We start from the raw sequence: 118,014 nt of genomic DNA on the forward strand, positions 1-118,014 counted from the left end.
ATTATTGGTCAATTTTTTTTAAACTTATTTTTTTTATAGGTATTTCACAATAAAAAAAGGCGGGAAAACTATTATAGTGACTTATCATTATTATTTTCCATTCAGTAAAGGGTGATATTATTAAAATAGTTTGTATTATCAACTAGGTTAACAAAACAGACAAGTTTTTATTGGATACGGACTTTAAAAAAAATATTACACTGCTATTGACTAGAAGTCCCAATTTCCAAATTCCGTGAAAAAGATGGCGTTTTAAATCGAAAACGAGGTCGGTGACCCCATTTTTTTATTTGCTTATTTTAAAGCTTTTACCTAGCCTAAAGTAAAAATAAAATATAAAGAAGATATTATTGGTAGATCTGAATAGAAGGATTTGTCTTTAACTGACATCTAATAACAACCACCTATTTGATAGTGATTACTTAACTGACATCTAATAACAACCACCTATTTGATAGTGATTTATTTACTGACCTCTGAGTGTATACTATGCTTTTAACTTTTATATGTCATCTATGGTATCTTACTATGCACTCTATGTTTAAAATTGTGTTGTTTTCATGAATTTTGTATGTGTGTATAAATTTTATTATTTAGTCGATTTGAAAAGCTCTCTAGAGCTTGTGTTTATGTGGTCTTTTGAATATTGACTTGAAAAAAACCTTTGAATTGAATTGATTGCCACCATGGGCCATGTGTGGGTCTCTTCTAGCTGTTTGTTATCAAGACATTATTTATAGTGTTGTGTTTATTTCTCATTCCCCTATACCAAGTTATCCCTTTCATATCATGTTATTAACATTTTAAAAACCATAATACAACTTTTCATAAACTTTATTCCAACAAATAGATAAGTGGTGTAAAGCAGTATACAAAATAGCAGATCTAAATATTGCAGGGTATAACAACAACATTCATTACATTTTAAAAATAACTTAACACTATACACAAATGACAATTTAAACTCATTGAAGATATTATTTAAATTAGATGCAACTGAAATAAATCTATACATGTATTCTTTATAAATGATAAATGGAAACAGATTTAGAGAGCAAACAAAACCCTTCTAAAACTCACTAAGAAAATTGGAGGGAAAATCTAAATATCAGTCATTATGAATATAATATTTCCATATTGACCTAAAAGTTTCTTCCTAAATATAATGCCAGAATACACAATTTTATGCTGTATGCATCATTGTAGGAAGATAATATGCTGATTTTAGATCTAGGGTGTGTTTGGATACGACCTCAGGCATATATCCAAACACACCCCTAGTGATCACTTGAGCAACTAAAAATTCTGGATGACTAACATAACTGTATCACTGTCTGTTGTGAGACAGGGAAAAAGTATCATGAAAAAACAGAATACAAAAATAGTTTTTTTTTTGACTGAAGGCTACAATGTGCTACATGTATATTTCAGAATTATGTGTAAAAATATATAAATAATCTAATCTTCTAAATATACTACAACTTCTAATGTTCTAATCTAAATATACTACAAACATTTAACTATAAAAATAATTTTAAGCACCTTTGACAGGAAGTGCCCATATGGGACATTGCATATAAATGTAAATATTACAAATAAAAAAAAACAAGTCAAAATAAAATAAAATATCTATTCTGGTAAACAAACAACTGAACCTTGCTATGGTAATTATATATATACATTGTTGGCAGTTAGGCATGTCTGACTTATCAAATTATTGGTAAATTCTTTAAAATCTACCTTTTCTTTGCCTCACAATATTTTATTTTACAAACAGAAGATGATGAAAATTGTGATTTTATGTAATTTTTTTATCTAATTAACAGTAAAACAAAGGGAAGTTATTTTTTCTATTTTCCAATGCTTACATTTCAACTTGACAGTGTGGTTTATCAACTATTTTACTTTTTCTTGTCCAAATACCATTAATACTTTGCTTTTTTCACATGTTTTTTGTTGTTGTAATGAAGTGGACTATTTAATACATTTTGTACTTTACAAAATAAAAAAATAAAAAGAATTTACCACGACAAAATAGAGCAAGGTTCAACTGTACTTCTATCAAACTTATAATATCTATCAACAAACAATCAGATGTGTCAGTCAAATTACACAGTGTTGGAAAATACCATTGCAAATTATTATTTAATTCAAGCTGACCATACATTTTATTATTTGTTATCCTTTTTAATCAGGTCATAATTGTCTGACCTTAATTTAAGCATTTTTCAACCAGTTATTCCCTACAGAAACTAATTTAATCTTACCATGTGACTGAATATTATGATAAGTACATACATACTTAATCAATGGTATTTTCACATCTGGTTTAATCAAATAAAGAAACATATTAAAATAAGAAAAGCTAAAAATTTAACAAATACTTTCATTTTAATACATGAATCAATGCCCTTTTTCATGTAAAAGTTCACAGTAACATAACAAACACAAAAAGATGGATACAGACACCAAAAAGGAAAGCAATAATTCATTGAACAGAAAGGACCTTTAAAGAAATATTGAAACATTTCAAGTAAAAATATATGTATATTATATAAATATTTAACAGTCCTTATTTGTTGTGTTGTGTCAGTCTCAGATTAAGAAACAGTACTCAGAAGCTAGGTACACACAAAATGTTAAAAATCTTTTACATATTAAATACTCAAAAAAAGAAGAAAAGAGGAGAGTGGGGAACAAAATACAATTAACCACTCCAAAACATTCAGAACAAACTTTCATTCACACAATATATCTGTGGAGAAGTAAAAGCTTTTAAAAAATACAACCCGTAGGAACTAATTAGGTATATAAAATTCATATTTCTTAAAATATGGACATACTAGCAGCTAATTTATAACTATTTCTACTCAATTTGTTTTTTGTCAATCAAGTTTTGTAAAAATTAATGTCTGAACTCGTAAGGGTAGATAGTCAATATCAGCTGTAGAAAAAAAATAATAAAAAAATAAAAAAATATTGAAGCAATAAAAGATGATATGCATTAGTTTTGAGTTAAGATGATATCATATTGTAGTGATTTTCTGATTAAAATTGCACATGTTTTCAAATGATACTGCAAAAAAAATAAACTTCTGACTAGTCAAGAAAGATAACTTGCAAAATAGATTTGGAATGGACGATAACTTTATGCAGTTGAAATAAAGATGTTGATTCTCAAAGAAATCTAAATATCCTAGATATAGCTGATTTTTAGCAGTTTTAACCCATTTTACACACCCTATTACAAATGATGTATCCCCATACATTTACAACAAAGTGGGAGCGTTAAGCTCATTATTACCCAGTATCATACCCATACAAAAAAATACATTTAATACAAAATTTCTATTTTAGGTTTCACCTTTAAACATTGAAACATCCCCAAGAAATATCTGCTTATGCTTGCATGACTTAAGGTGGTACCCAACACTTTCACTAAAATTAATTTGGCTCGTTTAATTTTCATAAAATTTTGACAATGTATTTACTTTGACCCTTCAACAAAAACATAAAAATTCAAAAAATTTTGAACCATCCGTTTTGTCAGAAAAATTACACTGGTTATATAGCAGTTTGACAAACACCAATTTTGATCATTGAGAATCTTAATATTCCCTTTACAACACAACGTAATTAAAACGTTTAGCTGATTTTACAGAGTTATCTCCCTGTAGTGTTAGGTACCACCTTAAATCTCCAAGCTTATAATATGGTACATGTATATGTATAACAATATCATTATTTAAAATATTCCACCAGAGAAAATTAAGTCATAATATCATAGAAACACAATCTTCAAAAATATAGTTGATGTTACAATATACAGTAACAGAAAACAACTGACCAAAGTTTGTATTGTATCACAGCTTAACAATAGTATACATGAAATTTGAAGGCACATTTCTTTATTATAACCTTACCCTGAACACACAAAAGCAATTTTGTAAAAAAATAATTTTCTGTGTATCTACACAGTAAGCAGTATAAAAATATATTGCAGTGCATAAAAATCTAATCTAGTAAATATTGATAAATATCTACTTTTTCAGAATACTGTAAAACAGCTCATTTTTTGTACAGTTTGAACTTTCGTCAAATTACCTCTTTGCAATGAAAGTTAACATATATATTTCTATATATGTAACACCCTTGACTTGCTTGAAAATTCCTTATCACTGTGTTCCAAGTTGTATTTCATTTTAATATTTGGGAAAATTATTTATTGTTGTGGATTGGGGGAAATTATTTTTTATAGATATATAATATCATAATCTTGCCAAAGTTTGTATACAAGCATATAGTAAACTAAACACTTCCTTAAACATTTAAATTCCTAATCTTGCCAAAGTTTGTATACAAGCATATAGTAAACTAAACACTTCCTTAAACATTTAAATTCCTAGTTTCACCAATACACGAAAATTGGTAAGCAACGAAAAATATGAATCAACAGTTTTACACATTCACAGAGTCCTTACAAAAATAACAACCAATAAATTATTATGATTCTATGAATCTGTTACTATTTTTATAACCACTTGACCATCTTCAATGAACAATTTATTTTAGAAAATCTGTAATTCAAATCTGTAAAAATTTACTTTCTTTACACACAAGGTATAAATATATATGAGCATAAATAAACAAATCTGAGCATTCTGTTAATCAGATCATATTTGTAGATATCTTCTGGGAATCACACTTCAAAATCTTAGACACATTCCAGCCAAAGATGTTTATCTGAAATAAAAAGAAAAAAGAGGGTAATAAAAGAGGGGTAAAAACATTGAATTTGCACTGCAGCAAGTGACGGTAACCTATAATTGTTAACCTTCTACATCATTTGGTATCTTGTGGAGATTTGTCTCAAAGGCAATCATAACACACCTTTTTGTTTTTATAAAGTTAGGGAGGGGCCTAAGTGGCCAAGTGGTCTAAGTAGTTACTACTGTAATCACTTGCCAGTTAACACTGAGGTTTTGTGTTTTGTGCGGTTGCACTTGACTCCAATCTTAGTTGACTAGGATTGTCAGTTTTCCTATCAAAGGTTGGTGGTTTTCTCCAGGCACCTCGGCTTCCTCCGCCAATAAAAACTGGCTGCCACGAAATAGCCCAAAAGAGGTGTTCAATTATAAAGTTTTAAGACACAAAACATGACACACAACGGTTCTTCATTTAATTAAAAAAAAAATCTCCTTAAAGTCATATTTGACAGTGATAGTAATTGGTTGCTGCCTCTTTTCCTTTTTTTTTTTAAATAGTATGTTCCAAACCTCAATTATCATTTCAAAACAAATAATCTAATTTCTAAAATAATTTGCTGTCTGACATGATTATACATTTCTTAGCTTGTGTTATGTTTGTGTTTTATCATTCTTTCTGATAAACAACATTTGTCTTGTGTTTTATGAAGCTTATCGATAAACAGTATCATTTTTATGTATAATCATGCTTATTAATAATCAGTACCAGTATCGGTTTTATGTTTAGTCTAGCATTATGGACAAATAGTATTAGTTTTGTGTTGTATCAAGCTTATCAATAAACAGTATCAGTTTTGTGTTGTATCAAGCTTATCAATAAACAGTATCAGTTTTGTGTTGTATCAAGCTTATCAATAAACAGTATCAGTTTTGTGTTGTATCAAGCTTATCAATAATCAGTACCAGTATCAGTTCTTTTGTTGTATCAAGCTTATCAATAAACAGTATCAGTTTTGTGTTGTATCAAGCTTATCAATAATCAGTACCAGTATCAGTTTGGTGTTGTATCAAGCTTATCAATAAACAGTATCAGTTTTGTGTTGTATCAAGCTTATCAATAAACAGTATCAGTTTTGTGTTGTATCAAGCTTATCAATAAACAGTATCAGTTTTGTGTTGTATCAAGCTTATCAATAAACAGTATAAGTTTTGTGTTGTATCAAGCTTGTCAATAAACAGTATCAGTTTTGTGTTGTATCAAGCTTATCAATAATCAGTACCAGTATCAGTTTTGTGTTGTATCAAGCTTATCAATAAACAGTATCAGTTTTGTGTTGTATCAAGCTTATCAATAAACAGTATCAGTTTTGTGTTGTATCAAGCTTATCAATAAACAGTATCAGTTTTGTGTTGTATCAAGCTTATCAATAAACTCAATAAACAGTATCAGTTTTGTGTTGTATCAAGCTTATCAATAAACAGTATCAGTTTTGTGTTGTATCAAGCTCATCAATAAACAGTATCAGTTTTGTGTTGTATCAAGCTTATCAATAAACAGTATCAGTTTTGTGTTGTATCAAGCTTATCAATAAAAAGTATCAGTTTTATGTTTTATAAAGCTTACCGATAAACAACATCAGCTTGTCTCATGTTTGGACCAGGGGCTTCTGCTCTTTGTTTGGCATGGATTTCACAAAATAAACAACCTTCTATCACAAAATATCCTGAAAATTAGATCAATTGATTTTTTGATAATACACATAAGAAATAAGCATGCAATAAATAGAATTTAAGGAAAAAATTGATCAAAGATACCAGTCTTGTAATTTCGTATGCCAGTTGACCTCAAGTTGTTGCAACAAGGTAATAATCATAAGACCGTTCAAGTGGGTGACAGCAACATCTACAGCCTAATAACCAATATGATTTTAAGACTCTGATAAAACCACTACAAATCATATGCAAGTTTGAGTGAAGTCATTCAAAACACACTTTAGTTAATATGTATCATGTTTAAAAGTGAAAGACAGAAAAGAAAACAGACAACAGTTTACTCTATTGGTAAATATGTTGATGACAGAAATCTTATTGAGTAAAAAAAATAATAAGGTCTTCTGGTATATATTTGTTCTCACCTTTTTGTTTTAAATTAACACCACAGGAAGTACATGTAAAGCACTGAGCATGATATGGCTGTCCCTTGATCTTGACAAATACACCACTGAAATTAAACATAATTTATCATTTCAGAATCAAAATGAATTTTTGGTACGACTTCCATAAGATTTCACCAAACTGAGTGTTCTCCCCAGGGACTTTTAGCTAAAAAAGTTGACAAGAATTTATATTCATATGAAGTAAGTTTTTTGTCTAAAGTTGCAGTAAAAAAAAAATATCCTGGTCACGGCACCAAAATGTCCCAAATATTTGAATTAAAGAAGAAAACGCTGCATGTTATAATATGTGTTATCGATTTATAGAAATGCCCAAGTATACAGGTGTCACATCACAAAGTCTATATTACAATATAAACAAGAATGTGTCCAAAGTACACGGATGCCCCACTCGCACTATCATTTTCCATGTTCAATGGACCACGAAATTGGATAAAAAATATAATTAGGCATTAAAATTAGAAAGATAATATCATAGGGAACATGTGTACTAAGTTTCAAGTTGATTGGACTTCAACTTCATCAAAAACTACCTTGACCAAAAACTTTAACCTGAAACATGCACTTTCATTTTCTGTGTTCAGTGGACCGTGAAATTGGGGTCAATAGTTTAATTTGGCTTTAAAATTAGAAAGATCACATCATAAGGAACATGTGTACTAAGTTTCAAGTTGATTGGACTTCAACTTCATCAAAAACTACCTTGACCAAAAACTTTAACCTGAAACATGCACTTTCATTTTCTATGTTCAGTGGACCGTAAAATTGGGGTCAAAAGTTTAATTTGGCTTTAAAATTAGAAAGATCACATTATAAGGAACATGTGTACTAAGTTTCAAGTTGATTGGACTTCAACTTCATCAAAAACTACCTTGACCAAAAACTTTAACCTGAAACATGCACTTTCATTTTCTATGTTCAGTGGACCGTAAAATTGGGGTCAAAAGTTTAATTTGGCTTTAAAATTAGAAAGATCATATCATAAGGAACATGTGTACTAAGTTTCAAGTTAATTGGACTTCAACTTCATCAAAAACTACCTTGACCAAAAACTTTAACCTGAAGCGGGACAGACGGACGAACGAACAGACGGACGAACAGACGGACAGACGAACGGACGCACAGACCAGAAAACATAATGCCCCTCTACTATCGTAGGTGGGGCATAAAAAATAAGTGATGTTCCGGCATTGTGTTTGTGTCGTATTTACAACAAGTAGATTATTAGGTGCAAATTATTTTCAGAGTAATATTCTAATTTTTATCTTATCTATACAGAATAATTGCTACTTGAGTTCTGCTGTCAAAAGTTGAAATATTCCAAAAGAAAATTTGTCCATTTACAGTACTTGAGAATGTGAATTGCATCCTTGGAAAACTCACCTGACCATATTTCCACACTTTACACAGTGCATCATTTCTTGTTTTGGTGACTGGTTTTGTGAGGGATCAAACTTTGGTGCTGTCACTGATCTAAATCCACTCGGTCCTGAAATAGGTTTCTATTTATAAATTTAAATACAAAACAAGAATGTGTCCATAGTACACTGATGCCTCAAATGCACCATCATTTTCTTTGTTAAGTGGACTGTAAAATTGGGGTAAAAAATCTAATTTGGCATTAAAATTATAAAGATATCATATAGGGAACATGTGTTCTAAGTTTGAAGTGGATTGGACTTTAACTTCATAAAAAACTACCTTGACCAAAAACTTTAACCTGAAGTGGGATAGACAGACAGACAAACATATGAACTGACATACGAAAGAATGGACCCACAAGCAGAAAAACCTGATGTCACAAGGTGAGGCATAAAAATCCACCATCACTTCCAATGTAAAATTGTCCCTCTCTTATAAGGTTCCTTCAAAGGGAAGTCAATATGCTTCCATATGATCAATTATAACTGTACAAAAGAAATGCCGTAACATTGTAAATGATCCCTTTCCTGAGTTTATCTTGATCAATACTGCTCTATTAAAATTGCCAAGGAGGACTGACCTTAAAAGAGAACTATAAGTTTTAAAGGTTGGAAAAAAATATACACTCAATAGCTATTGGTAAATCATAGAGAATTTATTTACTTGACAACCATTAATAAAAACAAGAATGTGTCCATAGTACACGGATGCCCCACTCCGACTATCATTTTCTATGTTCAGTGGACCGTGAAATTGGGGTCAAAACTTTAATTTGGAATTAAAATTAGAAAGATCATATCATAGGGAACATGTGTACTAAGTTTCAAGTTGATGTAACTTTAACTTCATCAAAAACTACCTTGACCAAAAACTTTAACCTGAACTTTGCACTATCATTTTCTATGTTCAGTGGACCATGAAATTAGGGTCAAAACTATAATTTGGCATTAAAATTAGAAAGATCATATCATGGGGAACATGTGTATTAAGTTTCAAGTTGATTGGACTTCAGCTTCATCAAAAACTACCTCGACCAAAAACTTTAACCGGACGGACGAACGGAGGCACAGACCAAGCAATAACTTGTTACTTTTAAAGATTTATCTATACAAACAAATATTACTTTTAAATATACTCATTTTAAAACAATGCAAACACATAATAAGTAGCTGTCAAGTTGACTTTTAACACTTAGAAGTATATGGGTCAACAGTGAATATTGTTGTACAAACATTTACCGGTAGTTGATTCATCTTACGTTTATTAAAGTGACCACAAATATTGCAGACTGATGGTACTTCAGATTATCTTTAAGTGAAGTTTAAAATGAACAAAACAAACAATTTAGACACAATTTTTGTTAACAACAAATATCCTATATTCTTATCACACATCAAAGCATTTAAATTTACTTGGGTGATGATAGGAAGGTTCAATAGATTTCAACCTTATAGTAACACATATTTCTTTGTTCATGTTTAAAATGACAATTGTTTTAGTAATCATTAATTTTAAAACTGATGACATATCTGAAATATTGTTTATTAGTCATGTTGATAAAGATAAAACAAATTACCGGTAGATCTAAAAAAAAAAATCTATATAATATTAGATGAAAATTTAATTATAAAAATTTGAGGAATAAAGACTTTTTTATATTGGACTTCAAAGAAGCTAAAGGCTCACAGAATCAGGAATTCATCAACTGACTGGCAAATCCTTTTCATGCATAGATGAACTCTTTAACATTTGTAGCAGTCTGTCTTTATTTTGGGACTGGCCATTGGTTATGAGGGTAAATCAAGAAATTGAACAAAATCTATCAAGTGTTATTTTCAATTTAGAGTACAGGTAACTGCTAGCAAAAATATTATTAGGCCTGAAATTTTTGAATATTTTTATAAATCTTTTTTCAGCATTCCAGTCAGTTACAAGTTTAAAGTTTAGAAGAATTATAGCATTTTTATTTGAACATAGTTTTATATGTTTAGTATTGTAACCTTGTTGCCAAAAAAAATCTCAGTAAGTAGTTAACTCTTTTGAAGTAAAAACATTCACAAAAAATATATACAATAAAACACACCCATGCATTCTGAAAATTTCAAAATACAATGATCAAACAAGGTCCAGGGTCAAGGATAACAACAGCAACAATTCGTGTGTTAACAAGTTTTTCTTGCAAGTGGTTAAATTTACTTTAATTTTCCATAAAGTATTAATACAAAAAATATATGTATTTTCTGATGTTTAAACATAAATTGTGACATCGTAACTCAGTCCAAACTAAGATGCTTAAATGGACCTCACATAAAATGTTATATGACCAGAACAGCAGCAAGAATATGTGTTAACACATCTATTGTTTCTACTGTAACTGTAAATTTCTCTGACGATCAGGCAGTAGTACATGTATAACAGTATGTAACCAGATGCTCCGCAGGACACAGCTTTATACGACTGCAGAGTTCCACCCTGAACAGTTGGGGCAAGTATGGACACAACATTCAAGCTTGATACAGCTCTGAATTTGGATTGTGATTAAATAGTTGACAGAACATAGGTTTCTGACACAGAATGAATGTGGTCTAAGAACTTAAACTTAAAAACTTAAAAATTTTAAATTGGACATTTACCTAAAATAGTCCAATATCCAAAATCTAAATACATGGTAAGATTCAGCATATCAAAGAACCCCAAGAATTCAATTTTTGTTAAAATCAAACTAAGTTTAATTTTGGACCCTTTGGACCTTAATGTAGACCAACTTGAAAACGGGACCAAAAATTAAGAATCTACATACAAAGTTAGATTGGCACATCAAAGAACCCCAATTATTCAAATTTTGATGAAATCAAACATAGTTTAATTTTGGCCCTTAATTCCTAACCTGTTGGGAATAAAACTCCCAAAATCAATCCCAACCTTCCTTTTATGGTCATAAACCTTGTGTTTAAATTTTATAGAGTTCTATTTACTTATACTAAAGTTTATGGTGCAAAAACCAAGAAAATGCTTATTTGGGCCCCTTTTTGGCCCCTAATTCCTAAACTGTTGGGACCAAAACTCTGTAATAATCCCAACCTTCCTTTTGTGTTAATAATCTATACCAAATCTACACAAGTTATAAAAATAACATTGAAAGGCATATAACATAGAGAAAATAGGATTATTGTAAAAAAAGAATGTAAGTTGAAAAGGGAGAAAAACACACATAATTACATGCATAAATTACTGTAGATTCATTATTATTTGTTGGCTACCAATGTTCTTGAATTTCATGGGTACAGGTGAACCACAAAATTAAAAGTTCAACGAATGACATATTTTCTATAGGATAGTAAGCAGAGCTTGACAAAACCATGAAATTAAATATCCATGGACATGCAAGTTCTCCTTAATCCATGAAAATTGGTACCCGCGAAATAAATGGATCCACAGTATCAAAGTTGTTGATCAAAAGGCAACCATGTAATATTGATGGACATCATTTCATGGTGCCAAAAAATGGGAGTTTTTATGATCTTGTTGCATTTTCTCAATAATAAAGAATACAACAATATTCTTAGTTCACAATATTTCTGATTTTCTGTGGACACCAGAATAAGAAACCATGGGTATTTTTTTTCTTACTGTAACAACATTTTTTTTTTTGTGGCTTCAATGGTAACCTAATTTTGAACTGATTACAGTTTTCAAAGACTGCTCACCGCCCAGTTTCAAATTATAAATTAATCTGAAAAACTCAAAATGGCCACCACAAATAAGAGAACCTTAATTCACAATAAAAACTTTGAAGCACAAACAACATACTTTCCACTTCAGGATTAGTATTAATAATTTCATGCTGATTATTGTCTTCACACTTCACACTGTTAGAGTTGTCGTCTGCTGTTTCAGGTAAGGGAGCATGCTCAGTGACCTCTGTGACCTCATCATCATCACCTGTGTCTTCTTGTATTGGCTGATATGTTCCACTGATTTTCATTCCTACAGGTGCATCTTCTACATCTAAGCTGTAACAACAAATGTAAAGTTAAAGGGAAACTTCGCAAAAAAATCAAAAATTGATATTATGTTCATTCTGTATAAAAATGCTCAAATTCATAGATATTAAAGTTTTATTCCGCTAGATAAGCGATCACCATCGATTTTAAATTTAGAGTATCAATTCTCTGCGATCCGCCATTTTGTCTTCTTTCCCGATTAATAAAAATGATATGTCTATAAACCACAAGGAAACAAAACTACAGTAACCGATGTAGTCGTAATTGCGTGTCGATATCTTGTCAATCGTACGGTTGTTTTATCCGACTAACTAACTTGATACGAAAAATATTCTTACTTTTTTTAAATTACCATGGTCTGTTGTTTTTAAACTGTTGATATTGGAATTAGGTGAAAAGTTAAAGTTGAAATCATAAATAAGTGATCCGTGAAAATTGTTTTCGAAAATCTAATTTGTTCATAATTCTTTAAAGTAATAAACAAATATATTTTTATCTTCCCTCATCTGATCACCAGCATGGCTAAAGGTATTACTTCCAAAGGTATTGTGAGGGGTGTGAGGTGACACGTCCAGGTATTCAAGCGATTTCCTGTCGGGCTTGCAAGTTCATGCATCGTTTCACTTCTGGAGGTATTGATCAGTGTACACGGCTGATAACTTATAACTTATAACTTTCCATTTTGAACTATCAGATGAATAATATACAACTCTGTCTTACTTGTCATTACTAAACTCATACGCTTGTTTATAAATAACATTTCTGGTGTAAAGAATATAATTCATAAACATATAAATAATACCCAAAAAATAAGATTTGATGAAATTAAAATCTATTTAAATATTTTTTCCAAGGGTGAATTTGGGAAAATGTAATATATAGTCATTGTCAATAGTGAAGGACAGATTGGAACAGACCAGAAATAAAAAAAAAAAATGTACGCACTTGCCGACGATTCGTTTATACGACTGGATAGAAAGTTACGGAACTATAGCGCAATTTAAAATATATACATGTATACATTGAACATAAGAAAAAAACATATATTTAGAATAAATAAGGGTAAAAGTGTTGTAAATAGACTAGTCCACGTATGCCAACAGTATGTAATCATCGAATGTCGATAGACTATTGTATACCAGAAGAAGAAGAGAACCAATTTGATTTAAATACAGGTCGATGTATAACTTTTGCTTTGGTTCATTGAAGCTGTGGACCTAGTAAAATCACAGATTTATATTTCAATAAGATTGTTCTCGAATAAAGGAAGTAATTCGTCATCACAATTGTTATATATGCCACTGGACGAACACTAATTATCCCCAGGGAATGTGAATATTTTGCTGGGAAACTTTTGAGTATCAAAGTTTCAAATTAATTTCGGGATTTATTTTCTTTCTTGGTATTCAATAACAGAAAAAAGAATAAATTACTTGTTCGCTAAATAGGGGTATTCTTGTCAGATAAAAGACTTTTAGTTATATTTAAAAAATAGGGAAATATGACATTAAATTGGTTCTGTCTTTTTTTTAAACATCGTTAAAAAGATGTGTGTCTAAGGTGAACGCCACAAGAACCCTGTAATACTAGTACGAGAGTATAGCATGTAAACATTCCTTCTCAATAATATGGTTGTATTGGAAATCTTTTCATACAGATTGACAACTCATTGTCCGATATGCATGTAATATTTGCCACATGACGCCCATAGTTCTTTCTACCATCATCATCTTATTCTGTGATATTGCTGTAAACATCGATGGTTCACACCCAAACAAAATGGGAGTAATGGACCTTCAGAGCTTCTCCGTGTTATACACTTGTGAAATATATAGACGAAATTTCTGTATTGAAATGAATCTACATCTCACAAACAGGATTTTCAAATAACGATTGTGAGTAATCACCTTACAAACCAATATAAACGTATGGCAAGATATAACCATGAAGGAATTTAGTTTTTGTCAGACGCAAGAACTCATCACTATATATATCATAAACGTATACGTATATATATGCATACAGTTTCAAATATTAAGAACAAGCGGTCGATGTCGATAGTCTGTTTTCTAACTGTTCAGAGTTAGACATGTCACTTGTTCATTCTTGGAAGCCTTCATATTCCCCGTCTAACGATGGGAACTCTTTCTGATTGTGTTGACTATAAATGCTTGTATGGTAATTCTGTCGTTTATCTGTACAAGCGGTTGCATTTCCTCTCCTTTCCCAACAAACAAACGAACGAAACGCCACTAGTCTGATTTCTCTGGAGCTCATCCTCAATGGCTCTTATACGTCAGGAAACTTACATGTATACTAATAATGATTGTTTCAAGAACAACGATGTATGGACGAACTATTATAAATTCGTCAATATCAGTTATGCATGAATAAAATATAACTTTTATTACAACTACTGTATTACTTATTTGGATTAATGACGGCTATCATGTTCAACATTGCACAAATATTATCATAGAATTTTAAAAAAAATCCTCAAAAATCCTCAAAAGAAATAATGCCTTAGCTTAGATAATTGATATTCTTTTCACAAAAAGTTCGTGTAAATGATTGTCAAATGAATTTAATTATGTAAGAATAAAATGTTAAAAAGAAACTAAAAAAAAATCATGCATGTTGTATGTTGTATTTTTTTGTCAATTAAAAACTTTAAAATTGCAATAGTTTTATTAGCATTTAAACACAGCCAGATTTGAATACAAGTTAAGAAATTCCGGTAAAGTCAATGATATCAAACAGATGTACAATGGTATATCAAATTGGGTAATATTGCATTTAGTTTTTATAAAAGATTAAAACTACTATTGTGTGCTTCATATTTGAATCTTTACGCCAATTGCCGCTAAGAAAGTAATCAAAAATTGTTTCCTTTTATTTTTATACACTTTCGGAATTACGAATCTGAATTTTATTTTCAATTAATTTACACAATTTAATTATTGTATCTTTATTTCTATCGTGTATTAAATCTTAGTGTATTAACATCGTGACAGCATACTCTTTCTAATCCTTTCTGTTTATCCTTTCCAAATAACAACATTTATACCTGTGTACGCTTGAACTCACACCTGCGGCTAAATAGCTACAAGGTAAACGAATTGACCTCAAGCCGAGAAATATACAGTGACCTTTACAAAATAATATACACACTCTGCTCACACATTAGTTGCATTGAAATGATTATCAAAACAATAACGGTAAATAGAACTGAAATATTTTCAGTTCAATATCAGTAAAAATGTTCAATAAATATTTTATGAAAAAAATCTCAACAATAATTAATTAAATTTATTCAAAAACATTTACTAGAGATAATTTTATAGGAGTTTAATTCAATCAATACAAAACGGTATATGCATATTCATTTTCGATCATTCTTATATTGTGGTTCATAACTTCGACCATTCGTCAGCTGTGCGCTTTTAATTACGTATATTGTCGATAAGCTATAAGAGTTGAACAGATTTTATTTTTTCCCAGAATTCAATAAATCGGGCTAATACGTCACGACCCACTCGAGAATTCAACCAAAAAAGTTACAAATACTTGATTTTCTCCGTTATTAGAAGGAATATAAATTTAAAACTTTGCAAATGTGTTTTTTATGTTAAGATGAACATAATTAGATGATAAGTAAAAAATCGCGGAATTTCCCTTTAAATATCTTTGAATTGAGATATATAAGTGGAACTCCTCCTTTTAAAAATGGTTGGATCCGCACCTGATTTGTTAACAAATTATCTTGCAATTTGTCAATTTATCAATTTAGATTTTAAAGGAAATTTCGTTGTTCATGTAACAAATTTCATACAAAGTTAAACTATTGGGTAGATATCCATTGATTAGGGCTTTCATAACCAATTACAATGTTGTGTAGTAAACTTTTAAAAATATTACCCACAATGCAATATATTCTACGAATTATATTTTGATCCTCTATAAAAAAAAGTTAGATATTGACATCATATTTCATGTATTTTTCAATCTGTTGTTTCAGAGTTAATAAGGGACCTGAATTATCAGATTTAGGTCAATTGGTAAGTGCGCAAAATGTCACTTAAGTATTGCTAGTTCAATTTTCTTTTTACATAAGGAAAAACAAAAACTAATTTTTTTAAATTTTAAGACACAGCTGTATAGTGAAAGCAATGACCAATAAAAAATTCATATTTAATAATTAAACAAGAATGTGTCCCAAGTACACAGATGCCCAATCAACACTATCATTTTCTATGTTCAGAGGACCATGAAAATGGGATAAAATCTCTAATTTGGCATTAAAATTAGAAAGATCATATCATAGGGAACATGTTTACTAAGTTTCAAGTTGATTGGACTTAAACTTCATCAAAAACTACCTCAACCAAAAACTTTTACCTAAAGTGGGACAGACAGACAAACGGAAGGGCGGATGGACAAAAGGATGGACGGATGCACATACCAGAAAACATAATGCCAATAAAATTGTCATGAAATATCTTACTTTTTCATTTCTTCCTGTATTCCTTTTGTCTGGACATTGTAACTTTCAGCAATATGAGGAGCAGAGTACAAGCCCATTGGAGAATTAAACTGAGCATGGACAACTGTTGGAACAGGTACTTTAGGTGATGTAGGACTCATTGGCTGACGTTGTTGTTGTGGGGGTGGCCTATATTGTTGTTGCTGCTGCTGTTGTTGTTGTTGCTGTTGTCTATATTGCTGCTGCTGTTGTTGAGGAGGTGGTTGATATTGCTGTTGTTGTTGAGGGGGTGGTCTATACTGTTGCTGTTGTTGTTGTTGGTATTCTGGTCTTGGCGGTTCATACTGGCTTGATTGTCCAAATGGTTTCGCTGAACGATTGTGGCTACTTCCTATTTTTAAAGACTCCTAAATTTTCAATATATTGAAATATTTGTTATTATTTTATAAGTGAATGATATAAATTGTGTAAATGAATCTCAGAGGATAAGTTGAAAATTAACAAGAGGCTCTCAAGAGCCTGAATCGCTCACCTGAATTTTTTTGGTTTAATCTCTCATCAATGATTATTTTGGCTTTTCAATTTATTTAAATGTTCTTTGAATCGTCCTATTTTCTTCAAAAGCAAAAAAAAATCATTTTCTCCTATGTTCTATTTTAGCCATAGGAGCTATGTTTCTTGACATACAAGGAAATGAAATATAAAATTTATACTAGATACTCTGAAACTCTGAAACTCATTTAGCATAAGTTTTGCTGAAATTGATACAGCAGTTTCATAAGAGAAGATTTTTTAAAGTAAGTCAACATGGTGAACAAATTGTGAAAAAAGTCTTTAAAGGGCAATAACTCCTAAAGAGGTCAATTGACAATTTTGGTCAAATTGACTTATTTGTAGATCTTACTTTGCTGATCATATTTGCTGTTTACAGTTTATCTTTATCTATAATAATATTCAAGATAATGAATAAAAAATTGCAAAATTTCCTTAAAATTACCAATTAAGTGGCAGCAACCCAACAATTGGATGTTTGATTCATCTGAAAATTTCAGGGCTGATAGATATTGACCTAATGAACATTTTTACTCCATGTCAGATTTGCTCTTAATGCTTTCGTTTTTGAGATATAAGCCAAAAACTGCATTTGACCCCTATGTTCTATTTTAAGTAACGGCGGCCATGTTTTTTGACGGATCAAAAATCAAAGCACACACTTTGTGCAGGATAATCTAAGGAACAACCATGCTAAGTTTTAACCAAATCCATTCAGTAGTTTCAGAGGAGAAGATTTTTTAAAGTTAGCAAATATGATGAACAAATTGTGAAAAATTGTCATTAAAGGACAATAACCCCTTAAGGGGTCAATTGACAATTTTGGTCAAATTAACTTATTTGTAGATCTTACTTTGCTGATCTTTTTTGCTGTTTACAGTTTATCTTTATCTATAATAATATTCAAGATAATGACCAAAAACTGCAAAATTTCCTTAAAATTACCAATTAAGTGGCAGCAACCCAACAATGGTTTGTTTGATTCATCTGAAAATTTCAGGGCTGATAGATCTTGACCTAATGAACATTTTTACTCCATGTCAGATTTGCTCTAAATGCTTTCGTTTTTGAGATATAAGCCAAAAACTGCCCTTGACCCCTATGTTCTATTTTAAGTAACGGCGGCCATGTTTTTTGACGGATCAAAAATCAAAGCACACACTTTGTGCAGGATAATCTAAGGAACAATCATGCTAAGTTTTAACCAAATCCATTCAGTAGTTTCAGAGGAGAAGATTTTTTAAAGTTAGCAAATATGATGAACAAATTGTGAAAAATTGTCATTAAAGGACAATAACCCCTTAAGGGGTCAATTGACAATTTTGGTCATATTAACTTATTTGTAGATCTTACTTTGCTGATCTTTTTTGCTGTTTACAGTTTATCTTTATCTATAATAATATTCAAGATAATGACCAAAAACTGCAAAATTTCCTTAAAATTACCAATTAAGTGGCAGCAACCCAACAATGGTTTGTTTGATTCATCTGAAAATTTCAGGGCTGATAGATCTTGACCTAATGAACATTTTTACCCCATGTCAGATTTGCTCTAAATGCTTTCGTTTTTGAGATATAAGCCAAAAACTGCATTTGACCCCTATGTTCTATTTTAAGTAACGGCGGCCATGTTTTTTGACGTATCAAAAATTGAAGCGCACATTTTGTGCAGGATATACTAAGGAACAATCATGTTAAGTTTTAACCAAATCCATTCAGTAGTTTCAGAGGAGAAGATGTTTGAAAAATTGTTAACGACGACAGACGACGACGACGACGACGACGACGACGACGTCGACGACGACGGACGCCAAGTGATGAGAAAAGCTCACATGGCCTTTTAGGCCAGGTGAGCTAATAATAATAGATTGGTTACCAAGGGTGACATATGGAAGTGGAATTGCACCTTGGGTAAATTATCAAAAGATCCATTTTTATTAGTTTATACATGATAACTGATATAAAATTAATTAAATTATGTGTTATAATAATTTCTAGTTTGTATAAAAAAAATCTACTGATGATTGCATTTTCTATATTTAAAAAATTCTGTAATTGCTCGGAACATTACTTTAAAATTTTTCTAATTTTCATCTTATGGTTTGTCATTCAGAGATATATTTCTACATAAAATTTACAAATAATAATAATAAATAACCAGCATCTAACATATTTGTGTACAATCTTATAAAAAATTTCAACTGCTTCCAAATGACTTTTGAGGTTTCACAAGTAACATTGTTTAGACTGAGTTGTTATTTATGCAGTATTCTATAAGTATGATAAAATGCAACTACCGGTACATTCAGGTTGCAAATCTTTCCATGCAAATCCGATAAATAACTAAACTCTTAGTTGGCATATATATCAAATTAACATAAAATGTATGCGTTTTTTTCAAGTTGATAGGACCACATACTACCTTAAGGATTATGTACCCTTGTGTTGATTCAATGCTAAATATAGCCAATCCACAGCCTTTCCCCTTATACTCTCATGTTTGGCAATTCTGTGACTGATAGATAGAGGATTATTGCATGCAGTGCTAGCATTGATTTTGTTCAAACAAGTTTATTAATTCAGTTATTGGATAAAACAAATATAAATATGGACAAAATCGAGTACCGGGTACACCTTTCAGGGTGCGCTCGACTTTGGTGACTCAGCATGAGGTTTTTTGGAATTTAAAGGTTGTTTTGGCCTTTTTGTAAATAACAAACGCTAGCACATCATAGAAAAGCAAGTGAGTACTCTATGTTTAAAATTTTATAACAAAACTCTCTGTATTAAAGGCTGTGGATTTTCTATAAAAATCTTGGTTTATTTGCCACAAAGTCCCTGTTTTCTATTGAATGCAACAAAACAGTAACTAATTATGCTTTGCACGAAGTTTCCCCTTGGTATATGTACAAAATGGTCTATCTCTATCATTCATTATATTTGTTGTTTTGATTGCAGTTTGATAAATTCGTACTTAACTGGCTACAAAAGGGGTCATTAACCTGAAAACAAACTTGGACCAGATGTGGGACAGATGTTAAAATTATGCAGACTGAAAAACAAAATGCTCCTCTCCTATAGAAGGCAGGGCATAAAAAAATAAGATATTCTAAATCAGTTCTAAATGAATGCATTTGTACCAGTGGTCCATCTCTGGTGAGGTCTGTTTTCTGGACTGCTGTAATGGTATCTCCAGTAGCAGTCTTTATTTGACGTAATTCTTGTGGACGTAGATCCGACAAGGCTGTTACTTTTGGTTTCCATACTTCTACAGCACCTCTGTAAATAAAATAAGTTAATTTCAGAAGTTGTCTCCCATTTATATTATTTCAGAAGTTGTCTCCATTTAAAATAATTCAGAAGTTGTCTCCCATTTATATTATTTCAGAGGTTGTCTTCCATTTATATTATTTCAGAAGTAGTCTCCCATTTAAAATATTTCAGAAGTTGTCTCCCATTTACATTGTTTCAGAAGTTGTCTCCCACTTATATTATTGCAGAAGTTGTCTCCCATTTATATTATTTATCAAGATTTTCCCCTCATTTGCCAATTTAGGAACATTGAATATTCTTTTAATTTGTAGATAATGCATGTAGAATAATTTTTGTGACAGTTGCAGATGAAAATTGACTGATGCAAAATTTCAAATTGGCAATTGATCAGGGGTTCAAATGCAGAGATCTGGTTCCTTTAAATTTGATTTAAGGTCCTTTTAAAGTTTGATAATCCTTTTCAAAATACTAAACTTGATTGAATAATAAATGCATGAAAGAATTCAGCGGCAGATCCAGAATTTTTCTTAAATGAGGGCCCACTTACTGCCCAAAATGGGGGTTTGCTCCGGTCATGCTTCACTGATTCCCTAAACAATCAACCAATTTTTTTCCAGAAAAAAAGGGGGGGGGTTGAGACCCATAGCCCCCCCTCTAAATCTGCCTCTGGAATTAAGGTTTTGCTTGACATGACAAAGTATTGCTATGACTTTTGATTAAAAGAGGATGATCAAAACTGATACAGGAAACCAAAACTGTTTTCAAAAAAGAGAATTTTAATCCTTTTGATATAACAGAAGACATGAAGTAAACATATATATTTAAAGTCATATAGCTCCTTATATATGGAGGCTCTTATACATCCTTGGCTTTCAATTTATTGAGTTTAAGTTTTCATGATAAATGCAAAGCTAGAAAAGCACTTTGACACACCAAATTTTTAAAGTGTTTTTCTCGTTTGAATTGTGTTTACATTGTCATTTCAGGGCCTTTTATAGCTGACTATGCGGTATGGGCTTTGCTCATTGTTGAACGCTGTACGCTGACCTATAGTTGTAAATTTCTGTTTCATTTTGGTCTCTTGTGGAGAGTTGTCTCATTGGCAATCATACCACATCTTCTTTTTTCTTTTTTTATATTATCTTCATTAAAAGACAGCAGAATAGAATAATTGTTAATTTTTAAGTCATTTAGATTCTCATGAAGAGTAACTTCTTTGTATTTTTATTTTTAAATTTTGCACTTTGTACATTAAGGGCAACACTTTACTTTTGATATCAATATGTTTATTTTTAAGCATTGACCTTAACAGAATTTAACATAATTCAACAGAAGAAAATTATGCAGAACTGCTTTCATTTTGACCAAGTAATTAAGAAAATTGTTATGGTAAAATGTTTATGGAGAAGTTCACAAACAGTACAATAACCTATACTGTTTATCTCTTCCCTCAGAACATAACTATGACACTTATTATATTAATGATCAAAAGATGCAAGAAATATCCCATAAATATCAATTACATTTATTAAATTATTACCTGACTACAGTCATGTATATTTCATTGCCAGATCTGATCATCTCCATTTTAGCTTGTTCATGTGATAGCTGATCTGTGTTAGCATTGTTAATGAATAGGATACCATCCCCTGCCTGCAGACCGGCCCTATCTGCTACACTATTTGGGTTCACCTAAAAATAAAGATTTTAGCTGTAACTTTCACGATTAAAACTTGTCTTTGGTTTTGTAGTACATGTATGTACCAAATACACAACCCCCCCCCCCCCGTGGGGTACAGCAAAACTAATTACCTGAAAAAGATCACTATATGACCTTTTTATATGATTAAAGCTTGTCAGGCAGTTAAATATTTAAGTCTATTTTTCAAATTTTTAACGACCAAATGTTAGTATTATAACTGGTATGTTGCATAAATCTGTGCAAAATCTCTTGGAATTGTGAAATACTTTGCTCCATCATGTCCATGAAAACAAGAATAATTCATAAAAAGCAAGAAATTAATCAGAGCAAATGTTATTTTACAAATATTAAGATTTGCCATTGCCCCAAATGCCTTAAATCACCATGTGTAATCATGGTATTATAATAGGCCTATTAAAAAAAATAAAAAGGTACATGTATTGTGTGTTCTAATTTTTGCTGTCAAGTCTAATTTTTTCTTTTACTTTATTTAAGTTACAGTGATATATTTGTCATGATTAAAATTCATAGCACACAAAAAATAACTTATTGCTCCATAACTTTATGTTACAAATGTACTTTAACAACAGTAAGTCCTAAACAGGAGAAATAATCTTATTTTTTTGCTTGCTCTCATTTCAATGAAAAATCTAATTTGGATGAAAAAATTAAAATACATTCAATAATAAATACAACCATAACTTTTCATGAAAATTAATAAATATATATATTATTCCCTCTCTTACATGAAGTAGTATTTCAGTAAAGTATAAATTACTTCCCTTTACAAAAGCAGATATTTAAAAAATTCATACTCGTACAACAAGCCCGAACTCAACAATGTCAAAAATGTCTGTATATTTTCCCCTCTTGTTTATGTTTAAAATAATCAATGGTTGAGAAATTAAGAGATATTTTCCATGACAATAATCATCAGGAATTTAATACATTAACTGGCTCAATAGAGAAATATGTAGAACAATACTTAGATCTCTATAAACAAATCTAACATTATCCTTTAAGATAGGTCTGAGGGTCAAAACAAACTGTTGGTGGCAGAACACAGACTGTTTTAAATGCCTTACTACATATGTCATAATATATCGAGGAATGATTTATTTTAATAGCATTTAAAAATAAAAGAAAGTTGTTTAAAACATGATCTATAGCTTTTATCTTCTTTTTTCTTTCTTTTTTTGTTTAAAGAAAATCTTCATTTTTACTACTAAAATGTATTATAAAAGGAAAGATTTTCTAACTGAAAGTCTCTGTGACAGATTTCATCACAGATATTATTAAATAAAAAACAAAACAATACAATGAACTTTTCAAAAACAAATCATGTTTTTATATATATGTAATTCAACTACCATAACTACATTACATGTTTATTATCATTATTAATGTATTACATGTCACAGACATTCCAAATCATGCTGGCCTTTGTAAAACTTCGGAGGATATCACTTCTGCTTTATGATATATATTAACCTTTGGTTACATAATAGCTTTCTAATGTAAGCAGCAACATGCAAACCCTTCAATATAAAATTGAATTGGGATACATACATCATGTACATGTACTCTGTGCTGCCGGAATAAATTGAGTGAATTAGCTTTATTGGTTTTAGATCCAGATTATGAATTCCAAACTTGTCCATATCATAGGCGGATCCAGGGGGGGGCCCCTTTCGTGGGAAAAATTTGGTTGATTATATAGGGAATCATTGAAGCATGACTGGAGTGGGCCCCCTTAGGTCAGTCAGCGGTACCCCCCCCCCTTAGGAAAAGTTCTGGATCCGCCACTGCATATATATTTCATTAAAAGGTTGACCATTCTTTAATTTATAGATCATTGTCTCAAAAAGAAGCTGGCAAAATATCATTGGTAATGTATTTTTGGACAGTTTACTCCAAGGGATATTCACCCCAATTAGAGTAATTAATGAAAAGAAAATAAGACTTCTAGAATATAAATACTAATTACTATTAAATTAGTTATAACACATGTATACCAGCCCCCTCTTCACCCTCACTATAGCAATATCTATACTACAAAATTGTAAATATGATCCAAGCAAGTATTTGTTTATTCAAAACATTTTTGACATTACATATAATACAGTTTTCATTCACAATACAAATACACCTGTATGTATGTAACATGCATGACCTTATATGGGAGTCAGTGAAAGTGATACCCTTATTCTATTGGCTGGATGCCTGTTTTCATTATTTTTAATACATATTTGTATTTTCCTTGTAAATTTTATAATTATTTCACATGTGAACTCATGTAATAAATATAAATGAGTCTTTTTTTCATTAATATTAACTTTTTAAGTTATTGTTACAACTGAATTCGAAAAAAAGTTTCGCCTCCAAACAACTTCATAGATCTACTGTATCTTCCATTAACCCACAGGATATTCAACATAAACTTTACTTTCTTTAATTGTCCACTTTACTCTCATTTATATCAACGTTTACCTACCGACTGTACAGACAGTGGAATGTTAAAATCCGTGCCACCCTGCAGACGAAATCCCCATGACACACCCGAGTCCCGTCGGCTTAATCGGATGGTTAAAGTTTCTGCAGGTCTAAATTCCACGATAGACATCTTGTCAAATTGTCCTAAATGTACAGTTTTCTCAACACTAATATATTCAGAGGGCAGCTAGTGCAAATAACAAGATGCACCTTATATCGGAAAACATTAATAAATAGTGCTGTGTATTATGGTCTTATTTCTTTTCGGTACCGTGTAATACCGTAAAAACTTATAACCAAATAGACTAGTAATACACCATAACGGGCTACGAAAGACCCTGTTTAAAAAATGTAACTATGAAACAAACAAAAGTAATTTTCGAATCATTATTTCAAAGATTTCTCACTCATTAAACAACGAAATTTTTGGTACATTGTTTCATAAATAATTGTGGTATCTGTAATATTTTAATAGAGGAGAATGGTTGTTCATTATCTTTTTGCGGTAATAAGATTGATCGGTGAAATCGCGGGAAAAGTGGGCGTAGATGAATGTATTTTATTTCGGAAATGATTCACCTTTTGGAATGAAAGCCCCGCCTATTTCAACGTTCATGGGCGTGTCGAATATATGTTAACCCGTTTTGATTGAAAAGTAATTAGCATACACACAATTACATGACGTATTGCACATTCTCCACAGTTCCGGTTATTACCTGCTATTTTTGACACCTTTAAAAACGAAAATGAAAAGACTTCGATATAGGAATCTATAACATGTGAAAGTGAGATGTAAAGCTACAGTTGAACACAAACTATGTACACCCGTCTGTAGGCATTACAAGAAATATTTATTCATCGAATTTGTCTAGATGCTGTATGCAGACGCCGGATGATATGGAACCACCGAAAGTTGATCTTTATCACGAAAAACAAGTTAAAGAACTATGTGCTCTGCACGCATTGAACAATTTGTTTCAAGACAAAAAAGCATTCAGCAAAAAAGATTTGGATGAAATTTGTTTAAAGTAAATTTTAAATCATTTTAACCCCTTTGATTTATAAAAATAGAATTATTTGCATGTTTTTATGGTAGATGATTATGTTTCAATATCAGTTAACAAAGCTTTCATCTATAATATATAGGTATAGGATTCAGAATTTGGAAAAGCAAAGTGCAAAATCATGCTGAAGTATGATGGGGTTCTCTTTATGAAGGTCATAATTTAGGGGTATCTTCATCACAAATAACAGTAAAAATTATTGCCATATCAAGTTTAAAAAAATTTACTTTAATTTTTAGTGTATTACAATAAAGCATACACTGAAGAATTTGACGAATCATGTTAAATGTTTTCGAAATAAATGTGTCAAAAAATCAAATACAGAAGATGTGGTATGATTGCCCATGAGACAACACTCCACAAGAGACCAAGAAATTGAGACAACACTACACAATAGATCAAGAAACAGAAATTGACAACTATTGGTAACTTTACAGCATTCAACAATGAGCAAAGCCCATTACAGCATTCAACAATGAGCAAAGCCCATTACAGCATTCAACAATGAGCAAAGCCCATTACAGCATAGTCAACATTAAAAGGCCTTGAAAAAATTAGATCAACATTTTGAAGTCTTTAATATTTAATTTTACACATTGAGAGTGATAAACATAAGAAAAAGAAAAAGGTTAAACAACTTGAGAAAATTGTGTATCACTTGATATCAACTCAAGTTATTTGATTTCAATAGTAATAAAAAACTCGCAGAAGTCAGGTTTATTATTGTATTGAAATTAAATAATTCAAGTTGATATCAATGGTGAGTTTATTATTACTATCAATAAATTAAATAACGAGAGTTGATATCAAGTGATTTCCCATTCTCACTCGATATGAAACTTATAACTCATTTACTTTATTCATGACAATTTTTTTTGGAATGCATTTAGAAGTTACTTTTCAAAACTTATTATTACATAATATTAAATAATCAAGTCAAAGTCATTTTAAAAAAGGTGTCAATGTACTGCATTTAGAAGATTTTTCTCCCAACATGTGACCATTTGATGTTGCGAAAGATAAGATTTTAAGTTACCGACAGTATTATCTCCCCTGTAACTGTATGGTATGCCCTAAAGTCTTCTTCTTTATTATGTCATTGTTGCAAGGTCAAACATTATAAAAATGTCAACAAAGTCTTGTATTTACCTGTAATAAAATAATTATTCAGTAAATGATTGCTTCAAGTAGAAAATTGTACCCTGGCTAGCAGTCGTCGAACTTACATTATTCCAGTGATGCTGCAACATATAGAAGTTTTTAACAACCTTGACTGGCTATACAGCCCTTGCACGGCTGGCAGTGATGCTGATGTGCCTAAATGTCTATTTATACTAACTATTTTCTTTTGCAGCTTGTCTCCAGAATGTTTCATAAATCCCCACAGAAGTTTACTTGGCTTTGGAAACTATGATGTCAATGTATTAATGGCAGCAGTCCAGACAAAAGATTGTGAAACCATTTGGTTTGATAAACGAAAGTAAGTTAAAAAGTTGATATTTGATCATAATGCATATAATGATTTTAAGTTTTTGTTTTCGGATAGCAATTTTTGCTAAGTTATTAAAAAATCCTATGTTTCTAAATTTATAAGCCTGACAGGTGAAAGTGAAAACATTGTGCAGTGAAAACGGGAAATGAAGTCTAGCGAGACACAAGAAATTACATAAAAAATGAGAATTACTTAGGTACATAGTGTAAGTGGGATACAGGAATCTGACAAAACAGTAAGCGGGAACAGACCCCCCCCCCCAAATCAGACCCCCTTTTAAGGAAAATCCTCTCCCCCCAACCTATAAAAATACCCAAAACAAATGAATAAGATACAGGGTGGGAGGAAACAAACTTATATATTATTTTGTCTTACTAAACTTAAAGAAGTACATGCTCATGATTATCAAATTGTATTTTTGTTTTTAATATTTTTCAGGGATATCAGGTGCCTTTCTCCAGATAACATATTTGGGTTCATTCTGAACACACCTTCGGACTATAAATGGGGATTTTTTCATCTACCTTTCAAGAGAAAACATTGGATATCATTCAGAAAAATAGGAGATGCTTATTACAATTTAGACTCAAAATTAGAGTCGCCAGAACTCATTGGTGACGATAATTTATTACTTGATTATTTACAGTCTGAACTACATGAGGGTGATAAGGAGTTGTTACTTGTTGTAAGTGAAGACATAGCAAACTCAGGGTTGTGGAAGCATGCATGTAACAATTTAGAAAATGGGCAGCTTAATTCTGTGCACAAAACCGAGGCAAATGACAATGAAGTTTCTAACGGAAAAGAAAATTCAACCTCAAAACCAGTTCTACAGAGCATAGATGATTTATGATTCTATTTACATTAATATTTACTATGTTGTTTTAGATATATGTGAAGAAATAAAAAAAAAGTAAACTATGATGAACTTCTTCGTGTGTATGTCATATGAATACAAAGAGATGTGGGCTGTATTTTAATGACAAGCAACTCAACAACTAATAAAAATCAGACAAGAAGTTTTTGGCAACTAACAGCAGTCAACACAAAACATGCGTCCTAACTGTATCCTAAGCTCTAATTCTATCTAACATTTGGACCAGTTTACATTCATTTTGATAAATACATTAGAATTTTTTTCTGGGTACTAAATAACAGTTCTTCCAATTGAACATCATATATAATTGCGATCAACTAGATTTAAAAAAAATCTTAAACTTCATACAGACAATAGATATAAAAGATGTGGTATGAGTGTCAATGAGACAACTCTCCATGATAGCCAAACATGTATACATCTATGTCAAGGATATGAATGGGGTTACTTGTAAGTAAAGTGAGACAGCAACTCAACAACACTCAACAACACCTAAAACTATTAAAAGAAATCTAGAATTCTCCATAGTCTTCATCAATATACAGTGGATTCATTAATATTCGTTGGATAAATTTCCATGGGTTTCGTGGGTACAGATGAACCACGAATTCAAATATACAACGAATAACATTTTTTCAATAGGCTTTTTATACGGTGACTGGCAGAACCAAGAAATCAAATATCCACAAATATACAAGTTTTCAGCATTCCACAAAAATTGATACCAACGAAAATAAACGAATCCACAGTACAGTGCAAGTGTCTATTCAATGTAATGATACATAAAAGGATAACAAGAATTACCAAAATTAAAGAATTATACAACAAACCACACCTACACTAAACTCCTTTGAAAAAATAGATGTATAAACTAGGAAAAACAAAAAGATTAACAAAAGGTATAAATATAGCTTTAATTATATAGGACAGGATTTACATTGCTTTTCTTTCCTTTTCTGTATTTGTCTATGAGGTCTGTTGTGTCATTTATGTTATTTTTGGGTGAAATGCAAACAAACCAAAACCCTATGGTACTGAATTGATATTTAAATCTTTCAAGGTTTACACCTCTTTTGAGATACACATATATATAGTGCATTGATCAAAACATTCTCATTCTGTACATTTGAGCCTTTTGGAGCACACCTTTTATTTTTGGTTGGGTTTGGTTTACAATTAGTTTCTGGTGAAGTGTTTTATAGGCTGTTGCTTGTTTTGTTAATGCCTTTAATTGCAAAACACGATTGTTATTGTACTTGTCTGGTATATTCTTATTTTTCTTGATACAACTGATTTTTAGCTCACCTGGCCTAAAAGGCCAAGTGAGCTTTTCTCATCACTTGGCGTCCGTCGTCGTCCGTTGTCGTCGTTAACTTTTACAAAAATCTTCTCCTCTGAAACTACTGGCCCAAATTAAACCAAACTTGGCCACAATCATCATTGGGGTATCTAGTTTAAAAAATGTGTCCAGTGACCCGGCCGACCATCCAAGATGGCCGCCATGGCTAAAAATAGAACATAGGGGTAAAATGCAGTTTTTGGCTTATAACTCAAAAACCAAAGCATTTAGAGCAAATCTGACCGAGGTAGAATAGTTAAACAGGTGAAGATCTATCTGCCCTGAAATTTTCAGATGAATCGGATAACCCGTTGTTGGGTTGCTGCCCCTGAATTAGTAACTTTAAGGAAATTTTGCTGTTTTTGGTTATTATCTTGAATATTATTATAGATAGAGATAAACAGTAAACAGCAATAATGTTCAGCAAAGTAAGATTTACAAATAAGTCAACTTGACTGAAATGGTCAGTTGACCCCTTTAGGAGTTATTGCCCTTTATAGTCAATTTTTAACTATTTTTCGTAAATCTTAGTAATATTTTAAAAAATCTTCTCCTCTGAAACAACTGGGCTAAATTAATCCAAACTTGGCCACAATCATCTTTTGGGTTAGTAGTTTGAAAAATGTGTCCGGTGACCCGGCCATCAAACCAAGATGGCCGCCATGGCTAAAAATAGAACATGGGGTAAAATGCAGTTTTTGGCTTATAACTCGAAACCCAGAGCATTTAGAGCAAATCTGACATGGGGTAAAATTGTTTTTCAGTTCAAGATCTATCTGCCCTGAAATTTTCAGATGAATCGGACAACCCATTGTTGGGTTGCTGGCCCTGAATTAGTAATTTTAAGGAAATTTTGCTCTTTTTGGTTATTATCTTGAATATTATTATAGATAGAGATAAACTATAAACAGCAATAATGTTCACCAAAGTAAGATTTACAAATAAGTCAACATGACTGAAATGGTCAGTTGACCCCTTTAGGAGTTATTGCCCTTTATAGTCAATTTTTAACTATTTTTCGTAAATCTTAGTAATATTTTACAAAAATCTTCTCCTCTGAAACTACTGGGCTAAATTAATCCAAACTTGGCCACAATCATCTTTTTGGTTAATAGTTTGAAAAATGTGTCCGGTGACCCGGCCATCAAACCAAGATGGCCGCTATGGCTAAAAATAGAACATGGGGTAAAATGCAGTTTTTGGCTTACAACTCAAAACCCAAAGCATTTAGAGCAAATCTGACATGGGGTAAAATTGTTTATCAGGTCAACATTTATCTGCTCTGAAATTTTTAGATGAATCGGACAACCCGTTGTTGGGTTGCTGACCCTGAATTGTTAGCTTTAAGGAAATTTTGCTGTTTTTGGTCATTATCTTGAATATTATTATTGATAGAGATAAACTGTAAACAACAATAATGTTCAGCAAAGTAAGATTTACAAATAAGTCAACATGACCGAAATGGTCAATTGACCCCCTTAGGAGTTATTGTTCTTTATAGTCAATTTTTAACAATTTTCATAAAATTTGTAAATTTTTACTAACATTTTCCACTGAAACTAATGGGCCAAGTTCATTACAGATAGAGATAATTTTAAGCAGCAAGAATGTTCAGTAAAGTAAGATGTACAAACACATCACCATCCCCAAAACACAATTTTGTCCTGAATCCATCTGCTTCCTTTAATATTCACATAGACCAAGGTGAGCGACACAGGCTCTTTAGAGCCTCTAGTTTTGTTTTTTTTTATTTGTTTTTTAGTAGTCAGGCTTTTACAATCCCTTTACATCACCACCTGACTATGGTGTTAAGGGGTTTGATATATACAACAAAAAATTGACTACATTTTTTTTCTTCTACTGTGAATATATATTATTTGAATATTAACATTATAATAAAAAGAGGAAAAGAAACACACACACATACACACACACACTCTCACAATTGCATTAACAAAACATATATATCAACTTGTGTATTGCAAAGAAAAATGTTATCCTTGGTAAAGATCTGCTCTTTATAAATTAAGTTTCATTTTTTTTTATTTTATATGATTTGAATCAAAAGTAATTATTACTAATCAGTAAAAATGTAATCTACTGGGGCCCAGAATTTTTGAAAATATGGTGTGGTACCATTTTTCTTTGCTATATAATGTTCATTTTCCTGATATTTTCTTATTTTTGCTAATAGTCCTATAATACTTGGTTTCTTTTCATACAACTTACATTTGTATATATAGCTCTTTGCAATAATAATGATCAAATTCAACAGTAAACTCTCATTTTGAAGACCAAGAAAAATGTGCTTCTTTGATAATGTAAAGTTCACAAAATATCTTTTCAATTTTTGTGAAAAAGATTGCCATATAAAATGTGTTATTGGACATTCATAGAATAAATGCTCCATGGTTTCATCAGAAATCTTACAAAAAGTACAAAACTTTGAATCTTTAAGTTTATCTTTATACAAGAAAGTATTTGTTGCAATTATTCTGTGTAAAAATTTGTATTGAAAAGTCCCTAAATAAGTGTCTTTACATGATTTTCTTAAAATAATATAATATTCTGACCAATCTGCAATTTCAATACCTTGTAATTGCTCCCATTGTAAGAACTTTTCTGTTGGCAGTTGCACATTTCTGTCAACAAGATCTTTATATACAAACTTTGCCTTTTTGTTACACAATAATCTTTCCAAAAAATTATCAATACAGTTAAAAGTTTCAAAATTTACATGAGCAATGTTTTCTTTAATATGTTCTCTCATATACTTTGGAATCTTTGCAATGAGACCATAATACTTTAAAAAATTATTTGTTTGGAGTCTTGGTCCTATCTGATCAAAATTACAAAAGTCCTTAGTCTCTAAGTTAATAAGGTCAAACAAAGACTGCACTCCCCTTCTCTGCCACTGAATAAAGTACGGAAAATCTACCAGAGGTGCAAAATTTAAAATATCTAATGACAAAATATCTTGAACAGAGATATTGGTAGCAGGCCTTGCTACATGAAAGCTAAAAAATACATCCTTCCAAAAAGGATTGCTAAGACTATCAGAGATTTCTCTGGGTTTCTCTTTTTCAAAATGCAATACTCTTTCTCCACCATACTGTTCAAGGCTTTTTAATAACAATGATTGCCAACTACCATATAAATTGGATGAAAACCTCTTTATCTAGCCAATCTTAAGGTATATATTAAAATAATGGATATTAATCATATTTAAACCTCCTTGTGGAATATCACCAATTAAAGTACATTTGTGTACTTCGTCTAATTCGATCAGGTTTTCCATTCCATATGAATTGAAAGAATAAAGTATTCAATTCATTTAATTTTGACTCTGGCAAGTTGGGTAGTGCAGTCAACAGGTGAATTAATTTTGGAAGTGCCAAAGTCTTAATAACAGTAATCTTTCCCATTAGGGTTAATTTTCTATGTTGCCAACTCTTAAAAATTCCTGACACTTCCTTTATCTTTTTGGAGAAATTAATTTCTGGCATACTGTCAAGATCTAAAGAGAATTCAATTCCCAAAAGCTTAAAATTTGAAGAGCACCACTGAAGTTTTAAATCAGACAGAGAATCAGATCTGAATACTTTTTATTCCCAACCCACACAGCTTTAGTTTTAGAAGAATTAATTTTTAACCCAGATACTTTTTGGAAAGAGTCAAAACAATTTAAAGTCTCTCTTAAAGAGGTTTCAGTTTCATCTAAAACAAGGAACGTGTCATCAGCATATTGACTCAAAAGGGATTGATTTTCATGAACAAAAGTTCCCTTTATTTTGGGGTTTGACCTTATTTTCATAGAAAGTAGCTCAACGCCTATAATAAAAAGGTAAGGGGAGAGGGGGTCACCTTGTCTACAGCTTCTCTCCAAATTAAAGAAGCTTGAAAGGTGGCCATTATTTATAACACAACTTGATGCTTTCAAATAAAATACTTCAAACCATTTGCATATAGATGGTCCAAAATTGAAACTCTTCAATGCTTTTTTCAAAAAAGACCATTCAATAGAGTCAAAAGCCTTTTCAAAATCTACTAGTAGTAAAAGACCAGTTTTGTTATGTTTTTCTAAATAGTGCATCAAATCATACAATAAACGCGTATTCTCACCCATAAATCTATCCTTTATAAAGCCTTTCTGACAGTCACTGATAATAGATGGTAAAACAGGTTTTATTCTATTAGCAATCACAGCAGAAGCAATCTTGGTGTCAGTATTCATAAGGCTAATTGGGCGCCAATTAGCTAAATAACGTCTATCTTTATCTTCTTTTGGAATACATCTAATGACACTTTGATACTGAAATTTAGAAAATTCCCCATTTTCATAGCCAAAATATAATGATCTGAAAAGAAAAGGTCCAATATCTCGCCAAAAGACTTTGTAAAATTCTACAGTATACCCATCTGAGCCTGGACTCTTTCCATTTGACATAGATTTAAGTGATTCTGCACATTCTTTAAAAGAAATATTACCCTCACACAAATCCTTCTCATCTTCTGTGAGTTTAACATTGTGCTTGAAAAAGGATTCATCATCACATTCCAGATTTTTACTTGAGTATAATGTTTTTAAAAAATTCATTTCTTCTTGTAAAACTCTAGATTGATCTGAGATATGTTTTCCTTTTTCGTCTATGAGCTCAGTTATCGTTTTTTTAACAAAATTTTTCTTTTCCAATTTACAAAAAAACTCGCAACACTTTTCCCCATTCTCTTGCCAGTTAGCGTGGGATCTTAAAAAAACACCTTCAATTTTTTTTTCTCTAATATTTTCTAATTCTAACTTTTTCTGGTTTAAAGCTGCATGAATTTGACCATCAGGAGATATGTTCATACAATTTTCAAAATTTTGAATGTCATTTTCAAGTAAAAGTGTTGCAGCTTTTTCCTCTCTCGCTTTTTGAATACTGTAACCAATAGTCAAAGATCTAATTTTCATTTTTATCAACTCAAAAAATACTTGATCATTGCATGAGAGTTTAACATTTAACGGATCATCTATGTTGCCTGATTCATAATATTCTAAAATACTCTCATTTATACATGTTTTAACTTTTTTGATATAGTCTAAATCTCGTAACAGTTGGGAGTTAAATTTCCAATATCCCTTTCCCCGCTTTGCTAAACTGGCAGAAAAGGTGAAAGTAATAGCAGAATGATCTGTCTTATACCCAGGAATAATGCTAGTATTTTTCATGAGTGAAAACAGATCCTCTGTGACTAGAAAAAAATCAAGCCTACTTTGTTTTATGGGTGAGCATTGACGCCATGTATATTTTCTATCGTTTGGATAACAAGTCCGCCAAGGATCTAATAACTCAAGACTTTCTACTATTTCTTCAATCTTTTTTCGTGAGTTTGGGTTTCTATTATGAATAATATTGTACGTGTCTATTTTTGTATCTTGTACAACATTCCAGTCCCCACATAATAAAAAGCTAGTATTTGAAAATGTTGCCATTTTCTTATATATGTCATTAAAAAATGGAGGTTCATCAGTATTAAATCCATACAAACAAACAAAAGTAATGCGTTGACTTGACAAGGATAAATCTAAAATGATTTATCATATGTTTAGTAGTAAATACAGTAGTTTTGCATATGTGATAAATAGCCTGCTGTTTAATCCATATCGCGCAACTTTGATGCGCACCCTTTATCGCATACCCTTTATCACACCCCTACCCTTTATCGCATACCCTTTATCACACCCCAACCCTTTATCACACCCCTACTTTTTAAAACAACAGCACGCAAAAAAGGTAACCCAGGTGCTTCGGATAAGTAATTGAGCAGTTCTTTTAAGGCCTTTGAAACAAGACAAAAGTAGAACTAAAGGTAACCCAGTGCTATGGATCAGAAAACAGTTCATATAATATGATTTCTAATATAATACTCTTCTGTTGAAATATATGATAAAGTGTATAATACATGGCAAAATCTGTATCACATGCCGTATCACCCTCGACCAATATCATCCCTCGGGCCTAAAGGCCCTTGGGCTGATATTGATGTCTCGGGATGATACGACATATGATACGGATTTTGCCATGTATTATTCTCTATATAACGACCATCTATATCAATAATAGAATTATGCACTTCAAAATCAAGACCTATTTTAAACATAATACTGACACCTGCACTTTTGTTACTATGATGACTGAAAAAACATTTATTTCCCCATTCCTCTTCCCATTTTTTTTCAATATCTTTATTACTATGGGTTTCTTGAAAGCAAATTACTGAAGCATTTTTGCCCTTCGCCCAATCAAAAACATCTGTTCTCTTTTTTGAATTAGAAAAAAGACCCCTTACATTCATAGACAACACTATTACAATATTATCCATTATCATATAAAACAAAACAACATTTCAAAATTGAGCAGATACATTGTAACTTAAAAACAAATACACAATCATAGTTTATACAATCATACACACATTCAACAATAAGATGACACTTTGGCATAGGTACCTGTAAAGTCATTTTTGTACAATAAAATTTCATTTACAGTATGGCATTTTAATTATTTACGATATAAAGATAGTTGTATTCTAAAGACAATGTATTAATTAGTATATTTAGTTGAGAGATTCATGACAAGTAAAAAGAATAAAAGATTTTTGTTATCTCCCTTTGATTTGTAAAATATTTTGAGTTATCTCCCTTTAATAAATATACATTTATCTTCAAATTAAGGAGGGTTCACACAAACAAACTAAATAGAAATATATAAAAAAAAAAAGTACTTTGAATCAAATATGATTTAAAATTATTTAAATCAAATTCAGAGAGAGTCATTATAAGTAAATAAATTGATAATAATGCACAGCCCAGATTGTTTTAATCATATTACTATCTTTCAAATTTTTTACAGTAATGAAATATTAAGCAATGTATCAAATAAAAAAATGAATGTCTAATGACCTTTTTTGTTTTTGTTTTTCAGTTTTTGTTCAATATTGTCAAATAAGTCAAATCTAATTCTACTTCCATCCTGTTGCTTGGCATAGACATTGCAATTATAAAACCAGATGTTTTCAAAATGTTCACCATTTTTTAATCTTGTCATAAGTCCTAGGTTACGCTGTGTAATATCATCATGGAACTTGATGTCATTTTTTAGTCCTCTCTTATGTCTCATAATTTTAATTTTCTGTTCAGTATTGTGCACTTTAACAATGATAGGTTTTATGTGTCCCTCTTTCCCTGGAATTCTGTGTATTGCCTGTACATCATCAGGTTTAATATCTACCTTCAACTCTTTGTTCACCATATTAACAAACTCATCTCTCAATACCTCATGGGGCCTTTCTGGGTAGTTAAGCATTCTGATGTTATGCTTTCTACTATACTGTTCATTATAGTTTCCAAGCTTTATGGCATCAATTGCTCTATTGTTGTTATCACTTAGAGTGGGGTGCTCATTTTCGCCGTTTAAGGATTTTGAGGTGTAAAAACTTCAAAGGATGGCTGAAATGGAAGAAATGTACCCGTAAATTATATTTTTATAACAAATATAATATTTTTTTAAACTGAGACAAAATTGCGGCTCCTACCGAAAATGACTGAAAAACGGACAACGATTTTCGGACAATTTCCTGAATAAAAAACACGATTTCAAAGAAGTATTTCTAAGTAAGTATTTGACTGAATGCCCTAATTTTGAATTCTTTATACCTTTGAAATGTCTGCTATTCATCTATAATGCAATTGATTTGATAAAAATTGTTAAAAGCTGCGGTTATTTGGTTTTAAATAGATGTGTAAAAACGGCGAAGATGTGTCCCCCATTGACAAAACATCCGGAAATTTCAAACACCCTTTAATCTAACTTTTCAGATGATTTTCTTAAAACAAACCGGTTTTCAAGCTTAAGTATATTTTGCATTTGAAGTTATCTTCATATAGAAATATCAGTATACTTCAAAAACATTTAGACCTGAACATAAACTGTACAAAACATGGAAAGATGTGGCGAAAATGAGCACCCCACTCTACTTGTTCCTCTTGATACAACTGATTGATCTAGTGAAGAACTATACAAACACATTGAAAATACTATGAAATATGACAATGAAACCTCATCAAATTAGACCACTTGATTAAATTTTGACACCAAAAAGAGCCGGGTCACACAAGTTGCCTGTATTGTATACACATTCAAGATTGCTATCTGTTCTTCCTTAATGATAAATATCAAATGGTAACTTACGGTTATCATCACAATTTGGCCGAGTTGAGGTAGGTATTTCACAAATGGTTGAAGACAAATTTTCTGTAAATGCATTTAGTTTGCATTTGGTACTGTAAATTAAAAAAACAGATGCTCTGCAGGGCACAGCTTTATACGACTGCAGAGGTTGGCCTCTAATTCCTAAACTGTTGGGACCAAAACACCCAAAACCAATCCCAACCTTCCTTTTATGGTTATGAACAGTGTGTTTAAATTTCATAGATTTCTATTTACTTTTACTAAAGTTAGAGTGCAAAAACCAAATGTCTTCTGACGACACCAACGTGATACCAATATACGACAAAAAAAAATTCAATTTTTGCCGTCGTATAATAACCACTTGGTTTCCAATTCTTCTTTTGTTAATGAAGACAACTATTAGTTAGTCCAGCCTGGGCTCCAAGTTTGTGTAATCTTGATGTATATGACGATGTTAAGAATACAAATTCTATAACTTGTTGATTTGTGATTCCCTTTTTGCCATAAATGTGTGATAAAATTGAGAATGGAAATGGGGAATGTGTCAAAGAGACAACAACTTGACCAAAGAGCAGATAACAACTGAAGGCCATCAATAGGTCTTCAACAGAGCGAGAAAATCCTGCACCTGGAAGTGTGCTACAGCTGGCCCCTTAACAAAAATGTATACAAGTTCAGTGATAATGGACTTCATTCTAATATGTGATGTCTATAAAATTAAAATTGCTTTTGCTCCTTGCATTGTAAAGGCAGGGACAAAATGTGTTCCAACAAAGGAGTTGTTTTGCTATTTCTCTTTGCCAAAAAATATGTAAAATGGAGGACAATCAATCAATCAATCAATATAAAATGGAAGACAGAAAATGAATCACAGATAATTTATAATCAATGAATCAACAGAAGAAACCAATTAAATCAAGACAACAGACCTTCTAGTTACATTGATCTTTTAATCATACAATTATCTTTCAATGGTATTTTTACATCTGGTGTAATATTACTTTGAATTTAAAAATGCAAATTGTTTGACTATTTGAACAATTACATGTAAATGTATATTTTATTTGAACATTACATAAAAGATTTGCAGCACTTACATAAACAATATAAGCTATACTATAAATATACTGCTAATGCAAAGCAATATTGAACCCCATATTGCACATGGTCCCATAATCTCTAAATATAATCTTTAAACACATGTCGACATGTCTATTTCATTTATCACAACACATGTTCACATTTGTATTTCATTAAGAAAATTGGCTTGGCTTATGAAATTAATTACCGTAAATTCAGAAATTAATGCAATGTTTTTATTATTGCGAAAAGTGCAACTCGGTTATAATCGGAATAATTTAAACTCGCATTTTGTGAAATTTTTTATATGAATTAAACATGATTTTTTTCAATATTGCAAAGATAAAAATTGTATTTTCATTTAAAATGACAAAATTGCAATCATAAATGCACGCAATAATTTCTGAATTTACAGTAATTCAGTCATAATTCTAAAAATTTAGATGTTGCTTAAAAAATTTAAAAAAATTGAATTCAACATTCAGCAGTTTAAAAAAAAATGTACATTGCATTTATAAAAAATAATCTTAAAATTTTTACGATTTTTGTTTACTTTTAAACACTGCATCTATTCTAAGGTCAGAAAAGCAAACATAGAAAGACTTTACCAGCACCTTTAGATAAAACAAGTCTCCATTGAAGACATTATAATTTATCAAATTTTAAAGGAAAGAGGTCATGAATATTTGATATTTACAATTCATATATATTAGTGGAGAAATATTGCATCAAATAAGAAACAGTGAACAAATCTGTTTCTCTGATCTTAAGGTTGATATGTAAGCTAGCTGGAAATGTAAAAATATTGTGTTCCCTCTCTGTATCATCATCTATCAATGTAGACTTTTCTCATGTATCACATTGACAAAATCAGAGGAAATTAATATCATAATTGATAAAACTTATCAAAACATACACAACCAGTTGTGAAAATTATAACCTGCTTAGAATTAAAGAAATACACATACTGTGTCATATGAAGTGCTATAGATTTTATGTTTTATTGAGGAAATTAAAAAAAAGTGTCTTTTATTGATAAACCCACTCTCCTTATCACTGGTTTTTAATGAAATTGACCCTACCAAATAAAAATCAAGAGCCCAATTAAGTCATACAGTAATCAAAATCAATGCTTTGAATATAACATTTGGTATTTCTTTACTTTAAAAAAACTAGAGGCTCTAAAGAGCCTGTGTCGCTCACCTTGGTCTATGTGCATATTAAACAAAGGACACAAATGGATTCATGACAAAATTGTATTTTGGTGATGGTGATGTGTTTGAAGTTCTTACTTTACTGAACGATTTTGCTTCTTACAATTATATCTATAATGAACTTTGCCCATTAGTAACAGAGAACTATATTTGGTAAAAATTTACATAAATTTACCAAATTAATGAAAATTGTAAAAAATTGACTATAAAGGGCAATAACTCCTTAAGGGGTCAATTGACCATTTAGGTCATGTTGACTTATTTGTAGATCTTACTTTGCTGAACATTATTGCTGTTTACAGTTTATCGCTATCTATAATAGTATTCAAGATAACCAAAAACGGCAAAATTTCTTTAAAAATTACCAATTGGAGGGCAGCAACCCAACAACCAGTTGTCCAATTCATCTGAAAAATTCAGGGCAGATAGATATTGACTTGATTAACAATTTAACTTCTTGTCAGATTTGCTCTAGATGCTTTGGTTTCATAGTTATAAGCCAAAAACTGCATTTTACCCCTATGTTCTATTTTTAGCCGTGGCGGCCATCTTGGTTGAATGGCCAGGTCATCGGACACATTTTTCAAACTAGATACCCCAAAGATGATTGTGGCCTAGTAGTTTCAGTGGAGATTTTGTAAAAGATTACTTAGATTTATGAAAAATGGTTAAAGATTGACTATAAAGGGCAATAACTCCTAAAGGGGTCAACTGACCATTTTGGTCATGTTGACTTATTTGTAGATCTTACTTTGCTGAACATTATTGCTGTTTACAGTTTATCTCTATCTATAATAATATTCAAGATTATAACCAAAAACAGCAAAATTTCCTCAAAATTACCAATTAAGGGGCAGCAACCCAACAACCGATTGACCGATTCATCTGAAAATTTCAGGGCAGATAGATCTTGACCTGATAAACATTTTTATCCCATGTCAGATTTCCTCAAAATGCTTTGGTTTTTGAGTTATAAGCCAAAAACTGCATTTTACCCCTATGTTCTATTTTTAGCGGTGGCGGCCATCTTGGTTGGTTGACCAGGTCACGCCACACATTTTTTAAACTAGATACCCCAAAGATGATTGTGGCCAAGTTTGGATTAATTTGGCCCAGTATTTTCAGAGGAGAAGATTTTTGTAAAAGATTACTTTAATTTACGAAAAATGGTTAAAATTTGACTATAAAGGGCAATAACTCCTAAACGGGTCAACTGACCATTTTGGTCATGTTGACTTATTTGTAGATCTTACTTTGTTGAACATTATTGCTGTATACAGTTTATCTCTATCTATAATAATATTCAAGATAATAACCAAAAACAGCAAAATTTCCTCAAAATTACCAATTCAGGGGCAGCAACCCAACAACCGATTGACCGATTCATCTGAAAATTTCAGGGCAGATAGATCTTGACCTGATAAACATTTTTATCCCATGTCAGATTTCCTCAAAATGCTTTGGTTTTTGAGTTATAAGCCAAAAACTGCATTTTACCCCTTTGTTCTATTTTTAGCCGTGGCGGCCATCTTAGTTGGTTGACCAGGTCACGCCACACATTTTTTAAACTAGATACCCCAAAGATGATTGTGGCCAAGTTTGGATTAATTTGGCCCAGTAGTTTCAGAGGAGAAGATTTTTGTAAAAGATTACTTTAATTAACGAAAAATGGTTAAAAATTGACTATAAAGGGCAATAACTCCTAAACGGGTCAACTGACCATTTTGGTCATGTTGACTTATTTGTAGATCTTACTTTGCTGAACATTATTGCTGTTTACAATTTATCTCTATCTATAATAATATTCAAGATAATAACCAAAAACAGCAAAATTTCCTCAAAATTACCAATTCAGGGGCAGCAACCCAACAACCGATTGACCGATTCATCTGAAAATTTCAGGGCAGATAGATCTTGACCTGATAAACATTTTTACCCCATGTCAGATTTGCTCTAAATGCTTTGGTTTTTGAGTTATAAGCCAAAAACTGCATTTTACCCCTATGTTCTATTTTTAGCCGTGGCGGCCATCTTGGTTGGTTGACCAGGTCACCAACACATTTTTTAAACTAGATACCCCAATGATGATTGTGGCCAAGTTTGGTTTGATTTGGCCCAGTAGTTTCAGAGGAGAAGATTTTTGTAAAAGTTAACGACGACGGACGACGACGGACGACGGACGACGACGGACGCCGACGGACGCCGGACGCCAAGTGATGAGAAAAGCTCACTTGGCCCTTCGGGCCAGGTGAGCTAAAAAGTAGAAGTTAAAATAAAAAATCACCTGAATTAAAATGTAAATACACACTATTGCAAATTTCAAATTGTCATTAAAGTTATATATACATTGATATAGACTAATACATTTTTACAATATTTTGACAAAAAGAACAATTGGCAAGTATATCAACTTTACATGGTAAAATCAAGTTAAAAAAAACATGGGCAAAGGGAGATAAATCAACAATATCATGACAAAAATTTAAAAAAAAATCCATTCTACGTTTATTAATAATACTTATTGATAGAAAGTTGTTAAAGGAACCTTTTTAAGGATTATCATAATTAAGGCCCAAAGCCTGTGCTATTTAAGGTTGATAACTTGCATTCAAGTGGTATAAATGAAATTGTTCATTTTCTGTCTAGTAATTGTTTTTCTTGTTATCTAACTTTTAAAAATTATATTATTTGGCATGGTGCAAAAAATGCAAAACAACATTTTTTTAAAAATATTATTAAATCATAATACTGGCCCAGTTCCCATAAAAATTTTCCTCTTTTAATATCCTCTCTTTATTTAATTGTTTAATCACAGTTTTGTTGATTTTTTTTAATCATCTTTTCACCTGTCTTTGATAAATATTCAAAAAGGCACAAGCCAAGATAAAAACCATGTTTTTCATAAATATGTACCTATGAACAGTTACAAATCAAAATGGTATGTAAGAATGTGTTAAAATTATAAGCATACATTTTCCAGTCTAGGAGATATAAACCTCCTCATCCTCATAAAATATATTGTCATCTCATAGCCATAGGGCCACACCAAATTAATTAATAGTTCTTTGAGATTTTACCCAAAATAAATGGGGCGAGCGAGCGAAATTTAAATTTATATTTTTAAATTCTTCGCCTCAAATTTTGAAGAAATATGGAGCGAGTGATATTTTTTTTCTCTCAATTTTTATATCTTTTACCTAAAAGAAGCAACTGAATTTTCAACTCACTTAATTGAAAGGGGACATAATTTGATATAATTAAATTATCTCCCTTTTTATATGTATTTCAACTTTCTGCATTCTTTTTCATTTTGTTTTGTTGTTTGTATAATTAACACTGCACAAATATACACTTTTGAACTTATTTTTTTATGCATGAACTTTATATGGCTATCTGCTTTTAATATGCACTGCTTTCATCTGTAGTATATGCACCTTCTGGTCCTTAGACACCCTCTGTAGTATGCTAGCTAGCTTCTTGTAACATAACTGCATGTTGTGTGTTTTGTGTTTATGCATATGGATCACTAACCAGTCAATCCAAGCACAGTGGAAACTGGGGGTTCTAGCTAGTGCTACTTTACAATTAAATATCAAGCATGAGTACCGAAAATGCATTAATTCCACTTGGTTTTGAATTTGATGCATCTTTAGTAGCAGTAGATCCATCATCAATTGTGAACTGCACATATTTAAAGTTTAGGTCATTACATATTGACCATACCATATTTTCATCAGATATTTCGATACTAGAATCATCGAAACTGTTCGACTTACTTATTTGTATGGTTTTAATATTAATAATCTCACTTTGTGCATCGTTCAATGGCTTCTTGATATAGTTCCCTGAATGTCCGACATTTTGTTTGTGTTGCCGTATTTTTTAATATGTATGCCTTGTTGTTATTTTTGTCTGAATGTTTCACCACAGAAACAATCAGCAGGTTTTCCATCTTTGCAACTTTTTTTATCACAATCAAAAATATGCTTGACAAATGACAAACACTGCATATTTTCAAACGCTTAATTGATAAAGATTTTTTTTTAATACCGGAATCGAGTTCGTCGAAAATGCGGATTTATTTTTGACGTGCGGGAATTTTATTTTTATTTTTATTTTTTGGTTTTGGCAGGTGAGGTGCGGGAAATTTATTTTTATTTTTTTATTTTAATTTCGGCAATTTAGGTGCGGGTTTTCCAAAGAACTACTAATTAATTTGGTGTGGCCTAGGCAACAACTTTTAAAACCTCTCTTTGATGTGTACCTTCTTCAACCTGCTTTTCATATTAATTAATCTTCATTTTTGCCGTTGATAAAAATGCTTGTAAAAATTACAATCAAGCATATTACATGTATAAGGCAATCGTTCAAAATGAGCAGTGGATTTAGCAATCTCATATATGAATCAAAACTCAATATTAAAACAATATATTTTCTGTTTTTTCCTGAAAAAATGCAGCATTAAATGAAATAATGATGGAAGAGGGGAAAATTCAGAAATTAAATCTCCACATAAGAAAACTTCACATCCCCGTCAGAAAACTGGCCTTCAATGGGAGATTTCCCCAATAATGATAAAATATTGTAGAAATTTGTTTCACAAATTTATAGAATGAAAGTATTAGAAGCTTTTGAGCAGTAGGTCCATTCTTTGTATCAAAATTTCAAAAAATCTATCCTGATCTGACTATAATTAGTCTGTCACATATATATAATGGTACATAAATATTATTTTGCCTTTCGTTTGCATGCATCTAAGTTTTTCTAAAACAAAAGAGCATTAAGCAACAGTGAACAGTGTCTGAAGAAGGAAATTTACAAAAATACAAAAAAAAATAATATCACATTTGAAGCATGAGTTTGTTTACAACCACCTGTCATGATATCGCTATAATCCATCATACTGATTTTGCATTGTCTCCCTTATTGGTTCAGGAATACTTCCTGGTAGTGAAGCAGACGACACGGTCTTCTTTATTTTCTTTTTATCTCCCTTTTCAATAGGCTTATCACTGAAAAAAGTATATAAATGATTATATTCAGGAAACGATTTCAGTTATTCATATTGCTGGGTTACTGTCTCTATGTTGTATTGTATTCATATTGAAAAATATATGAAGAAATTTGCAAATAAAATTACAAGTCAACTTCCTTTTTGTAATTTAAATGGTTTAATTCGATGTGAGCCAAGGCTTCGTGTCGAAGACCGTACATTGACCTATAATGATTTTTCTTTTACAAATTGAGACTTGGATTGAGAGTTGTCTCATTGGCACTCATACCACATCTTCTTATATCTCATATCTTATTTTGAGCTAAAAAGGATGTTTGAAAAAAAAAAATAAAGATAAGTTCAGTTATATAAACTCATTAAATTTCACATTTGGTATATACAATATGTTCTTATACCTACCTGAAGAACGGTAAAAAGACTGAGAGTTTGATTTTACATATACTATCTGCTAAACCGGGATCATTTTCTGATAGGTAATTCACAACACTACGTAAATAAGACTGAAACATTTTCCTTCTTCCTTCAACAACTTTTGCATCCTGTAAAATATAAAAGCAGATATGACACTTGCTGATGAAAAAATAATGTGCCACTGTTTATATGAGTCAATTCTTAACTCAGATTCAGTGCAACATTGCTTGTTACATTCATTTTGACTGACTAAGGTCATCAGTTCCACATCATCATTTTTTACTCACAATAATGATTTAAGGTGGTACCTAACACTACAGGGAGATAACTCTGTAAAATCAGCTAAACGCTTTAATTACCTTGTGTTATTTAGGGAATATTAAGCTTCTCGATGATCAACATCAGTGCTTGTCAAACTGCTATATAACCAGTGTAATTTTTCTGATAAAACGGTTGGTTCAAATTTTTTGAAATTTTTTATATTTTTCTTAAAGGGTCAAATTAAATACTTTGTCAAAATTTTATGAAATTAAACGAGCCAAATTTATTTTAGTAAAGGTGTTGGGTACCACCTTAAGGGGTTTTTATAACTACAAATTAAACATGTTAGTTTGAAGACCTGTTTGTCAGCTTGTATCTTAGACAAATTCTCTGTTTCCATTCTCTATTTTAATGAAAAGTGAAAGAAGACACCAGAAATAAACATTTTAATGACTAATCAGGCTCACAAAAAATAATTCTTATATATTTTAGATCTATAACATGAAATAAAACAGACCTAGAAAAAATTGCATCATATGATTGCACATGTTTTTGCAGTTTATTATATTTATGTATATGTCCAGTTGTTTGACAGTTTTCAGAGATTATATGGATGGAAAGTTCAAATATGAGAATTTGGGTAAAATTATTGAGCAAGCACTAGACAGCTCCTGCATCTATTCAATTCTACAATCTTTTGTAAAGTATATAAGAAATAGAAACATTTCTTTTTTACAAGGAATATTTTGATAATTTAGCACTTTAAGAGCTCGCCTAGTTAGTGTTTTAGATGACAACATTACTTTTCTAATAAATGGATAGCACTTTTCAATAAAACATTTCAGGCAGATTCTAGCATTTTACCATCCAAGCATATTCTTAGAAATCCTTCATAATGTCATAACTAGCTTATTTGATCCCCAATCTGTACTTACCTTTTTCCCAATAGTTTTCTTCGGTGGAAATTCGTACTTATTAACAATCGGATATTTCTTCCGTAGATGAAGATGTAGATCTCTAAATTCACTGTATCGTTTATACACATTCCATTCTTCATCTTTAATTCTTACATAAACCTAGAAAAATAATGATATAATATATAGCAGATATATATATAGCTTAACAAAGTAAAATTTCATATTATATTTGCATTTTCATTCTTGGAAAGCAGTTATTTAAAAATCAAAGAATCTGTAGAAATCACTTTCTTCTATATTTTTCTGTCCTACTTTTGATATTTTGATAAAAAAAACTAAATTCAAAATCTAAAATAGATATTATAAATCAGTAACCAATGTGTTACAATATCAATGCATTTTTTTAAATATAAGATACATATAAATCTAAGTTAAAAGTTTCTGGATGTGGATTATAAAATAATGTGTACTGATTACCTGATAAACATGATAATTATCCCTTGGGCCTCCTCTAATGAATGCTGATGGAATCCATATATTTATTAGAGATTTTGATTGCACAGAATGGCTGAAAATAAAAATTAAATCATTGAAGATATGTGCATGATTGTATGTGTAATATTAAAGAATTCTGAGCCTCTTTTTTATAGTCTTTGTTGATGGTTAAAGTTTTCCTCTAAATTAAACTACTCTTTAATTGTTCTAATTCAATCCCAACAGATATTACCATTGATTGATTGAGTGTTGGAGTTTAGCTCCACTTTAGCACTCTTGACTATCTCATGGCTTCAGTTTTTATTGGTGCAGGAGGTTAAGTGTCTTTAGAGAACAGATATTATCAGCAGCCAGTGATATTGTTTCCTTTTTCAAACTTCCTCTACCCTTTTTCATTGGGAAAATATGCATCATTTTCATCAAATTGGGAAATTTAAAATAAACCATGAAGTTGACTGAAACTTCAATTTACAGACCCATTTTCAAGAGTCAAACCCGGCTTTAAAACAAGACCCCATTTTTTCAGTGATGATACATAAATAGACCCTCAAATGTGCACATCTAATCATTTTACGCATGAAAAATGATTAAATGAGTGTTTTTCAGTTTGTATTCGTGCACAATTACTACTGAGACTGCACTGTTTGGGAAAAAAGTTGTCTTTTTGGGAATATAACTTTAAGCCATTTTTTTCAAATTGGGATTCTTCTACAGGGGAAAAAGCCTTTATTATTCTCCACTATTTTAAGGCAAACAATATCACTGGCAGCTGAATATTTCAATGAGTATCTCATGTTTATCATTAACTGGAAAGAGCTAATGTTATCCATCTATCCTAGAAACAGTATAAACTGTAAAACAAATTTACTTGTTTTTGTGATAATCCTTAATATTTTCTCTTTATCCTTTTATCAAGTGATTAGTTATCATGTAGCCATCATACACTTGTAATGAAATGTTGATGATGTGATGACCATGCAGAGACTTTTGTAATATGGTTTTAATATAATAAAGGTTAGTTGTTTTTCTGGGTGTTGTCTCTTAAGTATCTAACAGGCTAAATTGGATGGATGAACTATATATTCCAATACTTAGTTATTCTATTTTTTTTAAACTAGCAGCATATACACATACCTATCTGAATTACCAGAGATCTGATCACCATGCATATGTAGATCTCTAGGTAACTGAAAGTATAAAGTAATCAAGCATTTTGCATATAAGGTGTGTAAATTTCATCAAACTTTAAAGGGACATTAGCTGTCAAATTCATGTTCATTCATGTGCATTCATTTGTTTCAGATTCTCATCTTTGATTTATAACATACTTAAACATATATATCCAAATCACAAAAAGTCTTTAAGAAAACCAATTAACAATGTGTGGATTCAGTAATATGTATCAGCACTTTGTGTGTATTTTTGTCTAGATGCTATCTAACTAACTATTTAGATGACATCCAAAGACTACTGACAGTCATATAACCCAATATAAATATAAATATAGATGCAAACAGATAGAGACCATGTGCAATTGGATTTTTCTAGGTCTGTGTGATTTCATATTGAAGGTTAAAAAGTATGTTTATCATTGTTTTTACCTGTATAAGAAAGATTTTAAAAGTCAACCAAATGATTCATCCTTTTTTGTTTCACTTAATGTTGACATTCTATTCTTTTTAATAGCTGAATACATGCACAACCCATGTCCAGTTAAGATGTTTAATTGAAGGTCACATGATAAAGAATCAAAGAGCTGAATGCTCTGAGGGATACGATTGCCATTGTTTTATTGACACATGTATACATGTGGCTAGATAATATTTATATTTTCAAAACTAATTCAACTGCACATGTAAAGTGTAATTTACGTAATATGAATAGTTACAAATAACCAATCCCGGATAAAAGTGTATAAACAATGTACTTAGGCCTATTGAGTTTTATTTTTTGTTCTATAAATTCCAAGTTTACTTTCCACAGCAGTCATTGAGACTCAGAGTGAGAGAAGGTATTTCACTTCGTATCTTAATTATCCCCCATTTTCCTACGTTAATTCTAGGAGGAACCCCAGTGCTAACTCTTTAAATGTTTAATTTCCTTTGGGTCAGTTGTCATGACTCCTTTCCGTACATATTCCTAGGTTTAAATTGCGATCGTTTTTAATATAATACGATGTTTATTGACAGAACGAGTTAATTCTCGCAGTGTATTTACATTCAGAATTGACGGAAGTTACTTCCGGAAGGGACACAAACTCGAAACGATAATATGGAAGACTCCATTTCGCCTGAAGGGGTGTTGTAGTTCATACCTTAATGATGTGGAATACATTTATTTTAATTTAAATGATACATATGATTTAAAACTATGCAACAACAATAACCCTCAATAGCAGACATACAAAGAAAGGATTCCATGAGTTTAAATTATTCAATTGAGTGGGGAATCCAGAGCAACCATTATATCTTTATATAGCTAATACCCCTCGAAGTCCAGAAAGCTATACGCATGCGCATAATTACCTAAATAAACCCTGGAGCAAGACGACCTAGATGGTTCTCTATTTCTTTATGAAAGTACAATATCAAATATCAGTTTCATAACGGTGACATATAAAAAAAACTCCACTTCAGTTCTTATATAACAGAAATAGATTTATCAGAATTCAGAGAACTCTCGCATTTTTATCAAAACTGGGGACTTCCCTCTTACGTGTTTTTAAATTTATAAAACACTAAATATAAATACTGCTTAATTCTGATTTTTCGTGTTGTTTAAAACACGCATATAAGTAAAGGGGTATATCAAACATGAAGATTATGAAAAGAACATTATAGGAAAGTTGTTTAAGTTCAGTCCCGTTGTTTGTTTTTACCTTTTAAAGCAAGACAATCATAAGAATCTGAGATGTACCTTGATGTTTAGAATAAAACGGTTGACGCGAGGGCATTGTCCTGAGCCACTGGTATAAGTCTACAGATTGCTTGAAATGAGGTCAAATTATTCATTTGCAAGTGAATAATTCATCAGTTTTGTTTTTTTAGCTTGTTTTGACAAAATGAACCAATTTGGCTGCTAAAAGCGAATTATTCTTAAACTTTTTCACTTCCATTAATGATTGAAAAAAAAAAAATCACATCTGATTTTTTCTTATATCTCATAACTAATGCCCCTTTAAGAGAACAACTCCTTCAAGCAAAGTTGCTATAGAAAATGTTTATGTCCTGTCTTTCTTTTATTTATTCTTCAAGGCAGAAATAAAAATGCATTTAGCATTTTCTAGTTCTTATGTACTAAACAAAACTGAAGTCCAACAGCTGCGGTAACTATGCATTAGATTAATTTGCCCTTAAAAATGTCTAATGTTAATTTAGTACATTTTTGTCTTCCTTTTGTTATTCCCTACTAAAGCACAATTACCGGTCCTCTCAGATCAATCAACTCCTGCTGTAACCTCCGTATATATGCCTCTTTGTGATTCAGTTGTCTGTGTAACATCTCATTGAATTCCATCAATTCTCCATGCATTTCAGCAACCTATAAACAGAAAAATTACATTTAATAAATCAATCCACACTTAATGCAATGCACTTTGTAGTGACCTTTCCACAATCATTAATATGTTTTTTCATATTGCATTTCAGGTGAGTTTTTGACACCATGTCCCTCACAAACATCTCAAAATTTGGGTTAACTTATTTAAAATAAAAATTTAATCAAATAGCAATCAGAGGAAAGAATGGACGGACGGACGGACGGACGGATGGACGGACAGACGGACAGACAGACAGACAGACAGACAGACAGACAGACAGACAGACAGACAGACAGACAGACAGACAGACAGAGGAAATTCTGAATGGTAGGGCTTATGTGAATTGAAATCCAACACAAGGTAGATACAGGTGCCATTTTGTATGTTAATGTGTTGACTTAGATAGGCATGATAGTAACCTGATATTCAGTGGTTGTCGTTTGTTTGTGTGGTTCATAAGTATTTCCCATAAGACCGCTGGTTTTCCTGTTTGAATGGTTTTACACTAGTCATCTTTGGGGCCCTGTATAGCTTGCTGTTCAGTGTGAGCCAAGTCTCTGTGTTGATGACCATAGTTTGACCTATCATGGTTTACTTTTATAAATTGTGACTTGGTTGGAAAGTTGTCTCATTGGCACCCATACCACATCATCTTATATCTATGAAATATTTGCTTCTGTATATTAAGCACTCAACAAATATAACCCTTATTGAAACAACTTATTATGCAAATACATGTATAAACATTTCTGCAAGATATATTATAAAGATGCCTTAATCATTTTTGTATTTGAAATATTACATCATACCTGTATGAGTTTCTGTTCATATTCAGAAGCTTCATGGCTGTAATCTATATTAGATTTAGCAGGAGGTATATTGGGCTGTGGTTCCTCTACAGGAACTCCTAACTGTACTGAAATATATACATCGATTGCTATAGATACTAGTTATTAAATTTCAAAACTACTATAAATTCAAATTCATAAAAACTTGCAATAATTTCTGAATTTACAGTATCTGTTACGTCCCTGAGGCCATCACCAGCCCAGTGGTCAACACTTCGGTGTTGACATGAATATCAATAATGTGGTCATTTTTATAAATTTCCTGTTTACAAAACTCAATTTTTCGAAAAACTAAGGATTTTCTTATCCCAGGCATAGATTACCTTAGATGTATTTGGCACAACTTTTTGGAATTTTGGATCCTCAATGCTCTTCAACTTCGTACTTGTTTGGCTTTATAAATATTTTGATATGAGCGTCACTGATGAGTCTTATGTAGACGAAACGTGTGTCTGGCGTACTAAATTATAATCCTGGTACCTTTGATAACTATCTGACTTGAAATTAGTCATATATCTTCTGTATCTTATCATCGCTGGGCTTCCAAAATGTTGTAAATTACAATTTTTTCAAGAAAAAAATATCTCACAGACAGGCTTTGAAAATTTGGACAAAATGCATGCTTCCAAAATGTTTTATGTGAAGTTAAAAACTTTTGTAAATAGCAATGAAATAAAAACTTTGACATTTCTGGATTATCTGTAAACTTAAATTATTTTCACAGAAATAAAGAAATGTACAATTAATTTATTCCCAAAACCATTATACAACGATTTTTAAGTTTTCATACAACATTTTGGAAGCAAACTTTACAAACAACTGACATTGGCAATTTTGTAATATGTCATATTTCAAATGTTTTGATTGGTCTAACTGTATGCTATTTTGTAATATCAAAGATTTCCTCCCGCCAAGACTATTTGTGCCAAAAAGTATTTTTAGCCAAAAAAGTCATATACAACATTTTGGAAACCCAGCGACACTTTATTGGTTGGTGCAAAACATGTATATTTCAGTACTTCCAAAATTTATTAAATGGTATTTAGGAATAAATTGAATATACAGGCCAGGAGCTCACTTTTTGGAGTATGTTAGTTAGGTTCTGTTGGCCTGTACAGAAGATTTTTACAGGCCTAAAAGCAATTCACAAGCTTGGGCTGCTGGACCTGTGTTATGGTTAAGAGTGAAGATAGCTTTAAACTAAATGATTGAATTTTAGCAGGTACAAATGCAGAATGCAAATTATAATGATGCTTGTAAAAAAAGTTTGAACAAGAGTGCACACACTGAAATGTCTCGCCTTCTTTACTAATCCTTGATACTATCTTGATAGACCTAAATATAAAGCTTTATTACAACTGTCACATAAACTCGACATTAACCAAGAAAATGAAACATTGATTAATGAACCATGAAAATGAGGTCGAGGTCAGATGAACCATGCCAGGCAGACATGTACAGCTAACAATTCTTCATTACAACAAATATAGTTGACTTATTGCTTATAAATAAAGAAAAACAGACCAAAACACAAACCCTTAAAACTTAGCAATGGACCGTGAAAATGAGGTCAAAGTCAAATAAAACCTGTGTAACCAACATATAGATCATAAAATATTTCCATACACCAAATATAGTTGACCTAATGCATAAAGTATTACAAAAATAGACCAAAACTAAAAACTTAACTTTGACCACTGAACCATGAAAATGAGGTCAAGGTCAGATGACACCTGTCAGCTAGACATGTACACCTTACAATCATTCCCTACACCAATTATAGTAGACCTATTGCATATAGTATGAGAAAAACAGACCAAAACACAAAAACTTAACTATAACCACTGAACCATGAAAATGAGGTCAAGGTCAGATGACACCTGCCAGTTGGACATGTACACCTTACAGTCCTTCCATACACTGAATATACTAGCCCTATTGCTTATAGTATCTGAGATATGGACTTGACCACCAAAACTTAACCTTGTTCACTGATCCACGAAATGAGGTCGAGGTCAAGTGAAACCGGTCTGACAGGCATGAGGACCTTGCAAGGTACGCACATACCAAATATAGTTGTCCAATTACTTATAATAAGAGAGAATTTAACATTACAAAAAATCTGAACTTTTTTTTCAAGTAGTCACTGAACCATGAAAATGAGGTCAAGGACATTGGACATGTGACTGACGGAAAGTTCGTAACATGAGGCATCTATATACAAAGTATGAAGCATGAAGCATCCAGGTCTTCTATCTTCTAAAATATAAAGCTTTTAAGAAGTGAGCTAACACCGCCGCCGCCACCGCCGCCGCCGCCACCGCCGCCGCCGCCGCCGGATCACTATCCCTATGTCGAGCTTTCTGCAACAAAAGTTGCAGGCTCGACAAAAATGCAAATCACAAAACTTTTTGACGCTACAATTTTAACAGTAATTATAATACAAAGTGTCCTTACAGCTTTCATCTTGTGATCCTTCAGCTCTCAACATCTGTACAGCATTCACATAACGTCTTAACTGATTTTTCAGCAATTCATTTTCTCTGAAATACAATCATAATTAATCTTTCCAATTCCAACAATATCTCAACAAGATTTAATTTTGAAAGTTCAGATTTTTAAAAGAAAATAACTGCTTACCCTTCCGGAGCACCTGATATCACCCCTAGTTTTTGGTAGGGTTCGTGTTGTTTATTCTTTAGTTTTCTATGTTGTGTCATGTGTACTATTGTTTTTCTGTTTGTCTTATTCATTTTTAGCCATGGCGTTGTCAGTTTGTTTTAGATTTATGAGTTTGACTGTCCCTTTGGTATCTTTCGTCCCTCTTTTCTAAACATATTCTATTAATTTTATGAGGTGAAATAGGTCGTAAGTTGTCCTATACAATCTGTATTAATTGACTTGAAAACACCAGTTTGTAATTATATGGGAAACGTAGATATAAGAAGATGTGGTCTAGATGCCAATGAGACAACTTTCCATCTGAGTCACAATTTGTAAAAGTAAACCATTAGAGGTCAAAGTACGGTCTTTAACAATATGTATACATATAAATAAGTGATTTAATAATTTGTTAAACTACAGTAAGACTTTGAGTTCACAGATATCTATTCCCTCTATTTCCATACTCTTTTCAAAGTTTCTTTGTTGTCTTATACTGAATAAAATATGATTTTTTTTAACCCTTTAGCTCATATACATGTAGCTCTTCACGTTTTCAGGTATTTATACATCCTAGGTTCCAGTATTTTAAGGTTTTTAATCCTTGATGAAGGTCATTCATGTCCAGTGCACGATGATTAATCAATATTGTAGACATCGCAATATCTACAATGTTAACACGATATTGTGTCAACATTGTTTACATTGTTTGAACCCTTATATATTGTTTACATCTTTGACATTGTTAACATCGCGATGTATACAATCTATAAAATATATTGTGTTTACATTGTTTACATCGCAATGTATATAATGTTAACACGATGTTGTGTCAACATCGTATACATTGTTTCAACCTTTATATATTGTTTACATCGTTGACATCGTTAACATCGTGATGTATACAATGTTAACACGATGTTGTGTCAACATTGTATAAATTATTTGAACCCTTATATATTGTTTACATCGTTGACATCGTTAACATCGCAATGTATACAATGTTAACACGATGTTGTGACACAACATCGTATACATTGTTTGAACTCTTATATATTGTTTACATCGTTGACATCGTTATCATCGCGATGTATACAATCTTTACACGATATTGTGTGTACATCATTTACATTGTCTTAACTGTTATATATTGTTTACATCGTTGACATTGTAAACATCGTTATGTATACAATGTTAAAAAGATTTTGTGTTTACATCGCCATATAAACTATGTTGACACTATTTTGTGTCAAATTAGAGCTATATAACATCACATTTAATTAAAATATTTCTTGTTAAAAAAAACATAAAAATGCAAACTGTATATATGTAGTCGACAAACTTCATTGAATAACTATTATATAAATGAATAAAAAAACTTTTTATTGATATTGTCAACATCACAATGTATACGATGTGAACGATGTAAATACAACAAAGGTATAGACTTGGTACACATTATGTATACGATGTTGACGATGTAAATGATGTATAAACAATATTCAAACATCACGATATAAACGATGTTTACGATGTAAACAGAAAGTTATAGAGTCGATATACAACATAAACACGATATTGTCAACATTGCGAAGTATACGATGTGAACGATGTAAACACAAAGGTAAAAACTTGGTTCACAACGTCAATACGATGTTGACGATGTAAAAACGATATTGTCAACATCACGATGTATACGATGTAAACGATGTAAACAGAAAGGTATGGACTCTATATTCAACATAAACATGATGTTGACACGATATTGTAAACATTGCGATGTATACGATGTGAACGATGTAAACACAAAGGTAAAGACTTGGTTCACAACATCTATACGATGTTGACGATGTAAAAACTATATTGACAACATCAAGATGTATACGATGTGAACGATGTAAACAGAAAGGTATGGACTCTATATTCAACATAAACACGATGTTGACACGATATTGTTAACTTCACGATGTATACGATGTGAACGATGTAAACACAAAGATTAAGACTTGGTTCACAACATTTATACAATGTTGACAATGTAAAAACGATACTGTCAACATCACGATGTATACGATTTCAACGATGTAAACAGAAAGTTATAGAGTCGATATACAACATAAACACGATGTTGACACGAATTGTTAACATCAGGAATATACGATGTGACAAAGGTACAGAACATAAAGATAGGATACAATGTTAACACAATAACGACACTATAAAGTTGACATTGCGATGTTGACAATATCGAAAAAACATCTGGACATCCTTGATGAAGGTGTATCCAGAAAAGAATATCAGACACAACAAATTCATAAACATTTTTTTCTTATTAATACATTAAACTTACTTTTGAAGTGACTGGTATTTAGTAGTTTCCTTTTCTTGCTTGGAAGAAGACTTACTTTTGAAGTGACTGGTATTTAGTAGTTTCCTTTTCTTGCTTGGAAGAAGACTTACTTTTGAAGTGACTGGTATTTAGTAGTTTCCTTTTCTTGCTTGGAAGAAGACTTACTTTTGAAGTGACTGGTATTTAGTAGTTTCCTTTTCTTGCTTGGAAGAAGACTTACTTTTGAAGTGACTGGTATTTAGTAGTTTCCTTTTCTTGCTTGGAAGAAGACTTACTTTTGAAGTGACTGGTATTTAGTAGTTTCCTTTTCTTGCTTGGAAGAAGACTTACTTTTGAAGTGACTGGTATTTAGTAGTTTCCTTTTCTTGCTTGGAAGAAGACTTACTTTTGAAGTGACTGGTATTTAGTAGTTTCCTTTTCTTGCTTGGAAGAAGACTTACTTTTGAAGTGACTGGTATTTAGTAGTTTCCTTTTCTTGCTTGGAAGAAGACTTACTTTTGAAGTGACTGGTATTTAGTAGTTTCCTTTTCTTGCTTGGAAGAAGACTTACTTTTGAAGTGACTGGTATTTAGTAGTTTCCTTTTCTTGCTTGGAAGAAGACTTACTTTTGAAGTGACTGGTATTTAGTAGTTTCCTTTTCTTGCTTGGAAGAAGACTGAACTTTCATGTCTTCTATCTCTGCTCTCAGCGTGGAAGATGTTTCCATTTCTTGTTCTAACATCATCTGTAAATTCCTAAAGATAAAATTTCATACAAAAGAATATTTTAGACAAAAATATTAAAAAGATAGGTTTAATACATATGAAATACAATTAATGAACCATTGCATGTCAAACAAATTGCTATAATCAGTATAAATGGCAATTTTTAAAACAGAAGTTGCATAAATAAAGAGGTACATTTTACTCTGTTTTTTTTCTGCAATTTTCATTTTATGGCTACTAATGTTTTGGAATAAATGTCATAAAATCAAAATGAATTTGACCTGTTGCAAAATAAATGTGTACACTAAGTAAGTTTTTACAATAATGACCTGTTTTGCTCTTCTACTTCATCCTTTCTAACCATCATGGCTACAACCGCTTGTTTTAATTCATCTACAAAGAAAAATAACATAATTTTGAACTCTAATTTTTCCTTTTATTTTGAAACTTAAGATTTTGTTTTCCTCTAACTTCTTTTCAGCATTTACTTTTTTTTTTTATTAATTCTTCAACAATAAGCTACTATAAGAAAATGGAAAGATAACAATAAAGAAGGAGATTTTTCTTTTATCTCACTCAAAAGTTGTCAGAGGTTGTCAGAGAAACTTCTATTGAAAAGGGATATAACTGAACAACGAGAAAAGCTAAAATTGGAAAAATTGAACTTGACCTTCATTTAGTCACAGGAAACAACATAACAAAATAAATTCAAAGCATTTTCATGTAAATGAACAGACACTGTTTGGCAAATGCCTGATTGCCCACCCGCCTGCCTGTCATACATCACCGCTTTTGCATCAAAAATCAGGTTTTAATTTACAACCGGCATTGGTCAATGTTTAATGAGAGAAAATATAGTTGTCATTCTCTTTTAAATTGAAAGATATTTGCATTTAACAAAGATAAAGCAGATTAGCAAAACTTTTCAAAAATAACTTTATTGCTTTTTTCCTCACATGTTCATTAATTTGCTATATGATAATATTTAATCAGTTTATTTGAGTGATATGGCTTTTTCTAAGTCTAGTAGAAAGTGAATGTATGATGTATAGTACTAACATTAAAGTGTATATCATTGACATTTTCTTGCAAAAGTACGATAGTTGATTTTCAATGGTTTTTAAACCTCAAGGATGTATGTTTCTTTGCTTCATCTCATCTCAGGACCATGGCCTTTCAATTAGATTGTAGATAAGAAACTAGTTTGAAGAACCATCAATAATAGAATTTATGTTATATACATAAATTCAGATATTCTAGTGAAGTTTTAATCCCACCCATTGCAGTGCTTTCTTTTATAAATTCATATATAGTCGTTGAGATGTATAGTTGTGACGTCAATCTAACATTTATGTTCTTTTTAATTTTTAAGCTGCATGAGACCAGACATGTATAATTACAGAGAGAAGTATTTTGAAAATACCGCCCTCCATCCCCTATATTTAGTTAAACCATGTATTTTGTTTTGGGTACTGCTCTTTTGTTCTTTATATTTTCAGGTACCGTTTTTTGGTATGTATAAAGCGCTCATTTATACCCTAGGTCATGTTTCTTGTAAGAGGGGTGCGTGTTATACATGACTACAAACAATTTCTTAGTCTTTTTTTCAGGTCCAAATTCCGACAAAGAAATTTCCAGGTGAAGTGAAGAGTACGGAATATTTTTGCTAAAACCTCGATTGTTTTTATGTTTTACATGTTAAATTTGTAATATGTACCGTATTGTTCTTGATTTGTCATGTTTTATTCAAATAAAATACATTTTATATCTTTGTTGTTACGTTTATTGTGTAAATTTGTCCATCTGTTTTGCAATCCGGAAATTTGCCAAGTCTTTATAAAAACACAATAAAGCTTTTGCTGTCGATTAAATTAGCCTCTGTGTTCCCTGTTGTCATAACTCACTGTTTGTATGTGTTCATTATAGAGAGTTGAAGAAAAGTGTATGAAAATTGAATAAACCACGCTTGTTTTGAAAAGATAAACCACCATTTTTTCTTATGTATTGATCAGGTGATCGCAAGTCATGTGGGTCAGTCATGTGACTTAATATTGTAAAGTGATGATTTACTCTATGATAAATTTATTAGGAAAAGTACACGTTTTGACTTTGCAACTTTTCAACTTTTAAACAACTGTTTAAAACCATTCAAGAAATTATGATTGAAAACATGATAATCCCATATTGTAACCTGAACGAATTTAATTAGGAACAAGGTCATATTTGATGGTTAAAAAGTCAAAAAAGTGTTTGGCAACTTTGCTGTGTGACGTGTGGTAAACTTCAGTTACAGTTGTATATATTTCAGTGATAAAGTTCATTTTGTGGATCACTGTATCCCAGGATCCAACAGCTAGTTAGTTGATCACTGTATCCCAGGATCATACATCTATCTATATATATATCTATAAATCTATCTAGTTATCTGTAATTTGCCAGAGGTAACCAAAAAATGATATATACAAAAATGAATTATCTATGAATCTATATGTGTGTAAATATTTAAATTTAAGTTTAATAATGAAAAAGCTGTGGCCAATACTGTCAATAAATCTTAGTTTTACAAGTCATCTCGAATAATCTTATAATATCTGGAACATACCAGTAAGAACAAACATACATACTTGTTGACATGGCGTCTTTTCTTATATTCTCTTTATCATTCCCACCATCTCCTGCTGTTCTATAACTATAGAAAACATAAAAATAACAAAATTGTTCTGAAATAGAAAATATGATGTACCCCTTTTTTTAAAAAGAATTCTGGTTAAAGGAGTAGGTCCGGTAAGACCCCTTTTTGGCCCCAAAATATAACAGTTTTACAAAATTGTTAAAATGTAAACTTTTAGTTATTTATTGGACAGTTGAATGCTTCTGCTACATAAATATGGGCTGTTTTTGACAATACAATGCACATATATCGGGTTGTAGCACCATTAAGTCATGCTAAATTACTGAAATCTTCAAAATTCTATTATTTTAGTTAAATTTTAGACGGTTTCCTTGTAAAACGAAAGTGGCCGCATTCGTGTTCATCCATAATATTGAAATGTAAGTTGTATTTTATGATAATACATAACATATATAAAGGTTGTGGATGAACACGGATGCGGCCACTTTCATTTTTGACAAAAACCATCTTAAAATGTGACGTTTTTTGGCATATTTGAGAGATTTTTCATATTTGAGCTTGAATCGGATCGTTTTAATGACTAAATCAGTTAAAATCTTTCACTAATACTAATTAAATCAAGTGAAATAGACACTTAAGTCTTTAAAAAGTGGTCAAAATCTTTCGTCAGTTGAAACTGAAATTTGAGGCCAAAATGAGTCCTTACCGGACCTACTCCTTTGACCCAATAGTTTCAGAGAGAAGATTTTTGTAAAAGGTAGGTAAGATGGATTTCAGACGCAAAGTGATGAAAAAGGTATGAAGTTTGAGATAAGATGAAACAAAACGAGATGCTCCGCAGGGCGTAGCTTTATACGACCGCAGAGGTTGAACCCTGAACGGTTGGGGCAAGTATGGACACAACATTCAAGCTGGATTCAGCTCTAAATTTGGATTGTGATTAAATAGTTGACACAGCATAGGTTTCTGACACAGAATGAATGTGTTCTAATGAACTTAAAATTTTTGTTTTCTCTTAGAGCAATTCACTATGCTGTTGAATATTAATCCTCTCAAAAAAATGTTTGAAGAAATTTTCTTTTTTATTTATGAAATTTCAAATGAGAAAAATTGAACCCAATTTTTTTAATCACATCCCCTTTCCCTTATTCCAAAACTAATCTCAATTAAAATTTCTAATGGAGTTTGCAACAATAACTACTCATTTAAATACATCATAAAATATTAAGATGTAAAAAAACTGCTTGTTATCACTGAATGGTAAAGATTATTTTAATTTATCAGTTGGTAGTAAAAAGTGAATATACATTGTATATTGTATATAACAAAGATTTAAGTTGATTCTGGACAAAGAAAGATGACTCCAATTAAAAAAATTCTTGCTATTGCACAATATTTTGCAATTAGATATTTCTTGCTTACTATTCTGGACAAAGAAAGATAACTCTAATTAAAAAAAAATTTGCTATTTCACAATATTGTGCAATTAGATATTTCTTGCCATTGCGCAATACTGTGCAATTGAAAAGACTTGCTATTGCACAATACTTAATATAATAATTTTAGATCCTGTTTGGACCAACTTGAAAACTGGGCCCATAATAAAAAATCTAAGTACATTTTTGGATTCAGCATATCAAAGAACCCCAAGATTTCAATTTTTGTTAAAATCAGACTAAGTTTAATTTTGGACCCTTTGGACTTTGGTGTAGACCAATTTGAAAACAGGACCAAAATAAAGAATCTACATACACAGTTAGATTTGGTATATCAAAGAACCCCATTTATTCAATTTTTGATGAAATCAAACAAAGTTTAATTTTGGACCCCGATTTGGACCAACTTGAAAACTGGGCCAATAATCAAGAATCTAAGTACATTTTTAAATTCAGCATATCAAAGAACCTAACTGATTCATTTTTTGTCAAAATCAAACTAAGTTTAATTTTGGACCCTTTGGACCTTAATGTAGACCAATTTGAAAACGAGACCAAAAGTTAAGAATCTACATACACAGTCATGACAGTTAGATTCGGCATATCAAAGAACCCCAATTATTCAATTTTGATGAAATCAAACAAAGTTTAATTTGGACCCTTTGGGCCCCTTATTCTGTTGGGACCAAAACTTCCAAAATCAATACCAACCTTCCTTTTATGGTCATAAACCTTGTGTTTAAATTTCATAGATTTCTATTTACTTATACTAACGTTATGGTGCGAAAACCAAGAAAAATGCTTATTTGGGTCCCTTTTTGGCCCCTAATTCCTAAACTGTTGGGACCTAAACTCCCAAAATCAATACCAACCTTCCTTTTGTAGTCATTAACATTGTGTTTAAATTTCATTGATTTCTATTTACTTAAACTAAAGTTATTGTGCGAAAACCAAGAATAATGCTTATTTGGGCCCTTTTTTGGCCTCTAATTCCTAAACTGTTGAAACCAAAACTCCCAAAATCAATCCCAACCGTTCTTTTGTGGTCATAAACCTTGTGTCAAAATTTCATAGATTTCTATTATTTTAAACTAAAGTTATAGTGCGAAAACCAAGAAAATGCTTATTTGGGCCCTTTTTGGCCCCTTATTCCTAAAATGTTGGGACCAAAACTCCCAAAATCAATACCAACCTTCCTTTTGTGGTCATAAACCTTGTGTTAAAATTTCATAGATTTCCATTCACTTTTACTAAAGTAAGAGTGCGAAAACTAAAAGTATTCAGACGACGACAACGACGCAAACGACGACGCCAACGTGATAGCAATATACAACGAACATTTTTTAAAATTTTGCGGTCGTATAAAAATTACTTCAGCTTAAAATTGACAATCTGACAAAAATAATTGTAATGAATAGATGTCTGCAATAATAATATCTGCTTTGAACTCTTAACAACCAATAATAATGTGAAATTTTTGAGAATAATTTCTGTTCAATATGTTCTAGAAATAAAATTCTATTATTAAGACATTCACTGTGATGCTTGTATTTAAGACATTAAATTCCTAAGATTACAGAAACAGCTATATATTAAATGTTTGACAGTAGCAAAGCCAATCGAGATCTAATAATAGACAAAGGTTCTGAGACTGAAATCTAACCTATTATCCATTCCTCTCTGTACCATATCTAAAGCAAATGCAGCTGACTGTACATCAATACCGCCATGTTCCGAAGACGAAACTGAAATGGACAAAGGTTAACAATAAGATGCTATGAGGAATCTGAAACACGAAAATGTGCAATGATGTATAAATAGAATCCATGACCATGAGGAAACTAAAAGGTACAAAGATCCTATGATGCGGAAACTGAAACGACTGAATTGACTAAAATGAAGAATGTATAATTAAAATCCATGAGAAAACTAAAACATACAAAGGCGCATAATAAGATGCTTTGAGGAAACTGAAACGACTAAAATGTCCAAAGATGTTTAATAAGTTACTATCAGGAAACTGAAACAACTGAATTGCACAATGATGTATAATTAGAAGCTATGAAGAAACTGAACGGTATGAAGGTGTACAACTAGATGCTTTGAGGAAACTAAAATGAGTGAAATGTACAATGTATAATTAGAAAACATAAGGAAACTGAAAGGTACAAGGCATATATTTAAATGCTATAAATAGATTATGTTGTTTAAACGACAGATATTCTTTATTGTTTCACCATCAAAAACAAAATCTCAATCAAATAACAAAAGTTTGTCATGCAGAAGAGATCAATCATCTACCCTCCCTTTCATTTAAAGGACAATATTTTTACAGGGCTAACATCTTCCTTTCTCTTTATTCATAGGACAATATTTTTGCAATTTAATCAATGATTTCTTGATTATTGTCAATGGAAATTTTAAGCAGATTCTTTTTTCAGCTAGTAATAAAAGAAAGTAACCACTGTATATTAATTTTTTCAAGTGATTAATTTTTGTGACATTCGCAAGTAGAAAATATGGTGAGTATAAATCTTCATTAATATGTTTGACTTTTTCTTACTTAACTGATCAAGTAAATTACAGAATCCTGAAATAAAATCACTGTGAGGGCTAAAAAGGGTTAAACTCCTAATAAAGTTTTGTGATCTGACAGGTTGTTAAAAACAAAATATAAATCAATAATGTGTAAAATAAAAGTCAAAATTAATCAGTTTTTAATAGCAAAATAAAATATTTAGAGCATTAGCTCCCTTAAATAAAAATTTTAACTCTGTTACATATGGACAAAATTTTTGTAGTGATTTTTCACAGAAAAGTGTGTATTACTTCCTTAATTATGTACTTGGCAAGTGCTCAAGTTTAAGTACTTACCAGACGATCCTAGTATACTGCTTGATTCAGCTCTAAAGGAAGAAATACCAAAATCTATTGGATCACCAGAAAAATCTACTGGTCTCATTGTACTCTCACTGAAATCAATAAAATATCAATATAACACAAAAAGTGTATAGGCGTATAAAGAATTGTCATGTGTAGATATTGTGGGACTACTTATGGAACAGTATTCATACTCATGTTCCCACAAAGTTTTATATTGGTTCATATAGTTAAATCTTCATATTTTATTGGGCATTATTGGATTATTGAACATTTTTTTCTTTTTCTTTCTTTCGGCAATTGTGTTGTATATCTTTCTTTGTCTCATGATTATCAATTGCACGTTGACATTATTTATTATTAATTTTTTTTTTTATCAACATGTCCTTTTATATATAAAAATATCTGGATTTTGAGATTTAAATGTATGAGAAAAAAGTGCGGAATAAAAAATGATCACTATTTAAAAATCAGATTTAAAAATATTTTTTTTTATTCATTTAATTAAATTCAAGCATATCATATCTTCTTATCTATGAGTTACCTGACATCAAAATCTGCCGAACTAACAGAAGCTTGGTCTAGAGATGTATTGGAGACAATACTTGGTTCTCTGTGTAAGGAATATTCACTCCTCAGAATATTCTCCACTGGTGAGGTATCAGATACAGATATATCTGGTATCTGTTCTGTCTGCTGAGTGGAATACTGATCTGATGAATTCACATGATGAAATAAAGTTTGTGAAGTCCCATCATCAAAACTAACAATGTGAGTATTTTTCTTCTTTTTCTTTTTTTCTTTCTTCTTTGAATCTATAAAATTGAAACAGTTTGTCATTATAAACAATTCTTCAGTTTCTTACAGCTTAATTCTAAATAAATGGAGAATGTGTCAATGGGTCACAGATGACCCGGCTTGTAAATATGCATGAGTCAACTTCTACATAAAGATGCAAGATTCATGTAGTTCAGACCCTTTGTGATTGTAAGCATTGTGTATAAGTTTTATTATCTTTGGTTGAGGCAAACTCAAGTTGAGAACTGAAAACAAAAAATTTAGCAATTTTTTGGCTTACAAAGGGGCTTAACTCATGAACTATTTTAGTGACACCACCCAATTTTGAACTTGATCTGTGTTTTGTAGTAAAGCAGTGTGTATAAGTTTTACAACATTTAGTTGAGACAAACTAAAGTTGGAGAAACAGATAACAAACAAGAATGTGTCCTCAGTACACGAATGCCCCACTCGCACTATCATTTTCTATGTTCAGTGGACCGTGAAATTGGGGTAAAATCTCTAATTTGGCATTAAAATTAGAAAGATCATATCATAGGGAACATGTGTACCAAGTTTGAAGTCGACCAAAAACTTTAACCTGAAGCGGGACAGACGGACGGACGGACGAACGAACGGACGGACGGACGCACAGACCAGAAAACATAATGCCCCTCTACTATCGTAGGTGGGGCATAAAAATTCTGCAATTTATGTTTCAAAGGGGCATGACTCATTGTTATCTAATCTAAATTGAATAGATTAGTTTATCATATTTTCAAACTTGAATAAACCTGATAATGTAAACAGACCATAAGATCCTGATCCAGGAGGACTCTCCTCTCCAGCTATAACTGGGCGTGGCTCCTCTTCCAATCGACCAACCAGCTTGGCTGTATTAGGTATATTGACAGCTGTCGTTGGACGTCTCACTGTATTTAAATCTGAGTTATCCACATTAATGGCAAATAGTATTGATCCAAGCCCTAAAAAAGTAACACAAAAGTCTTTTATATAGAGTATGTATTATGTGCCATTTGTCTCTTCTGAAGAGTTTTCTCATTGGATATCATACAACATCTTCTTACTTTTATATATTGAAGACATTCTGAGCTATAGCAACCCGTAGAATTATGGCTATTATATAAAACTTTCTCTTTATTTTGAAAGGAGCATTTTCAAAATAAAAATTGCATACTAACTTTGAGATGAAGAACAGCAATGAAAGTGCTGTTTCAGTGCTGTTCCTTTGCTTCTTGTGTTTTTCAATTTTTTTTTTATTTTTGTTGATTTTGTGTCATGAACGGATTTCTCATATTCTTTGTTTTTTCTTTAGATCCTCATCATTACAAGTCCTCAGAATTAACTAACAGTGTGGCATGAATGTGCCCTGTAATATACGATGTCTTGTACAATACTTAAATGTTATATAAAAGAAGGCATGTACACAGCCTTATTCCCACTCACCAGCAGCCATGTTAGGTAACATACTGTTTCTTTCTTGATCTCGTAAAAATGCCCAGCTTTCATAGTGATTACTGCAAAAAGAAAATAAATCCTGTTCTTATTTATACATATTGCATGCTTTTTTTTCAATAAGGTTAAATGCTAGTACGGTCGAGGATAGTCAACGGTTAAAGTTTATAATTAAACTGCAAATCCTAATCAAACATAATACATATATAACAAGATGTGGTATGAGTGTCAATGAGACAACTCTCTATCCAAGTAACAATTTGTAAAAGTAAACCATTATAGATCAAAGTATCTTCTTCAACACAGAGCCTTGGCTCACAACGAACAGCAAGTTATAAAGGGCCCTTAAAATGACTATCGGTAATAAATCTGGTTTTTTATTTACTACATTATAACATCCTAGAATTAATTTTTATCTGTGGAATGATAATGTTGTGGAAGAGGATTTTTTCTTCTCATAAAAAATGTCAGCAGGCCAAAGTTAAGTTTAAATTGTTGTTTAAAACTGATATTCTTACCATTCTTCATTTAAATACTATGATGAAGCACAGTAAAAAGGCAGTAAATTTTGTGGAAACCCTATTTTTCAAATGTCAGCTTTGTCTAATTCAAATATTATAAACAAAATTTATTGAAGTGAAAAAAAAATGTATTATCAAATAAAATTGAAAATGGAAATGGGGAAAGTATAAATACCTAAGTAGTTCATCACGTTCTAATAACATATGCATATAACGTTCAAGTGAATGTTCATTCAGTGAGGCTCTAAGCCACGCCCTCCCACGTCCAGCATCTGTGTTTATATGCTTCAATGTAAAAAATCTGTCCTGTTCATGTTTAGTTAGATGCTCTTTCACATAGAACCAGTACTCTGTAAAAGACAACAAATACATATAATTAAAAGTTCAAGAAATAATTTACAGTACTTAGACAACTATATCTTTATGTAAACCTAGAAGGCATCAGTGGCGGATCCAGGGGGGGGGGGGGGGTTCCGGGGGTGCGCACCCCCCCTTTATTTTTGCCGATCAATGCATTTGTATCGGGACATATGTTTTGCACCCCCCCTTTGCCCTGGGTGCCCTGGGTTAGCACCCCCCCTTTCGAAAATTCCTGCATCCGCCCCTGGGCATGAACATGCAGAACTTAGTAAAACTTTGTCACATTTAAACAGTTTCTTATTGGATAGGAAATATAGGAAAATGAAAGTTCATAAAACCTCTAGTTTTTTGTGTAGTGTTTTATGATCTTTTGAATGTCCTTTTTTTGGGTGGTCTGGATCTTCAATAGGATGATGCTAAAATGTTTAAATGATGAATTGTGCAGATATTAACTAAATTAATGTATTTTCATCTGTATAAAATGACCATACCTGGTTCTATCTCTTTACTTGTTATGTCAGCAATGACATCTGATACTTTGTTTAGGCCTGTTATTTCTGTAACCTGCCTGTAAATTAAATAAAAACACTGAAAATTCTAAATTCAATAATATGAATTCTTCCAAGAATACAAAGCAAACGTATATATTTTCAATTGTCAGTAAAACAGCCTCATACAGGCCAGACCAAATATATATAATATGTACATATTAACATATACATATAGATATTTTTAGTAACTTGAGTATCTCTGACAAAATAAATTGATTTAAAATGGTTTATTGTTTTTGAAAAATAACTTGTACACAAAATATCATACTCCAGTATATATTTTTTAAATAACCTGTTTATATAGAAAATTTTACAAATAACTACCAGATTTTCAAAATAATAAATATTAATAAATATGGTAAAACACCATCCTTACTTGAGAGCCTGAAAAGCTTTGCTAGTTTGCTTTAACCCATGTTGTAAAACAGCTTCCCATGCAGCACAGAGACAGGAAACTCTACTATCAGCATCGGCAGCTAGTTCTGTTCTACCACCAAATCGTACCTGGCACTGAGTAAAGAGTAGAACATGAGCTTGATTAGATTCCAAATTATTAAATAGAATTTTGTGGCAACTGACCTATCTATAACATAATATCTGTTTAGTGGATTCAAATCCATGAAAAATGGTATCCCATGAGTTATCATGAATCCACAGTAAACTGTTTTCTCTGATCCACCCAAGACAAGCAAATCACAAACAGTCAAATTAGTCTTCAAGTCATAACATTGTATTGCTTACTTAGATCCAACCAAGTAAAAAAAAATTGCATTTTTCTTAATTTCCTTCACATCTTTCCAATATTTTGACTATAGTCAATTCTGATTCATTACAGGCTTCAATGACTTACTATTGTGATTAGTGGGGCATGTGTTCTGCATGAAAAACTTACCCTTATAAAGTACATGTACATGATATCATTCATGTTTTGTTAGGACAATGTATTGCTCTAGCTTGAATTTTAATTTTAAGTGCTTACTGTTCATATTTATCAGTGTCGTTTATTGCTTTCAATTTGTTTCATTCATGTACATACATTTACATATGTAGTCTTTTGGATTTAAACTTTTTGATAGCTATTTAAACATAGTTTGTTCCGAATCTTGTGTGATTGCCGTACAATTAAATTAAAAAATCTTTTGATAAAGAGTTTTTGACTGTCTTATTTACCTGTTTAACAGCATCAAGAAGCCTTGTTAGAAGATTCTGTCTTTCACTTACATGTTGTTCATCACCTGTAAAAATGATAAAGAAATTATGAATTTTTATTATGAACATTTAAAAGCTGATTTAGTTGCACATCTTTTTTTCCAATTTTGTCTGTGTATATTCAAACCTTTTTAAAATCTTTTAATAAGTGGGCAAAGTTATCCAACCTATTGTCAATGGGATTTTACCCTTTTTCATAAGTGGGGCGAGTTGGTACAAACAAGAGCGTGGTGATTATTAAGAAAGTGGGGCCATTAGGTGTGGGGTGATTTGTTATGGATTTGGTCATAGTCATAAATCAAATGTTTACAGTTTTCAAAATACGTAAGCTTTTCTACCACAGGAATAGATTACCTAAGCTGTTCTTGGGGTCTTTTTATAAACAGCTTTGTTTGGCAAAACATTAAGAAATTTGGGTTACTCAATGCACTTTTACTTCGTACTTATTTGGGCTTTCAAACTTTTTTTATATGAGTGTCACTGCTGTGTCTTTAAAATAAATAATAAATAAGAAGAAGACAAAACGCATGTCTGACATTAAATTTTATAAAAAAATCTTTGTATCTATGAGTATGAGGAAATTGCCATGCAAAATCTCTTTGACTGATATGTCACACTTATTATATGCACATATATGTGACGTTGTGTATTTCTTAAAAGAATGAGACCCCCCCCCCCCTAAAAAAAAAACCAATTAACATGATCTACATAAAACTATTCATGCAAAATCTTATTGTGGTAGCTCAGGTTTTTAACTTTTGTTATAAAGTTAAACACTATATGAAAGTCGTGTTTTCATTATAGTCGCTGTCAGCTGAAATTTGTAGCGGTTATCAGTAAAAATAATCTAAACTATCAATCGCGTTCACTCGAGATATAGTTTTTCACATTCCATTCATAAATCGCAAAAAGAAAAACCACTACTGACCTACCTTTTAAGTGATCGCACTGTAATAATCCTGACCTTCACTTTTTCATAGACGATTTTGAATGGTGGAATCAGCCATTGTTTTTACCGGATGTGTTTCCGTGGAGTTCAATTTCATAAAATTTGCATAAAGCGCGGGACGAATGTCGTATGTAAACAAATGATCCTCATAGAAACGAAGATGGCGGAATTACAATGGAAAATATTCTGGAAAATGTGAAGGTCAGGATTATTACAGTGCGATCACTTAAAAGGTAGGTCAGTAGTGGTTTTTCTTTTTGCGATTTATGAATGGAATGTAAAAAACTATATCTCGAGTGAACGCGATTGATAGTTAAGATTATTTTTACCGATAACCGCTACGAATTTCAGCTGACGGCGACTATAATAACATTGATCAGATGATGTTGATTACAAGACTTTGACATTTGATGTTTATTTTTGGTGTCCTTTCTTTGTCAACATATCCCTAATTTCAAAGAGATCTAGATTGTTCATCGAAGATTTACCATTCATTGTTCATTCTTGGATTGGGATTGATATTCGTTACATTCACACTCTCTGAAACATTTTGAATGATGTTTGTTTGTGGTTTTCATCTGTTATCGTTCAGAAAGTGGGTTGTGTTGCATTAGTTATCTCCCTTTGGTATCAGGTGATAAACAGCTAAAATCCTGAGACAGTTTCCGATAAATTATAGCATAGGAAAGTATTATAATAAGTAATAATACAATTTGACGTTACAATGTAAAATTACTTTAAAGAAAAATCGATCACAACAGAATGTTACATTCATGTTGAAGTCTGAGAGGTGTCACAAAAAAGAAAGTCTAAATTGACGCATTGATTGAAGTTTAACGACACTTTCAGCTGTCCTATTTCGTTGCAGTTGATTTTTATTTGGGATTGAAGCCGGAGTGTCCAGGCAACCACCAACCTTAGGTGTTTTTTTTTTATTTGACGTTCAGACGTGCAGTTTCCTCGTTCAACGTGTTCTTCTTATTTGTTTTACGTGCATCGTGATTTTCAAATGCTTATTTTGCATGCTCGGTAATTTTCATATAAATTTCAAACACTAGGCAGCGATCGTGAAGAAAAAAATGATTAAGGAGGAGGGCAATACCTTTTTGTGTTAACCTGTTATGGCCCTTTTCAATGTGTTGTTAACTGTTATCTTTGAACAATTAAAGCTGTTAACTGTTTTCAACCCACTTTGTTAAAACTGTTATCGATCAGCCTTTTTGCATTTTTTGTTAACTGTTTTTGCCAATGTGGAAAGACCTATTATGTTGTTCTTTTATTTGCATTTTAAAAGTTCAGACTATTGATAAATACTTTTTTAAAAGCCATAAATCATTTCTAGCATAAAAGTGTCACATGATACTAAATAGGGAATAATATGTAAAACAGAAAGTTTATATATATACAAGAGGACAGTGGCATAGTCACAAAAGATTCACATCAAAGTCTTTATTTTTCGTGCAACGTTCATGACAGAAATTATTTCACGTTTTTCCGTAGCACCCCCTTTACCACCCTCTTAGGTAGGAACACTGACGATTTATCTTTTTTTCAAATAAGATTGGAGTCGAGCACACCTGAGACGTGCAGGATTACAGGCTGACAACCACACCCCCCCCCCCCCCCCCCATTTATTAAAAGTGGTATATGCATATAAAATTCTTTAGTTTTCAATTCCTTTGAAGTGTTTGGAATTGTCTCAACTGTTATGGTTATTTTTGCATTTTCACCTGAAAATAACTAGACAGATAGAAGCAAATATGATCTGCACTTCTTACAGGAATTAGTGCTCTTGAATGATGATTAATACCCACTTGTTCGGGTAGTCAGTCAGTCGTCAAACGGTCATTCTCAGCTACCGTTAGCGTCAAATTAATTAAAATTATTTTACCGTGATTCGTCAAAATATCCTTATCGTGATTCATCGACTCGGAGGTCTCAAATAATTATCGTTACCTTGATTTTTGGAAACAAAATTGTACACCTCACAATCAGTATATGCATTGGATATTGTTGACCTATTGCTTACAGTGGCGGACTCAGGGGGCGTTCCGGGGGTTGGAACCCCCTTTTTTTTGGCCGATCAATGCATTTGAATGGGAGCATATAGATTGCTTAACGTCCAGTGGCAAATACAATATTTCATGCATATTCAGGACGAGAATAAGTTCACAATAAAACAATAGGTGGGTCTTGTCATAATAGAAGCCATTTTGGATGATGGTCGGGGAAATTTGGACTGCCACAGGACAATCAGAGTATATTGGATAGGGACAGAAATTTTGTCTTGCAACAGGCCACCTACGGCCCTCAAAGAGTTGTTACAAGGGTTCTTGACGTGCAAAGAGCGTGGCACTCTCTTTACACGAGACATCGGATTTAACGTCCCCATTCTGACCAGACGTGACTGCGAACTTAATACATCCCGCACAGCCAAACGGACGCCCCCACTTCGGAATGCGTTTTACTGCCGGTCGGGAGAAGACCCAGTGACCATATTTCTATTCCCTAGTCACCCTTGGGGGCACCATGAATTAAGGTCGAGGTCAGATAATACTTGCCAGACAGACATTAACACCTTACAATCATTACGAACACCAAATGTAGTTGACCTTCTCAATGTTATAATATCAGAAAAGTATTAAAAAAAAACTACAGGGATGTTATCTTAATATTTCATAGATATAAATCAGTTAACAAAATTTCAGTAACGGAAACTGCTAAAAACATTTTTTTTGTTATTGACCGAAAATTGGAAAATTCCCCAGTTTTGAAATAAATTACTCCACATTTAACTCAGAAACGTAAAATTTTGAATTAAAAAAAAAAATCAAAAGGGCGCTCATGAATGTCAATAGATATCAACAATTCACTAAAGGTTCTTGCAAATTGGTAAAAGTGTTCGTGAGTGTGAGTAACTTCCAGAAAACTGGAAAATCACCCCTTTTTTTAATGAATGATGATAAAACCCCAAAACTCGGAAACAAATATCAAAAATTTATAAAAATTGAAAGAGAGCTCATGTCAATATAAACAATTCATCAATGTTTCTTGCAAATTGGTGAAAGTATTTTTGAATAATTGTCTGGAAACTGGGAAATCCCCCCTTTTTTGTGAAAAAAGCCCAAAACTCGGAAATGTAAAATCTAAAATTTATAAAAATTGTAAGGGAGCTCAAGTCAATAGATATAAACAATTCACCAAAGTTTCTTGCAAATTGGTGAAAGTATTTTTGAATAATTGTCTGGAAACTGGGAAATCCCCCCTTTTTTGTGAAAAAAATCCCCGAACTCGGAAACGTAAAATCTAAAATTTATAAAAATTGTGAGGGAGCTCAAGTCAATAGATATAAACAATTCACCAAAGTTTCCTGCAAATTGGTGAAAGTGTTTGAGAGTTATTGTCTGAAAAATACCCCTTTTTTGTGAATAAAGCCCAAAACTCGAAAACTTAAAATCTAAAAAAAAATAAATGAAAGGAAACTCACGTCAATGGAAGTTCACAATTCACCAAAAATTAAATGCAAACAGGTTAAAGCGGTTTTGAGTTAATGTCCGACATGTCGACGACGAACAGACAACGTTATACCGGCATAACGGGCGTATAAAAACAGATCAAATCCCAAGATTTAACTTGACAGAGCTACCAACCGTGAAAATGAGGTCAAGGTCAAATAAAACCTGAGCGACTGACATATATACATCATAAAATATTTCAATACGCTAAATATAGTTGACCCTAATGCATACAGTATTCGAAAAAAAATACCAACTCAAAACCTGATCTGACCATTGAATCATGATGTGGTCAAGGTCAGGTGACACCTGCCAGTTGGAAATGTACATCATACAACCATTGCATACCCCAAAATATAGAAGACCGTTTGCCTCTAGTATCTGATATTTTGACGGGAACACCAAAAATTATCCTTATTCATTATGTCAAGGTCAAATGAAAACCGTTTTGTGGGTATAAAGACATCGCCAGGTAATTATATGTAATTGCAAGGTATGCACATACCAGATATAGTTATACCCATACATAAGAAAAAGAATAACATTACAACTTTTTTTTCAGTGGTCACTGAACCATGAAAATTAGACCAAGGACAATGGACATATGACAGACGAAAACTTTGTAAATAAACTCATCATAGATACCAGGATTAAATTTTGCATTTACGCCACACGCGCATTTTGTCTACAAAAGACTCGTCGGTGACGCTCGAATTGCAATTATAAAAAAGGCCAAATAAAGTACGAAGTTGAAGAGCATTGAGGACCAAAAATCCTAAATGTTTTACCAAATACAGCTAAGGTAATCTATTCACAGGGGGCTTGTTACAATTGCCGGGTTTATATGGATAGTAAACCCGGCAATAGTAACAAGCCCCTGTGATCTATTCCTGAGGTAGAATAGCCTTAGTATTTCAAGAATGTTGTAAACAGTTAATTTATAAATATGACCATATATCAATGATAATTCATGTCAGTACTTTTTGTCAGGGACTGTTACATAAGGCATGCAATGAAAAAACGAAGCATATAGGTCTTTCACCTGGTAAAACACGAGTCCAATGTCCGATTTTATAAATGCTTTTCCAAATAGGAGCTGCAACTAGATCCCAAGTGATGGTTCACTCACACAAGGCGAGCTAAAAAGAATATCCATCCAGCCTGTCAAGTCTTCACGTGTAATTTTATTCAAAGTAGTGTTCCACATTGCCGTATACAATTTAATCTAATGCAGAGCAATCAATATTAAATTGATTGAAGAAGGCAAGACATATATCTTTAAGAGCTTGCGGTGTATATAGCAATTGACATTATCCTACATATATTTCAGTTGTGATTTTCAATGCATGTACTTTTAATATTGATATGATGAAGACATACCTGTAATCTTTCAATCAGTCTAATTGAGGTCAGAAGCTTGCATGTCAGTTACTGCTAGAAGTTTTGTTAATTGATCATCGATGTATCCGTTTCGTTTGTTACCTATTGTGACATGGACTCAAAACTGCTTTGGAACCAAGTTTTACAGAGCATATTGTTGTTCGTTTTTACTACATTGGCTTGAGCTATCTACTCTTTGGTGGGATGGTGTCACTTTCACTATTTCAATTCTCAATTTTACCTTTTATTATCCCATAGATTAGGACGAAGGTAGAGTTTTCAAATAGTGGACACCACCACCTTTGTTTTTTTCCTCCCTTCAATACCATGTTTTAACTTTACTTACAATTTTGTCAACAACCATCATTTTTTTTTATATATTTGAAGATTTTGTTATTGATCATATAAGATAGAATTGTTTTGGTGCAGTTGAAGATCAAGAAACGCCGATCTATCAGTGTTGCTCTTTATAGACGTCTTTTGGGGTTTTATGTTGCTGTGTTGTCTCTTGTTTACCCAACTCCTTATAATAAACTTGGAATGACTTCTATAATCCAAAACTTAACCAGATCACGCAAGTTGGCAAATAGATGTAGATGAATGTAAACTAGGACATGAAATTCTAGCGAGACCTAATTTAAACGTAATTATTGCTGCACCTGATCATTTTGATACTGTTATAGCTTACTATGCAGTATGGGTTTTGCTCATTGTTGAAGGCTGTACAGTGACCTATAGTTGTTAAAACTTCTACGCCATTTGGTCTCTGATGAAGAGCTGTCACATTGGCTATCATACCACATGTTACATTTATGTAGTACCAAAGTTCTGTGTCTACTCCATTTTTTGAGAGAAGTTCTCAATTGCTGTTGAAAAGGACTCAATATAGTTTCTTCAATTTGGTTTGTACCAGAGCAACTTAGATTTTCCATAAGCTGAATTACATTTTTTATATGTTGAAAACTTGTAAAACCTAAGAAAGAGGGGATACAACTGTATTTGTTGATTCAAACCTTAGACAGAGGGGATACAACTGTATTTGTTGATTCAAACCTTAGACAGAGGCGATACAACTGTATTTGTTGATTCAAACCTTAGACAGAGCAGATACAACTGTATTTGTTGATTCAAACCTTAGAGGGGATACAACTGTATTTGTTGATTCAAACCTTAGACAGAGGGGATACAACTGTATTTGTTGATTCAAACTTTAGACAGAGGGGATACAACTGTATGTGTTGATTCAAACCTTAGACAGAGGGGATACAACTGTATTTGTTGATTCAAACCTTAGACAGAGGGGATACAACTGTATTTGTTGATTCAAACCTTAGACAGAGGGGATACAACTGTATGTGTTGATTCAAACCTGAGACAGAGGGGATACAACTGTATTTGTTGATTCAAACATAGTGATTGCTTTCTTTAGACTTTACTTCCACAAATAATGTCAATTAATATACTAAAGAAGCTAACAAGATGTCAAATCCCCAGTTTATTCATTTATTGTCTATCTTTCCATGCTTTAAGTGGTCCATGGTCAGGCTTATACTGGGCTCCAACACCATCAGGAATTAACCTTCCATCTAGCCTCATCTCTTCATATGTTCCTCTTTCCCATTTTGTAAATCCATGTTTCTTTGATACATAGATCTGGAAAAAGGTGTAAAGTAAGAAATAGTGAACAATAAATATATTTACATTTTCCTCAATGATATACTAATTATATGAAAATTCAAGAAGCTGCTTTTAAACACTATTGAAAATCACATTTCATTGTTCAAGAAATTTGTACACTAATCATCCAATGCAAGCTCCCAGGTACTAGGATCTTTTGACTAATGAGTTTGCATTACATGTTGCTATATAACCATTGTGCCTGGTTAGGGTAGGGTTGAGTGCTCGACTCTATTTTAATGTGCCAACCAAAGTCAAAAGCCTGTAATTCAATGGTTGTTATTGGATTACGTCTTGCCATATTGGTTTTTCATAAATAAGCCCATTAGTCTTCTCATTTGATTTTTTTTTTAAATTGACATGTCTCAACCTTTTATCAAAAAAGGCTACTTAAGTGCCATTTTATGCAATTTAAGTTCTATCTTTTTTGTATCATGCTTCTTGCTTGAGATAGAATAATAGTGCTAGAAACTAAAGGTGCATATGCTGTTGCCAAATTGTGACATTTCTTGACCTTTTATTAAAGGCCAACCTGATTGCCAATTTATGCAATTTAACTGATCTCTTTTAAGATAATTTTTGATATCATTCTCCTCGCTTGAGATAGAATATTGCTAGAAACGAAAGGTGCATATGCTGTTGTCAATGTAAACATCAACAATGCCATCTTGAAAATATCAATAATCAGATTATCAATCTCAAAAGACTCTCAGCCACATCTCATTCGGGACTGTAGCTGTTCGATGAGATAGTAACTGAGAAACACCCTTTCATTTGAAAAACCATTAATAACCTATAAATACTATAGTAATTTGCTTATTGAATGTTGAACAGTGACCTATAATTGCTTACATCTTTCATTTGAACTTTAATGGATAGTTCTCAAATTGTCAAAGCTGCTTTTTTCAAGTCTCAACTTTTGTCAATTTCATATACACTGTACACTGTTTGTTATATTAACTTTTTTTTTAATTACCTTTTGACGACCTGGGTACTTGAACTTAGCACGACGCAGTGCCTCAATGACTGGAGCCTTATGATTGTCACGGGCTCTCACAGACATAAGAGGCTGGCCAATTTTTACTCTAGCTACGGTTCCCTGTGGTTTACCATAAGCACCACGCATTCCAGTTTGGAGCCTGCAAATATAATATAAATCATAAATGTCTTTTTCAGACTTGTAGTTGTAAAGCATATCAAAAAATATTTTCACATGGGCTACTTAAATATGCAATATGTATAGCCCTGTTCATTTTTTGGCAGTGATAAAGGTCATGGGGTAGTACAATTTTATCACTATTTATCATTTGCTACGAGTCAATGACTTGAGAGCAAAGTATACAATGTATCTTTACCAACTGATGCAAGTTAAAAGCTTTGATCAAATTCTTTTATAAACATGTACTATGACCGTTTTTAATGACCAGTTTGTTTATAAATTTTTATACAACACAGGAACAGCTATTATATATGCACATGTACAAATCTAGAATTTGAGTTGATAAAGATAACTTTCTTCACAACTCTGGATGGTCAATTTTTTTGTTCTTGAATTATATCAAAATTTCAAGACTTTTTCTATGCAATGTAATTATTATAAAATGATTACCTATCAGCCCCAGCACACGACAACATCTTGTTGATTCTGAGTACATGGAAGGGGTGCACTCGCATTCTCAAGTGGAAAGAATCTTTACCACAGTGTTTGACCAAGTACTTGTTGGCACAGATACGGCCAGCTTCTAAAGCTTCTGAGGACAGTTGTTCTAACTCATCAGAAACCAAGTGCACACATAATGGGAATTCATCTACAAAAGCTTTCTTTCTTCCCAAATCAAAGATACGGATTTTAGGGTCTGAAAGAAAATGATATTGTTAAAATGCATACTTTTTTGTACTTGGTACAACTTTCTGCTTTAAAGAAAACACAATAAACATTCAAAACTAAAAATGACAGTACTATAGAATATGACTTAATGACCATATCCTTATTGCAGTCTTCACGCTGAGTGGCAGCCCAGGCTTGTAAAATTGCTCTCAGGCCTGTAAAAATAATATCTACAGGCCAACAGAATCTAACTAAAAAAAATCAAAATTGAGCTCCGGGCCTGTAGCAGGCATGGGTAATCATAATCAGTAATCGTAATCAGCTGAAATCGATTACATTTTGCAGTGTAATCCAATGTAATCAGTAATCATGCCATTTCTGATTACAAGTAATCATAATGTAATCGATTATATTGCCAAAAACAGGTGTAATCATGATTACTTTAAGATTAAATTTATATGATTACTTGCTGATTACAAATTTATGAAAATAGTTTTTTGATAGACAAGATGAAAATAAGAAAATTGTAAAGCTTGAATGAAAAATCAATGTAATCACAAGTAATCTAATGTAATCGATTACTTATGAAATAGGGTGTAATTGTAATGTAATCGATTACATTTTATTGGCAAAGTAATTGTAAATTAATCGATTACATTCTTAAGTAATCAACCCCATCCCTGGCCTGTAGATTTAACAGTAACAGTTCACGTGAAAACTGTTATTGTCAATTTTTTATCAACATACATTGAAATCTGATTTTTTAGGGATACTACAAAATGTCAATATGTAAAATAATTACCTGGTACACCTCTACAAAATGTCAATATGTAAAATAATTACCTGGTACACCTCTACAAAATCGAGATTTTGGGTAAGGCTTGTTCTTACAGTATCTGTAGCTGAAAATATAGAAATTTAAATATTAATTATGGTACATGTACAGCTGGTGTAGATAAAATAGGGTTGTTCAGTCTTGCATTATATTTTTTTGTAAATTAACAGATTATAGAAACAAATACATGTTTTATTTTGAATTTGATCTCGTTTACATTATACACGTCACTTCGAGTCGAGTTAAACACTTGTGCATATGCGTGCGATATGTTTTTATAAATATTAATGCCATAATGGTTCCTTAAGTTTTACATTTATCCTATGAGTATGAAGAGTACTATGACTATATACAATGTAGAAATGAACTAGACAATGTTTTTTAAAATCAAAATTTATTACACAAGAAACATTTTTTTTAATGCAACACCTTTGTTAGTTGGTGTCTCAGAAAAACAAAATAGCTTTTCAAGACGTTATAATTATTTGGACTAGTGTGTTAATATGTTCTACAATGTACCAAATGTAGTGTCGGGGAAGGTGGTCTTTACTGGAGGCAAATATACCAAATGTTGTTTACTGAACTGGTCATGTCATTTCTTAATAAGAAACGACACAATATCAACGTGTTCAAATGGAAAGAACGCATGTTGCAGGGAAAACAGCGTTTCGTTTGTGCTAGCATATAGATAAAAGATGAAAAAATGTAAATTGTGGTGTGTCATCGGGTACTGCATGTAGAACAAAATATAGAACATGTTCAATGAAGGACCACTTGTTATAATACCCTTACCAGGTTATAATGAAATATTTATGCACGATTAGTGTTTACTTAGTTTCACTACAGAAGCATACGTCGCTCACAATTCACCTCTAATGTACTATTGTAATAAGACAACACTTACCACCGAGCTGGTCGGCGACCCATTTTTAACTGAAAATATAACAAGAAATTGGTCATAAATTCATAATGAAATATTTTTAACAGTAATAATGAACATTTAATTATTTTAAGACAATGTTTTACTAGACGAAATATAGATCTGTGTTACGATGTTGATAGATTTCTTATTGAACGTTTTTGTACATGTCGACATTACTTACATTTTTACAAAGAGGTCAAAACGGAAGTTCCGGTTTGGGAGGTCCTAAAACACGGAATGTGAAAATACGGAAATTAAGAATTGATTTCTATTTCTATTTATATCTCTAAATCAGCACGTCTTTCATCAAAATTCTTGTCACATTATTTAAGCATATAAAGATAAACATTCTTAATTGTATTAGTTTATTCATGAAACTCTCCTTATACATCAAAATATTAGATGGAAGCATCAATAAATTGGAACTAATGAGATATGCTGTAATTTAAAAAAGTAGCCTTTGAACACTCATTTCATGATTTATCCCATAAAATGAAATAACCTAATTGAGAAATTAGTTATGCAAACAAAAAGAAAATATCTGACAACTTAGATAAACAAAATAATAATAGCGATAGTACACTCAGTTGAATATAAAACCTTATAATACATTGTTCAAAGAAGGCCTTTGAAATTAGTGGAACCATAGATATATAATTGCATCGGAAATAAACATATTTATTCTAAAACCAGTTATTGGCATGATATGGGTTACGTTCTTCTCATATATTTCATGATGTTTAAATGTATTTACAATGCTTAGTCTTTTTGATACTTATGTTAGTAGCATATTAATGTATGGGTGTGAAATATGGGGAGTACACAAATCTCCTATGATAGAAAAGGTCCATTTGGACTACTGCAAAATGTTATTAAGTGTCAAAAGAACGACCCCAAATGTGATGGTCTATTTTGAATTAGGTAGATTTCCACTGCAGTATGAGCGTAATTATAGAATACTTAAATTTTGGTTCAAAATTTTAATTAGTGACAATTGTATATTAAGGTCTTGTTATAAAGAACTTGTGTTAAATTGTTCAAAATGTATGAATTGGGCAACATATATGTTAAAAGATTGATATATAGTCTTGGTATGAATAATTTGTGGGATAATCAGTGGTTGTTAAATGTAGACAGCTCATATTAACCTTTGATAAGACAGCGTTTGTTTGATCAAGCTAACCAAGAGTTACAATTTTTATTAGATTCTTCTTCAAAGTGTAGATTATATAAGTATGTTGTAACAAATGTAGTTTTGCAATTTTATTTACAGAAATGCATTCCTGTTACTTTTTCGTAAATGTATAACAAGGATTCGTTTGTCTTCACATAACCTTTGTATTGAAACTGGACGTTATGTTGGTACTAATAGAAATGAAAGAAATTGTATTTTTTGTGATTTAGGAGTAATAGAGGATGAATTTCATTTTATCCTTCAATGTAGTAGATATACTGATTTGCGAAAAAAATATATAAAAAATTATTACTGGTCTAGGCCATCAACTTTTAAATTAATAGAATTATTGTCAGGTGAAAACACAAAACTACGGTGGCAGAATGAGGCCATGGAAGAAATATTTTTTAACTTGTTCCCACAACATAATATTTTGTTCCCACAAGATAATATCTTGAGCCCACAAGATAATATCTTGTGCCCACAAGAAAGTGTTCTTGTTCCCACAAGATAATATGTTGTTCCCACAAGATAATAAGTTGTACCCACAAGATAATATGTTGTTCCCACAAGATAATATGTTGTTCCCACAAGATAATATGTTGTTCCCACAAGATAATATATTGTACCCACAAGATAATATATTGTTCCCACAAGATAATATGTTGTTCCCACAAGATAATATATTGTACCCACAAGATAATATATTGTTCCCACAAGATAATATATTGTACCCACAAGATAATATCCTGTACCCACAAGATAATATATTGTTCCCACAAGATAATTTATTGTTCCCACAGGATAATATCTTGTTCAAGAAGTGGTTTATTCATATTATTGTTTAACAGATTGTAATATAGACACGCCAAGAGCTTAATAGGCAGGGATGCGTATGGAATATGGTAGGTATGCATATTTCGTTATACTATGGCGTTACAAATACATAAAGCAACTTACAAAATGGTGTGCATAATTAACTCAAACAATATATGCAAACTTTACATAAAAACTGCATATAACGAGAAGTAAAGCCGCTAAATTTGACTATTTTCCAATTTATTGTATGCATCCTCAATTTTTAGTGTGATGTATTGTACGTCCTCATTACGATGATGTTTTATGTAGTGAGTTTGCATTCATACTGTTTTGTTATTCAACATTCTTAATAATTCTTGAACAGAAAATTTAAACACTCCCCTCCCCCCTTTTTACATAATTGCTTTGATTGATATATTTGTTGACAGTAACTAAGGACAAACGCAGAATTGCAGTTTCCCCAACTTTGGACCGGAACATAGAGAGAGAGGTGCAGTTTTAAACATGCTTTGATAGCTCTGTTCTCCCTCAAACTGGGTAGGTGGGGTAACAACACAAGTAAAGAACAAACTGTTTAACCCAGTTGAAAAGTGATTGACGTAGCATATCGACACGGAGCACAAGAAAACTGATAAAAAGACAGGTTCAATGATTCAAAGAATTTCAGACAACATATCGTAATAATTTGTTAACCACAAGACAGTATTCGCATCATTTCACAGTTGTATCGTGCTCGATCGACATCAAAAGCAGTTTTCAGTTTATATTGTTCTAGGGGGTTTCTTTAACTTGCAGTGAGAGGAGTGTTTATACACCCTTTTGAAAGATTCAATGCAACTTTGAGATGTTTATCTTTTTTCAACCTTTAACCGATTTAGCCATTCAATTATAGAATATCGCATGTGACTCGTCTTGAATATAGAATTGTAAGTATGTTCTCATTGAGTATATTTTAGTAGCCTGTATATTTACCTTGCCCTGGCCTTTTTTAACAATTACGCACAATCTTTTTACTGTACCATCTACACTATGATGCAAATTCGGATACTCTGGCATTTATTGTTTGAGTTTGGTACATATTTACTCGGTTTTTATTCACAGGAATAATAAAGTAGCAAAATGGATGATCACTGTGCACAATTCTTGCATAAGCTTTTCAGAAAAGGATACTCGTACAATGAAATGAAGCTTTTATTTGAGGAAAATCTTAATATCTATATCAGTGTTCGTCATTTACGGCGTCTTGCCAATTCGATGGGACTTTATAAGCGTAAGCAATCAAATTTAGAAATCTGCTATACTGTCATTCAAGGGATCCTGTCGAAGTCTAGTGGTTCGCATGGGTATCGTTTGGTTCATCAGATGTGCATGAAAAACAACTTGGTAATAAGTATGGAAACAGTTCGGTTGATATTACTATTAGACCCAGAAGGGGTTTCAGACAGACTAAGACGAAGACTTAAACGCAGGCAATATATATCTCGTGGCCCAAATTACATGTGGCATATGGATGGTTATGATAAATTAAAACCTTACGGAATAGCAATACATGGCTGTATAGATGGATATTCTAGGAATATTATATGGTTGAAAGCAGGCGTGACAAATAATGATCCGAAAATCGTAGCTGGGCATTATATTCAAGCTGTCATAAAGAAGAACGGGTTCCCAAGATCAATGAGAAGTGACTTTGGAACAGAAAATAAGTACGTTGAACAAATGCAGCGTTTCTTCCATCGTAATGGGATGAATTCTGATCATTGTTACATTTATGGATCAAGTACCCAAAACCAAAGGATAGAGTGTCTGTGGGCCATTTTTCGAAAGCAGTGTTCTCAGTTTTGGAGAAACTTGTTTACTGATTTGAAGCAGCACAATAAATTTGATGGCTCATTTCTTGACCAAAGTCTGATCCGGTTCTGCTTCATGGGGTTGATTCAGGTACGTCTGACCTCAAATATAGTTGAAACATGTATTCTATGACGTCATGCTTAATAGTGTATTACTTCTGATTCTTACGACAAAGTAAAATTTTAGGGGAAATGCTCTATTTACACAATATATACTTGCATGCATATTGAGGATTTTATATTACAAGTAACCTGTCCAATGATCCGTATATATATGGAACAGTTATTTTATATTGTTCGAGTCGAAGTTCATATTCAATACCAATATATCGGCTAAATATTTACATTTTATTAACAATGAAAATGTTATATTTATGAAAAGAAGGAGATGTGGTAAGATTGCCAATCAGACAACTGTCCATCCAAGTTAAAAATGAAATGTGTGTAAGCAATTTAATACATTTACTTGCATAAGATTGGTTCGTGATTTTTTTGTAGTCGTAACTTAACATTATAAGTTTCTTTTTTTTACATTTTTTTACTTATCTACCCTAATTTTCATTAATTTTCAAATGTTGTTAATTGGTGTTCCATGTACATCGCATTTCTTCAAATTGTGACGGTGCATTCTCTTAAACTAAAAAAAAAACCAATCAGATCTACTTTGACTTGGTACTCCTTTGTTTTGGCCAATAATATGTTCTGCTTTGAAATAGCAATTGTTTAAGAGAAAAAAACCACCACTAACATTTATTTTTCCTTTGAATCAAATAAAACATTTAAAGAATGATATTTTATACAATAAAGTATACAATGCCATACAAAAACAACACTAGCATCCATGGTACGAACGTAATTATGATTATCATTGTTATTCATTTCTTATCTCAGATTTTACTTTTGATTTATTTGTTATTTCAGGAGGATATTCGAGTGTTTGCTGCTAGTTGGAATCAACATAAAATAAGATCAATTAAAACATCACATTCACCATCAGGAAGGCCACATATAATGTACAACATGCCTGAATTGTATGACTGTGAGGATTTTCTTTGTGATATTGATGCTGATGAGGTTGATGTTTGCCTAGACGAATGCTCTTTTGACCATCTTCCATGTGATGAGGATGTTTACAATCTCGCTAACATTCTGATGGCGGAAGTTAATTGGATTAGAGATGTAGATCCGTTTAATAATGTAAACTTGTACATATTCCTACGAAATGCAATTTCCCAAGATTTGTAGATAAAAACATATCAACACGCTGCATTTAATTCAAGGTGACTTTCCTGTATAAATTATCTTAATTGTTTCCCTTAAAATTTGTTAATTCATTCCAATTGCATTTTGGTAAAATGTTAACCCAATTATTCAAATACGTTAATTTGTATATTTGTTAGAAATAAGAATTGTTATATAGACATGTTCAATTTTGTTATTTGTATATATTTGCTTATTGATGTGTTGAACGGAGTAAAGCATATTAATCAAATCTCAATTTGTTATTGTTAAAGGTTGTAACTGCAGAGGATTTCCTGTCCAAGTCCTTCTACAGGGATTAAAAAAAAATCTATTCAAAACTTGAAAAAAGACAAATATGTATTCATCAGTTCATAATCAAATATGCACGAAATAAGAACAACACCGACACATAGCAGTTCAGACTATAATATTTATTTAAAACAAAACCTTACATGAGTGACGCGGGCCTTTGTATAAACCGGAGCAAACTTCTTACAATAATATATACGGATAACAAATATTTTCTGTCGTAAATCTCAGTTTTTCATTTTATATCAGAACTGTAAAAAAACAAATTTCGTTGATGAAGGCAACTATATGGTTTACTGTACGGCCTTCAACACAGAGCTTGTTCACACCGTATAGGCATGAATAAAAGCCCCCCCCCCCCCCCCCCACCAAAAAAAAAAAAAAAAAAACCCAGCGTAAAACAATTTAAACGAGAAAACCATCGGCTTGTGATATGTATTATATACATAAAAATGAAGAGAAAGACACGTCTGCGTTTTTATATACTAGGCAACTGTCGTCCATCTTTTTTGAAGAGGGCATAGTTTTTTTTCTTGGGACAAACCATTGCTTTTAACAGTTTTCAACACGAAAATATCTTCTCAATTACTAACATGCACAAAACATTTTCAAAAACAAAATATCAGATATTTCCTCCCTAGTTTTATAAGCCGTGAGAAAATGAATCTGGGGCGGATGCAGGAATTTTCGAAAGGGGGTGTGCTAACCCAGGGAACCCAGGGCAAAGGGGGGGGGGGGGGTGCAAAACATATGTCCCGATACAAATGCATTGATCGGCAAAAATAAAGGGGGGGTGCGCACCCCCGGAACCCCCCCCCCCCCTGGATCCGCCACTGTGAATTATTTTTCACCTCTCTTTTTGAAATAGATCTATTTTCAGTAGTTTTAGAATCGACCAATTCATATCGAAACAAAAATCTTATGTTCTTTTACCGGTATCAATACACCCGTAGTATTATTGGTATAATGGTATAAATGATACAATCATGTGAAAGAAAAATGATTCCGAGTCTGTTCGCCCAAAATCACGTTAGCTCTCATTCTCGTTCGGTCCCTTTCTCGTCCGTCTTTCCTGCTTCAGATTAAAGTTTTTGTTCAAGATCTTTCTATTTCTAGCCATGTCGGCCATTTTGGTTGGCAAGCGGGGTCATTGCACATCTATATTATTAAACGAGAAGACCTCACTTTGTGTGTCACTTCTCTTCTTTCCACAATAAATTAATCATCATGCCTCTGTGTCCTATAGGTACTGTGCAAAGTCGCATTTATCATCCATATGATTATTCAGATTGAGTTATTTTGGAAAAACGAGAAAACTTGAAGGCATGCGAATACTGTTTCCGTATTTGGACGAAATTTTAAGTCAAATTAGACTTCCGGTTTGTGTTTTTCCTGTATACCTTGATCATACATATACTACGAATAAAGGGTATTTTTTTTATCTGGGATCATTTTCAAGTTTACTATCCACAGCGGTCACAGAGTTTATGAAATAGAGAGGGTCTGTATAATGTACCAATGACCGCCGTGGATCGATTAGATTAGAGGATTATAATGTATTACTTTATATACCAAAATACAAGAAAAAAACTCTATTTGGAAAAAATATTCTCAAAAAAATAACTTGTACATGTATTATCAATGTTCATAAAACAGATACGCGCTAAACTTATTCAATGTGTTATTAAAATTAATAGAAAACAAACTAGAGGCTCTAAAGAGCCTGTGTCGCTCACCTTGGTCTATGTACATATTAAACAAAGGTCACCGATGGATTCATGACAAATTGTGTTTTGGTGTTGGTGATGTGTTTGTAGATCTTACTTTATTGAACAATCTTGCTGCTTACAATTATCTGTATCTATGATGAAATCGGCCGAGAATTGACAGTGGAAAAAATTTTGTAAAAATTTACAAAATTTATGAAAATTGTAAAAAAAAATGACTATAAAGGACAATAACTCATTAAGGGTTTCAATTGACCACTTTGGTCAAGTTGACTTATTTGTAGCTCTTACTTTGCTATATATTATTGCAATTTATAGTTTATCTCTATCTATAATAATATTCAAGATAATAACCAAGAGCTGCAAAAAATTCTTAAAATTACCAATTCAGGGGCAGCAGCCCAACAACAAATTGCCCGATTGCTCTTAAAATTTCAGGGCACATAGAGCTTGATCTGATAAACTATTTTACCCCACGTCAGATTTGCTCTAAATGCTTTTGTTTCCGAGTTATAAGCTAAAATCTACATTTTACCTCTATGTTCTATTTTAAGTCATGGCGGCCATCTTGATTGGCTGGCCGGGTCATCGGACACAATTTTTGAACTAGATACCTCAATGATGATTCTGGCCAAGTTTGGTTAAATTTGGCGCAGTAGTTTCAGAGGAGAAGATTTTGTAAAATTAAGACGACGACGGACGACAAGGACGACGACGGACTCCAAGTGATGAAAAAATGGGAATTGTTCGGGAGGACAAAGGAGGAGCCGGGCTAGAAAAGCAATTGTCCTGTCCGAAAATACCTTTGACTTTTGATACCTTTTATGAAATTCTCAAGTCATTAAATCTTTTACAAAATTCTTCCTACAACACTTTTCAATATTTCAACCACACTCTGAATGCCCGCGATTTTGCGGGTCTGTTCTAGTATTTTTTAAACTAGATACCCAAATGATTAAGTTTGGTTAAATTTGGTTCAGTAGTTTCAGACGAGAGGATTTTTGTATAAGTTAACAGACAAAGGGGACGGACGACAGACACCAAGTGAGCTGGAAGTATGGAGGACAACACAAAAGATTGTCCTGTCCCTTGAGAACCTTTGCTCTGAACTAGCTTTTAGGAACTGGGAGTGCTCTCAAATCTGTATTTTCTGACTGTAGTGTTATTTATATGCTTTGTTTCGATCTGACAAGTTCACCCATTTTCAACTGGTTTCTATCGCCGTTTGTTCTTATCTTGTACTGTTACATAGTCCATTAAGAATCAAGAAAAGGTAATGGCAACCGTTTGTTGAATAATCAGTGCAAAAATTTGAAGTCGGAGAGTCCTTTCAAAGGAACATCCAGTTTTTGTTCTGTTAAAAAGGTTCTGATTTGATCAAAATGTGAAAAGTTCTACAGACAAGAATCTGCTGCTTTCATTAAATAGTTGGAAACAAAGAACAATGACGGATATATATATGGAAACAAAATTTATTTTCCTCCAGGGTTGGTTCTTATCTTGTTTATATAATATCACATAGAAATAAATTTCAGCATTGAGAATTCAGTATATCTAACTTGAATGCTTGATATATTACCTCCAAGGATATTTGTGTACAAAAATTGTGACTGGTACCATTCCCAAAATAAACAATGAAGTTTTTTCAAATTTTTATTAAATTAATATAAACATAACATGCTTGCCACATCTCTCTTTTGTAATGTGTACAGGGGCGGATCCAGGAATTTATAAGGGGGTGGTCACCTTTTGAAATCTTAAATTTTTTTTTTTTTATTGGTATCATGAAAATAGTTACAACTATAGAAGACAAATGTTACACATTATTTATAAAATTGATTCCAATTTCATTTTTCTTGGATGCCTGCGTGCAAACATGTCAACTATAACATCAAATACTAACTCTAAATTGTAATGCACGTCCATTTAGTCGGTCCTGGCCCATTGTTGCACGTAAAAATTGAAAATTCCAGGAATTGAAACTTCTGTCCGAAATATGTTTTGCATCATCCCTATGGCCCCTTATAGGAAGATTCTGTTTGCCACAAAGCAAAACACACTTGCATATAGATTTCAAAACAGTTCTGTTTTCTTTTATACGTTCACCCATTGCTTTATCAAAAAATGTTCGAATATCAGTAGTCTTTTGCTCAATGTTGTCACGAAAAAGTTGAGCTTTTGCTCTAGATTCAGTATGACTTTTTTTACATGATTTCTCATCACGGCCGAAATGATCGTAAAGTCTTGTACTTGCATGTGCCATATCTGTTAGTGGTTTGCATGATAATGTTCCCAAACTATCAACCCCAAACAGAGCACAGTATATGCAGTAAGCTCCTTCTTGTGAAGGTGAGTACACTAGCCCATCATAGCGATTTAGCCAATTCAGCTGAAACAGTCTGTTCTTTCCTGCATATTTTTTTATAGGAAAGTTATAGTTTATTCCAGGTTGGAAATGATTTCTTATCAAATTAAATATCTCTTCGTTTGTTAATGTACGTGTTGATTGTTTTACAAAACTAATGTCGTTTGTATGTAAGTCGGGGGTTGTTTCTTTAATCTGATCACTTTTATTCGTATCAATGCTAGGTCCATTACAAGTCGGCTGATTTGTGGCGTTTCCTGAAGGAAAGAAGGTATAAGTTACTAAAAAATTGGAATGAACGAAACTTTTAAACAAACAGATGATGGAACGGGGGTGTTCATTCAATATAGAATATTTATGTGACTTTAAGACTTTAAAATTATTTTTGAATTTTGGCATCACAGTAAAAAAATATTATTGGTTGAGAAAAGTTATTATACAAACTTAAAAAATTTAGATAAACGTAATGTAAAAAAAGTATAAATTACCTGCTAAAAACATCTAAGATTTAGGACTGTCTCTTCATTTTTACACATTAACATCAAAGAAATCGCCCAAGTAATTAGCGAGTGATGATTACATGTTCATTGTATAAGCATACCTGTCAAGGTACATGTATTTAGCCTTAAGGTAAGTAATGACAACTTTATGACTGGTGATTACGATAGACAAATTGATTTGATCGACGAATTTATTTTTCAAAATGTTCAAGGTGCACCATTTTTTGGTACATGGTGCACCATTTTTGCAAACCCAGGGGGTGGTCACCGGCACCGGGTGACCACCCCCTGGATCCGCCTCTGGTGTATATGCTGTAAAGTGAAGTCATAATCAGCCTCATAGAAAAATAAAAGTGATATAAAAGTATCATATGCAATCAACAGTTTAACAACTAAATTATACTTACTTTGCTATAGATTATAAAATTAGAGAAGCTGGATTGTTGATGCTCAGTAAGTAAAAAATGATTTTACTTCAACTTCCTTATATTTTACAAGCAGTTTCAAAGATTACTTTCTTAAAAATACATAACATCACTTGTTAATGAACATGATATGCTACCCATAGATTCAGGTATAGATAAGTAGAGCTGTTTTCTCAATTGCCAAACCCCAAAACTAGATAATATGTGAAATTTGCATTATATCTTGTTTTCTTGCTTTATATATCAAATTCAAGATTTGTATTGTTTTTCCCATTTGAATTTCCCGGAATTGTCAGCAACTTTTTCATAAACGTTAACAGACACATACATAACACACGTCTTTTATAATTGACAAAGCATAAAATGTGTAGCACAAAATTTGGAACTGATTTCAATAAACACAAATCTAAAGAATTCTCAATACATAAAATTTCTGACAAGATTCAACATTAAATTAATCCCCAAAGTAATTTAAAGACCTTTGCTAATACTTTGTTTTGATATACTTATTGGTTTTCGTTACCCGCATTGTACTTCTTGATTAAAAACAGTCATTTAAACAGAATGACGAAGTAGCATTTTTAGTTGTAATACAAAAATTAGATTAAACTACAGCCACAAAACACATAAAAATGGTTCCAAATCAAATCTGACCGATGATGACTTCTAAAAAACAACTATTTTTCAAACCAGTTTAGTACACTTAACAATAATTAACAGACCAACAACAATACAATAGACCAACTAAAAGGTACAAGACCACACTCCTTTCTGGTCAGTGAAAAAAAAGAAAAAAAGTTAAATGCTTTGATCAATATAGCATGAAAAGGTAAAGAAAAGCTAACAAAATGTTATATATAATAATAAAAAAATCAATTGATTTCAAATACCCAAGCTTAAGTGTACATACAGAAAACTCTTTTAAAGGAAGTAAACATTGTGTTTAAAAACTGATACCTGTATTGCAGAACTTTCTTTAAATTTGTGTCAATTCTAAAAGAATTTGGCACACTACTTTCATTTGTAACATGGAAATCATTTTAAAATAAGACTGCCCCCGTGAAGTCACTTTATTATCATGATTATGCCCTTTTTCTGGTGCATATATATTCTCGTGCCAAATAAGAAAAAACAAACAACAATTTCAGAAGCAAACTTTTAAAAACAAATAGTTCTTGAAGTTTAATAATGAAGAGTGCAATGGCCTAGCTTGTTTTACTAATGTTTTGGAATAGTTATACCTGAAAACTGAATATTCATGCAGTTTAACAATTGAACACTTAGATGCAAAATGAAAAAGTACTACTCTTAAGCAATTAACATTTCCATGCATTTGTCACTGCCTAATATGCTATCAAATTCACCTCGTAGATCTGGATATGAATTATATGTTGCTGGTAGTTCTAAAGTTGGCCCACAAGTGTGGGCAACTGGATGTCTTAATAAACCCTCACTATAAGTGAACATAACAGCAATTCTCTCGACACATATCACATTTGAACCAGTAATGTTCTGAAGTAGTTTTCTTAGGTTGGAATCCTTCAACAATACAAAAGACCAAATAAAAGGTACAAGACCACACTCCTTTCTAGTCAGTGAAAAAAAAAGTTAAAATATAAATGCTTTGATCAATATAGCATGAAAAGGTAAAGAAAAGCTAACAAAATGTTATATATAATAATAAAAAAATCAATTGATCTCAAATACCCCCAAGCTTAAGTGTACATACAGAAAACTCTTCTAAAGGAAGTAAACATTGTGTTTAAAAACTGATACCTGTATTTCAGAACTTTCTTTAAATTTGTGTCAATTCTAAAAGAATTTGGCACACTACTTTCATTTGTAACATGGAAATCATTTTAAAATAAGACTGTCCCCGTGAAGTCACTTTATTATCATGATTATGCCCTTTTTCTGGTGCATATATATTCTCGTGCCAAATAAAAAACAAAAAACAATTTCAGAAGCAAACTTTTAAAAACAAATAGTTCTTGAAGTTTAATAATGAAGAGTGCAATGGCCTTGTTTTACTAATGTTTTGGAATAGTTATACCTGAAAACTGAATATTCATGCAGTTTAATAATTGAACACTTTGATGCAAAATGAAAAAGTACTACTCTTAAGCAATTAACATTTCCATGCATTTGTCACTGCCTAATATGCTATCAAATTCTCCTCGTAGATCTGGATATGAATTATATGTTGCTGGTAGTTCTAAAGTTGGTCCACAAGTGTGGGCAACTGGATGTCTTAATAAACCCTCACTATAAGTGAACATAACAGCAATTCTCTCGACACATATCACATTTGAACCAGTAATGTACTGAAGTAGTTTTCGTAGGTTGGAATCCTCCTGGGATTTGATATATTGTTTAAAGTACTTGTAACTGTCACTTTCAGCTTTATTAGTTGGTTGTGCCTGTAACAGTTTAAGGACACTTTTCACAGTTGGATTTCTGGCTTCATACAATACTTTAATAGCAGCTGTGTCCGGAAAAAGTAGCACAAGATTGTCTCTTGATGACTCCGCCATACCAGCCAATGCATACTTTGTTTTCTGAATAAGCTCCTTGTGAGCAATTTGGGAGAATACATGTTTAACTTCATCTGGAGATGGAATGTTGTTATGATCAAATCTATCCAAGATGTCAATGAAATCATCTTTTTCGTCATCTTGAAGGTTTCCTTTTAATGCAGCTGTAACAATTTCTCTGTCGGTGTCATTCATATATGACAGAAACGATGACATTAACATATCAGGACTAAGGGAGGACTCCCCATGAATCAAAGCACAGACAAAAGCAGTTGCAAACTGTAATGGAAAATAACTATGATCCATATACCCTTTTAATAAAATTCTTCCGATTGCTTTCCATTCCTCATTTTGCCATTGGGATATTAAAGATGGCACTCTTGCTTGACCTTCTCCCTCTGCTGCCCGGGAAAAAAAATTGTTCCAGAAGGTTGAGTATACATCACGTGACACTCCAGTGGCATCTGCCCCTTTTTCGTTTACAAAATCGAATTTAACTGCACAGGTGATTATGTCCGGGTTTTTGCAGTGAGCAATAAGTTCCTCCATAATATTAAGTCTATGTAGACGGATATGTATGCAATCGTCCGGAGGTGGACTTGGACTTCTTGGCAACACGGTTGGTAAAATTTCTGGTGTATGACTGGATTGACCTTCTGGTACTGAAAACGTTCTAGTTGTTTCTGGAAGTTGAGACAAAAGAGAGTCCGTACAAACAATGTCTTTTACAGTTTCCGAGAGCATATCACTGGTAACAGTTTCACTTTGTCCAAATATGACTATGTCACTAAAATCAAGTAAACTGCAATCCCCAATACTAGTTTCATCTAAAGTTACTGTACTTGAGGGTGGAGAAATGCATGAAGTTACTGTACTTGAAGGCGGAGAAATACATGAATTAGAATATTGTTTTATAGCTGTTTTCTCTATCCTATTGTGACTTAAATTAATTTTCCTCGTTGTACAAAGATATAATCTTAAAATCTTTACCTTGGTCAGTTCATATAATTCACCAACTGTGATTGCATCATCCAAATCACCTAGCTTAAAATCAGTAAGTTTGTAAGTGAATTCGTCCAAATGGCCGTGAGGCGACTTTCCATTTACAAAAAATAAATCAAGTGCAATATTCAATAATGATATTGTATTTGTGTCCTTGTCAAGTTCTGTCTTTCTGATTCCTCCTCCTGTTGGTTCTCGAAGTTCTTTAAATTCCTGTGTATTGACGTCCAAAATTGCCCAACCAAAATCAACACGACGCATTTTTTTTGCAGCATATGAATTACCAATTAGATGACCGCGTTTTTTGCAGTCATTGGAATTGTCTGTGTCGCTTTCGGATTCTGTTGAACTTCCTTTTTTCTTTTTAAGTTTCTTTTTCAATTTAGAGAATAAACCAGATTTCTGTCTTTTTACTCCATTATGTGTGCGCTTGCAGTGATTAATTAAAGCCAATCTATCCCCATATGCGGGTACATATGCCTTTAAATTTTCATCACTCATCATTAAAACAACATTTATATCAATCTGAAAAAGGAACATAAGGATTAGGTTGCAGAAGAATAAATAACTTTTAAAGTTCAGTCTACATTTCAAAATATGACTAAACTATAACATTTGAATTTATTTCACTTGTGAATGTTACAAGCACAGGATGCTAAAGCATGTAAATGAGCTAAGAGCTGTAAACATAGTTGCACTAATACCGTGCGCACATGTATATATTAGTTGTTTATCAGATAGAATTATTCCGAATCAGGGACAATATTAAAGCACTGTAATTTTGCTGACCAAACAGGATTCTTTTCGGAGTACCGGTCATCAGCTGATTGTGTTTTTTTTTTTAAATATTACTATGCTGTGGGTCTCAAAAGGGAAATAAACAACACATAAAACATTTTAAATCGAAAATGCAAAAAATATGAGTTTTTTCTGTCTTTCAAAGCAAACACAGTGTACAACAATTTATTGCAGGATAAAGATAATAACTGTTTAGTGTCTTTAAATATCAGCTGTATTGTACTCGACATGAAACAGGAGTAATATAGCTCCCATTACACCTGTTTCTTGGCCTCGTACAAATACAGCTGATTTTTAGACACTAAACAGTATTTAGTTATTGTTTATATATTTCTGATGACAATTAAAACATTCTTATGAATATTTGTTGATGAAATTAATATATAACAAGCAATACATTTTGTAACATCAATAAGGAATGTTATTTTGTACTGGATAATGTCCCCTGGGTGCTTATGAATTCATGGGCTGTGTACAGATTTTCTGCACTAGCAGAACACTAGAATGACCTCAGATCTCATGTAAAAAGCTTTTTTTTTTATTTTTATTAATATCTAAAGAGAATTGAAGGCTTCAGAGCAAATGCAATATGATTTCAATTAAAATTTATATTTTCTTCAGAACTTATTTCTTTGAGAGTGTGAAAGACATTGCTGATGTTTTAATGTTTCCAAGGGACATAACTCTTTAAAACAGTAAATGGCACTGATTTTAAAACTGGTCCAAGACATTGCTGATATAAACCTGATAAAGAATTGTACATGTGATAGTGCTGACAAGACCGGACAGATGGACGAACAGACGGACTATATTTTCATTCCCCCACAATGCATTATAGTGATTAAGCAGGTGACAAAAATAATGCTTTAGAACTCACCAAGTTAACATGGTGGCTCAGCCAGAAAAAAAAATGTTTTGCCTGAGAATTATTAAGGATTAAACATACACGTTTTTTTCTAGAGGATATATATTCATGAAAGAATTCAGGCAAGCCATACATTTATTAGAAGTTATGTTTGGTCTTATACAGGGTTAAACTGAACAGCCATACACACAGCACACTTGTCAACACTTCAGTTTTTTACATATTGTATTTGTACTATTATTATCGAAAAAAATCATGCAAGACATAGATTTATTATCATTTTCATATGGCCTTGGCCCTTAAATTTGTTTCTTTTATATAAACTGTTGACACAGATATTTGTCTCACATTTAATGGTGTAATGAAAATTTATTATGTTGAAATTAAAAATGGCAATATCAAAAACATATGCTTTGCAAATCATTCTAATTCAAAAGCCAATGAACCATGACAGAAGATGCAGGGCCAAATAACCTCCATGGAAATGTGAAATGCCTATGGCTATGCTAGTAAAAATTGCTTACCAAATACCATCAACTTATCTTAAGTGGTTCCCTTTAAACTAACTTACAGAATTTCGAACTTGTAAACTATGTACAAGTTTTAAAGTAAATTAACCATGATGAAGGGTTGAAGCCATATGATCTTTATCGATCTTTATCTAAACAGGACTTGCAAATGCCAATGAAACTGCATACCAATTATCATTATGTAGTCCATGTTAAACTAATTTAGTCACAAACTTTAACATGTAAATAATACAAAACATTCAAAGTCGATGAACTAAGAGAGGTCACCAAAACATAACTAGAGGTTCTAAAGAGCCTGTGTTGCTCACCTTGGTCTATGTTAATAATAAACAAAGAAAGCAGATGGATTCCTGACAAAATTGTGATTTGGTGATGCGATGTGTTTGTACATCTTACTTTACTGAACATGAACATTCTTAGTGCTTACAATTATCTCTATCTATAATGAACTTGGCTCAGTAGTTTCAGTGGAAAATATAAGTAAAAATTTACAAATTTTATGAAAGTTGTTAAAAATTGACTCTAAAGGACAATAACTCCTTAGGGGGTCAATTGACCATTTTTGGTCATGTTGACTTATTTTTAGGTCTTACTTTGCTGTACATTATTGCTGTTTACAGTTTATCTCCATCTATAATAACATTCAAGATAATAACCAAAAATAGCAAAATTTCCTTAAAATTACCAATTAAGGGGTACCAACCCAACAATGGGTTGTCCGTTTCATCTGAAAATTTGAGGGCAGATAGATGTTGACCTGATAAACAATTTTACCCCCATGTCAGATTTGCTCTAAATGCTTTGGATTTTGAGTTATTAACCAAAAACTGCATTTTACCCCTATGTTCTATTTTTAGCCATGGTGGCCATCTTAATTGGTTGGCCGGGTCACCGGACACATTTTTTAAACTAGATACCCCAATGATGATTGTGGCTAAGTTTTGTTTATTTTTGCCCAGTAGTTTCAGAGGAGAAGATTTTGGTAAAAGTTAACGACGAGGGACGCCGGGTGATGAGAAAAGCTCACTTGGCCCTTCGGGCCAGGTGAGCTAAAAATGAGATGTGCCAATACTAATACATCTTCATATTAAAGTATCATCGACCTATTGCTAACCTAACAAAATATCATACATAAAAAAATTTTCGCAGCAAAAAGTTGTCAATAGATCACGACTGAGCAGGCAAGGCATAAAAATCTTCTTAAGGCTTAAGAGATGTGCCACTGATGCTAATACAACTGCATACCAAATATCATTGTGGTTCCCCATTAACTTGACCTTATCAAAACCAATACACTAATATTGTAGACAATAATGATGCCACTGTATGAAACAGCACGCCCAAGTTTCACTTTTTCAACTCTATTGATGCAAGAGAAAAATTTGATTTTAAATTAAGGGCCATTTTATATAGGCTAAAATTTTAAACATATCTGTCATGCATTCATGTTTTCTTAAATTATAAAACAAGTCCGTTTGACTGGAATTACAACATGTACAATAATAATATATTCACCTTGTTGTCTTTGATTTTACTGATATAAATTTCTTCCTCAAGCCCTCTACCCCGAAGAAATCTGCAAATTTCTTGTACTTCTTCCTCCATGATTCACCCTACAATTTTATCCTTACTATTATATTCACATATAAAAATATCATAAAATATAATCTAATCAGGTTATTTTTTTAAACAACAATGCGACTAAATTCATCAACATTATCAACATGATAAATTCAAACAAAAATATATTGGAGAATACCAATTGTTCAAGAACAATTGACTTGAACAATTGATGGTGGGGGGTCTTTTCTACTTTCACAGATAAAATGTAGATAACCAGGGGCAAGTATTTACAAGAGACAACGTCCAGTGACAAATATTTCATTCCTATTTAGAAGAGAAAGCCCCCTTTTTTTCGGCCTTGCATAAACCCCCTTAAAAAAAACTTGCATGCTCCTTTATCATGTTAACTCCATTATTTATTGGAGCAACAGAATTTACGTGTTTTGAGAATTTAGTTTATTTGCAGTTTCTTTTGATTGGATTGAGAAATTGGTTTTATTTTTTATTGATTCAGTTTCATCCTGGATAAGGCTGTGGCTGCAGACTTGTGTCGCGTGACAAACGTCATATACCCAAAAAGTAACGTTTTAAAACCCTCTCAGGCAGAAAACGTCAACGGAGACACCCGTATATACTTAGAGCTAACAGAATTATATTTCTTATTCATTAACAGGTACAGTAAATTGATTTTTGATCACAAGACACCAGATTTTTATTGAATGCATTCTTTTAAACTGTTACATTTAAACACAACGTAATCATTTGACAAAACTTTTATTGTTTATTTTCAGAAAGTAAAGAGAAGATCTATTTTTAGATAATTACGGAAGACAATACTCTATGTAATTGAAGAAGGAAATTCCCTGGACTTGGCCATACAAATTTTTACATGCCACAGAATACATGTACATTTATACCCTGTTGTCAGTTAATTTTTAGACCAATTTAGGCACATAGTTCAGAGATATAGAAGGGGTGAAAACTGGCATTTTGTCAAGAATTTCCTGAAAGAAATTAAAATTTCATTGCTAGTATTTTTTTCTGTCAGAAAGATTGGGGCTTTAAAAAATATATTACAAAAATAGAAAGCACATCTACATCAGACTACCTTTTAAGTGCTAATGTTTATTCATAGTTCTAATTTTCGTGATTGTTTCATTTCAGGTGAGAAAACTATCAAATGACACAACCTTTTCAACCAAATATGACGTCTTGTTGCGACTAACATTTTGGTATATAAACACCTTGATATAAGGACTTATATCTTGAAGTGACAACATTTTTGCTAAAAAAAAAAAGCTTGATATGAGGACAACTTGACGGGACCAACATTTTTGCAAAATAACTCAATATGAGACTTGTAACTTGACTCAACTAGCATTTTTGCAAAATAACTTTATATGAGGACTTATAACTTGATGCGCCAAAAAGGGGCGAATGTGAATGGGCGCGAACGGACCCGGATTCATTTACAGACCCCACATTGATAGAATTTCCGATTTCTGTGATATATCATATAACGAGTCTTATGATAACATGCCACTTTGATATAAAATTTGAACGAAAAATTTTTACGATTTCAAAGCCGGAGGGGGGAGGGGGTCGGAACAGAGACATACTATACATATTTAAAATACTAAATTCCTCATCGAGACCACTGTGATATACCTGACTTAGGTTGGGGGACTAAAGACAAGTATATATATTGTAAATAAAACGAAGAGATTTCAATTTATGATCCTTTTACTTTGGATTCAAACGCCAAAAGAGGCTGGTACATGTAATCTTCACAACAATGGGCCATTCCAGTTTATTTCTGACAGGTGGGGATGGATGGGGAGAATTTTGTTTATACCAGAGACATATATATGTCTCTGTTTATACGTATCAGAAAAAAACGTCATGAAAACTACCTATCAGATCTAAGAATTAAGACCTATCAGATGTAGAGTTTCTGTTCATATTGGGTGGATGGGCTTTCATGGGAAAAAATGACCTATCAGAACTTTTTACTGCAAGGATTGTACCCATTAGAATTTTAAATACAATACCAGATAATGCATTATACATATCTGTCTACATTCAAAAGCACCCCTAAGATCTGACATAGGAATTTTTGTAACCCCTAAGATGTAATTATTTTAAATTATTTACTTCTGTGTGACGGGATTGCTTCCCTTAGAACATTTGGTAGATACTTAGTCAGCCGTAAGCGGTTGAGCTAAGGAAGTACTTCTTTAGCTCAGTCGGTTAGCGCGCTGCCTTGTAACACAGAGGTCCCGGGTTCGAGTCCCGGTGGAGACAAGCAATTTTGTAATGAAATTCGTGCTCTCCGGTTACATTGGCGCCCAACTAAAAAACCCACGATAGTTAGAAAGGAATTCTAGCTAGGGTATGTTTGTGTGAGAGTCATAATGGTATGATGACTCTTGAGGTGGGGGAAGTGTGACGGGATTGCTTCCCTTAGAACATTTGGTAGATACTTAGTCAGCCGTAAGCGGTTGAGCTAAGGAAGTACTTCTTTAGCTCAGTCGGTTAGCGCGCTGCCTTGTAACACAGAGGTCGCGGGTTCGAGTCCCGGTGGAGACAAGCAATTTTGTAATGAAATTCGTGCTCTCCGGTTACAGTTGCCCTCAGAAGTTTTTTGCATATAAGTGTACGTGTCAGATGAAAAACCCCAAATTTTCACCCCTAAGATGTATAAATTTTACACCCCTCAGAAAGGACCATCCAACCCTCTTTAGCAGATATTAACTGGGATGACCCAATCATGGTTAAGACAATACAACGGTTCTTGAAAGTACGGATTCAACATACTGATATATAACACCACTTCATAAAAATCGCGCACAATGGTAGCCTAGGGTCTAGTCCGAGATTACTCTGACGTTCAACGGCTGTTTTGCCCCAGCTTGTCTGGCAAAACAGCCGTTGGACGTCAGAGTAATCTCGGACTACCTAGGGTCCTGGCTACAGATTTGCTCCGCTACATGATATCGACACAGTATGGGCCAGCGTCTGGTATATTCACCCATTCTAAGGGTCACTCCCTTAAGGTATACAAAAGCAATAATAATATTGTTTACATAATTTTACCTGTACGTCTACACACCTCTAGAAATGGTATGCAAAAGACTATCACTGCACGAGCTTTATTTCCGCGGGAGATTAATCGAGCTCTCTGATTGGTTGAGAAGGGAAAATATTTTGAATGCTAGTGCAAGGTTTGTTACGTCACTAACATTTAATGAACGAAAAATTCGGAAAGTAATAAAATATTTTAAAATAATCATTTTTTTGGGGAAAACAATTAAAAACTATTAACAGGGGCGGATTCAGAACCTCGATGTCTGGGGGAGGGGGGGTCACAATGAAACCAAAATTATATATTTTTTGTAGAGATGTATATATGGCATTGTTTATGCAAGTGTAAGTTGTTTTTTTTTTTTTTGTTGGGTGGGGGGGAGGGGTCAGATCATCGTTTCTATATTTCTACATCTTATAATTTTTTTCACTCTTTCACTTTAAACTTTATATTTTCCTGCCAATTGTTTTTTTTTTATCATATTCTTCAGACCTAACTATGCATGGAATATTTGCCACTGGACGTTAAATAACCAACAACCAATCAATATTTTTTTTATATTTCATCACCTCTGTATTCTGTTATCTATATTTTTTTGGCCTCGCTTCCAGACTTACTTTTAACCCATTATTCTAATATCTGTAAAACACTTTCATATCCGTATAAATGGTGACCTATTCATAGCCTCATACATGTACATGGAAAAGTCACATGGTAATTGAAACAAGCAAAATAAACAAATATAACTGTATGCTTGGGTACGTGCCCCCTGTGCCCCCGGTAAATCCGCCACTGATTATGAAATGAAATAAGTCGATGAACCAAATAAAGTGACCCACAAGGTATGCAGTTGCTTGGCCTATTTGTTTCAGTTACATATAATATATCATATATTTGTGCATGCAGCTTAATTTGTGATCTTTCATTTGTTTTGTATATTCGATAAAATGCTCATCAAGGCCGTACGGTGACCTATAGTTGTTAATGTCTGTGTCATTTTGGTCTTTTGTGGATAGTTGTCTCATTGGCAATCATACCACATCTTCTTTTTTATATGTGGTATGATTTTCCATTAGAAAATTCTCCGCTAGAGACCAAAATGACACCGAAATTAATTGTAGGGCACCGAATGACCTGTAACAATAAGCAGAGCCCATCAGTGGCGGATCCAGATATTTTCATAAAGGGGCCCACTGACTGCCCTAAGAGGGAGCCCACTCCAGTCATGCTTCAGTGATTCCCTATACATTCAATAATTTTTTCCCACAAAAAAGGGGGGCGCCCCCTAAATCCGCCCCGAAATGACAATTTTAAAACAATTCAATCGAGAAAACGTACGACCTATTTATGTACAAAATAACAAAAGAAAAACAATTTTGTAACACATTGTCCATTTTCTGTTATTTAAGATGTCTGTAAAAACCAGCTACTGATCTAATAATATGAATGATCCCATCAGTCTTACATATAAATAAGATAGAAAGTAAATATATGAATGAGTTACAATTTTCTAAGGAAATGTGGTGTAATTGCCAATGAGACAGACAACTCTTCACAAGAGACCAAATGACACAGAAATTAACAACTACGGGTCACCGTACGGCCTTCAACAATGTACAGTATGGGTAGGAATTTTGGCAAAAAACACCATAATAATGGGGTTTGTTTTTCAAAACTTGGCCCAGCTAGAACAGTATAACAAAATGTACATGCCTACCTTATTCCATTTGCATCCGTGCCTGTTAAGCTCTTGGCGGGTCTGTATATAATCTGTTCAGTACACAATCATATGAATAAAACACTTCTTGTGGGAACAATATATTATCTTGTGGGAACAATATATTATCTTGTGGGAACAATATATTATCTTGTGGGAACAATATATTATCTTGTGGGAACAATGTATTATCTTGTGGGTACAAGATATTATCTTGTGGGAACAAGATATTATCTTGTGGGTACAAGATATTATCTTGTGGGAACAAGATATTATCTTGTGGAAACAATATATTATCTTGAGGAAACAATATATTATCTTGTGGGAACAATATATTATCTTGTGGATACAATATATTATCTTGTGGGAACAACATATTATCTTGTGGGAACAAGAACACTTTCTTGTGGGCACAAGATATTATCTTGTGGGAACAAAATATTATCTTGTGGGAACAATATATTATGTTGTGGGAACAAGTTAAAAAATATTTCTTGCATGGCCTCATTCTGCCACCGTACGTCCGTTATACCTGAACTAGTACACATTTTTGTTTGGGGGCCAGCTGATGTCCGCCTCCGGTTGCGGGATGTTCCCGCTTGGTTGAAGATATTGGTAGCCTTAGGCTGCTTTCTGCTCTTTGGTCGGGTTGTTGTCTCCTTGACATTCCCCTTTTCCATTCTCAATTTTGTGCGTAAACTCATCATAGATTCCAGGATTGAAATTTTATATTTACGCCAGACGTGCGTTTCGTCTATATAGATACAAAAGACTCATCAGTGACGCTTGAATAATAAAAAAATGTTAAAATGACGCAACATCGTACGTTTGAGCAGAGTTATATGGGTCAAATGCATAGGTAATTTCGAACAGTACAAATTTTTTTGTTCTACCCATTTTTTCAAAATCTGGTATTTTTGGTTTTCTTATAATTTCAGTTATTTTCGTATTTTTTTGTGTTGTTCTTACATAAATATAATTGAAACAAGATTTTGTTAACGATTTGTTAGGCCTTTCGATTGCTGGACGTAGTAGACTAGTGGACTATCCACAGCGGTTATTGATAATATTGTGCTTATGTATATACGTTGATGTCTGATTTCGAGTTCAGTGTAGTATTTTGTGTACTGATATCAGTTTGTTTATATTTGTTTTTCTTTTGATCACAGTGTTCTCGGTCTTTATGTGACTAGCTTATACAGTTTTGATTTTCCTCTTTACTTATCTTTCCACATGTTAGCACTCCTTATTTTTTGTGTTTTGTTTACCTCTTTTCGTTGGTCTTTCGTTTTTATTCAAATTATTTTTTGTCTGATTTATTTCTACTGCATATGGCATGATTTCCAATGCTACAACTATCAACTAGATTCTAAATGTTTTAATAACGGGGGTGTAATTAAGCAACCATGCGATCTCCAAGAATGAGTACACCCCATATCGTACAGTTCTATAAATGATCAGAATTGATAAAATGCGAAAAGATCAGATTCAAACGATAAAACTAACGGCATGATTTATGACAAAACAATAGACTAAAAACAAAACAACGACAACAACAAATAAATTACAGGCTCCTGACCTCGGACAGCCGTACATCAGATATTTGTCGGACTTAACATGTTTGTTAGGGCCCAAGTGACCCTCCCCTAACATGGAGCATGGTGTAACAGTTGACAACATAAAAAACTCAGCTGGAAACTACGCGATTTACCAGATTGGCACGAACCACAACACACAATTAACATATACGGAAAAAATGCAAAAAGTATCGATCTGAAAGCTAGTTCAAAGACAATTAGAACTAATAAACAATTCATGTTCTCCACGACAAAAGTACCCGCGTCAGTACACACGCATCTAACGAATTAAGTGCATGCAAATATGCAATAAACAGTCTGATAAAAACCACACGTAATACCTTATGCAATGTCAAAAAAGAAGTCTGAACAATAATGTGGAGCTTTAGGTTAGCAGCGATGAATATTGGTTGGTTGTGTTTACTTTCCACTTTATAAGTAAGTATTCTTATAGGACAAAAAATGTGCACAATAACTATAAATTTCGATAAATATGAACATGATGAAGGAATAAAACCCGTATAGCATATCTAGGTAAACTGACTGACGACATGGAGTGACTGCATGAGCCTCTTGAACCCTACCAAAACCGGAGGCGATCTAAGGTATTCCAGCAGGGTTAACTGATCCTACTTCAGTTGTGGAACCCGTCAAGGTCTAAAATGACTATTGTTTGATACCAGCTCTCAAAATCTTTTGACCACGTATAGGTTATATGAAATCATTTATGCCAAGAAAATAACACTAATAGAAAGTTAGCCTGATTTTATTATGACAATACATATGAAATATATATGAGTATGGTAACAAATGTTTATACAAAAAGTTGGCTGCGGTCATATGATAAAAAAGGACTTGCCTGAGATGGGGTTTACAGAATATCTTTGCAAAACAAATAAAGATTATAGACAAGGAATATATGGGGTGCTAAAATATGAAAGACATAGAAAACGGGGTACTAATTAACATATTAAGATTGGAGAATACAGAATGCTTAAATACAAGGGATAGAGCATAACGGACAAAAGAACAGAACGGAAGACAATGCAGGCCCTACCAGACCCTATGATTAAACGTAAATCCAAAAACATATTTGATTCTTCAGGGAAACATCAACGTTAAGAATATCTCACGCATAGGACGATCCAGGGGGGCACTTTAGATGAGGAAAAAGGGGGGGTGTAGGAAAAATTTTTTTTGATTATATAGGGATTCGCTGAAGCATGACTGGAACGGCCCACCTTTGGTCAGTCATACTGCGATTTGCATTAACCTTTGATCATCTCTGATTTTCACATTACTAGCATAAGAATTCAAACGTTTGTAGGATTTATTTTGTTCAGTTTTGAATCTAGACTTTAACATGCATATACTATATTTTATTCACTAAATAAAGTTGGTCTGTTGTCCGGCTCTGACTTTACATTAAATCGATGTTGTTAAATATTAAGTAACGTAGATTCTGTGGTGACATTTACCATAGCCTCTATATTAAATAAGCTTTAATCGCAGAGCCTGAGCAATGATAGGTGTAGACTGATAGGGAGACTTAAAATCTCTACAGTGCCTAGAAGGTCATGTATTAACTTTACTTTATTGGGATGTACTTTACCAAGAAACATGAAAAATTAGATACGAAAATGCATATAAATCATATAATTATCATATCTACTAATTATGTTCAAATAATTGGTTATTTTTAGTGTCCCCTTCCCACGATCAGTCTTAGTGACTTTTTAAATTAAAGCTGCGAAAAAGTGTATTAAAATATTGGAAAATAATTCAGTGAACATTCACGTTTGGGATTTTCGATGTTTGATTAAAATATTCATTATTTTAAGTAAATCGTACTAAGTAAGATATAAAGGGTTTAGTCTGACAGAACAATTCCAGAAAAATTAAGTTAAAAAGAACCATCAAAGATTTACTTTAATGGATTTTTTTACATTCAAAACGCAATATCTTTTGATAAGTGTCACAATCATCTAAGCCTCTTCGTCCTGTTCCAGGAATTAATCAATTTTACATTAATATACTGGAATCTTTCAGGAAACAATATCCAGACTTCTGTGCAGAAGATAAATCTAATCAAGAACAAGACATCCGCGCATGTTTTCTTTTAGATACAGAAAAATCTCCTTTGTAGCACTTGGACAATTGGTCAGTTCTAATTCTTCTAGATGTTTAAGCTGTGTCAGCCCACAAAGGCCTTGACTGGAAACTAATGTACAACCTAAAAAATATACAAAACATTATATTCAGTACAAATATACCTATTATCATTATTTTATCAAACACCAGGTTACCTTGGTTTAAGATAGTATGAATAGATATAGGAAGATGTGGTGTGAGTGCCAAAGAGAAGCATATATTTAATATTAGATGCATGTATGATTTAAAAATGGTTGTGCATCTTCTGAAATACGACTGTGACGAAGCAATGACATCAGAGGTGGATTTAGAGGGTTTTTCATGGGCCCCGTCCCGCGCCCCCCGTTTTGTTGGGGGAAAGGGTTGATTGTATAGGGAATAACTGAAGCATGACTGGAGGCCCTCCTTTCCATTTATGAAAATTTCTGGATCCGCCACTAGGCATTCATTTAGTATTCTCTTCACGTAACTCTGTAAGACTAGGACAATTATACTTATATAGTATAGTCCCAGAGTTTGACAAAATTACAATATCTTATAGCTAGACTATATATCAACACTTTTTATTGCAAAGTTGGTGACTTTTTTTTTTATTGTATGCTGATATCTAGATGTCAGGTTTACGTTGATGTATGCTGACATCTAGATATCATGTTTACGTTCCGAGTTTGGATTGAAAACTTCCAATGCGGGTCTTTCATTTCTGTTTTCTTTATTTTGGGTAATTGTTGGCAATTTTTTGTCTTACTTTTAAAGTAAGACAAAAAAGGGTAATTGTTGGCAATTTTTTGTCTTACTTTTGAAGTAAGACAAACAATTGCCAACTATATAATTATATATTCTATATGTTTCAGCACACAATCATTATCTTTTCTTAATATTTTTTTCCACTTTCCTTTTTTTTTAATCCTTTTTTTTTCTGTAGTAGAGCCTTTTATTGCTTATCTGTAAAACCGCCCTTCCAGACCCTCACATTAAGACCGTACTGGGAACTCCTTTTGGACAGAAATATAGTTTGTACTTTCATTGAGGCTGTCTGACAGCACGTAGTATTGTTTTGTTTTCAGCTTCACCGATCTCATTAATAAGGACGTGTTTAGCCGCCACTTCTCTGTGGAGATATTGACATTTTGGACTATAAGCAGATAAGTAGCACTGGAATTGAATTCTAAATTAATGTTCCTATCAACACAGGATATAAATAGTCCCACAATGCCCACGTGTGATAGAGAAACAATGACTTCACTATTAATCCAATTCACAAAGTACATTTGTAAGGCTTCTACTGGGTTTGTCAGCGCAGTAATAGTTTGTCATTCTAACACACACCAATGCTTAAGGATGATTCGTTCTATTGATTGAAGTTCATTTAATTTATTTGCTTCTCGGACGGCATTTCAATATATAGGATAAATCTTGAACCTTGAACGTTGTTTTCAGTCTTTATACATATAACGATTCGAATCTGAAACTCTGAACGAAAAAGAAAAAATACTAGTGATTTAAAAACTGAACGAATGTGTTTACGAATATAAAAATAGCAATTATTTTACTGGGATCAGAAATAAATCGACGAAATAATCGTGTATTAGAATCATAGTATAACACAAATCTCGAGTTCGGGTCCACATTCGACAATGTTCGAGAATCAGACACTTCTACAAGACAATTATTCACAAACCGTATGCAATAGTGCACTTATAGTTTTGAGATATGTGAAAACAATCAATTTTCTTGTCTTACTTAAATTGAAAGAAATGCACATACTACTTAGTACTTACTGTAATAGTTCCCAATTTTCTTTTAATAGAAAAATAATAAGTTATTTATATTACCTGCTAATGAAAGTACCCGTAAATTCTTCATTGTATAAATATGCTGAAGACCAAAATCACGAACTTGTGTGCACCAGCGTAAGTAGAGTTTCTGTAAAGATGTCATGGTTGACAAATAACCGACACCAATATCTGTCACATGGGAACATCTGTAAATATTATATCAAATATAACATCAATGCCATTTTAAGATTTTGTATAGAAGGAATTAATGCAAACAACTTAAGGGCTCACAGAAATCGATATTGAAAGCTTGCCAAACATGCACTTTGCATCTTTTTATCCCGGGTGATTTATAGTTTATTATACAGAATGATTTTTTTTTTATTGTTGAACACCGAAGAATGAATGGTTGTCTGATACCAGTATATATGCACACAGAGGCGGATTTAGATGGGGTCAAGAAGGCCTGCCCCCCCCCCATTTATGTGGAAAACTTGGTTGGTTAGCGAACCACTTAATCATGACTGGAGTGTGTCCCCTCTTAGGCATTCAGTCAGTGGGTTCCCCCTTATCAAAATTGTTAATTTGTTCCGTCGTCCTGAACATACATGAAATTTTTCCAACTTGAAGTTAAGCAATAAACAATCCATCTCATCGTTGAAGATCTCACGGTGCAGCAATAGTTCAAATGGTGTTGATCGTTGTCTTATTATCAATCACACAACAGCATCTTATTTCTAAATGTATATTAAAATGGCGTCTACAGTGATTTATAAACTAAACGCCAAAAACAAACCAGACAACCTTCATGAACTTGGCACAGAAGTTTCAGAGAGATCGTTTTTATAATGAATAGCTGAAATCCCTGCAGTAAAAGATAACCGAAAGGTTCCAGAATGAAACCTAAACCCATAACTCGAAGACAAAGTGAAGACGGCATGGCAAATAACAATGAGACTGATTGACAGATAATGAGATTGGCATAGTGTTACCATTTAAACCAGGATCCTAGTAATTTTATGTTTATGTAAGAGGAAATAAATGCCGGTTTCTTACAATCTTGGATCTCATGCAAACGTCTGCAAATTTGTCAACACACACATATAACAACTCATGCATAAAGATGAATAGGAACATTACATTTACCATACCAAACCATAGTTTCATTTAAATTTCAGGTGACAAAACAATGGCGGTTTTTTCCTATCTTTGATTTTTGGCACAGATGTAATCGAGAATTGGAAACTGTCTTTGTTGTATTGTAGTTGTCTATGCGTGTATGTATTGATGAGTTGATAATGATTTTGACTGTTTTTAGAGAGTATTTCTTGCTATGGTATGGTAGTTTCATTGTGTTTAACTGTATAAGAAACATTTGAAGTCTGTGTTTTAGTTGTATATAGTTGTATAAGCGGCAAAGTTTATTAATTGAGATCAAAAAGGATATCAGATGCACTGCAGGTGTTGTGATATATCTGTTTCAAGCATATCATGCGGATGCTTCTTCGAATTTATTCCTATATGATTTTTTTTTAACTTCAAACTAAGGTACAGTAACGTGACAGTACCCAAACATGCCAAATAGCGTTGAATAACATTTTTGATTTCAGGGAAATATTTTAAAGTGTTGAAAAACCTTTCAATTTATTTATATAAATGCGATATGATGTTATTCAGACCGTCTTAAACATGTTTAAAAAATCTACCCTATTTTGACCTTGTGTCGACGGTATTCAGTCGTCTGGCATTTTATGGAGGCGTACTTCATATGGAAAGATGAATATGGTGTGATTACCAAAGACAACTCTCCCCCAGAGACCATATAAGTTTAACGTTGAACTTAGAAAATATAAGTCACCGTATGGCCTTCGACAATGAACAAGCCCATACCCGACATATTAAAGGATAAAAGGTCCCGGAATAACAAATGTTAAACAATTCAAAGGAGAAAACTGACTATCTGATTAACCTACAACACACTAAACGACAAACAATTAGAATATACAGCAAGAAACGACATCCACTAACAGGCTCCCGACTTAGAACAGACACATAATGGCATCAGGATTCATAATCCCTTTCGGGTTAAAAACAGCACGTAATATAGATCTCTAATATGGTCATGTAGATGTAATTACTGATGAAATCAATACAAAACGATAGTTTGATCACACGAGAGGAATTCGATATTTACAAAATATAAACTTAACTAGAGTATATACGAAACAGATTAGTATCAGTTCAAAGTTTCCACAGCTGTAATAGCAGACATTAAAAATAAATAGCACGGTGTGAAGAAACTATAAAGCTGGTTGATGTAAAATGGTCTTAAATCCAAGATTCAAAAATCTATAGCAATATCAATAATTGAGAACGTGGGAAGCTATAGCGACCTGGTGAGTCACCGCTTTATCGAGCGGTTTTATTCTCTCTTAATTGGTCCTGAGCATCTATATTTGTGTTGAACCACTCTATACTTCCAATCAACTTCCGTATGAAAATTGGTACTTTAAGGTCGATATATATATAAAGTTGTATAACTGAAATATATGGTGTTTTTTTTTTTATAAAATGTACAGTTTAATAGTCATAATGTCTGTTTCAGAAAAAATATTACATTAAAACTTTATTCATGCCAGTAATTCAGCCAGTCGAATTAAGACAGGCGACCACCAAAGATTGTCCAAAAAGGAAACACATGTAAGAGGGACTTCAGGGCGGTCCAGCCATTTTAAAAGGGACAGAAGGGGGGGGGTCCAAACATATGTCCCATTCAAATGGATTGATCGGTAAAAAAAGGGGGTTCCAACCCCCGGACCCCCCCCCCCATTTGGGTCCGCCAATGGGCTGGGAATGGGTTTTCATATCTTTATTCTTTGCAGTGTAGGGATATTTTCCCTATTCTTTTTTTATCTTCTATTCTTTGTAAAGAACTCCTTTACTCTCTTGGTGTACTTAATATTGTTGCCTTTTTTCTATACATTCTGTTTGCTCTTTTTTTTCTCTCACTATTCTCTCTATTCTATAAACCCAGTTACAATATGTCCAAATCAAAAGCCTCCATAAGATGAAACAGTAAAAATAAAACGACCATCAACCTAATTCCAGTAAATTACAATGTAAACGTTAACGAGACAGTAAACCAACAGCAAAACGTCAAGCATTCGAAGACATCCATGGTTGTAACTGTGCGGACATCAAGAGGGCTAGACGGCTTTAATTCGAGGTTAGGTTTGATATATAAACTTACCTATCAAGGGTCAGTTGTTCGAGTTGACTCAGATCACAAGCAATATATTCGAGTGAGGAATCTGTAATCCGAGGACACCATGATAGGTCTAAGCATCTTAACTTCCGAAGATTTTCGGTAATAAGTTCTATTCCATCGTCTGTTACCTTACTACACCCTGATAAACTAAGAACAGCTAGATTTGGAAGAGAATGTACGATATTCACAACCCCATGGTTTGTAACTTCCCAACAAGACTGAAGTCTAAGAACACTGAGAGAATAGCTCTGTTTGGTACTAAAAAAAGCTAAGGCAGCGTCAGTCACATGATAAGCCTGTATGTTCAGTTCGTAAAGCGCCGGAAGTAGTTGAGCAATAGCCCCAATTGTGTCGTCTGCAACATTTATGCAATCTTTAATGGATAAGGACACGATTTTGGGGTTAAGACATGACCACATACCCGTTTCTGTTATTTCGTTACATCCGTTCAGTTCTAACTTATAAATACATGGAATTTTCTTACACAAAATTTCAAGACCGACATCAGTTATATTAGAATTTCGTAAACATATAAACCTGATTTGCTTTTTGAATATCGCACAATGGTTAATAAAATCAGCAATTTCTTCGTCTATTGCGCCAAAAAAGCAAATCGAATCAAAACATCTAATTTGCAAACTCTCATAAAACAATCTTTTAAATTCCTCTGTTTTACCAAGATTACGTAGAATAATGACAGGCATTACATTTTCCCAGTACTTTGGATGGTAAAGTATATTTTTCCAAGTGTGACAAACTCGAGACAGCATGCCTCGTTCTTCAGCAGAAAAATAGTAGAAAAACTTCGATAAAAATCGGTCATCCATGAACAATTCGTGGATTGTATCAGGTTGGTGCCGTCCAAAAAGACTTCTAATTTTTCGTGCTATGAGTGGCTTTGGGGAACGGATCACACGAGCACTCATCGCAGAACTTCCGTTTGAAACATGTTTATTTATATTAATTGATGTTTCACGTGTCGTTGAAATTGAAATATGATTTGTTGAGACATGCGTTGTCGTCTGTTGTTGTTCCTTGCTGAATCGTAATCCTCGGATTCCATTCGATAATTCCATGTATGCTTTTCGAATCGTTGACATTTTGAATTTAATTTCCGATTGAATATAAATAAGAAATTAACATTTGCTGTCATTATTCCATATTCATAGATTCTGCCAATACAAATTAACCGATCAATGGTTATTTATAAGTCCATTTTGTAGGAAACAGATATTATAAAATCATTACTCACGGACGAAAATAGATGAAAACTGATAAGGTTCTATAAAAGTCAGAATAAACAATTTTCCAATCACTACTCCACTGTAAGAAGAATTCCTTATTTTCGAACGTGAAGTCTTTGTTCCAGTATGATAATTGACGACTTGGATCGCTTCACTTGAAGCAAGCGTGGGATCGATGTTTAAAACTCGATGGATCAATATTCTAATGGATGATGGTTATATTAGCCATGAAGGATGCATTACTATATGAATAAAAGAAGCTGTGGGGGTTAACTCAACAAGACAACAATCAACTGAAGCAAGTTAACCAAAATAAGACATTTATATACAATAAAAATAATTTATTACTATATGATTTTAATTCCCCAAATCACAATTTGAAAAGGATAAATCTTATATTTATTTTATTTATCTTTAAAAGAGCAAGTGCTCAAAAGTCAAAATAATTTATTAAATTGAATGAAAAACAAAGAATAATCCTCTTTGAAAATTTGGTCAATGATTTAGATGTCAATGACTAAGATCAACTTTTAATTCAAGTAATGAGTGTAAATTTCAGGATTAAAACAATAAATGTACATTGTCGGAAAATATGAAATGTATAGTTATGTTTTTATTATATAAGATATGATATTTTTATTCCAATTAAAGGGCCCATGAAGAGCAAAGTAATTTATTACAATGATTTTTAGAGTTGTTAACTTACAATAATGTTGACATAAACCATAAATGTGAATTTAACTATTTCAGTTCTTAAATGTTAACCACAGCCAGATCAGAGTCATACACATAAAAAAGGAATAACAATATATATGTATTATTATAAACAGGCAAATATTCTCAACGTCTTAAATAAAACAATATCTATATATATACTATATTGATAGTTTTCTCAGTTCCAATCGTCATGTTGTATATGTATTGGTTCCCGTTAAAAATTTCGTAATGAAGCAACAAAATTTTGTACAAATAAACTCATCATATATAGATACCAGGATTGAAATTTGTATTTACGTCAGACGAGCGTTTCGTCTACAAAATACCCACCAGTGACGCTCGAATCCAAAATAGGTTAAAAAGGCCAAATAAATACGAAATTTAAGAGCATTGAGGACCAAAATTCCTAAAAGTTTTGCCAAATACAGCTTAGGTTATCTATTCAGGAGGTATTTAAAAAATTCTCGCTTCCAATTATTGCACCTAAATGTTTATTGCAAAACACTTGGCCGTAATTATTTTCACTTAACATGTACTATTACATTTCATTGTATTTGATGATGTAAACATTTTTTTTTATGAAAGTGCGTACCAATCTTTTATCGATTCTGTAACCTTATCGGATATACATGTCACATACGTATCTAAAGATCTGGTAAAGGTCGTGTATATGGGGCGCCGAATGGGACTCATGTGATTTTGTACAAAATTCAATTTTGTGATGACAAAATTCATTTTTGTCGTGACAATGTCGTGACACTGAAAAGTCAATTTTGTCAAAAAGGTATGCAAATATAAACATACAAAATTGACTTCGGTTACCTGATATGGAAATTATAACACAAAAGTCAATTGTGTGAGACAAGATTCAATTTTGTGAGACAAAATTGACCTTAGTGAAACAAAATTGATTTTTGTGAGACAAAATTGACTTTTGTGAGACAAAATTGACTTTTGTGAGACAAAATTGACTTAGTGAGACAAAATTGACTTTTGTGAGACAAAATTCAATTTAGTCAATTTTGTCTCACAAAAGTCAATTTTAGAACTATAAAGTCGTGCTTAGAGATTAAACACTTTTATTATAAGCTACATGTAAATGTTCCGGACCATATGAGTATCTGGACCATACGCGTATGGTCATGACCATATGGGTATATACTCATATGGTCCGACCATACGCGTATGGTCGGACCGTACGCGTATGGTCGGGGTAATCAACACGTATACTTTTAAACTCTTCATTAGGTGTGACCCTTCTGATTGTTACGTCACTAAAATGTCATTTTATGTATATTAAAAAAAAAAAACAGTTTCGCACAGTTAATATTTCTTACTATTTGTAAGTACAATTATAAAAAGATGCCAAAATTAAATGAACATATTGTACAAGGAATTTTATTGTTTAAAGTAGGTGACATCACCGGCAAGGATCATGATATTTTTTAAAGATCATGATATTTTTTAAGACATTTTAAAAGTAAAATATTAAAAGTGTATGTTTCTTTATTTTTTCTATTCTTTTTTTCTATACTTCTATTTAATCTTAATTATAAGACGGTAAAATAGCATTTAAGAACCATGAAATAGCCACTGTCTTTATCTAATTTGATCTGTGAAATTCATTTTACGATATTGGAGATCTAGAGTTTCTCAAAAACACCGTAGACACATCGGAATTGTCCGAGTCGATATCACTGCACGCAGCCAAAACAAGCAATCTCAGAAAAACTACATGTATGGTACCGTGTGAATTTCATTTTAAGTATACAAAAGCATACACGAATACAATTAGCGATGAAAACTAAGATCAATTGACTGTGGCATCAATATTTAATGTTTATGTAGCTTTTGACATGTAAAATTAATACATTTTTTTGTAAACACATTTGTTTTTAAGATAAAGTTTTTTGTATTATTTCTATTGTATATTTGAAAAAATACCTATATGGTCCAAATACTCATATGGTCCGGCCCGTTAATAACCAAACGAGTATAATACTCATATGGTCCGACCATACGCGTACGGTCGGACCATACGCGTATGGTCGGACCATATGAGTATACGCATATGGTCATGACCATACGCGTATGGTCCGAATACTCATATGGTCCGGAACATAAACACGATTCTAAACACATTGTATTGAGACCCGTTTAGACCAAAACATGTAAAACAAAAAGTGCACAAAAGATGTGTTTAAAACATATTTTTTTTGAAAAAAAAGTTTGTTTCCAGTTTTTAGAGAAAAAAACAATTGTTTTTGATACTGAAAAAAAAAAATTGTTTGTTTCCCCAGCTCAGCTGCCACTAAATGTAAGCTAAAATCCAGAAAAAAAATCCATAGCCCCCTCCAGAAAATCAAATGGTTGCTGCCTTATTATTCATGTAAACATAGTGTTTGCTATAAAAGATTATACCCCTCTCTTGGGACCTTATTTGAAATAAATGAATACCTTTTATTCTATCATAAAAGTAATGTTTTCTATAAAAACATATTGTAATTCGATTCATCAGACTCCTGTAAATTTGTCAAACCATTTAACTTACTCATTAGACCAATATAAACTTATAACAGTGAAATATGGTATATGGATTGATATATTCATCCTTTTATAAAGCTTTAATTAAAGGAGATAAAACTAACAAAAAAGAAGATATTCTTAATTTCATTGACAAAAGTCCACCTGATAAAGTACTAGATAAATTTCATAAGTTAATTTTAGGGGTAAAAACCCTCTTGTAATGTAGCTGCTCGATCTGAATTAGGCAGCTACCCTATTGATTGCTTTATAAAAAGACAAACTCTTCTTTTTCATGATAGACTTTTAAGGGAAGAAACTAGCCCCTTACTAAAAGAAACACTAAATTTGGCAAAAACTTTACATAATGCAGGTATTTATTCTTGGTACTCCTATGTAAATCATGTCAGAATTCAAAATGATTTAGAAATTGTTAACCAAAATAAGGGGAAAAAAAATAGGATAATATACAAACAAAATTTAGAAAACTACTATGAAAATTTATATTACGATAAAATATTAAATTTACAAGAGAATTAACAAACTCCAACTTTTAAAAAAAAATAAAAAAAGCTATAACTTTGAACCATACATTGTTGTACCTACTTTCTCAAAACTTCGAAAGTAGACAACTAATTTGTAAATCTCGAATAAGTGACCACTGTTTATTAACAGAAACTGGTAGATACAGGAAAATTTCCAGAGATTTAAGACTGTGTACATATTGTGATGTACTAGATGAGGAGTTTCATTTCTTTTTTAAATGTAAAAAAAATGAACAATTAAGAAAAGAATGTTTAAATGAAAATAAATATAATAATTTAAATAATATAGATAAATTAAAACATATCTTCAATCCTGAAATAAAACAGGACACTTGCAAATTAGGCTCCTTTTTAAAAAAAGTCACTAAGACTGAGGGCAGGGAGTCCTTGATATAATTTGAATCTCTTATATATATATAAATTGATTTAAAGAAAGACAAGGATGATAGTTCAAAGTGCCTGCATTGTTTAATATATGTAAACTGTATATTATGTATCCTGTTTTAAGCCATTCACTCCATTATGTCATATTTCCAGCTTCCTTATGATTTATCAATGAACAATGTTTGCTACTGGAGCAGGACGTTAAACATATGCATGTTTGTCATTTGCTAATTGTTACATTGTTTTTTGTATATTTCTCCATTTTTTCAAAATGTAAACTATTTGTTTTGATTGTGGCGGCCCAATTAGGTAAAATTATAGGTAATGTATTCTAAATCTATTTCAGAAAACCAAATACCGCTGGTTTCAAAAACAATTATTCTGGCATAAAACGTTTGGATACTGATTCAAAGTTGCAACTCTAAACTTACTTTTTCAGGTCAACCACACACATTATCGGTATTCCTTTGCTTTTCAATCCAACTTTTGTAGATTCATATAGTTCACCTCCTGTTTTTCTGGGGTAGCCCAATTCAAAAACATGAACTCTACCCTCTCATATCATTAGGGATCACATCCTAATCTGCAGACTGCATGGCCTCGTAAACCAGTGCATGAATCCAAACAAACATTCCAATTCTTTAGACATAATGTTATTGTGCAATTCCTATTTGACTTTTTTTATCAGAATGATTTCTGAGGTTTCCCATAAAAAAACAAGAATTTTGTTTTTAAAGTGGTATCAAGTTGGAAAAGTGAGCGATGAGTATTAATTGAGGTCAAATTGGAGCAACTATATGTAAAAGGTCCTTCTTTATTCCTAAACTTGACTTCTTTGGATACATTTCTCCAGGCGAGACTGATTTGAAGGCTGTATGGTTGCCTATAATTGCTGACACCCACTTCATTCATGTCATTTGAACTTTGGTGGATAGGTGTCTCATGGGCAATCATACCACATCTTATTCTTATCATGTAGAGAAGATATACTTTTTAATATAAAGATGATGATGGAATGCTGCTTAATGTGCAGTGACAATTATATGTAGATGCATATTCAGAACTTG

The 118,014-nt window shown here is 32.3% G+C and overlaps 7 protein-coding genes across 8 annotated transcripts; 2 read left to right on the forward strand and 5 right to left on the reverse strand.

Moving 5' to 3' along the window:
• Positions 1-4,200: 4,200 nt before the first annotated feature.
• On the reverse strand, positions 4,201-25,099 carry LOC139489034 (PDZ and LIM domain protein 1-like). 2 transcript variants are annotated; one of them, XM_071275131.1, is made up of 10 exons: positions 24,810-25,099; positions 22,154-22,305; positions 20,481-20,619; positions 16,811-17,196; positions 12,113-12,315; positions 8,264-8,369; positions 6,842-6,927; positions 6,331-6,430; positions 4,413-4,743; positions 4,201-4,336 (listed from the first exon to the last, which is right to left on the reverse strand). In XM_071275131.1, the coding sequence occupies exons 1-9, from the start codon at positions 24,936-24,938 to the stop codon at positions 4,740-4,742; spliced, it is 1,305 nt and encodes a 434-aa protein (XP_071131232.1). In that variant the 5' UTR covers positions 24,939-25,099; the 3' UTR covers positions 4,201-4,336; positions 4,413-4,739. The 2 variants fall into 2 exon arrangements, with proteins under 2 accessions (XP_071131232.1, XP_071131233.1); XM_071275132.1 differs by having other exon boundaries at positions 12,245-12,315; positions 24,810-25,097.
• A 395-nt stretch (positions 25,100-25,494) lies between these two features.
• LOC139489035 (josephin-2-like) lies at positions 25,495-28,293 on the forward strand. The gene is made up of 3 exons (XM_071275133.1): positions 25,495-25,836; positions 27,227-27,352; positions 27,803-28,293. The coding sequence occupies exons 1-3, from the start codon at positions 25,688-25,690 to the stop codon at positions 28,215-28,217; spliced, it is 690 nt and encodes a 229-aa protein (XP_071131234.1). The 5' UTR covers positions 25,495-25,687; the 3' UTR covers positions 28,218-28,293.
• A 16,246-nt stretch (positions 28,294-44,539) lies between these two features.
• On the reverse strand, positions 44,540-70,730 carry LOC139489036 (sorting nexin-29-like). The gene is made up of 21 exons (XM_071275134.1): positions 70,587-70,730; positions 69,111-69,175; positions 68,317-68,450; positions 67,881-67,957; positions 67,205-67,379; positions 66,500-66,570; positions 65,845-66,018; positions 64,800-65,070; positions 64,250-64,347; positions 63,039-63,120; positions 59,932-59,996; positions 57,637-57,700; positions 57,209-57,337; positions 54,050-54,135; positions 51,554-51,660; positions 50,630-50,746; positions 48,341-48,393; positions 47,189-47,279; positions 46,730-46,870; positions 45,522-45,661; positions 44,540-45,120 (listed from the first exon to the last, which is right to left on the reverse strand). Exons 1-21 carry the CDS (start codon positions 70,591-70,593, stop codon positions 44,997-44,999), a joined length of 2,271 nt encoding a protein of 756 aa, XP_071131235.1. The 5' UTR covers positions 70,594-70,730; the 3' UTR covers positions 44,540-44,996.
• A 5,745-nt stretch (positions 70,731-76,475) lies between these two features.
• On the reverse strand, positions 76,476-80,471 carry LOC139489037 (large ribosomal subunit protein uL16-like). Its single transcript, XM_071275135.1, has 6 exons — positions 80,437-80,471; positions 80,238-80,266; positions 79,342-79,400; positions 78,280-78,526; positions 77,647-77,809; positions 76,476-76,646 (listed from the first exon to the last, which is right to left on the reverse strand). The coding sequence occupies exons 2-6, from the start codon at positions 80,258-80,260 to the stop codon at positions 76,497-76,499; spliced, it is 642 nt and encodes a 213-aa protein (XP_071131236.1). The 5' UTR covers positions 80,261-80,266; positions 80,437-80,471; the 3' UTR covers positions 76,476-76,496.
• A 2,881-nt stretch (positions 80,472-83,352) lies between these two features.
• On the forward strand, positions 83,353-85,505 carry LOC139490438 (uncharacterized). The gene is made up of 2 exons (XM_071277229.1): positions 83,353-84,189; positions 85,020-85,505. The coding sequence occupies exons 1-2, from the start codon at positions 83,368-83,370 to the stop codon at positions 85,341-85,343; spliced, it is 1,146 nt and encodes a 381-aa protein (XP_071133330.1). The 5' UTR covers positions 83,353-83,367; the 3' UTR covers positions 85,344-85,505.
• Positions 85,506-91,681: 6,176 nt separating this feature from the next.
• Positions 91,682-100,583, reverse strand: LOC139489038 (uncharacterized). Its single transcript, XM_071275137.1, has 2 exons — positions 97,911-100,583; positions 91,682-94,727 (listed from the first exon to the last, which is right to left on the reverse strand). Exons 1-2 carry the CDS (start codon positions 97,998-98,000, stop codon positions 92,787-92,789), a joined length of 2,031 nt encoding a protein of 676 aa, XP_071131238.1. The 5' UTR covers positions 98,001-100,583; the 3' UTR covers positions 91,682-92,786.
• Positions 100,584-106,240: 5,657 nt separating this feature from the next.
• On the reverse strand, positions 106,241-112,966 carry LOC139489039 (F-box/LRR-repeat protein 16-like). The gene is made up of 3 exons (XM_071275138.1): positions 111,517-112,966; positions 108,324-108,472; positions 106,241-106,570 (listed from the first exon to the last, which is right to left on the reverse strand). The coding sequence occupies exons 1-3, from the start codon at positions 112,632-112,634 to the stop codon at positions 106,422-106,424; spliced, it is 1,416 nt and encodes a 471-aa protein (XP_071131239.1). The 5' UTR covers positions 112,635-112,966; the 3' UTR covers positions 106,241-106,421.
• Between the last annotated feature and the right edge of the window lie 5,048 nt (positions 112,967-118,014).

The sequence above is a fragment of the Mytilus edulis genome, chromosome 9 (genome assembly GCF_963676685.1).
Source record: "Mytilus edulis chromosome 9, xbMytEdul2.2, whole genome shotgun sequence".
NCBI classification, from domain to species: Eukaryota; Metazoa; Mollusca; class Bivalvia; order Mytilida; family Mytilidae; genus Mytilus; species Mytilus edulis.

Coding starts and splice junctions, on each gene's coding strand:
- LOC139489036 (XM_071275134.1), bottom strand. Junction 63,121..64,249: donor CAGTATACTAGGATCGTCTG/GTAAGTACTTAA, acceptor TGTCCATTTCAG/TTTCGTCTTCGGAACATGGC. Junction 59,997..63,038: donor CAGAGAGGAATGGATAATAG/GTTAGATTTCAG, acceptor TGTTTTCTATAG/TTATAGAACAGCAGGAGATG.
- LOC139489037 (XM_071275135.1), bottom strand. CDS start 80,260: ATGGGTCGCCGACCAGCTCGGTG. Junction 77,810..78,279: donor TCGTGTGCTGGGGCTGATAG/GTAATCATTTTA, acceptor TTATATTTGCAG/GCTCCAAACTGGAATGCGTG. Junction 76,647..77,646: donor AGTACCCAGGTCGTCAAAAG/GTAATTAAAAAA, acceptor ACCTTTTTCCAG/ATCTATGTATCAAAGAAACA.
- LOC139489039 (XM_071275138.1), bottom strand. CDS start 112,634: ATGTCAACGATTCGAAAAGCATACATGGAATTATCGAATGGAATCCGA. Junction 108,473..111,516: donor GAACAACTGACCCTTGATAG/GTAAGTTTATAT, acceptor TAATATTTACAG/ATGTTCCCATGTGACAGATA. Junction 106,571..108,323: donor ACGGGTACTTTCATTAGCAG/GTAATATAAATA, acceptor TATATTTTTTAG/GTTGTACATTAGTTTCCAGT.
- LOC139489035 (XM_071275133.1), top strand. CDS start 25,688: ATGCAGACGCCGGATGATATGGAACCACCGAAAGTTGATCTTTATCAC. Junction 25,837..27,226: donor TTGGATGAAATTTGTTTAAA/GTAAATTTTAAA, acceptor TTTCTTTTGCAG/CTTGTCTCCAGAATGTTTCA. Junction 27,353..27,802: donor ATTTGGTTTGATAAACGAAA/GTAAGTTAAAAA, acceptor AATATTTTTCAG/GGATATCAGGTGCCTTTCTC.
- LOC139490438 (XM_071277229.1), top strand. CDS start 83,368: ATGGATGATCACTGTGCACAATTCTTGCATAAGCTTTTCAGAAAAGGA. Junction 84,190..85,019: donor GCTTCATGGGGTTGATTCAG/GTACGTCTGACC, acceptor TTGTTATTTCAG/GAGGATATTCGAGTGTTTGC.
- LOC139489038 (XM_071275137.1), bottom strand. CDS start 98,000: ATGGAGGAAGAAGTACAAGAAATTTGCAGATTTCTTCGGGGTAGAGGG. Junction 94,728..97,910: donor GTAAAATCAAAGACAACAAG/GTGAATATATTA, acceptor TTCCTTTTTCAG/ATTGATATAAATGTTGTTTT.
- LOC139489034 (XM_071275131.1), bottom strand. CDS start 24,938: ATGTCTATCGTGGAATTTAGACCTGCAGAAACTTTAACCATCCGATTA. Junction 22,306..24,809: donor TTCCACTGTCTGTACAGTCG/GTAGGTAAACGT, acceptor CTTTATTTTTAG/GTGAACCCAAATAGTGTAGC. Junction 6,928..8,263: donor AAGTGTGGAAATATGGTCAG/GTGAGTTTTCCA, acceptor GTTTAATTTCAG/TGGTGTATTTGTCAAGATCA.